General features: G+C 45.0%; 1 protein-coding gene across 2 annotated transcripts; it reads right to left on the reverse strand.

Moving 5' to 3' along the window:
- Positions 1-503: 503 nt before the first annotated feature.
- FGFR3 (fibroblast growth factor receptor 3) lies at positions 504-56,399 on the reverse strand. Of its 2 annotated transcripts, none has more exons than XM_036382136.2 (18): positions 56,310-56,399; positions 55,894-56,122; positions 34,829-35,092; positions 30,467-30,520; positions 24,440-24,609; positions 19,588-19,711; positions 18,982-19,172; positions 14,323-14,467; positions 11,546-11,733; positions 10,547-10,692; positions 10,321-10,442; positions 8,965-9,075; positions 8,640-8,830; positions 7,830-7,952; positions 6,159-6,229; positions 4,607-4,744; positions 3,864-3,969; positions 504-3,775 (listed from the first exon to the last, which is right to left on the reverse strand). In XM_036382136.2, the coding sequence occupies exons 2-18, from the start codon at positions 56,069-56,071 to the stop codon at positions 3,611-3,613; spliced, it is 2,487 nt and encodes an 828-aa protein (XP_036238029.1). In that variant the 5' UTR covers positions 56,072-56,122; positions 56,310-56,399; the 3' UTR covers positions 504-3,610. The 2 variants fall into 2 exon arrangements, with proteins under 2 accessions (XP_036238029.1, XP_036238028.1); XM_036382135.2 differs by having other exon boundaries at positions 10,547-10,695.
- Between the last annotated feature and the right edge of the window lie 87,780 nt (positions 56,400-144,179).

A 144,179-nucleotide genomic window follows, 5' to 3' on the forward strand; every position in this document is an offset into this window, starting at 1 on the left:
TACAGGCAGCAAGACTCCTCTCACAACACAGTGGTGCTAAAAGAATGGTGTCTTTTCTTACAAGGAAATTACCTGAACCCCACGTAATTTTTAATATGTTTTTAAATCTAGGATGGAACAGTGCTGGTGCCAGTCCCAGTGCCACAGATCCAACCTCCTTGGATGCATGGATGGATGGATGGATGCCATTCCATGCCCAGCTGCTTAAAGCACAAAGGTTGGAGAGTGGGCAGGCTGTACACAGGTAGGCACACTTGCATGCCCACATCCAGGTGTCTGGGATGCATTTCAACAGGATCACTTGTAGGAATCAGTATAATATGGAAGGGCTGGTAGGATTGGCCCAAAAGTTCCCAAGCTGCAACATCCCCTGCAGTCTGCTAGCAGCAAAACAAGGTTTTACTGAGCTCCCTTGCTTAGCCCCCCCAGGTCAAAGCCAGGGCTGTGCACACAGTGGCTGGTGTGGCTACAAATAACCCACTAACAAATACAGAAGACTGCCCTTCCACCAAAATGGCTGTAATTTATTATGAATACAAAACCTGAACTGGCCAAGACTTGCAAAGCAGCACTATAAAAAAAAATTAAACCTTCCTGGCACTACAAGTCCCAGTGCCTGGAACACCTGGTTTTGCAAAGGACCCTCAGAACTGGGAATAAACCCCAAAATTTATCAACTTGTTTATTTTTTTTTTTTTTGGTAGAAGTAAGTTTCCCATGTTAACAAAAGCAGAATGGTTTTATTTAGTGTTCATCTCACACCTTTGACAGCTGCAGCTGTCAGGCACAGAAGTACAGTATTAAAATAAACTGAACAGAGTTGCTCATTGCAAAAATCACACTATGCAAACCTGTGGATTGTAACATCAACAGTATAAAATGTAACAAAATTGGAACTTTTAATTTTTTTTAGGCTTTTAAAGATAATAGTCCAGGCTATAAAACTATATAAGCATTGAATAAGAAATGTTAAAGTCAACAAGTCTACAACAGATACATCTTGTAAAAACTCAATAAATTATATATATATTTATAATATCTAGTAACATTTAAAACCATGCACAGTTTTGTACATTTTTTTTTTCAGTACAGGAAAACTCTTTGCTTCGAGTACTTGGAATGTACACAATTAGCAGACATTTGTAAGAAAATACCAAAAAATTCTTTTTTTTTTATTCCAACAAAACAAAAATCTATAGAAATCTACCTTCTCAAACTTCCACTGAAGTAACCTCAAACTATAAATTATTTATTTTAGGATAAGGATTCTGTGGCTCTAAGAAGAAAAAAAAAATTAAATGAGATGCTGTCATCCTGTTATTCTGAAACATTGATATGCAATATGCACCAGAGAAAAATGAAAAGAAAGAATTCAGGATGTAATTTGCTTTGCCTCTTCTGGTAGTACATAAAGAAGTCTTCTGGACAAAAAACAGAAACCCCACCCACAAAAAATCCTCAGCCCAAACATCCCCCACTGTCAGCTTGATCCATGCTAACATTCTTTAGGTCACTCCTGTGCTTTTACACAGCTATCTGGCGTTGAGGAACAAAACAGCATAGCACTCTAAACACCAAAAATCAGGCATCACTGGCACTTTCCAATGTGTTAGATGCAAAAGAAATATGCAGCTGTAGCAGCTCTCCTGCAAACAGTGTCACTATTTTGCTCACATGGCATTTCTGAAGCCCAAAATACAACAGTACTGGCAAAGGGGAGAGAAAAAAACCTACCCTGCACCATCCAAAGTCAACATTTCACTTCGCTGCATACTTGTTATTAAATCGACCACAAAGAATACCTTCATTTGAAAATAGAAAAATAAACACCCACACCCCCTTAATGCACAGTGGTTAAACTGATGGAAGAATTCTTGGCGCTGTTTTTCTGAAATGTGTAAAAATCATCTCTCTGCTGCTATTTGTTTGGTTTTAACCACTGGTGATGTATTGAAAAATAAACTTACCTTTGCTCACTGCAATCCAGGATAAACTAATATTTTTTTAATGAATACATATATATATTTATAACATTAAATGTAATTTGTTAAAGGACTGTACAACTATACATTCTTTCAATATTTCCCATAAACACAAAGGAAAAACTTGATTAATATATTTTTTCTCCATTTTTAATAAGTTAAAAAAAACACCCTTAAGTTTGGTGAAATTTAAAGTTTACAGTAACGCTATGCTATTTAAACCAATGAACAGATATGTTAATGTCTATAAATAACTTTACAAATATACATGTTAAGGTACAATTTTTAAAACAAAACTGTGAAGATACAAAACAAACAATCAAAAACATCTTTTCTTTTGCCCAGATCAGTATATCCTAGATTGCAATGCTCGTATTTTGAGACTCTCTCTCTCTCAGTACTGCTTTATGTTGCATTAGTATTATACATTCTTTTCTTTTAATATATTTATTTATATATATACACGATATATTTATAGATATATACACAGATTCTCTGGAATAAACCTTTTTGATATAAGTTAAAGGCTCTTGCCTACAGGTACCCGTAACTTCTTTCTCCAAGTCACTGCACGCAGATGGAGCCAAACCTCTGGCCTCGAGGGGTGCATGGAGGAGCTGCTCCCCACACTCACCCCGGGCAAGCAAGAACAGGCAAACCCCAAAAATGAGATTTATCCTTTTTTTCCCCCCCAGCTGGCCGGTCTCAAAGGTCAGGGTGTGATGCTCTGCTCCCCAGGGACCCCGCGGGGTCTCTGCCGTCCCTGGGCTCTGCTCCTGCCCTGGCACCGACCCATCGCTCCCAGCCCCGTGCAAGGGCCAAGGCGCCGACACTTCAGATGACTTGACCATCTCTTTTTACCATTTTTACTTTCATTTCTCCATGACAAATTTGCATTTTACTTAGCTTTGTTCTCTCTTCTTCCAGAAAGGATTCCTTCTATGTAGCTGGGTAGTATGATCGTGAAGCTATAAAAACGACGACAACAAAAATATAGATATTTTTATAAATATATGAATCCCTGCAGGCAACGTGGCTTTTCAGCTCCACCAAAAAGGTTCATGTACAGATTGCATAAGCGAAGAATTTCCACATTCTTGACACTTTTTTTGTTGTTTTTTTTTTTTTTAAAGGAAGATTTCTTTTTCTCTTTTCTTCGTATTGCAGGCACAGAACGGTTACTGTGGCACTCGGAACGCGGAGGCTGGGAGGTCAGGGAGCTCAGCACCCCCCAGGTTCAACATTCTCCTTGGTAAAGGAAAAATCCCTAACAAAATGGAAAGTAAACAAAAAATCAAACAAACAAAAAATCATCTAGGATAGATCATCTTGGCAAGAGATTAGTTCCTTCAGGCCAAACAGTGCTTCTTGACTTTTCATACAGCAATAGGGAAAAAAAAAATTTAAAAAACAATTGATGAAAAAAAGTTTTTTTTTTTTTCTTTTTTTTCTTTTTACCCTGAACAGCTTGTCAACAACACAAATCTCCAGGCACCATCACACACAGTTCCACTGGAAGATCCTTCAGAACGGTTTCACGCTCGGCGCCCCGCACTCGTGCCTCCCCAGGCATGCTGCCTAATCGCCTGTCCGTCTGTCCGTCTGTCTGTCCACGTGCCCGGGGGTGCTCACGTCCGGATGACGCCGTTGCAGGGCGGGTGCTTGGGCAGGCAGGGCTCATCAGGCAGCAGGTCATGTGCAAAGACCGAGTCATCCCCTGAGGAGCAGGTGCTGTGGGTGTCCTGCCCGGCTGGCGAGTACTGCTCGAAGGGCACCGAGAGGTCCAGGTACTCCTGCCAGGGTGACAGAGCCATCAGTGCTGGGGGTCCCCCATGCCAGGGACCAAGTGACCCCCTCCCAAACCCATCAGACCACACTCACGTCGGTGGATGTCACAGTGAGGACCCTGTCCAGGTCTTCCACCAGCTGCTTGAAGGTGGGTCGCTGCGAGGGGACGGCGTGCCAGCACTCCCGCATGATCATGTACCTGCACGTGGGGACATGGCACAGTCACATGTGATCAAGTGACACCACACACCTGCCCACCCATCTCCAAATGGCTGAAGGCATGGCTGTGGCCAATGCAGCTTCAGCCATGGCCAGCTGAGGGGAAGAGGAGGGGTTTGTGGAGCTGTGGTCCTCATCACTGATCAGCTGATGGTTTTGTGGAGCCATGGTCCTCATCACTGATCAGCTGATGGTTTTGTGGAGCCATGGTCCTCATCACTGATCAGCTGATGGTTTTGTGGAGCCATGGTCCTCATCACTGATCAGCTGATGGTTTTGTGGAGCCATGGTCCTCATCACTGATCATCTGATGGTTTTGTGGAGCCATGGTCCTCATCACTGATCATGACTGACACATGACTGTGCCCTCAGAGCAAGAGGGGGACCTGTCCTGAAGGTGACACACCAGAGCTACACCCCCAGGTGCCACCTGCCCAGTGAGGGGAGGTGCTGCGTGTCGCTCAGTAGCCTTGGGCTGAGGAAAGTCTACCTGGAGATGGCCACACCACTTCCCAGTGGGGATGTCCCAACAGGCCAGAACCCAGAGTCCAGCGGGGTGTATTTGGCCTCAGAGGGAATGGGGAATGCAGCAAGGTCAGCCCCCAGCACACACTCACAAATCATGGGTGCAGTTTGCAGGTTTGTCCATCCGATGGCCTTCCTTCAAGAGCTTGAAGAGTTCCTCAACGGGAATTCCTGGGTATGGAGACCCTCCCAAAGTGAAGATCTCCCATAGTAGCACTCCAAAAGACCAGCTGGAAACCAAAGAAAGATCTTTAAAATTCAATGAGGTTTTTTTTCCAAGCCCCCCCATATCCCATCCCCCTTGCTTGGCTTTATTTCTGTGCAGCCATGCATAGCTAACAAAGTCATCAATAGCATGACTAATTGCCTAGGCCATTTTTACTAGTTACTTGGAGATCTCTGCTGATCCAACTCAATAGCAAAGAAATCCCAGGCACCAAGTCTGAAATTGAAATGAGCATTTAATCAGATAGGTGACAGCCCATCTATCACCGCCAGCTCTTTGTTAGGTTTTCCACCAGCTCCACTGAATGGAACAAATCAAATTATTCATGCACGGCTTCACTGAATTGCAGGCTTGGAACCACAGGCCACTAATTGTGCAAGCTGATACCAAAACTTGCTTGTTACAACACCAATTTCACTGGCCAAGCCGGGGGAAAAATACCCCAACAAAAATCAGCAGAGCACTAATGTTACACACTTTAGTCCTGCAGCTGTGCTCTGGTTAAAAGTCCTTTTTTTCAAAAGTATCTTTTCCCTTCTTCATTTTCTTTCTAAAAACAGGGATTATCTGTCTCTGTTTTGCTTTCATGCACACTCACTCTCCCATTCTCTAGCTTTGATTTATCTGTCATGCCCTCTGCAGCATTACCTAAGCAAGGAAAGTATGATTTAAGATTAATAAAAGCCAAAATACCTGAAAATTACAGAAATAGAAAGGATTTGTTTGTCCAATTGTGAGCGGTGAGTTCTGGGGAGAAGGCAAGCTAGCTACAAAATTATTGATCAAATATTAAAATAAAAAGCTAGTGTATATGTGGAGCTGCTTCAGTCCTTGCAAAATTCAGATGTGTAACTGATTTACATGTAAGGAGTGCTCTGCTATTTGGTTACTGTGCAGAGGCACTAAAACAGATGAGACAGGATTAGAAAAAATAAAGAAAATAAATGAAATGGCAAAATTAATCTTAGACTATATTTGTTGAATATTCTTTGATCAATTCTAACAAGAGACAGAATATTTCAAGCTCATTCCACATCCTTGAGTGAAGTGTAACAGTCTGGGGCAAAGTGTCGAGGACGCAGAGGGTAATTTTTTTTCTCATGAGGTTTTTTTGGCACAATGTTTTTCAACTGCTAGATGAATCACCTCATCTATAAAGTGGATGAAGTACCTGCCTGCTTTCCAGTAATTTTTCAGCAGCTCCCTAGAGACCCTCAGGTGAAAGCAACCAGATAACAGCAAAATAAAACCACGTGCGTGAAGACGCAGCTTGGAATCAATTCCTGTACTTTTGCATCCCCAGGCACTCCAGCAGGGAATGATCCCTGGTCAGGCTTAGCAGTACTTTTGTCTGTAAGATACTATAGGTGTTGATTTCCCTGTTGTATTATTTTTTTTTTAAGTGTGGGTTTGCTTACACATCGCTCTGGTGAGTGTAGACCCGGTCAAACAAGGCTTCTGGAGCCATCCATTTCACAGGCAGCCGACCCTGTAATTAGGAAGACAATGGGAACATCCCATCAGCATATTCCCCCAGCCACAACGGCACCATCTGAATCTTCTTTTCTAATCCAGTTTGAAACATTTTCATTAACAGCCACATCTGCCTTCCCGGTCACTGGGCAAAGCAGCAGTGGCCATATAAACAGATTAGAGCATTTGATCCCTGGATCTTCACTGACAATCTCTGCAGTGAATGCTCTCTGTAGAGGACTGTATTTCACTGCCAAGGCAGGTTTAACATATCAGTGCATCTAAATCTTTGCATGGGAACAGCATCCAGGGCTCATAGATGCAGTGAACTCTGTGGCTGAGCATGGGACAACACTTTCCATCTCTTTGTCTGGAAAGTACAGTTGACTCCAGGTCCAAACCCAGTTTAGGCTCAACTTGAAGGGAATCTTCCAAAGAGTGAAGGCAAGGGCCAGGTCCTCTAAGAAACAAATCCTGATCCTGCTGCAGGCTAAAGGAGGAGGTCAGATCCCATCCTACATCAGGGTCATAAACACAGACTGTCATGTGAGAAATACAAGATGAGAAAGGCTAGATTAATCATAATTCTCTGGGGCTTTGTTTGGCCCCTGAAGGGAGACAGAAAGTACTGTTTTGTGTTTGAACCATGATTTGGATATGGGGGAACTTTGTCCTCTTCTCACCCACTGTCTCACTGTGGGAGACAACTAGAGATGAGACACAGGCAGGATATACAAATGGGATTATGCTCTCAGTTGTTCCATACAGCTCAAACAGGGGAAAATCCATCTGATCTGTGATTAATATTCCCAAGAATTGTTATTAATTTATTATTAAGAAATCCTGGCAATTAAGGAAGATTTCTGATATGCTATTGAAGTGGATCAGGATGGACATGGTGGACTTCCAAGGACTGCTTGGATATTTAAACCCCTTGCAATCCCAAGACCCAGGTTCTGCACTGCCCTCAATCTTCCACTGCCATCTCCTCACTCTGTCCTAGTTAGGGTTTTCTCTCAGGGCTCAATATCTGCTGCAGGCTCTGAACCAAGACACAGGGCTTCTTCTCTCAGCCCTTCATTTGCAAATTTTTCTCTACAGAAAATGTAAACAACTCCAGGCCTCAGCCCTTGTCTGGGGCCATGTTCTCACTCTTGGCAGTGGAGCCAAGAGGCTCAGATGTAAAAAAGAGAGAAATACACGAAAGACAGGTAGATCCAGGTGTACAAGAAGTGACATTCCTCTGTCAACGGCTCTGGTGAGACAGAAGTTAGCTCCTTGGGACCTTTATGAACAGTAGTGGAGCAGACTGGAAAGGGCTCCATTCCTGTTTGGGAGAAACCTGAGTTTCTCTTAGTCTAAAGCATTGTGGCCAGAGCTGAAACCTCACAACCAGCTGCTAGCAGGACCAGGATCTGTCAGGAAAAAAACAGATGGTGGACAGACTGCTGGGACCTAGCCTATCTACAGTCCCTCACCAGGTGAAGTCCCTGTCAGATTTCTTCCTCCTAAGCCCCTCTAGGAAGGGAGATGTGGGACAAGGGCCTCTTGCTGCAGGGATGACTGAGCCCCCTGCCAGAAGAAGAACTGCGTGCGCTTGGCAGCTCTGTACTTACATTGGTGGTTTTCTTGTAATAGTCAATGTTGTGAACGTCTCTAGCGAGGCCAAAATCAGCAATTTTCATCACATTATCTTCAGTGACTAACACGTTCCTGGCTGCCAAGTCGCGATGAATGCACTGTGAAAGGTGAGCGAGGCAATAAATAAGGGCTCGTTAGCTGGAACCAACGGCACCGTGTGGTTTATGAGCTGAGCTGCTGTTTCATTGACTCCCGGGCTCATAAAGCTGTGGGCACTGCTCAGCTCCTGGCTCTGTGTGTCACCACCCCACTGTGCCTGCTCAGTGGGAACCACCTCTTAGCAACACTGAATTGGTGGCCTCGGAGCCGGCACGGCCACGCACGCGCCTTTCCTCTCCAGATGGGATTTAGCGATGAGAAAACCAACTTCCCTCCCCTGGGATGTGCAGCTGCTTTTCTGTGCTGTTTCCCCCACGAAGGGGAGTGCAGGGTGATGTTTAAGGATCTTCAAATTAAGGTATCCCGACTACATCTAAAATGCACAGACTCAAAGAATGGTCTGGGTCGCTGGTGCTTTTATAGGCATTTTGTGGGTGCTAATGGTCCTGCAGATGACAGCTGTGCAGCTGCATGGTTCAGGAATGCAGCCAGCATATGGGGACTTTGCACATGGATGAAGCCTCCAGCTTCAAAACCCCAAGATACTTCATCCAGCAAAGTTTGGCCTCTAAAGGGAGAAGCCTGTAATGTTTTGCCTGGGGTTGTCCCACACACACAGAGCATTCCCTGCCTTTGAACACGTGGCTTTGACCAAGGCTTCTACCAAATGAGGTTTCTCAACTCACTTTCTGAGATGCCAAGTACTCCATGCCCCGCGCCACCTGGTAGGCACAGGAAACCAGGTCCTTAAATGTCAGCTGCTCCTCGGGCAGCTTGCAGGTGTCAAAGGAATAGTCCATGCCAGGTGGGCGCCGTGCCCTGAGGTATTCCCGCAAGTTCCCCTTTGACGCGTATTCCACCAACACGTAGAGTGGTCCTGCGAGGAACAGCCCGTCAGCATCCAGCAGAGGAAGAGCTGACCACCCAAATCTCATCTGGGCCAGTTTGGGCAGCCAGTGATTACAAAGAGGGGATGGCCAAATCTGAGCCTCCCACGACCCTGCTACGTACCATCCTGTGTGCAGGCACCGAGGAGGTTAATAATGTTTTTGTGCTTCCCAATCATTTTCATCATTTCCATCTCAGAGACCAGGTCAGAAAGGTCTTTGTCTGTTGCATCATCTGGAGAAAGCAGAGGAGGAATGCAAAAAAATGTCAGGAAGAAAATGAGTGTTTAGGAGTATAGTTACAACTGCTGTGGAGCCATGTGGGGGGCTTTGATGGGGAAACAATACTCAGAATATGGAAGTATTTGGCTTTATTCTACTTTGGGAAGAAGGATCAAAATAAAAACAAAATCTACTACCATGGCAACAAAAAAAGACAAAGGAACAAATAAGTGAAGGTAAATGTTCATATGGACATAAATAATGCCTTTTGTCTTCTGTTTCATCCACACAAGTATTAAAAAAAAATTCCCATGTTGGTATCTGGTACCTGCTTTTCTGGTGGTTTCTGTCCCTCATCTCTAGGGGACAGCAGTTAATGATGGTGGAAGGTCAGGGCTGGGAGGGAATGTATTTTTTGGATTAAAAGTTGCCATTTCTCTACAAAATTAGAAAAAACTATCTACAAAAGTAGAAAAATTTGCAAAACCTCCCCAAAGGAATGTTTTGGTTTGAAAGATGGAAATGCTCCTACTTCTAAAACCAGCTTCAGAAAAGACTCAAGGAAATGTAAATTAACCAAATCCATTTCTGATAAGAAATGAAGGAAATGTAAATTAACCAAACCCATTTCTGATAAGAATTTTTTTTTTTCCCCAATGTCCCCCCATGTAACCTCAAGCCCAGGCTGCTCACTGCCCTCCTTGCTCCAGGTGAACTCCTCAGCTGTCTGTGGTTACTGTGTCTGGGGGCAGGATGGGAAATGGAGACTTATCCAGAGGCGCCCACTGAATCCTCCATTTCTGTCTCCCTTTAACTTCTCAGGTGTCTGGGACCAAGTTTCCTCAATGAAGAAGTTCCTCAAGAAGGAGTTTTTCAGCTGAAATTCCACAAACTCCATCTGAGGTTGCTACACAAGCTTTTGGTAGAACAGGCAGCGCTGGTTAGGGGAGGAGTAAGGAGTGGGCTGATTCATGGAGCTGGCTAGAAGTGAGGGGGATTCCCCTTCTCCTCAGGGATGCTATTACCCCCTGGCAGAGAACTGGGTTAATTCCCAGTGCCTCTTCCTGATGGGATTTGCACTTTTGCCTGTTCTCCAGGGACAGCCCTCACCCCCAGGCTATGTGGGTAAAGGGGAGGAGGAGAGGCTGTTCCTGCTTTCTTCTGTTTGTGTCTAGTTTGAATAAAAGACTTAAAAGAGGAGCAAAGAGAGGAAATCCCAGCACAATATGCTGTTCTGTCCTTTGTGGACTCCCCATACCTTTTAGCATCTTGACAGCAACTGTGATGGCCTTGTTTGGCTTGTCCTTATCAATCCCAATGGCTTCTGCCATCACCACTTGGCCAAAACAGCCCTCACCAAGCGGCTTCCCCAAGGTCAGGCTGGAGGGGGGAACAGACAGACAGGCAGACAGGTAAGTTAGGGGGTCCTGGTGTGGGGACACTCCCAGCAGGCACAGAGACCCCAGCCCGTGGCTCTGACTGACCGAGACCGTGTCAATTCCCACTTGGGATCTGGAGGTAGTTCCAGCTCAGAGACGTTGGCCAGCATGGGCCCATCGCTGGAGGAGAGGCGCGTGATCCGGACCAGGGGCGTGTTGGAATTCATGGAAGAGTTGGACTCCAGCGACACCTGCTTGGGTAGAGCAAATGAAGTGTTATTGCCAACTGTATCTCCAGGGCAGGCTGTGTCTGAGATGGATCACTGAGGAGGTTTGAACTCTCTGGGCCCATGGACAGATTTCTGGGAATTTCTAACTGGGAAATGCCCCCACCCTTGCAGAAATCCACTCCTTTAGGCACTTGTGGTCAAGTGTTTAGCAGATGGAAAGGAGGGACAGGTCAGCCAGTGCCCTCCAGCATCAGGAGGTGTAATCCATCCAGTTGTTCTGTTGACTTCTCCCATCCTGGCACTGTCAATGCCCACTGGGAGCTTGCAGCCAAAGCTTGAAATCTGTACCCCTCACTGTGGGGTTTCACATGGTGTCTTTTGGTCCTGCCCCTCTGCAATTTCATGCAGCAGAAGATCTCTAACTTCAGAGAGGACCTTTGCCACCATCACAAGATTGGCTTTGGGCTCACCAGTGACATCTGTGAAAGCAGGAATGAGCACAACCAGTGCTCTTTCTCCCCAAATCCCCACTCCTCCAGGGAGCCTGGACTGGACTTCCCCTGCCAGATGTGCTTTCTGTGGCACTCACATCTGCACTGCCAAAACCTCTTGGGCAAGGCCAACAGCAGTGGGGGCTGCTCAAGAACCAGAGTCAGCTGCCACCTCTGCCAAAGCTCCATGGGCATAGAAATAAATAAAATATTAATTATTTCACACTTCTAGGCTGCAGCCAAATTATGTCACTCTTGGGCAATGTTTTTCTGGTGGAGCTTCTCACCTAGAGAGAGAATTTCAAAGAGATGGAGGAGGGAAAAAAAAAAAAAAGAGGGATACCATAGAGGGGAATAGGAATCTTGTATCTACTTTCTGTTACCTGTCTCTTGAGTGGGAATTTGGAGACTTTCTGAACAGTGGGGGTGTTCATGGCTTTTTTGCTTGGCATTTTCATCCTCCAGACAATCACCAAGACCAGCACCAGGAGAAGGAGGAAAAAGCCAGTGCCATAACTGAGAATGCCAGTGTACACTGAGCCCGAATCATCCATCTCCATGAGCTCCTCGGCTGCAGGGTGACAAGAGATGGCAGTCAGGACAGGCTGGGCAGCTCCCCACACACAACTACACACATACAGCACAGGGAATCTGGGCAGAACTTGTTCAGCTACATCAGTGTCAGTGACTTCAGTAAGGGACTCTCCCAGGCCAGTGGTTTTCCACCTGCAGCTGTAGTTAAAACATTAGTTCAGTTTACCTTTTTTGGGGTCATTTTACTTTGGGTTTTTAAGATCCCCCAGCCCACAGATTGAAAACCACTGCTCTAGGCTGAAGGCATCTTCACACGTCTGTGCTGTCCCTCTGACCAAGATCTTGCTCTCTCCACAAACCCACACAAGGTGTCTGGGATGCCTTGGATGTGCAGAACTGGGGTTTGCTGCACTTTGCTGATTCAGATTCTCCAACAAACATTTCCATCAGACCAGTGCCTGCCCTGAGGGACCAAGGGGCTTGAACAGCACCCAGCAGTAAGGCATCACACAGGGAGAAAGTCTCAAGAGAAAAATCTGCTTAATTATTTAATGAAAACTTAGTTCTGCTGGGAAGAGGCTGGAAGGTCTGTCCCAGAGAGGTGGCAGAGCCAGGAGGGTGATGGCATGAGCCCATCAGCAGTGGCTACCTGCTTGCAAGACTTCTTAGAGACCAGCAAAGGCCAGCTGCGTTTTCCCCCTTGTTCCTTTCAGGACAGGCATGGTGACCAGAGGAAGGAGCCATGGTGGGACTGATTTTCTGCCCCCCAAAGGTGTGCTGGCATCAGAGGGACAGTCAGCAGTGGGAAGCTTTATGATGAAGTCATGCTGGTGTGGTTAGCTCAGGAATGGGTCGTGTCCATTGCTGAGCAGTCCCTTCAGCAAGCAGCAGGAGCCTTTCCCTGGCAGCAGCAGGCTCTGGTTCAAGTATTTGGTGGCAAAGCCCAGGAGGACATGGAGAAAGGGCTGATGGTGACAATGGGGCTGCTCCAGCCTGTGTGCCAGCTGTGAAGGGCCTGATCTTGCCAATGGCCATTTCCTCCCCTAAGACAGGAGTGCCAGATCTCCTGGGATCAGGCACTGTGGTAGGTAATGCAGCTGCCTTGCCCTCTGCTCTGTCCCTCCTCCTGTAGCATGGACAGGGCATTGCAAGCTGAAGTTCCCCAGGTGGGCTGTATCCTGCACCCCTCTCTGTGGGGGCCTGCTGCTGCTCAGATAGCTGTCCTTCACTGCATCTGACTTCAAAATAAAGTTCTACTTTTTGTTTTTTTGGTCAGTTTTCTCCTGCTTGTTTTTTGCTTAAATAAGAGGTGTGAATTCATAAACTGTAAAAGCAGAGTGTGAGTCACATGAGACAATATCATGATAATCTGAAAATAACAGAGATGTTAGTCTTCTAACCAAAGGAAATGTTTTCTCATCCAGTGGATGTCAGAAACAGAAACAGGATCAGATCAGCTATTACAGAGCTGGCAAATAAACAGGAAAGATGAGCAGATCCCACTGGCAGCAGGGTCGGGCATGGAGGAGACCTTCTCAAGCCCCAGTAAAAGTGATTCCATCCAAATCACCCGCACAGATAAAGTCAAGATTAGAAATGCCAAAGTTCCCTGCTCCTAAACGCATCCTGAGATGGATGTGTTGTGAGATGGACCCAAATGTGGTCTATGACTGGGTAAATCAAAGTGGGCTCTTTAAGATTTTGGGTGCCTTTTTAGTAGATGGGTATTGAACATACTCAAGGTTTGCTTCTGCACTGCCTGCAAGGCACAGCACATATGAGGCTCAATGTGAATATTGCTGGTACTTCCCTAGACCATGCTCAAGCCTGCCCTGCAGCCAGAGGCAGATTCAGCAGGTGAAGGGGCAGCACAGCCTCATTCCCCCTTTTGCAGAACAGCTCTCTCTGTTGCACATTCTGTGCTGGCTTCATTGTCAGTAAGAGCTTTGCACATGAAAGGACCACAAAATTGAGGTCACTCTGGCCTCGGGTTTCAAGCCCACTGCAGCTTTCATCGATCCCAGCTGGAGCAGGCAGCATGCAATGCCCCTGGGAGCCAGGACTCCTGTGCTCTGCCTACAGATGACTCTCCTTGACCTTCTGTTTGAGATCGCTATCTTGGCCTGCTCATCCGTGAAGTGGAAATAATGCTACAGGCAGGGAAGGGTGTGCTCACACCAGACACTTATGCATCTAATTTTAGGTTAAGATATGAGGTCAGACAGAAAGGATCCTTCATAAGATGATCCACAGTTCATGCCCAATTTAGGTGCCCTGGATCATCTGATGGGGAGGTTTTCTTCTCCCACTGTCAGTGTAAGAAGACAAAGCTCCTTATTTTGGCACTTAACAACCCTAGCAAAGAGGCTGTGAATACCTCCCTGTTATTAGACAGAAAAAGATTCTGTGCATTTTACTGTATCATTACTGCAATAATTTAAATTTTGAGATTCAATGCAAAAAGAGTCAGCTGCAAGTATGCAACAGGGGTCTGCAGCAAATCCCAGAGAAGAGACTTCCCTGGAAAACGCCTCTGCTCCAAGCAAGGGGCAGCCTCCGGGAACTTGGCATTTCCAAAGCAAAACATCCTGGAGAGGGAGGGAGAGGCCAGCACAGAAGGAAATACCTGGTAGCACCGTCAGCCAAGCAGAGTGATGTGAGAACCCAATAGAATTCCCTGCGAGACAAGTATATTCCCCAGCATCCTCAAAAGTAACATTTCGCAAGTACAGAATCTCTAGCTCCTTATCCGTTGTGTTAACACCTGCCGTCTAGGGGGAAAAAAAACACACACATATAGAAAGAGGGAAAACAGAGAATAAGCCACATTCCCAGCAAGTGTGAGGACACCACAGGCAAATTTCAAAAGCAGATTAAGGTGTTTTTTTTTTATTATTTTCCAATGGCCCATCTTCCGCATTTATTTATTCATTCCCCTCTGCAACCTGTAGTCAAAAGCAAAAAAAAAAAAAAAAAAGTTCCCTTCACCAGGTTCTTACTCTGTCCCACTAAAGAAGCATGCAAGCAAAAGCATCCAAATGAAAAATTGCCCCCACAATATGACTGACTTTGGGTTAGTGAGGTGAGTACAGGGGTGGGGAAAGAGAGATGGGAAATGAGGACGGACAGAAAGAAAGAGGAAAGGAGGGGAGATGTAGTGGGGAAAGATTCAAGTGCTGATCAGAGGAATATATGAACATTATAGTTCATGAGTTCATTGAAAATACAGCATTCTAGAGTTTTTTAGAATTTCTTCAGTGGACATCTCAAATCCATATATTGATTACACAGACCTTGACACTGCAGTAGAAATCTGGCTGATAACCAGAGGGTGCCTGTAAGGAACTTTCCTGCAGTGGCACTAAATAATACAGCAGTCAACCCTCTAGGCTGGAGTCATACCCTAGAGCCCATGAGGTTGGTTCTCCCCTCTAGTTAACATGTTTGCTTGCATGAGCCAATGTTGATATTTATTTCTCCATTACTTCTCCAAGGCACAAAACTGATTTTGTAGGTGAAAACTCAAAACAGTTTAGTTTTCCAGAGCTTGGAACGTCACAGGTCATTAACATGCAATTCTGTTATCAGCACTCAATTGTAAAGAAAGGAAAGGAATAAAAGTATGAAAAGTTGATAGGAAAATTTGACAGTCATTTTATTGTGGGAATTTTTCCATGGCAATTGCTGTATAGGCGTTACAGTCTTGTAAAAAAAAATTAGCAAGAAAATAAGATAAAGCCATTCAGCGTCAGTTGACAGGGTATAATACAAAATGAATAGTAATTTTAATCACTAGATTCTTAAAAATGTTATAGCTCATTCTTGCAGTTGCCAGGGCCTTGGGACAGAGTCTGTGGTTTACCTGGTTTTGGTTTGCGAATGTGGAGCCAAAATGGCTTTTCGGCTATGCCTACGAAATTGTTGGCTCTACACAGATATTCTCCTTCATCTTGTTCTGTCACATTGAACAGATTTAGGTTAGCATCGGCTTCAGCGTTTTTACTGATCCAAGACTGCAGGAATAGACAGAAACCTGAACTTCAGTAAACCAAACAATAGCTGCATGGCACCTACATCAGCTAGGCTCGACTGTGCACGGCTGTGGTGACATCCCCGGCTCACCCTGGGCTGACACACCTCACCCAGCACCTGGGTGGTGAAAAGAAGCTGCCTTTGGCCCCCAAACCACATGCAGGTGAGCTCCCTTCCCTTCACACATGCCATTTCTTTGTAAAAACAGACCAGTTTGCCCCTTCTCCATCTGACAGCACTCAAAGGCCCCACGGTTTCTGAATAACTCCACACACAGGAGCACCAGAGAGAGGGCTTAAAGCAGAGATTTGTGTTTGCATCCCGGCTCAGCAAATACTGTTTCAATTATCAGATTCCAAAATAGAATTTGGAAACAAAATATAAGCAGTGGCGGTCTGAAACTCGCTGCTGACTTTGCCTTTCAGAAATTAGCTGTAATTTTTTCCACTGCTTATAGGAGCCTCTTTACTAAATAAAGTGGTGTATATAAATCAAACAAACTTCAGACTTTTAAGCAATGGGTTTATTTCTCTTCTTCTATGCTGCCACAACAGCACACCAGCTTTTTCCCTAAACACTAAACAGTTGTTTTTATTTTGGCTGAAAATGCATAACTGTTTTAAGTGGCCTCAGAAGAAGCTTCAGTTCTGGAAATGAAAATAAAGCAAATGTCTTCTCTGTTTTGGTCTTACACTCTCCAGCCCAGGCTTGATGCCTTTCATTTCCAAGCCTGATCCTGCCAATATGACTTGCAGCTCATTAAAATCATCGGGGCAGCCAGCTCTGATAGGTTATTAGGAACTGAACCCAGAAGAGGCACCAGAGAGGAGCCCCAGGGTCCATGTCTGATGACAAACACCACCAGTTTTGACCTGAGCTCATCTCCAAGGCTTATGTGCAAGTCTGTCTGCCCTGACTAGTGGGGAAACGTGCCTGCCTGCTGTTGCTGCCTTGTTTATAATTAAACCAGGCATGTTTCAATGCAGAATGTACTATTTAGCTTTTGACAAAGCTTGGGCACAGTCCCCCTCTGTAACTGGAATGCATTTAGTGCTCTTCTGCAAAGAAAAAGGGGTTTTCTTTGATCACAAATTAGCTCAGGCTTTCAGGAACTGATGCAGGTGATGGCTTGGTTTTGTCAGGCTGTTTAAAAAATGGTTTGAAAGTACAGCATTCAACTTATCCATCTGGACTTGGGTGGGGCTTGACACCCCCTCACCCTCCCCTTTAGATGTAGGGGGGGGGAATTTCACATGCTGGGCACCTCTCTGTCTCCCTTGCTGTGATGGAGATTGGGATATTCCCCACACTTCAACTGCCCCATAGCAGCTCCTACGCTCCACAAAATCTCCTGAAAGCAGGAGGGAAGGGCAGGCTGATAAAAAAGCCTTATCTCCCTGCAAGCAGCAGAGCACAGGGCAGGAGAGAGCAGTTCTGTGGGCAGAGGGGCTGTTAACAGCACCCTGCTCCTGCCAGGATGCTGGGGCAAGGCAGCAGCACTGCATGGCATGAGGGAAACAACTCCGTAACGCCAATGGACAGCCCTGAGACCACAGCAAGATCATTTTATCAGATCTTTACATATAAAAAACAAGCACACCACATTTAAAAAGGCAAAGAAAAAAAAAATCCCTGCAAAGCTGGGCCTGACACAGCTCTGTGGAGGCCCAGGACTGGCGCACAAAAGATGCATCCCAAAATGGAAATGCTCCGTGCCCCAGCGCTGATGCCGGCATTAACACAATTCAAAGCATTCCTGATTAACCAGAAGTAGTAAATAGACGTGTGCTGGTCCTATTCAGCAAAAAAACATAAAACCAAACAAAACTTGTGCTTTCAAATGCCTGCCTGTGCTCCCCTTCGAGGAATGCGGAGCCTTTGCCATCCACAGAAGAGAAGGTATTTGGCAATTCTAATTACCTACCCACCCCGGTGCCGCTCCAACTTAATTTTAAAACACTATTTATAAGGACTATTTATATGTTCTTTGCCACAGCAAAGCAAAATGGGGGCTTGTGCTTGTGACACAAGGCACTGTTCACAGCCGCTTTGCAAACTTCCAAAAGGTAGCACTTTATCCCACAGGGACCACACACGGAGCTCAGAGACTATATGAGATGGCATGTGACACAACCAGCTATTCAGAGCTTGGTGCTGGGCTGTGAAACCAGGGGGAAATTCAAATATGCATAATTCAAACACATTTGGAGAGGTGGCGAGGAATAAAAAGTTTTCTAAGCTCGCGAGAAGCACATGTTGCCAGTCCTGAAGAACTGTCTCCAACCATTTCTTCCAACCAATCTGTTATTTCAATCTGTGTAATTATTTCCAGGGTCTCTGGCTTTTATTATAATGTATCTGGCTGCGTTACAGTTTTGTAGATACCGTCTGATAAGTGGTGGTTGTTTTTTTTTAAACTTCACACAAAGAGAAGAAGGGTGTGTGCAGCAGGATGTGCACAGGGAATGTCCACACACAGGACAGCCTCAGCTTGAAGCTGCAGACACAAAATCTGCTTTCAGCACTAACTGCAGAGCCAGAAAAACTCTATTTGGCCCTATATATTTTAATAAACACCACCACATGATGCCTTTAATTATTTTTTTTAAGTATTTTAGAAGTTCAATGTGCTCCTCACTCCCTATTCCCTGCTATTATATTTACATTGGTTGAGGGGAACCAAATCACCTGGCTTTGTTATGGCTGTAATCTGAAAGTTGCCTTTCAAGAAAGCATTTTAGCAAGTAAGTCTTGCTATGTACTTTTTGCTCAATTAAAAAAAAAAAAAGGCTTTTCTGAGCATTGATAATAGCAATGTTCACAAATTTAGTGTCTGGAACAAGATTATGTTGGCTCTCAGGTGCTGGTAGTCCAGCATTACTTGGTATGTGCATGCTGCAATGTGCTTACTTGGAAAAGGAAGAATGTGTTTTAGTTGGGAGACTTTTATTTTAATAAACCCTGAAAATACTTCCATTGAAGCTGTAAAAAAAAAAAGGGTATTTTTACTATTTTGGGTCAAATGCAATCTGACAGCTCTTTCATTATGTTGCATTTCTCACAATTGCCTCAGCTCTTACAACTTTGCTTATCTGTGCCACCACAGTAGTATTGTTATCTCTGGCAAAGAGAAGAGTTTGGAATATCGATTTCAGGACATTTTTGCTGTATCCCCTCCAAAAAGAAGAGTAATCCGCTGGGCAGGCTTACAGAAGGACTGCCCTGAGGGTGAGAAGGAGGAGCATGTACCAACCTTCAGCACTGTGACATAGGGGGTTCCATCGGGTCCGTATTTGCTGCCATTGACTTCCACGTGTTTCAGCCACTGGATGTGAGGCTGGGCATCGCTGTAGACCTTGCAGTGAAACTCCACATTGCTCCCCACCACCACAGTCTGGTTGGCAGGGAGCCCTGCTTGCAGGATTGGTCGGTGGGGTGACCTTTCTGAAAAACAGAAAAGAGGGGAAATCCTAATTTACTTGTCTTACTTTTCCCCCAGCAAGTATTCTCTGAAACGTTAATCTTCTGGCTTTTCAGGGGAAAGGGTACAAATTAGGGTGGCCTGATCACTGCTCTACCCAGGGCTTCTCAAGCCAGACAGGGAAAGACCACCTGGGAAGGGAGGTGGCATTACAGCCCTCCCATTCCTTCTCTGGGCCCTCTGCAGACCCACTAAGTAATTTACTGATCACAGATGTGAGGCCGAATTGTTGGCCAAAAATAAACTTGTTGTTGGTTTTAGAAGACACAAAATCCAACACCTTGGGAAAGAAACCAAGTGCCTGCTTCCCATCTCCTATCAGGCAGCTATTCCACAGGGCCACAGATGAGCTGTTGAGGGAAAGCAGTGGGATCTCACCTAGCACATCAAGCTGGTAGGTGTGCCTAATGTTGCCATATTTGTTCTCCACGACGCAGGTGTAATTCCCTCGGTCTGACGGCACAACGCTCTCCATCACCAGGCTCCACTGCTGGTGTCGCAGCTGGGAGAGGAAATCAAAACATCAAGACCTTGCAAACCAATGAAAAATCATTGAGCTTCCACACACTCGGACCCCAGAGGAAGCCTGAACATCACAAGGACCCGTTTACAAGGGTAATTAAATGAAAAGGACAAAGTTTTTGACAGAAAGAGCCATGAAGTTCTGGAATGGTCTGCCCGGGAGGTGGTGGAATCACCAGCCCTGGATGTGTTTAAAGAAAGACTGAATGTGGCACTTGATGCCATGGTTTAGTTGAGGTGTTAGGGCATGGGTTGGACTCGATGGTCTTTAAGATCTCTTCCAATCCAGTGATTCTGTGAATTCTGTCAAGTCTTAGTGAGAAAAGGCATTAAGACCAACGCAAAAAATGATGCAACACAATGTAACACATTGAGATTTCAATAGGGACTTATATGTTTCCACAATAATCACAATAACAAAGCTAGCTGACAACTGAATGTGGCATCTCCCACTAGAATAATGACTTCAGCAGGCATAATATAGGATCTATATTTTATGTATTTTATATGTTTTAATATTCTGATCTATATTTTAAAATGTGTGCACTGTAAGGCAACAGATTATGGCATTTGTCTGAACAGAAACAGGTTTCTCTAACTGAGTTAGTCCCCTAAATTCCCTCTCAAAAACAGGAGCAATCATGTCCAGCCTCAAATCCGGTCCCTAGGACGCTTGGCCAGCCCTTCTATTTTGGCACCAAGTTTTATACTAGTTGGTTTTCTGGTTTTTTATGCTAGTTGGTTTTCTGGATGTGGCTCATGTCCAGAGTTGATGGTGGTTCAGTAGCAGAAGGGAAAGCACAGCCCCTACCTCCACCCTGACCTGCTGCCCTGTGATCTCAGCTAGAACGTTTATTTCTAATGATTAGAAAGGAAATAATGGATATGGAAAGCAAATCTTGAATTAATACAGAAAGCAACCAACAGTAACAAAGATGACTTCAGGGTGCATAGAGTATGAAAGCTCTCCAAATCTCTGGATATTAATTTGATGCCTTCTGCCGCCCAAAGCAGAACATTTAACTTTATTAAACGTTTTGAAGGTGACCCCAAGGACACAGAAATAGGAGATTTACAATAATGCTGCACTATAGAATGTCAAGGGCTGATGGAAAAAAACAAGGGTGTAATTGCTCCTGGAGATTTCTTGCTGCAGCAGGTGAACTCAAATATGAAGTCATTTAACCTCTTTTGCTACACATAAATTGCATCCACATGCTTTCCCTAAGAGGGCCAAGTTGCAATCAAAGCCAGAACTTTGCAAAGAGCAGGTTTAAAACCATAGGAGACGAGACAGCTTAGTTGCAAGATAAGCAAGCAAATGTCATTTTAACAATTTGTAGACCTCTACAGCTCTGAAAACAGCATTGCTGAGCACCCCATTTTTCAGAGAACGCTGAATATGGCATTTGTTTTCATTTTAGAGTATGGGTAACAGGAGGCTGTGGCCAAACATTTTGTACAGACATCTCAGCTGTGGCAGATGTCTGGTCAGCTCTGACTGCACCTCTGCCCACCCAGGATGGCACAAATGGAGGAGCTCAATGAAGGAGCAGAACCAACGTCTCACCTTTTGAAAAGCAACATCCCCCTTGCTGCATCTCTGTAACAGTGTAGAAATTGCAGAGTAAGAGAAGCTCTTGAGAACAGAGTCTGGACCCTGAGCCCACAGCTGAACACACCAGACTGTCACAGAAGTTTCAATGCAAATTTGTGGCTGCTCAGTGGCTCATTTCCATACTGGCTTGTCTCATAGTTGTGTCTAAAGCTTCCTTACATCCTCTTTTCAGCATTGCAAAATGTTTGCATCTGGAACCCCCAGAAGCTACTCCAAGGAAATTGGGCTCCAGACACATGGATGACTCCCTAGTCTGACCTATATTCTAAAACTAGGTCCAAATTAGGTGTTTTACAAAGAATGCACTTTTAAAGACACTTTTATGACACTTTCAAAAACTTCTCTTCGCCGGGTTTGTGATGGGAACTTTGTACTCTGAATAGAGAAGAACCTGGGGGCACAGACTCATGGGGCAGAACTTGTTTGGAAACTTAGGAAGACATTTTTAGTTTTGAAAGCCTTTGGCAGAAGGTAGTAATTCTCATGTTAGGATAGTCACTGCACTCGATAAAACACTAGAAACATGAAGTGACTTAGCACAGGCATTAATCAAGTGGCTGAGATACTGGAAATCCCTCTGGTTTATTTGGTGTTGTCATTCTTGGCTCCTTGTGAAACAAACATTTACAGACACACTTGCAACCTCGTGTTTGCCAGACTGGTATGCAAGTCAGTGCAATGGTCTGGGGAAGGGATAATCCTCCATCTCCCCTCCCCCTCAATCTTCCCTTCTAGGGTCATTTAACACACACAGGCTTACAATATTAGAGATTCCAACACGGATTTAACCATTAATGCTCTTTGGGAAACTTCATATGATAAGTCATATGAATTTCTTTCCTTTACTAGTTAAGGATGAACTGTAACAAAACCAGGTTATCCTGCCCATCATGTTTTCAACACTCGCCCTTCTCTCTTGCAGGGTGGGTTTACACTGGCCAGTCACACGGGTCTAAATGCCATGTGCAAGGGGCAGATGTGGAAGAGTGGTCAGCTTTCATTTGCTGACAACTGACTTCTCACAATCAACATTAAAAGTCTTTCACACACTGAAAACAAGTGAGAACATTCCCGGCTCAAGGATTTCTGGGTTAAGACCAGATCTCAAGATGAAGCAAGCCAACCAAACTCTGCCAGATCTGGATCTTGCCCATTCTTTTCAAGCTGCCTAATCCTGTTATGAAGTTAAGTTGTAACAGGGAATTTAAATCTTAAATACATGAGATACCGAGCAAGTTTTCAATCCCCTTTTCTGGTTCAAATCTCAGCTGATATCTATCAGTATATTTATACTGGATGAGATTTACACTAGATTACTTATATCTAACTGTGGCTCATGACCAAAAGCAAGCAAATAAAGGAAGGAAAATTACAGAGAAAGATGTCTTTATATCAAGAATGGGACAAAGAACTACACCTAGACAGAGAGCTTAAACCAATCTTCCTGTAATTGTCCTGACATTGCCTTCAATAGCTCTTTTAGGCATTGACTTGTTGCTGGAAGGTGCCCCCAGAGAAACAAAGCACAGCGATGCCAAAGACTCACTACTGTGTTTCAGAGGATGAAACGTGTCAATTTAAACTCAAAGATAGATTAAAACTACTGGAAAGTGGCTAGGGGAATTGCTTTCAGCTTCAGATTTATTTTTTTTTCCTGCAGGCATAATTTAGTGCAGCTGATGTGACACAGTTTGGTAAAAAGCCTCTGGAATGGCGCAGGCAAGGCTGAAAACACTTCAGGATGATCCTTACAGCCTGCAATTAGTAAAAGATGCTCGTGCTTTGTGAATGTCATCTGCTGAAGAGCAGTTTACCCCCAGGAGCCCCAGGAGCTCCCTCCCCACTTCTTTACCCTCCATGGCTTTTCAGAAGATCCAAACCTGAGCGTGTTCTCAGCCTCATCCAGACTGGAGCAGGGACAGGACTGAGGAAGGAGCTTTAAAGGCTTCACTGAAGCCATCACAAAAGGCTCTTTCAGGAACAGGTCTGAGCTAACAGGAAAGAAACAGCCCAGAACTGTGGGGAGGGGGGACTTTTTTTGAATCCTTCTCTGGTTTCTGGAGCATGGCACACTTTGCACTCCCAGTCCCCTTTCAAAACTCTACGGATGTGGCAGGCATCAGCACACAGCTATTCCAAGCTCTGATGAAGGTGCCTTCCTACAAGGCACCTTCTCTCCTTAGCAGCAGAATCCAGGGATATGTCAGGGCTGGGAGAGTGCAGACAGAAGTTGCTGCTCAAGAGTCCTTCCTGCTATGATGATTTTGCTATAATGAGCTATAGCAGTTTTATTGTCCCCAAATAAAACCAGAAGAAAGAGCTGGACTGTGACCTCAAGGGGACAAAGTAATAACAACAGCAGCAAAATGTGAGAAAAGCTGATTTTCCTTTTAAAATCCTGCCATAATTCATCATAAAAAGTAGCACAGAGACTTCTGGCTAATTAAATAATTTGACTGCAGTGGAGTTTTGTGTCCCTGAGCTCTATCTGTAAACATGAGCCAGAGCATTTTCCAGAACACCTCATGGTAGAAAGGAAGCAGGAAGAAGAAAGCAGCCAAGGAGCAGATGCTATTACTCTGGCTACAAGGGAATCCAACACTTGACCAAGGGTCAGTGATTTACACCACAAGAATGTTAATGACTACCAGCTCGATGATCCAGCTCTTTGGTGAGGTCTTTCCTATACCTTCAAAGGACACTGAATAGGTTTTCTTTGAGGGTGGGAGCAGCTATGGCTTGGTCCAACACATCTCAGTGCACTGGGCTCATCTCCAGAAATTAGGACAGAAGTTTCTGCTCCTGCTTTTTCATCCCTGTTCACAATGCAACCATAAACCCAGCCCCATTTTTACCTATGCCCTGAATGACCACTATAGACAAACTCAGAGGGAATTAGTCTTTGATCCCAAAGGACAGCAGTCCTTTTTAACACTTTTGGTGCCAAGCAATTCCTAAGAGTGCAAGAACCACCTTCATTTCTACACATTCATGACAGTGCTCTTAAAACCACACATGTTAATCACCGCACAATACAATTTTCTAGTTGGCAGAAATAACAAAAACCTGAGATCCAAACCAAGACCTTACCTTAATGCCCCCAATCCTGTGCTCCCCTTTGAACTCCTTGCCATTTTTCAGCCAGTAGATGGAAGGGGTTGGGTTTCCACCCGCCGGACATCGGAAGCGAACGGTGTTGGCGGCGGGAACCGCCAGCAGCTTCTTCTCCATCTTATCTGGCCGGGTCCAGAAGGGGACACCTGAGAAAGGAAAAAACAAGATGAACAGGTCCCTTTCTGCAGCAGAGGATATCAGCTGGTGAGCAGATGCATTTGAGGAGTCTTTGGCATGTGCAGATTGACAGTTAAATTGCTACCTGCTGCCGTTAAGATAAATGACACAGAAATGCTTTCCAGCTAAATGACTCTCATTGACATAGAGAGGGTGTTTGCATTTCAGTTTTGTGATGAAAGGTTCATGACCAGGTTCTTGTCTTGGTAATGCCAGTATAAATCTGAAGTGGCTCCTTTTAAATCAACAAGTAGAGTTATCCCAGATCAGGATGAGAATCTGGCCTCAGTGTGTAAAAAGATACAGATGTACCTCTGGGACATTAGTAGCCAAGAAGCATAAACAGCAGAAAGATGTTAGAACTGTAAAAGAATGTTGATGGGCCAGCAAGGGAGCAGACAAAACGTATGAGCTGAGTGCACTGGAAAATGTTCCTCCTCAGTGAGTACAAATGTAGTGTAGCCTCCTTAAGGGAAGGAAAGAAAAAAACGTGCCAGTGCCAAACTGGTTTATCGTGTTTATGTTCTTCAAGTACAAGTGATTTTAGTTTTAAAGATTCATGTTACCTTTGAACAGGGATAAATTTTAAAACACCAGTGTTAGCATGAGATACTTTTTATAATCTGCCTCAAGTACAGCTACGTTCCTTGGCTGTGTTACAAACATTACATATTAACTCCAAATTAAGGCAGCAGCAGCGGCAAACTCATTATGCTGGGAAGAAAGAAAAAGTTTTTTTAAAAAAAGCCTCCCAAGCTTTCAATTTCTGCTTAAGGCAACACTGCATAGCTGCACATGCTGTGTTTCCCCTGCCACACCAGGGCCACATCCAGCCCCCCAGATCTGTGCCCCACACCAAGGGCAAAGGGAGATGGGGGCAGGCAGTGTCTGGGCTGCAAAACAGCAGGAAGGAGGGCAAGGAGTGTAAATGGCATCTCCTCCAGTTGGGCAGGAAAAACTCACAGACATGGAGCACCTGTTGCAGAGGTACGTGTGCTTCTGGCCAAGACAAACTGAAGGCACTGGTTCTCCAAGAACTGCCTTGGAGAACATGACAGCCACCAAAGCTGTTGGGACAGCCTTGCTGCAGCCTCTCCTGCCGCGGTGACAATGCCCAGAAACACCAGCCAGCATCACAGCCTCATCTCAGTGCTACTCTGAAGCCCCCGTAATTCCCTGCTTGATGACAAGCATGTACAACGTTTTCCCTCTTGTTGCATCCCTTTGAGATGCATGGGAGCTGTTCCAGCACTCCCTATCCCTGATGCATTTGGCTGCATGGCACCCATCCCATTACAACTCCACTAAGTCACATTGACCCCACCTTGGCTTAGGTCCCCAGGGTCCTACCCATGCAGGCTCCCTGCTGCATTCCAGCTCCAAGGACATTGCAGGGAAGGTCATACAGCTCAGCCAAGGCAATCCATGCGCCCATTGGTTTTTAGCACCTGCCAACACTCTCCCCATGTTTCCTCCACCTTGCAAAGTCCTAAGAGGAGCTGGATGCCAGGAGCTCCATCCAGAATGCCCCTCCATGTGCTAGAGACAGCCCCGCTGGGCACACCTCATGTCCCTTCTGCTTCCCCAGCTCTGCAGTGGGATGGCTGGACACAGGTGCCTCAGTAACACCATCTCAGGGAGGGAAATCCAGTACTGAGGGTTTGCCTGTGCCCTCAGCCTGCCTTGCACAACAGAGTGATGCTATCAGAGCCAGCCCCACGGATCAGAGGGATCTGCGCTCGCACATCCCGCGTACGCCTCATGTTTCAAATAACGAAACTGCTTAAGGCCCTTTTCTTGCCAGGATCCTGCAGGAGCATGGCTGGCACAAACAACAGCAAAAGGAGGAATCCCCGCAATTCCCATGGCCCTGGAAAATCCCAGCCACAAACTTTGCTGTGAACACACAGCACATCTAGAAGGCCTGAAGTAGTGCATGATAAAGTGAGCTAAAATGGGACATCATGCAGCCATCTACTGTTCCAGATGGCAGAACTGCACAAAAATGGGGAATATTCCAAAAAACATTAGAACAGAGGGTGCAACCATTAAGGAATGGGTCTTGATGGTGAAAGGATGATGCTGTCATAGCATGAAGGAAGGGCAGAAACCAAACAAAGACTGGGTAAATCCCCAGGCAGCAGCAGGGAAGTGAATGCAGAGGACACTTGGGGTGGTGTTGGGAAGGCTGGAGAGAAGAGGGCTCCAGAAACCCATGTTGGTCCTTGGTTTTTGACACCTGGGCCATTTTCTGGCCAAATGGCTCCTTTTGGCAACACACCTTTATTTTCTGGGGATGTTACAAAAGGTTAACAGCGCTACAGGGGAGAGGTATGGCAAAGGCCAAGCAGGGATGGAAAAGTCCCTTTTTGCCACCACCACAGAGGGCAGCCAAATAACCTGTCCTGTTGTTTGATTAACGTATCTGCCCACAAGAAATCCCATTTTATGTTGTTGGTGACAATCATCTAGGTACAGAGGTGTAATTACATCACATGGTCAGGACCAGGTTCCTCCTTTTTCTTTTTGGGGCTCTTTCCTTTTACACAACATCTGCATGTGCTGCAGGGTGACATTTTATCACATTTTTTCATTCAAAAGATGAGTTTGAATCTCACAGGAGATCCATCAATCCATTGGCTGCAAATGCAGTCACTGAAGCCAAGGGGGATTTTGCTATCAGACATCAGAGAGGAGCAAGATGGAGCCCAGGAAAGTTTCCAGCTGGGGATATTCTCCATATGGAGCAAAGGCAGGATTCACTCCTGCCTGCTGCAATTAGACACCACTTCTTCCCTGAGTGCTTTCCCTCATTTCAGTGCTCTTCTGTAAGATTCAGGGCTTGCCAGGGCTGGGCACCCCTGGATTATTGTGCCAAGACTCAAACAGGGCAATGCTCTCAAGTCAAACTGGAACTGGAAGAAAGCGTCTACACATTGAAAACAGTGCCTTTGTTCTCACTTGCAGGAGCAGTGAACAAAACATCCCTGCTTTTGCTTTGCTCTGCCCTCTGAGTCCCTTCATTACCACTTTTTAAGGGCCTGAAAATGTTGCTAACTCTTCTTTTCAAGCAAAGCTTGCAAAGCTCCAGAGAGTTTTGGGAGCGCGAAAAGAGGAAGGATGAAAGACAGGAAAATTTTCTAGACTAGCTCTCTGCAAATTAATTACTAGCAATGGTTTTGCATGTGCAGGTGTGGAAAAAAAAAGGGACCCCCAAACATTATCACCAGCCCTTTCCCATCATCAAACACTAAGCCTGACGGTCCGTTTTGTTCGTCAAAGACACCGGCCACCCATCCAACTGGAATGACCAATTAAAAAAAACCTGAGAGCAATACTTGGAATAATTAATACAGCCAAGCACTCATTTAGCAATTAGGAGCTGCCACCAAATTCTGTGGCAGACAGAATCAACCCTAATTGTGTAATTTCCCCAGCTGACGCCTCGGAGGACAGAGCCAGATTTAATTGGAGATTATGGGGGCTCTTTGAAGGTGCTGGGGCTGCGCAGCGGGGGCTCCAAACAAACAGATACAAGAGGGGTAGGGAGCACTGGGGCAGAAGCACAGTGTGTGAAAAGGGAGTTTTGTTTTTGTTTCGGGGCCAGGGAAAACAGCTGTAGAGAACAGAGGTATTAGAAAGCCTCTTTCTGCAAAGGCGGATCACGGCTTGAGACAAGGCTGCGACAAACGAGCTGACCTGAAGCTGCAGAGGTTTCTCCTTTTCTGTTGCCCATCCCTAAGGGATGCCCTGTTTCTGTGCTCCCCTTCAGAGAGGAAGCTGAGAGTGAGCAGAGCAGGGCATTCCACACAGAATTTGGTATTACCAACCCTCGAAATTACCCAGATTGGCTTCAAATTCTTGATGCTATTGGAACCAGCTTTCTGAACTCACCACTATGTGAGGATGAGAAACTCTCTTGAGTAACACAAGCCAGAAAAGTAACTTATCATCACAAGGGGCCAGGACAAAAGGATTTTAGTCAGTGATATGCAGCGTGGCAGCACTCAGTGAGCCAGTCCAGGCTGGATTGCCTCCCCCTAAATATGAAACACTATCAGTTATACTGACTTGACACCTTTAAGGTCGCTTCCAACCCTAACCATCCTATGAGTCTGTGGTATTTTTCTTTTGCATGAAAGCATTTATTGCCTTTCCTCCTCTCTAACTACTGACCACAGATGTGTCTGATGCCTGAGCAGGGGCTCATACACCCCATTAGTAGGGCACATATTTGCCACAGGAGATAGAGGACTTGGGTCTTTGGGCAGTTCACAGAACATGGCACTGGCTACACCGTGTGTGCCTGCCTGGGATGGTCCTTCAGCCCCTGCTCCTGGTGGGATGTCCTGCCAGTGGTGGTACCAGGGTTAACAACACAGCTCCCCAGACTCAGGAGACCTCTGAGGGTTAAGTGGAGGATCTGACATCAAAGAAAGCAACACAAAGCACACTCATGTCACAAAATATCACTGTGAGGTTTCGCCGCACTGACACGTTAACCTAATCAACCATTTTTAAAGCAGAAGAGAAACCAACTTTTTATAACGAGACCTTTAAGCAAAGCCAGCCATTACCTCCAGGTCTAAAACCAGAGACAGCCTCAAAGTCAAGAAGACCCAGAAAACAGGCTATAAATACATGTGGTGAAATGTGTGTTTTCCCTTCCAGTGAAGAAAAACGTCTTTCTGTACCATAAGCCAGCTGATGTTTTGTGATACCTGTTGCTAAGAGATTGAGTTCTCTATAAACCACATAAAAAACTGCACAGAACAATCAGTTGTCCTCATCAGAAGGAAAAAATTCTGACCAAACCACACCTTCTCTATGTCTGTACCATTCTTCAGCAGGTACCAGGAGCCCTGAGCATTTCTGCAAAGGTGCCTGTCACCTGGCCAGATTTGGCCCCTAATTAGAAGCTATCAGAAAACCACTAATTGCTGCTGATGGGTCTCCTGGCACTGTAACTCACCATTAATGTCCACACACTGCACACACAGCAGTATTAACTCATTGCAGTGGCAGATCTGTTTGAAAGAGTCCTGCATGTGCAATGTTATGGGCAGGAGAGATTTTCCAGTCATGTTGAACTTCTGCCAATGTACATAGCTGATTGGGAGTTCAAATGCAAAGACATTTATTTATTAAAGATACATACACATGGGCAGCTCACTCTGCAGAAGTATTAAGAGCAGAATAAAACCCAGCACTAACACCTCTGAAGCCTGCAATGATCCTGATTAATGCTATTGCACTTAAAGAAAGCAGCACTGGGATTGAAAGAGATTCACTGTGAAAGCACCAAGCACTGTCCTGGGGCTCTCTTCCTCACAGGAGTGAAAGAAAAAGCCAGTAAAGCCAAAGAGGCTGCTCTCACTTATGGCATCAGTAAATCTGGCCCTTGGCTAGTCTATGTTTTGTACTCTGACTCCTGTCAAGAAGCTGGTAAGCACCAGAATCAGAATAGTTAAAAGTAAAGCAGTCAAGGTTTGAAATGGTATAAAACTGGTGTAACATCAGTGCAGTAAAACAAATATATGTATATATATATATATCTGTATATATATATAGTAAGTGGGCTTGTCTGGATTTACATGCAAGGAGAATTTGCACATAGTACTGCTGCTGTAGGATTCCACAGCAGCAATACCACTCTGGCAGCTGTTTCTAAATTTTTAGATAAATTTTATCATGGCTCCATCCTAAGGTCACTGATTTCAACACAAAGCTGCTGTGTGGCTACATGAACACCCAGATGAGCTGTACTGCTTGGGAGCCACAGCTTCTGCGAAGAAAAGGCCTCTGTATCCCAGAAAAATGAATTACCTGTATCTTCTGACTCATCATCATCATCCTCATCATCACCTGACGAAGGGGAATCTGGAAAGAGACAAGAAAGAAGTGAAGCAGAAAGAGGATGGCACATGGGGACACTGCTGGATGAGGCTGTTGGTGTGACACAAGGGACATCCAAGTGGTGGCTCACCCTTCCCTGCAGCTCCACCAGCCCACCCCTCTCTGGTGATGCTGGGCCAGGCACAACTGCACAGGAGCTGTCCCAGCTGGGAGAGAGGTGTCAAGAGTTTGCCAGGGCTCTGAAAACGTGGTCCAATGTCAAATACTTCTCCCTGTGTGAAATGTTCTCTTCCTCATAAATACAAAAAGAATTCTAAACCAGAAAAATTCGTTTTTTTGCAGAACAAGCTCTCTGACTGCTTTTTTTTCCCTTCCCTCTAGCATTCACTCTGAAGACCTTTTATTTTACCATGTCTCAAAACGACAGGTCAGCATTTCTAATTCACTTTCCCTGCATTTTTCTTTTAACTCAATATCCTCCTGCCACACCTCCCTTCATTAACTCCTTGTTCAAACACTAAGACCAAAACTTTTGAACTTCTTGCAATCAAACCTCTCTCCATCAATGTTTTGATGACTATTCCAGTTCTCTTTAGTTATATTCCTCCCACAGAGGGACCTCAAAGCTGTAACTCAATACAGGTAAACAGGTGGGAATTTTCCATCTGTATCTCTCCAAAACATTCCAAACTGTTTTTTTTTTTATGTGGTCTAACATTTCACCTTCTCCAAGCTGTCCACAATGAAGGCTCAGTCCCTCTTCCCCCCATCAACTGACTACTGTAAATGTAAACGCCATTATCAAATAGCAGCTTAGTGTTTGATTTAATTTACACAGTTTAGTTTAGTACACTTCAGCATCTGGAAGACTTAGCATCACTGATGTTACATAATCTCCAGAAATTTTTCTTTCAAATAAAGGCAAAATGCTAATAACCCAGCAGCCTTTATGTTCTGAGACAGTGGTAGGAGAACTTGGCCTTAAACACTAGAAAACAGGAAACATTATGAATGTTCAACATGTGGCCAGAAATGTAAAGAGCTGTTTCAGATCAAGCCAGGCAGAACATCCTTCATTGCAAGATGCACTTGAGTCTTCTACTGTCTTCTGACCAGCACAGTGGAGGTAAAAATGGAATAACAAAAAGGTGGGGAAGGGATAAAAGAAGGGGGAAGAAAAGGAAAGGTAACAACAAATAGTCATCATCCACAGAAGCAACACAGGAAACATCTCCCTGCCTTGGTCTGCAGGGGCTCATGGTGCTTTGCAACTTCTCCTTGGCAAAGCCCCAAGGACGACTCCGAGCACGTCTCTAACTGCAAATCCACACTTGAGGTCCTGCTGGCAGCAGAACTAGGGAAATGCCATGGGGCTTGCTGAAAGTGAAGTGGATGTTTAGGTGCTCTGGCTGATCCAGCAGGTTTACTCAAGTCAGGCAGAAACTGAGCCAAATCCCCACCAGCATCGACGAGAAATCAGCACCTTCTCAGCTCTGCTCTCAGATTTGGTTACCCACATATTAACACATGATTATAGTTTACTTTTGCTTTCCAATGAATCCATCATAACCAGAGGAGTAGAAATCAATTTTTAAACTAATACAAAATCCTTTTCACAAGGTTGAGGGAAGTCTTTGACTTTGCTTGTTTTTAAGATGAAAAGTGCAGCTTAGACTTTAATACCAAATATCCCGTATGCATAGCTACTGTCCTATTCAAGTTACTAAAACATCATCTTTTTCAAAAGGTGACTGAAAATTATAAGCTATTTGTTTATAATGTACTAAAAGAGTAATCCTTACCAGAAGTTGTTGAAGTATTGGCAAGAACTTGTCAAAAGGGCTTTAATTATGAATGAAAAGGGACTTAATTTGTTCAGTCACCTGTTTTGAAATGCTTGGCCTTGGGTATTTTGAAAGCTCTGTTTGCTGGTGCCAGCCTGCAGTCCATGCTCATCACAGGGGTGCTGCTCAGCCACTAAATCCAAAGGCTGTTCTGTGTGTGAAATGGCTGCAGAAATGGAGCTTCTGCCAACTTAGGGCTGGATATCAGTTTGGGCACGCAGCCTCTACACAATCCTCTCCAAGTGCTCAGGTTTTTAGGGGACGGTATGTTTGTTTTTGTAAACTAGCAAAACACTCAAGCCCTTGTCTGTCAAGGGAGGAATTTTAGAGACGTCAAATCCTGCTATTAATCAGCCTGGTTCTCAGCCCTTGAATGCCAGCTCCAGCATCTACTTGCTCTGCTTCCAGCATCAAACATCCCCCTGTGCACAGTCAGAGTCACTGCAGCACAGTCAGTTTGTTGCAGACTCAAATCTCGTGGCTCTGTGGAGGAAAATCCTCATATGCCCCTAGGACATGGAAGCATTCTCAAAATGGAACTTGTAAAAATGGAACTTGTATGTGGATCAGTTATTCCAAACACGCCTAGCCTAGCTTTGCTCACTTAAGAACAGAGATCAGAGCAATTCCAGTCTGTTAGTACAGCTCTAAACCAGTTTAATGCAGAGAATAACTCCAGCCCCAAACATCAGATATCCACACGAACACCTGACCAGATACCTGAGCTAATTGCTGGCATTACCTTCAAGAATTGGGGACACAAACCACAAATCTCTGATCACAATCTCAGCTCTGCAGTGCCACACTGAGCAATCAATACTAATTATGAAGAAATATCTGAGTATATGAGAGGCGCCACTATTGCCAGATAAAGCAGAGCTTCAAAGTTTAAAACAAGTGCTGCTGACAGCTAAAAAGGGGCTCCCACATTACCAGCACTTTGGTGGTAATGACAGTGGGCTAATAGAATCAAAGACTCATAATGTTGTCAGAAAGCAGGTTCAGGTTACTCGCTAGTTCTTAAGCTGTTATTAGCTATTATTAGTGAAGAGGAAAAATACAGGGGCTTAAACTTTTTAAAAGCAGAGGATTATCAGTCCTTCCACTTTTAAAAACAATTTCTCACTTTACAAACTTTTGGGGCTGGCAGCTGTTTCATTTGAGCATGTAACCAGCTGCCCTCTCCTGCATCCCTGCTGCCCCTTGAACTCAAAAGCATTTTCATGTCACTTAGGAAAAAAAGAGAGAGTAACATTTCTAACAACCTGCAGTTTGCTGGATAGCTCCAATAATCGTACCTAGTTAAAGAAAGCCTTTCAAGGGCCAAATACTTCTTTAACCATTTAATTGATATGACCTTGAAGCATTCACAGCAATCTCCAGTAACGCTCAATAAAAAGCAGATGTTGCTGAAGGCTTGGTGAAACGAGCTTTTATTCTCATGATGGTTTTCTCTCACACAAAATTCTATTGCACAAGAAAGCTCTCTATGGAGTGGATGTGATTCACAATCGCAAACATCTCTGTGTTTGGTTTTCAGACAGAGACTCTTACTTTTTGAGGGAACTCAACTTTTGGAGAAAGGACCTACTATTCAAGGATTCTTGAAAGAGCTCCAATAGTTTAAGGGCAAATGGAAGTTTTCAAAGGGGCTAATTCTCCCGAAAATTCAGGCTTTTAACCTGTGATCAGGGGAGTTTCTATCTGCTCACAGTGATCCAGCTACCATTGCACCAGCCTGAAATCATGAAAATGACCTTTGTGTTGGTGGTTAGCTATCTGGAAACAACAGATTTTTCTGGCACTCTGTGTTTAGTGATCCAGGCTTGAACAGCTTGTAGCTGTTCTGTTCTATCGTCCTCATCACAAAAAATATGGCCAAGCAAATGCCAGCATGTGCTTTGCTAACACCACTTGTTTGCAATGTATGAATCCCAGTAAGTAACTTTGATGAAGCACATATTTTGGATAAACACAGTTTACAGATAAGCTACCTCTAACACAAGCTAGCAATTTGTGATACCGGTGATGGAGGGCAGAGATTTACCAGCTACAACAGAGAAACAGTCTTCAGGAACTTCCAGCTCTTATGTGCAACTTTGCCACTGATTTGTCACATAACATAGAAATCATTTAACCTCTGTGAGTCACAGTTCACTCACTCACAAAAAACTTCAAAGCCACACGTAGCATTGCATCTATCTGAGTGTTAAGGGGGATCTGAGATTTAATCTGACCAGCATCCTTTCTAAGTCTCTCTCAGTACTAACATCAAGGTTCAGCATTTGGTATGGGGACGCAAGCATTCTTCAATTGGTTTGTTTTGCCAGTCTAATCATTGTCAGGAGCTACCAGGGAGGTACAGACTTTCCAAGGAAAGACAAACACCACAAACCACCAGTTGTGCTGAACATGTGAAAGGGCAGAAATTAAAAAAAAAAATAAAAAGGATAGAAAATCACTGAAACAGCTGCATTTCTGTACATACCTGTAACTCTGACTGTAAAGTTTCCCAGGACCTCGTTGGAATGCCTTGGCTTGCAACTGTACAGCCCCGAGTCATCATATGACACATTGATTATCTTCAACAGTTTTTGTCCAATATGAGTCCTGTTGGTAGGTGCAATTCCAATACCATCTTTAAACCAGAAAACAGACACAGAAGAGCCTTGGGTGTTGCAGGAAAGTTCAATGGTATCTCCATTTCCAAACACCAACTCTTCCAGAAAGGCGGTCTCGCTCCTCAAGTATTCTGCAAAGGGAGAAAGAAATGGAGATGAATAAATAAGAGCAGAGATAGAAGAGTGTTTAGAAAAGAAACCTATCTTGTATTTGCTCTACTGATGCTTCCATGTGCCCAGACCTTCCCCTTGCCTGCCACAGGCAGGTAGCTGTGCAAAGACAGTCAGGTCTGATCTACAAGGATGGCTTTGATCCTGTAGCAACCAAAACACATCCACGCCACCAGGTGCATCCCAACAAACAGCACAGACCTCTAGAAGGGTCATTGCAACACCCAGTGCTGCAGGTGAGGGGGTGATCTGGCACAAATAAGTGTGCGCTGGCAAGTTCACAGCTCAGTCTCCAGACTTCCTTTTGTCTACTGCTGTGAGCCTGCCCACAAACCCTATGAGACCCAGCAAGGACAGAAAGGAGCAGAACTGGGGATAAACCAAATTTCTTATGTGACTCTGGGTGACCCAAAGGCAATGTCTGTGGGCTGAAGAAAACAGATGGAAAGCTGGACAGAAGATAAAGGCTGGAATTGCTAAAATAAATGAAACCATCACTAGCTTCCTGCTGAGGTTATTCTGTGTGCAGCAAAAGTGTAGAACCAAAGATAACTTCATATATTATGACTTCACTGTGAAACCAGTGCAAGTAGAGCAGCTTCAAATACCTGAGGATGTAGCACTGGCTCCAGGCTGCTCTTCTGCCTTGAGGTGAAAGAGCTGGAGCAGGCTATAAGAGAAAAATGTATTGCTTTTCTCTTCTTGCCATGTGTGTTTTTATTCTTGTATAAAGGTAAAGATTTAAAATATAAAAATGCTGTAGTCAATAGCCTTGCTGGGTAGAAAGAAAGGATTCTGAGAGCCTGAAAATGTGGTATTTCATGGGAGGTATTGTCTCGCAGGAGGCAAAGCCCACACTCACTGGGATTACAAAAAACCTTTCCTCATACCATGGCACCAATTCCAACCCAAATATTTTATGGTTTGGCCAGAATGTTGTGGTGTTCATGCAGTCAGAGGTTTAGGGCATTGGGGTTTTTTCCCTTTTAATAAATTTTTTTCCCTGAAAGCATACACTTTTAGTAAATCAAAAGAAGAAGACTGAGCTCCATGCAGAATCTCCTTGCCATCAGACCAGCACTGATTGCTACATTTGAGTGTTCACCCATGGTCTATTTCCAACTGGGATATATCTCTGGGAAAAATACGGTCAAGAAATATTCTGGTTTAAATGTTCAAGTTTTTTCTTCCTTCTTCTAGACTATGAGGACTTTTTTCACTGTATCAACCTTGGCTTCACATTAAAAAGCCCTGTGGACAGCTTTGCACTTGCAAGATTGAGCACTGGTCTAACTTTGATGGAACCTCTTGCTAATTTCATCTACTGGAAAACAAACCCCACACAACTGCCAAACTCCTCCACTCAAAACACAGTTCTACCAAAGCTGTTTGCCAGACGATCAAGCCTTGTATATTTTGGCTTTTGTATTATAAACCTGCTGAACAGGAACAAGCCCAGACTAAGCACAGCCCAAACTGTACTGGTTAGCTGTTTAAAAGGAAATAACTCTTTTTCAAAAACCATAATGAACCTGGGTTAATGACAAAGAAACAAAGAATTTTTATAAAATGTATACAGGGAACGCTGGAATGAAGAGGAAAGTAAGACTCAGCAGATAGACTGGGGTCTCAAGCTTCTTCTGTGGGATGAAGCAGCACCTCTTGTTTCTGACAACTTGATTTTGGCATCTCTACCTTTAATCTCCCCAGCAGATGTTGTGATGCAAAGTTTGGTTCTAGTGACTTCATTTGTTCTGACTGGGAATAATCTTGGGGTAGATGTAGCAATGAATTAAAAGGAGAACACTACAAATGGTCATAATCTCACTTCTGTTAACTGTTTTCCAAACTTTTGTTTATATACTTATGGCTTAAAAAATAAACAGGACCCAAATGAGAGATCTCCACCAAGTATTTAAATGGGCACTCAAATGCTTTTAAGCACTTTGCCAACCGTGACCTTGGAGAACCAATTTTTACTCTCGCTCCTTATATAGCTTTCAAGTACAAAGATAAATCTGAAAGCAGAGACAGTTTCATTTCCATGCTTGAAACAGCAGGACTTCAAAGCAGGGAGGCAAAGCTCACATCTCCCACAGGGTGGCCAGAGTCCAGCACCTCCTTCCTGCCCTCCAGCTGCATGTGCCTGGTGTTTCCAACACCTTTTCAACCTGAGACACCAAGACATGGAGGAGACATGAAGCTCCCCCCTCTGAAGCCAACTCTCCAGCTATAAAAAAATGGGAGAGGACACAGCCAGGACAGCTGAGCCCAGCTGACTGAAGGGATATTCCAAACCACATGACACCATGCTCAGCAATAAAGCTGGGGGAAGAAGGAGGAAGGGGAATTTTTTGGGGTGGTGGCATTTGTCTTTCTCAGTCACCCTATGAGGAAGCCTGGCTGTCCTGGGGAGGGCTGAACACCTGCCTGGGGAAGTGGTGAACTAATTCCTTGTTCTGCTTTGCTTATGTGTACAGCCCTTGCTTCTCTTATTACACTGTCTTTATCACCACCCTTATGGGTGGTTTTCTCACTTTTACTCTTCCAATTCTCTCCTCCATCCTCTGAGTTGGGGTGAGCAAGCTGCAGTGAGGGGCTGAGTTCCCAGACAGGATTAAACCATGACACACGAGTATAAATTACCAGGGAGGTAACCCATGTAGGGGCTACAGGAGCCCACTCTGACACTTGCCAGCAGAGCAGGGATTAACACATTTGCAGCTTTAACAGGTTCTTTGAGAGAAAGAGGAAATCTGGGTTGTGGGCTCCCAAGGTATGACTAAAACTCAACAAATTATTAGTTTAGCCAAAGCAGTAATGACTTGAGAACCACTAAGAGATGCATCTGATGAAGATCAGCACTTGCAGCATCATCACTGCTCATAACAAACACACAACAGAGAAAGAGACCATTTTTAAGCTGTTCAGAGGAGCAAAAAGGCAGCAACTGGCTGGAAACACCTTCCACAATGAGGAGCAGTTGGCCCAGCAATGCTGAAATGCTTTTGTATGTATTCACTTATAAGGATAAGATACTTCATCTCCATGGCTGCTTGGCTCATCCCAGCAATAATTCACTTTCTGTGTGGTTCACAGCTCCAAGTACTTAAGTGTGTCAGTATTTCCATCAGCTGTCTGCTCCTCTCAGACATCAATACTTGTTTCTGGCTGAGCCTGGAAATGTTTTATTTTGGTTTTAACGCATGCAGCTCCCAAGTTATTTTTTATTCAGGCACAAAAGGATGAGGAGGAGGTGGAGGGTGGTGGGCTACTCCTGGGCTGCTTATGGCCCCCAGAAAATCCAAGCCTGATGCCCTCCTGGGTGCCAGGGACTATTTCCACATGCTGCTGAGGACTGCTGCTGGGCAGCAAAGGCTCACAGTGAGGGGTGAGGGAGCCCCATGGTCCCATGTCACCTCACAGGGCGCTGGGTTCTGGCTCCAGAAAATCTCTTTCTCTTCACCTTTAATTTTTCCCTGGGAATGACTTCCCACAGCCCTACTTTTTCAAGCACTGAAGTGTTCAGGAGTCTGCTCTAGTGGGGTATGTGCATTCCCCATCACCATCATCCTTTTCCCTCAGTGGAGATCCTGCAGCAGGGGAGCATCCACCACAGCTCAGGCTACACTGGGACTGCCCCACCGAGCACTTGAGGCACACAACCTTCTGTACCACCAGCAGGGATTCCTCACCCCACCCTGAGCCCCAGCAACCCACCCAGAGACTCTCCAGGACTGCTCCACAGCCCAGTGCTGGAATGGACTAAGGCTCAGCACTAAGCAGATCATATTTTTCCCTTTTCAAGCTGGACAAGCTGTATCTGGCACGTTAACAAGCACAGAGACAGCAGCGCTCCACTCATTTCTCTCATCAGGTTAATCTGAAATAGTTTCTTGTTCTATGTATTTTGATGCACCAAATCCACTGTGACAGGATACATTATAGGATCACAGAGCAACAGCCATGCCAGAGCTTTCTCCTGTTGAGTTTGCTATCCCATTCCCAAGGGGATCATGGTCCCAGCCAGCTGGGATAGCTGGTGGATAATTGCTGGAGGTGTAGGAAAACCTCCAGCCCTAGGGGGATGAACACAGCCATGGTGGCAAAGAGCATGTACACTATCTCCAGACTCTGACCAGCACTGTGTCCTGTCTATTTAGCCCTGGTTGATCCTAAATAAGTGTCCTACCTGTGTTAACTGAGTATATTATTCACCCACTGAGTAATATTCAGGTGTTTTCCACAATACCTGTGTGTCTGTTCTTGGGATGGAGTCACTTCCCTACCTCACCTTGGGACTTCTGCACTGGGAAAAGCAAACTTCCCAGAAGGGAAATAAAATACTTTCCTTGCCAAATACTGTTCATTTAAGATCTGTCTAAATCTAAAAAGCAGCCAGGAAAAGTGACAAGTGGCATCAGTGTCACCTCCCCACAGGAACCATGCCATACATACATATACATATATTTTTTATATTTATAAAAATATATTTTATATATATTTTACATTTATATATGTTTTTCTACATAAATATATTTTATATGTTTTATATTTATATATATATTTGGCAGTGCTTTATGCAGGGCACAGCTTCCCCTCCTTTCTGCACAGATGTGATGTGCCAGAGGTGGAACATCCCTTTCTGGCTATGGCCCTGCCACCCCAAAAGGCACCTCACCAGCCTGGCACAGCAAATATATCAAATACATGCATGATATTATATAAAGTATTTTGTGTACCTATTTTTCTATTATTTATAAAATAAAAAGTATTATAGAAAACCTTCTGTTTTTTTCTCTTCCCCAGTTCCTCTCCCCTTGTGGGATCAAGACCCCTCTTGCACCACAGTTCCCAGTGCCAGGCTGCAGCCATCCTGGGAAGAATGGGCTTGCTTTGGCAATCACAGCAGCACAGGATGCTTTGCTGAAGCAGTATCACCTCCCAAAGTGTTTTTGCTGGGTTATCTCCCCTGCTCAGTGGGGCTCACACTCAGAAATAAAATACTGCAAAAATAAAATATCTGTATCTGTAGAAGTCTAAACTGTGATATAAAAATATGTCTTTGGATAATCATATCTGGAAAAGGTTTGCCTCCATTATTTCACAGAATCATAGAACCACAGAATGGTTTGTGTTGGAAGGGACCTTAAACATGAGCTCATTCCAACATCCCTGCCATGGGCAAGGACATCTTCCCCTAGACCAGATCACTCAAAGGTACCACTTCATCTTTCCTATATTGCATGTGTTTGGGAGGAGGCAGTTCTCCTGGAAAAGCTTAAAACAGCTGCAATAATAATAATAATAATAATGCAAAGTAGACTGTTTATACTGTATTTTCACTGCAGTGGCCTATGCATTTGTTACCAGACATTTCTTTCAAAGACATTAACAAGTAACTGCACTGTGTTAAAACCCTATGGGGGTTTTCTTAGATCTGTTTTAGGAAAAAAGCAAACCTTTTTCCTAGAGAATTAGCAAAACAATAACTAGGTTTAGTTCTGTCATATGCAGCTTTCTTTATAAACAAGAGATTATGGAAAGGAATTAAAAAAATCTCTACTGTTTAGCTTGGCTATCCCCGACTTTGGAAGAGCTTCCAAAATGGAAAAAGCAGATGTTACAAATCTGCCTTATCTAGGGAGCAACTGTTGACTCTGTTGTGCAAATCCTAATTTACATCTGCATGAAAGGTTTCAGAGATTAAATGGCATTCAAGGAGGAATATTAGCTTTTCTCCCTCCCTCCAGCTCTCCTTTGAATGGATTTACTACTGGCAATTAGCTTTCTGTTCCATCGGCCAAGTAGAAAACAGGATTCATCAGGACTCTACAGTATCCTCCTTTTAATGGACTGTTTTCATAGGTCACCCAATTCAGGCACAGAGAGTTTAAAGAAATAAATTGTCACAAAGCTAAAACAGTTACAAAAACACTTTGGCCAGGAAGATTTCCCTCCGACACTTGGAAGCCCTGAGGAGGACAGAAAAAAAACCCACCAGAGAGCAAATCAAAGGGGTCTCCTGGCTACACCTAAAAAGATGGGAATGCAAACCCCTCCAAGAGGCACAAAGCTTTGGTTGCTGCTGAGAGCCCAGAACTGATCCAAGCCTTCAGCTGGGGATTGCTGGCTTAAAAGAACAAGCAGTGATGGGGAGTTTTCCCTAAAATCTGGCCAGATGGTACAAGCAAACACTCGGTTCCCCACTGAAAACAGGGAAGCAAACACCCCTTGTAGGTATCTAGTCAGCTCAGAGTTCTGCACTGAACTTTTTGAACTTAGAATGGAACTTGTTTTAGAGAAATAAAAGAACTGATATGAAATGTCTCCACTTCATGAATGGTCCCCAAAGACAGGGAGCAGCAGATTGGGAGGCAGCATGGGCATGCTGAGTGCCCAGGCTGTGAGAGCTCCTGCTCAAGGATGCCCATGCAGATGGCTCCAGCTCTCCCAGGTGCCCAAGTCCCTGTGCTTTCCTCCAGAAGGGCAGCAATGAGCTGCAGCAATGCTCACGGTGGGGTGACACCAGCCCCAGCCTGGCATGATGAGCACACCCTTGCAGCTGCATCCCATGATGAGCACACCCTTGCAGCTGCATGCCACCATGAGCACACCCTTGCAGCTGCATCCCACCATGAGCACACACCCTTGCAGCTGCATGCCACCATGAGCACACCCTTGCAGCTGCATCCCACCATGAGCACACACCCTTGCAGCTGCATGCCACCATGAGCACACCCTTGCAGCTGCATGCCACAGGTCACACAGACCACCTCACCAAGCCTGGTGCCAAACGTGGCCAGCTCACACTGCTCCCTGCTCCAGGCAGTGATGGAACTCCCTGGGCTGATCCTTGGGGAGCACAAGAGACTGTGTTTTCATCCTTTTGGTGTCTTGCCTCTTGCTGCCTCTGAAGAGCAGTGGCCAACTTGGCCTCAGCTTTTGCTCAGCACAGCAGGGGCATCCCAGCTTGATGCTGACAGACAGATCCCACCACAAAGCAGCTGATGTTTTACATTTCTGCTCTACATGCCTGAGGAAGTCCAAAAACCCTTCATCACTGCAGCAAGCAAGCAACTACCACGAGCCCTTTCAAACCCAGTGGCAGCAGCTGTGTAAACTGAGGCACAGAACGAGCCTTCCCAGCATCCCAACAGACTGGGCAAAGCTTGCCCCAAACTCCACTGGAGCAGAACTTGGTCCTGCCAAACTGTGGAGGTCCTGGTCAAACCTGTGCTCTTCAGCATCAGTGCACCACAGCACCCCTCCTACTCCAGGGTACCTCAAAGGATTTTGTAGGTGACACGCCCCAAGGAATTAGCAGAGTTTGCTACAAGGACACAGCTTACACAAATGACTGCTGCACAAAGCACAGCAAAAGGAGAGCAGATGTATCTTTGGAAATATTTTTAAACTTTCTTATAATGCTGCTGAATGATTCTTCTGGTTATTTTTTTCCTGGGCTCTATCTCTATACTCTCATTTCCTTCCTAAAAATCCTTCAAATGTTCATTAATGCTGGAGCTTTGACCCCCAGGGTGGGTTTTCAGCTACTTGGTCAGTTCTATCCAAATTTCACCACCTCTCAAGTGCTCGTGCAGATGAATTTTTATGAAATACATAAGGTATTTCATAAAAATTCCCAGGTTCAAAAGTTTAGGTTCACCTCAGAGGAACTTTCTATGGGATGCAAATGCTCCTGCTTCCTTTCCAATTCCCAAGCCAGTTTTGCCCAGGAAGCTACTTATGATGTTTCTGAAGTGGGCTTTAAGATCACATGGCATCAGAAAAAATTTGCCATAAAGCCCCAACCTTTCCCCTTCGGTTCACAGCTATGCAGCTCCCAAATCCCAGGTCCTCTGTATTTCCCTTGCACTTTTAATGTGCACTCCTCTAATCTTCATTTAATGCAGGCAGCTGGCTGCAAATACCCCCAAACAATGACTTTAATCCTAAGTATCCTGAAGCCCCCCTTTCCTTCCCGCGCCAAAACTGAAGGAAAAAAAATAAAAAGAACAGCCTCAAGACAGCAAGATGGAGAAACCCAAGCTATCCACTGGGCCAAAGGATCAGAAAGACACAATGAGCTAAATTTTGCCGGGTTTGCTAATTAAAAACGGAAGCTACCCCACTTTGGAGCCAAGGCAGGGAGGTGGGGGGAGTTCTCATGCTATTCAAAAAATCGGCTTCCAACTGGGACCATATTCACTCCACATTAATTGTCATTCCAACTACGAGTGTCCTAGTTTCAAAATAAAAACTACTCTCCGGTGTAGCTAGTGAAAACTAACACCAGTTTTGAGGCATTAAACAAAATTTATTGATTGCATTTTCCCACCCACTAAAACTTTAATAAGCATTAAACCTGAAACTCCTGGCCCTGTTTCCTCCCTCTACCCTCTCTCTCCATAAAAAGGGTCAGGCTCCTCTATATGGAGATTAGGACTTAATGTTTGGTATTTGTTTATAAGCCTATCAATTGCCTTTATTTCAGGGGGGAGAAAAGGACATCTTAAAAAAAACCCTCTTGTACAGGGATTAAGAGAGGGCAAAGGTTTTAGGGTAGTTTGGGTGGGTTTTTTTCCAGCTGATTGTGGGTTTTAGATATATGAAGGATCATGTTCACGTGAATGAAAATAAGAAAATATTCCCCTTTTTGCAAGTTTCCCTTGAGTAACATAAAATGCTATTTTCAAAGATCCCTATTTCTCAGTAATAAGATGCAAAACTTCAAGTCTTCTCTGCTGGCCGTTTTCAGCTGTGTAAAAGGGAAAAATAATAATAATTTGGGGGCCACTCTGTCTGCATACTTAGTAAAGAAAACAAAGGTCAAACATTTGAAATGCAAAGGTCGGTGATTAAGCCCAGAAATCCATATCTATGCATCAAAATGAATAGCCAGATTCTGAGAGTGCTTAAACGATTTAAATGCAGAGCCTGACCTGGCTCAGCATCTTTCAAAACCAAGCTTGTTATTTCAGAGTCTCAAGCCAGATTTAGGTGCCAGGTACCCCAATTGGAGAAATTTAACAGTAATCTCCTTTCAGGAAGTCTGATCCACTTTAACATCATGAATGACAAACTAAGATTTTGTTATTTAGAAAACACCTCTAACTAAAGCTGCAACACTTTGTCCTTGCGCTAAACTCAAGTCTTATCCTTCAGCATTATTAGAAAGTGTTGTGAGAAATGGCAAAGTAATGTCAAAAATTCTTTTTATTTCTCCTCTTTAAAGAAGGCTGCTAAAGGGATTAGACAGCTTTGAGTTCACTGCTCTGTTAAATCAACCTTACAATATTTTTTCAGCTTGTTTGACTTGCTGTTTCTGTATACATTTGTGTTTTCACCTTTCTGCATTCAAATCCCACCCTTCGCGTTTGTTCTGCGCTTCTCACAGGAAACTTAGTCAGTTCTTTATTTGTACTAAGTCTACAGGGTTATAGAAAACAGACTTGGAAAACAATCCCTAAATTAGCAGGACTCACCAGCTCCCATGCATAGGCACATAGACTCAGGGCATGGCATACCATCCAACCTGAATGCAGAGGTTTATCATTTCCAGCAGCAGCACCAGGGCATCAGGTTCACCAGGAGGGACCTTTTAATGGTCTCCTGTAACCCTATCTATTACAGCAGGGTTGGGACTCCACTTTACAAATTAAGAGAGAGTTCAAGGAAGTCATGCGTGTCTTGGTTCCCACTGCCTTCAAGCAGTTTTAGGGCTCCCAAATAATCATCTACAACCTGCACCACATTAGGATCCAGAACTTCCAGAAGCAGGGTAGATCCCTCTGTGCAGAGATATTTTAGTGCTGCTGTAAGGAAATGCAGACTCTCTTCAGAGGGCTATTTCCACCTTCCTACAAGAGGACGTGGCTGGTCCTACCTACATGAACCAGGGACCTTCCACAGGCATTTTGGCATATATTCCCCATCCTTCTGACTCTCATTTCCCCAGCTTTTCCTTTCCCCACCAGAAACACTTATAAATTCTTCTCTGTGCAAATGAGCCTCTAAGAATTAGATAGATGCTGCTGTCATGCCAAAGATGGTCAGTGCATCAGGCAAGGCAAGGGAGGAAGAAAACAGCTCTCTGCCAGGTAGAAGATAGAGATGATAAAAACTGAGCCCAGCAGCCACTAACAGGCTGCATTTGTCTGAAAGTCAGGCACCAAAGCTCCCACCGTGCTCCCTTGGGTGGGATGAACCATCACTGTGCATTACTCATGAAAACATGAAGCTGGACAACCGCCCTTGATGCATAACCCACAAATGGAGCAAGAGCTGCACACAGCATTCTGTCCCTTCCACTCCCTTTCCAGGGGTGAGTGGCTAATCCGGGGTCATCTTTTCTTCCTGCCTGGCCTGAGACATCCTCTGTCACCCCTCCAACTGCTCTGTCTCATGCCCAAAACAGCTGGGCTCAAACACTGGGTTAAGTTATTGCTGCAAAGACTGCACCTCTTGTCTGCACTTCATTTTCTATGCACTGGGAGGAGGGGACAGAGAGGGAGAAAACCTCTACTTCAAACATTTACATGTCATTTGCTATGCATTGGGAGGAGGGGACAGAGAGGGAGAAAACCTCTACTTCAAACATTTACATGTGTTTTGAAAGCATCTGAGGAGGTTTCAGGCCCTTTTTTTGCCAGGACTAACACATTCCACCCACAAGACAATCTTGCTCAGAGCATGCAGTGACTCCTCACAGGAAGGATTTGCAGGGCGTGGGGCCACCAGACCCAGGGCTCAGGCAGTGACCCTTCACTGAGACCACAGGGTGGGCACAAACCTGTCCCTTTTTGTCCCTGCACTGAGGGAGACAGGGCAAAGGAGAACCCCTGCTGCCCCCTCTGTGCTTCCCTTCATGAAGGCTTTTGCAATGCAGAAGCCCACTGCCTCCTTGAAGTCAAGATGCCAGCATGCCTGCACTTCAAAATGAGGCAGAAATCTCATTCCTTCACTAAATAATTCACAGGCTGGAGCCCCAGCACAACTCCATTAACACTTTCCAGGAGTTATTTTCCTTTTTTGCCTGGGCAGATTGCAAACCATTTCTGTAGTGGGAAGCTTCGTGTTTGGGTTTCCTCTGGCTCCTAGTTCAAATAATGGCAATACTAACTGAACCACTGGGCAAAAGAAAATTGAGTGGGACTCTTTTGTCAAAACTCTGGTGGTTCCCATTTGCTTCTCCAGCTCTCCTGCCCTAACTGCAGCAAGGGCAGAAGGTGCTGCTATCAAGATGCCCCTCTCTGAGGTACTTTCTTTTAGCCTGGGGTATCTGTAACACAGTACTCTGTATTTTGAACTCCATGGTATTTAATATATTTATATTCTATCCCAGGAGGGCAGCTGGAGTGCAGGAGAGTGGTTTTACCCAGTATCTTCAAATCTAATGCAGTATCCCCCATCAGCCACTCACACCCTTCTTCCCAAGCTGGGTGAACCAGGAGCCTGGAAAGCCTGAAACATATTTTTTATGCTTGATTACAGATTTCAAGTGCCTGACACCAGGCCCCCACTCATTATATTTTGACAGTGATGCCTTTGGGCTGAGCTGGAACAAACGCTTTGCACTCACTCATCTCTCACTACATCCAGCAGGGTTTAACCCAAAAGAAGGTGGGTGATGGATTTGTAGCAACTTTGGGCAAGGATGCAGAGAGGACACCATCTGCTGCTCCTTACTTTCCCCCACTCCACACCCCACCCCTTCCTTTCTGTAATTCATCAATTCATAAATCAGGAGGCAAAGTTTTCTTGCAGCCTCCTCTTGTGACCACCCCTGTGAGGCAAGGCTGAGCACAAGGCAAGGCAGCTGCAAAGCCCAAATGGAGCTGGGAGCAGCATCTGGGGCAAAATCCAAAGCCTGTGGAGCTGGGAGCAGCATTTGGGGCACTCAGTGGGAGCACTGGGGCCCCAGCCCTGCAGCTCATCCCACCCAGGGACCTCCCAGGCCCAACCCACCACATGCTGGAAGGAAGAGGCTTTCGGAATTTTCTTTGGAAAAAAAAATTATGCTTTCACAGAAAGCTGTGAATTCATGCATAACACACTGACTGTAAAAATGAAAAGTATTTTTTATTTTTGTCCCCCAGCTGCATTCAGCTTTTTTCTTACACAGTGAGTACTGGAGGTTGGAACAAGGTGATATTTAAGGTCCTGTCCAACACAAACCAATCCACGATCCTATGGTTCTAAATGCCAGCTAATTTATGTACCTCCATTTACCAGATCCCCTCAGTTCTGCATGAATCCCCAGCCTATTAACATAACTATTTAAACTGGACATGTTTTCTTAAAACATTCTTCTTTCATAAACTGCCAAGTGACAGTTGTTTACTGTCAACAAGCCTGGGTACTCCAAGACAGGGAGAAATGTGCCCTTGCAAAAGGCAGACACATCGGCTACCAAAGGAAGATTAAAATCTGGTGCTTCTCTCCCTCCTCAGAAATGCTTTATTCATACAGATACTCATGACACTGACCAGGAGAGATGATACTATGCCCAATTCCAATCATTCTTTTAATTAAAGAAAGGCTCATTGAGGATTTATCTTCACTTGAACATGCTAATTGTCAGGGCACACTCAGAACTCCTTAACCTTCTCTCTGCAATTGGTTTCTCCTCTTCACTTTTAGCTGTGAGACTCCCATCTCCCAAGGCACATCTTGGCATATCTCACACAGATCCTGCTACTGCCTAGAAACAAAATGCTTGCCTGGGGGAATCTATAGAGAGAAGTTAAAAAATTTCAAACAAAAATGAAATCACCGGTTAGTTCAGGCCCTACAGTCTCCACACAAGTATTTTGCTGGGAGGGAATTGCTTTTACTTGAGTCTCACCCATGAAAGTGGGGTTAAAAAAAAAATAATAAAAGAAGAATCCTGAATCCTGTGGGAAAACTTCTTGTGCTCTGTCTGCCCAGGAAGTGCCAGGAAAGCTCCTCCACGGGCTCCTGTGTGGGGCAGGGTCCCAGGGCTCAGGCTCACCCACAGAATTATTAATAGGAAATTATTAACACTTTGCTGTGCACTGTGCTGCCTGCAGCTCATGGCACTGCGGCTGATGCTGGCAACACTGCTAAAACAGCAGCAAGGATGGGGCAGGAGGGGCCAGTGGCCAGCACAGCAGCTCAGCCCCACAGAGGCACAGGGAGCTGGGGGGTGGCTGTCACCGCTGTTTAGCTTGGGCTGTGATGCTGCCACGGGCTCCCATCGAAGCTGGAGGTACAGAAAGAAGATGGAAGTGAAGGTCTGTGTTACAGCTGGGAGAAATAGAGAGGAATGGGAGGTCACTGAAAGCCATTTCCAGGGACCTCCCCCCCCAAACTGGGAGCCCTTTTACTCGCCAGAGTTTCCTCTGCTTGTTAAAATGTTTGGGTCATTAGAAAACTTCCCAAACAATCCCTGCTTATGCTAAATAGCTGCTCCCACCATGAACTGTGAAGAGCTTCAGGCTGCTCTCTTGGAAATCAATGGGGGCTTTTTTTGCCTAGGATTCAAAAGGCACAAGATCAGGACCTCATTATTATTTTTACAGGACAAGAAGCAAAGAATGGCAAAACCCCTAAAGAAAGCAATGACCCTCCAAACTGGGAGCCAAATTTGCTGTGAAGAATCTTTACAGGCTCTGTCAAGCATCAAAATAAAATCAAAAATCTAATTCTTGGCATCTTTTCAGTTTTCTGACAGGGAAAGCGGAAGATTGAGAAAGGCTGGCCTCATCATTTGGATCCAGAGACATCTCCTGTAGCTCCTTTTTTACTCCAAAGAAAAGCCTTCACAGAGGTGTATTTCACCTTCCCCAGGGGGAGTGAGCAAGAGGGGATGAGCTGTCAGTTCAGGGTGATGCTGGTTACCCTGCGGTGCCCTGTGGAACAGAAACAGCTCCAGGGCTTCACATGACCTCCTCTGCCACACACCACAGCAAAACCCCCAGAAATCCCCTCTGCAGAGGCACCACCAGCAACACAGGGGACCAGATGGCTCCTGGGACATGATCCTGCTACAAGGACCATGCCTGAATCCCATTTTCACAGAGCTAGGTGCCACCTGCCTCTTGTGAGAGGAGCATCAGAGATGCTCTCATCCTCAGCACCCTCCTTGGAGCTCTCTGACAGTGAAGTCCTCCCCTTCTTGCCTGTTATTTTACACCCTCTTGGCATCAGTGAGAACCCACCCACGCACCACATCCCCACAAGGTCTGGCCCCTAAGCAATACTCAGCTCTTTTGCTGCCTCCCCTACACCCAGCTCGAGCCAGGTCAACTCCAAAATGTTTAAAATCCACTGCTTTTGGATAACAGTCCAATCCTTATAACCCAGCATTGGTCTCCAAAGCTTTACTGATTTAACTACATCAGCTGAAATAATTTAGGGATTTAGATTCCTTGCGAACACCACAAGGTAGCTCAGTGAAATCAAGGCACAACTATAAAACGCTTCACTTTCCAGGGCAAAAGTTTTAAATGAAGATAAACTCACAAACACTTTTATCAGTTGTGAAAAAGCAACAGTTGGGAAGTCACCTCTGGAGGGTTCTGGCATGCCGTAGTGCACTATCATTGCCTGTTACTGTCTTTCCCTAAAAGCCTCATACTCAAGGAATTTAACCGATGGCTTGGCTCCTTGGACGAAAAGGAAATGAGGGGAGAAAATGCAAGCCAGCATGCTGCCATGTGTCAGTGTGACATCTGCAGGTGGTTCAGCAGGTCAGAGCACACCCCTGGCTGTGCTGCTGCAAACAGCAGTGCACCAGCAGGTCCTGGTGCTGTGATGCTCCCAGGGAAGAGCCTTTGGCACACACAGCAGCCTGTGGAGCAGAGCCTGCTCCCAGAGAGCAGCCCTGGGCTCCATCTCTTCCTCACCCAAAAACTTGGAACCCCTCTCACTTGAGTTATTAATGCTTTTAACCCCTCACAACCTGCAGAAATGGCACAGCCCCAAAATCTCACAGATGCTAAACATGTAAGCACATGGAAATTGTTTTGCATACAGTTCTGCATGATAAAGAGATCTACTTCCAAGTTTCATTATAACCTTTTTATTTAACCAGCTCGTTATCTTGCCTTGCTCTCTGGATTTGAGAAAGCAAGAAGAGCACACTAGACCTACCCTCCATCTCTGCAATAAATACCACCCCTTTTTTAGATTAATACATCTGAAACTGAAGCAGTGACTGGAGAAATATTTTCTTACTTGACTGTGCTGCTATTCTTCAAAAATAGCTTTGCTACATTGAGTAATGTGAGTGTCACTGCACCAAAAAAAAAAAAAAATTGGTTTATCTATTCCTGGCTAGTTCCTATTCACCTGAATGCAAAAGCCCTGATAGCCTATCAGAATAATAGGGCAGGTTTACATCTGATTACCTTTCACATTTTAACTACCAAGTTTGCTAAAGGTTTTACTCAGCCCGTATCTCACAGTTCTTGTTTGCTTTTGATACTGCAGAAACTTCCTGGTCATTCAAGCCAAGGAGCAGATACTTTAGGGGTAAGCACACCAGGAATAAAAGCCCTTCTTCACACATATAGAGCTTTGAATCACACTGTGGCACTTGGCAACCTGAGCTCAGGGTGTATGAGAACGGAGACACTGGGGGAGTCAGCTTTACCTCAGAGAAAAAAGGGTTTTTTTAACAAGACCACCAGATAAACAGCCAAAAGAGGGGAAACAGCTGAACTGACAAGCTATGTAGGAGGCCAAGGAAAAAACATTGAGGGTGTAACAAGGTATTTTAAGGTGCTTTTGGCTTTGTATGCATCTTCAGACAAGATTTTAGCCCAGCCTTTGCAGAGAGGTGCTTTCAGATTTACTCCTCCTACAGTCTGGGCTGCCTGCTGCCACACACCACGAGTGGCTGTGCTGAACCAGAGTCCCATTTGCTGAAAACACCCAATGTAAGGCAAACTTTTAGCAGGCACCATCCTCTCTGGCACACAGTCTGGTACATGTACAATCAAGTTTATCACTAATCGCTGTTAAAAGAGATGAAATGGCAAACACTGAAACAGCTACATCCAACAACTCCATTCAATGGCTTGGGAGTCAGCAGGCAATTTCAAGGATGGAGTATTTTTTAAGGGTCAGAAAAAAAGGGAAGAAACAGATATGCAGAGTCAGACAAACTCCCAGGACACATGAAAAGTTACAAGCATGTAGCCTATGAGGGAAAAGACAGAAATCTATTCAAACAGGGAAACATAAGAAAAATAGCCAGATTCATTGTTTAGCTGTGTATCAGGTTCAGCTGAGCTGGGAAAAACTGCAGAGGGAATTTCAACTCAATTTTCAGTATAAATATCTGGATTTGTTACAAGCCTGATGGGTCTACCTTATATATAGTAAAAATTGCAAAAGGTAAACCATCATGACAACACAGCCACTTCTCCATGAAACCTAATGGCTCACACTCAGGCTCCTGCACACTTCAATGACCAACCAGAAAAAGCCACCAGCAGGCCATGCCCTAACCTTAGCTAAAATTAAGGTGCAGCAAATGTCTTCAGTCACAGCTCTGCATGCCAACAAGAGATCACTGTCAGAAACACCTTGATCCAAAGCGTTTATAAACTGAAAATTGTTTAAATTGCTCAGAAACCAGGCTGATTCCCTATCCTTTAGAATCTCTAAGTAAATAGCAGATGTACACAGTAAGTATTCAAAAGGACAGCTTTCTAAGCATTCAGGTGGATATCAAAGTTCACTGTTATTTTAAAAGGAAAAATTTTGTTTCTCAGCCTTATAAGGTGTGGGGGGAGAACCCTCCCCCAGCTTTATGAAGAATTTCAGCTTTGTGCAACCAGCAGACTGGGTCCCACCGTATGGAAACGGTCTGGATACAGTGGGAATGCCATAATCGAGAGTTCTTTAGTGTTCATCTAATTTCAAAACCCAGGTTCAGTCAGGCTTCAGGACAGGTTCACCTTCCCAAATAGCATTGAGGATTTTTTTGGAGGGAGTTGTAAAAGTTAACATGCCAGTTAGAGCGGCTTACTTTAATTGCACAATTTAATTAGCAGATCAACACTTTGCTACACAATTTTCAGATCTACTTTCATCACATTTCCGACTCAGCAGTTGATAATAAAGTCTTTATTAAAAGAAAAAATCCTCAGATTTAATTGGAGTGACCCTTGTCAGTAGGTGTAGAAGGGATCATGTTATACAGCTGCTATTGAATATATTGAGTCCATGTCTGCACTGGAACAGAGTTCAGTTTCTAGTTCACTATTTGCAAGGTAAGAAATAGGTTTTTTTTTAAAGAAGTGATGTTTCATCATCTTTTATTTGTGTCCCCTTATTTTATTGCATATAGCCAAATATGCTAGTCTCAATATTAAAGACTCAACTAGCTTTAACTGCTACTGTTCATGAGAACAAATGGATCAAGTTTGAATCTCAAAACTATCACTCACAGCTGCCCACTGAATCTAAAACATTTCTGGTGTAGGGCACAAAATAAGCAGCACCATCAATACACGAGAGACTCTTTGCAGAGGGTTTGAACGCATAAACCCCAAGGCCAGCTCCAGGAACAGCCAGTGCCATTTGGCACTCGCTTCAATACCCCTATAATTTCAGGATGAACTTTGAAACACTCAGATACACAAAGCAAAGTGACACAGATCGGGCGTACCCTACACCTTGGAGCCCTCGCTGAGCTCATGCTGGAAGGCTACAAGAGCCCAGTTGCCACCAGCTGCATGAAAAACACCGCAGCCAGCACATCACCACTTCCTTCCACACAAAAAAGTCACAGGAATTGGTACATGCGCTCCCATTTAATTCAAACAAATCCCTAAATGGTCCTTGTTCTGTCTTTATGAAAAACAAGCTGCCTGTGACAATTCCACTCCTTGCAGAAGGAAACTTCGGTTCCTGCTCCTGACAGACTGGGAGAGCTCTCCCCTCCCCTCCCCTTCCCGCACAAACCTGATCAAACATTAGCAGCTCTCTATACAACTCTTTCAATGCACTCAGACAGCCTCGGCAGCTAACTAGTGCAACACAAACCCTAAAGAGCCCAGAAATTGCCTTTTTCACATATACCGTGTGCAGACATGCACACAGCCAGTTACAGGAGACAGGATGGTTGGTTATCAGAATTTCTTAAAAGTTAAATGCTGCTGTTTCAGTTGGGCTGCTCTCTAAGAAAACAGCCAGCATTACTTGACATTCACAAATCGTACGAAGTAATATCTTTATCTGAATACTAATGCAAATTGGACGGGCTTTTTTATATTGATGTCTATTCTGTGGCTGCTGAATAGAGTGACCGCATGCTCAAGGCTGCAAAGGAGTTCACTGACCTCCCTAATCATCTCTGTCATAGCCCCTGAATGACATACACATTCAATCCTGCCTCGCCTCTCTTACTTTCATTCATAAAAAAAAAAAAAAAAAAAGGAGGGAGGGGGGAAATTTGACATTGTTCTTCCTACAGCAGCCCCGAGAACGGGAGAGAAGAGAAACTCAGCCCAGATGAGGCCCCTGGTGTTTTTAGTTTAGCTTCTATTCAGCAACAGCCCCGCCATCTGCCTCCTTCCTGCCAACAGCCGAACACCTCCCTGCGGAGATGTTAAAACCTGCACCCCCTCCACCTCCGCTAATAGCCAGTATTCATATTAGCAAACATACACATACCTCGAGAATGCCTCCCTTCAATGTGTGTTTTATGTAGCTGAGTATAGGCACAAAGCAGTAGCTGTTATAGCCTTCACAGCCCCGTGTGGAGAATTAGATCACTGGGGAAAAATCCTTCCAAGCCCCTTTATGGAAAATAAGGCCTTAGACTGTAAATGCAAAGCCCAGCGAACAACAACCCTCAGTAATGAGCCAATACCCCATGGCCCATTTGACTAGGAGAAAGAATTTGCTTTTTACCATTCAATTCAAAAAGGCTGAAAAAGTAAAATGTGTTTTTACTTGGCTCTGAAGGTTTATATTCTTTACAGTTTCTTTTGCACAACCTTTTCCCCCCCAGGTCGGACAGGCAGCGGGTGCCCTCTGGGTCGCAGAGCCGATGGCTTTGGCACAGAGCTGGGGAAGCAGTGCTGGCTTCACGCTTCCCCACGCATGTGGAAGATGATGGTGGGATGGCCACTGGCACTGAAAAGCTGTCTCTCCCCTCATAGTCCCTGTCCACAGGAGTTTTCAACAGCCCACAGTGATGGGGCAACTCTTGAAGACATTTCTAGGGGTTGGGGTTGACGGGAACCCTCCTGGTTCAGGGAGGAATCCCATTCCAGGGAGCAGAGCAGGAGTTGACAGTGCCACCTTGGCTTTGGAGAAAGCTGACTGAGCGGGAAGAGAGCCTGTCCCGAGGATTTCCACGGGAGGCTCTGGAAATCCCAACCCATCGCTCACTTCACAGACATCACTGGAAGGATGTTTCCCTCCGTGTGCCCTCCGAGTGTGCCACTTGCTACGATTCCAACAGCGGCCCAAAGCTTTAACTTCCAAAACTATCTTAGAGCACGGGAAAGGTTTAGCACCACTTCAACACATGATCGACCCCAGCTATGGGCTGCAGGTGAGGGTGGAAGCCCACGGACCACTGAGGCGGCCACCGAGGTTGCTCCTCACCGCCATGGGATCGACTGTCGCTGAACTGACAGCACCAACACGCGCTTCAGGCTAAGCCAGAGCGAGCTGGGGACAGACACTTGGCTTCTGTCACTCGCAGCCCTGTGGCCAGCACAGGCTGCTCGCCGCCTTCCGCACACCGACCTCATCTGCTCTGACCAAGTCCCCGCGATGTTGCCCCATAAATCAAGTCTTTTGGCTGTGAAAAATGAGCCAAACGAGTTACACTAAGAATCTGGTGTTTTATTAGGACTTTCTTGAAAACAAACCCAACCCCCTGTGTGATTTATAGCTTTAACCAAAAGGGGTATGAAAGTAATGCCCCCCACCCCCCAGCCTCCACGAAGTCCATTTATTCCCCTGTCACTTTTTTGGCAAACAGGCTTCAAACCCTTTCCTGAACAATGGAAACTTTCTGCCGGGTACATGCAAACCGGAGGACAGGGGGCTGCGAGGGGGCTCCCTTCCATTAAAGACCTTTGAAAAATAAACAGGGACTCAGGTAGCAGCTGAGGCGGATCAGAGAGACACGATGTTTCAAACCCGCCGTATATGACTTGGAAAGAAGAAGGAAAAAAGCAAAACCCAGCTTTTGCCCGACGTGTTAACTTTTTTTCACTTGCAACTGCGGCGCTGCCACTCCAGGGGAGATCGTCGCCGACTCCCCCGAAACGCGCTTCCCTTCTCAGCACAGCCGCTTATTCAGCTGCAACCCAGCTTGTGCCTACCCGGAGCTGTGGCAACACCCCTTCTCCTCCCAATATGAGGATATAAATGACCTCTCTTTACTTTTCCCACCCGAACACACGCAGTCAGAGCATTCCCGATGAGCGCCGAAGATGCGCCGCTACACACGCATGCAAGCATCTTCCCAGCTGTTACCCACGGGGTGCCCCATGCACTGCCTTGCTGGGAGAGGCTTCCTGGCAGACAGGGATCCTCTTAAAAGCACTTGGTCCCTCCTGGGCGCCTCTGAGACTACCCCGAGCCACGGCGAGGTGGAAGCGCCGCGGCCCCGCGTTCGTAACTCCCGCTCCACAGCCGCCTCCGGCGCTCTCCATCCATCCGCCCCACTCCGCTCGCTCAGCGACGGGGACTCCGAACCCGGCCGGGCCGGAGCCGTCCCCGCAGAGCACGTGTGCGAGCGCGGTCGCGCAGCCCTTACCTGCCGGCTGCCCGCCGCTCCTCGCCGCCGCCTTGCCGCCGCCTTGCCGCCGTGCCGCCGGCATCCCGCCGACGGCCGCCGCCAGGCACAGGCACCAGACGGAGCCCCAGGCCGCCCGCATGCCTCCGGAGCGGCGCCGGGGCAGCGCGGCCGCCGCCGCACCGCCCGCCTCAGACATCCCCCGGCCGCCGCATGCTGCCGCCGCTCACCGCTCCGCTCCGCCGCCGCGCTGCCGGGAGAGGGAGAGAGGCGCTCAGCGCGGGGAGGAGGACGAGAAAACCCCCCGCCCCTAGTGCCCGCACGGAGGAGGAACAGGAAAAATAAGAGCAAAAAGGCGGAAAAAAAGTGGTGGGAGCAGTAAAAAAAGTGCAGGGGGCCGGGCGAAGCCGTGCGCCGAGCGGCGGCGGGGCGCCTACCTGCGCAAGCCCCGCGGCTGGCCGCGCACCGCGCATCGAGCGAGGGAGGGAGGGAGCGAGCGCCCGCAGGAGCCGCCGCTGCCGCCCGCCCGCCGCCGCGGCGCTCCTGCGTCTGCCCGGCGCGCAGCGGGCGCGGAGCGGGGCGGCCGCGATGTCCCCGCCCGCCGGGCCGGGCCGGACCGCCCGCCCCGCCCCGCCCCGCCCCGCCCCGCCGCCGCGGGGGGCCGCGCCCGCCCCGCGCCGCTCCGCTCCGCGCCCGGCCCCGCGGCTGCGCGGGGGGCGCCCGCCAAGCCTCGGGGGGGAGCGGCACCCGCTTCTCACAGACCGGGATTAAAGTTGGCGTGGTGCTCCCATGGTGGATCCCGCGGCGCTCACCCGCGCGTCCCCTTCTGCTGGCCCGGGAACAGCGTGATTTCGGAGGAGAGGCGGCGGGAAGGGGGATCCGTGGGCTGGGGACAGCTCTGTGCGTGCAGCAGTTCGGTCAGCCCGTGAGCCCGTTCCCCCTGCATGGCTGCCCCTCTGTACCCCGAAGTGAAGCCGCCCGCTTCGAGCACCCTGACTTCACTCCCCCACACCCATAATCGCTGCGGTGCGTGTATGGGATAATGACAGACTCCACTCCACTCTGCGTGTCCTCTTCTGCCCGCTGGAGTAGCTGTTTTAATAAAGTCTGACTAAATGGATCTAGTCACATTTACAGTTACGATTACCGTGTTCTAGTCACTATCACAGTTACGGTTCGGGGTGTTGTGGCCATCTCAGAGACCCCCGACACGGCCGAGTTGCTGAAGTGACATGCATCAGTTACTGCTGACAGCGAGCTGAGCTGCCTCATACAGAGAAGTCACAGCTCCGCTTTAATCCCACTTGACACAGCAGCTCATTCGCTGAAAATAGACGCAGATATTATCAGAGCTGAAAATGCCCTGCAGAAGGGGCCCCAAAAACCCAACCTGCATAGGAGTCAAGGGGAGTTTTTCTGGGTCAGAGGAAAGGCGGGCAGTGCGGAGGTTTGGCTCGCAGCGAGGGCAAACAGCGGGGATCGCTCCTGGCCGCCGTGGAGGGCTCGGCGTTCGCAGTTGTCGCTGCAACCGGGATCTCTCTTGACACCTTTATCAGGCACAGAGGCTCTGACATCTCAATACTGTGGCATTGTGTGGGGAAGCATTGAGACGGGGCTGCGGCGAGGAAATCCTACATGTCAGCGGAGACCCTCGCCAGTGACACCGTCGGTTTTAAATGAAAACAATGGAGGAAAAACAGACATATAAATAAAATGTGCTTATTTCACCGTCACAGAGAAGGTTTGGCAGCACGTCAAGCTGTACGATGTTTGCTCTCATAACTGCTGTGCTGGAGGTGCCAGAAAATCACTAAAAATTAAAACAACAGTATCATAATTATAACACTGCACAAGGAGTTGTTGGCGTCATTACTTTGAAGACAGAATTGCGAAAGCAGAGCCAAATTCTGCTCTCAAGTAAAGCCACCGGGGTAAGATTGTTGCTGTGACATTGTTGTTCCTATTGCTAGTAAGTGTTAGTATTGTTACTACTACTACCCCAATTTTCCAAGAGGAGAGCAGCAAAGGATGACCAGGAGCTTTCCTAAATTCGCAGAAAAAATAAAAACGTCCATGAGAAATCAGTGTGTTTTTTCACACTGTGAGTGTGAAGTTTTAAAAGCGCCACTGTGATTGTTCCTTTTTGTCAGGTAAACATGCTCATGCTGCTCCTGGAGTAACAGGATGGAAACGGCAGATCTGAACCCTGAGAGTTTTAAGGTTGCTGGGAGATGCAAAGGTCTGCACCGTGGATCAAGTTAGCTCAGCCCTTTAATGGTTTTGAACTGGTTTTCATTTGGAAAAAAAACAAGAGCTTATAACATTTGGAAGCCCTTTACAACAGGAAATCAAATGGGTATTGAGATAGTCCTGTACGAAGGACTTCAAGGTTTGCAGTTTTCCCTACAGCGGGATATTTTTAGATTTCCCATTTATTAACCATGCAGAACACTCATGTGGTGTTGGGGAGCACAGACCCGATTAAGTACAGATTTCTTGATGCTGCTTTGTCACAGTGGTGGCCACTGTAAGAGAGCCCAGGATGTAGTGCTGTGCAGCAAAAACTGCAGCTCTGGACTGTGTCTCAGCCACTTTCTTACTATTAAAAAAAAAAAAATCCATGTACATAGGCTAGTAAAGCCTGCACAACACAGTTGCATTTATTTCAGCACTGTTATGCCATAAGCCATATATTAGCCCCAAAGTTTTTCTTCCCCCTCAGGCTAGGAGCATGCACCCCCCTCCATGTAGGGATACTTTCTCTGCCAACATGTTTGTTCTCCTTTTACCCTTTATAAGAATTCCCTTCCCAGAACTTTATATTTGTTTATCCCCTTAATATCCAAAGCTGTCTGTGATGAAAATCAACCCCCTTTCAGCAGCTCAGGGATGGTGAGTGGTTGCCCTTTTTTGAGTGAGTGGCTCCAAGCCTGTCACTGTCACACACCTCCATCTGCCCAGATCCCACTGGGGGCTCAGCCACTGAGACTGGCTGCCCTGGGACAGTTTTTGGAGAGCCTTGCAGGCCCTGGGGGCATTTGAATGGCTAAACCCCCTCCCTCCCTTCATGCCTCTCTCCAAAGCCCTACATTAGAGGGAGGCTGCTAATCTCTGTCTGTGAAAGTGCAACCTGTTGACAGTCTCAAATTAAGTTATGTGAAGGATGCTGTCAAACAAAATGGAGCAAAATTGGCTCCAGGTGTGAATGCTTTAAGCAGTCCCTTCTGCCCCTCTGTCCAGGAGATGGGGACAGGACAGGCTGTCAGAGGTTTGTCCCAAAGCCCTTGCGACTGAGGCTCTGGAGAGGCATGAAGGGAGAGAGGCTTTATTCATGCCAATGTCAGCCTTGATGACATTGCTGTCAGAGAGCCTGCAATCACTTCCCTTCCCCTGCAGCCCCCCTCGTGCCCTGTGCAAAGCTCCCCCTGCACATCTGAGCTGTGCAAAGCTCTCCCCTGCACATCTGAGCTGTCAGATGTACCATGGCAGCCAGAAGGCTCAGGTACCAGTGCTGGCCTCAGCAAGGATCTTGCAAAAATTACACTGGGGTCTGGTGCCCTCATACATCTGATACTCACAGGAGCTGCTTCCTCAGCCAGCAGAAAGCAATTCCCGAATCAAGACTGAGCTTGGAGCAGAGCACTGAAGTAGGTGAAACTTTAATTCAAATTTTTATATGCTGGCAAGTTTGATCAGAGTCTCGGTCACATAAGTTGCTGAATCAAATCAGTTTAAGTACACACAGTAAATATTCCCAAATATTTCTTATCAAAACTGGGTCTTGTTAGCTGACATTGAGCCAGGCTGAGTGTTGTGGCCTCACAATGCTGTAACAGGCTGTTCCTTCAGCCCAGCCGAATGCTACGAGCTCACATGAAACTGAATTGAAATATTGGTTCAGAGGTCAGTATCAGTGTGCATGAGTAGAATCCCAAGCTGTTCACCCTTAGCCTTCAAGGGTTAAATAGCATCAGTGGATGCCAGCACTGGGGTACATTTTCCAGAGCTCATGTCACTATCCATTTATATCAATAAGGTGCATTGGAACGGCTAAACCCCTTTTTATTAGCTAGCCAGCCCTTAGAACTGCAGTTCCAGGCTGGTTTATTGAATTTCCAGCTCAAAAGTCATTGTTGCTAAGATTAAGGATCCAAATGATTGTCAGGGTAAACACTGTGAGCAGTCAAGCACCTTGTGAAGGACCCCTCTGTGCCTGCACCCTCTGTGAGCTGGTTGCAACAAAATCTTATCCTGCTGGATTTGTTTCCCACTGAGCAGCATGGAACAGACAAGGAATAGAGGGCTCTGCAACGAGTGAGTTGTTTTATTTGAGGTGAAATAAGAAGGAAGAAGTGAACTGGAGAGGCACACTGGATCTCTTCTGCAAGAGCTGCGTATGGGGAGGTGCTGGCAGAGGTAAAATAATTTGTCAGCCTGGAAAGCAAAGCAGGCAATTGGAGAAAGCAGGGAGAAAAGAAAAAAAAAAAAAAGAGAGAGAAAAAATACCTGGAGCAAGCCTCTGGAGAGTGTGAGAAGCAAGGATTTAAAATCAGACCTTGAAATAATGCTGACTCAGCAGAGCAGCTGTGTGTGTGCAGCCAGGGCACTGCACCAGGGTCACAAGTGGCTCTCAGAGGTGTCACTGACCACCTGTACAGGCTGGGTGTTGCCTGTCCTTGGAGTAAACCAAGGCAGTGTGCTGGAGCCTGGAGGGGATGAGACAGAGATCACTGCTGCCTGCCAGACCTCTTCATGCCATGGCCACACAGGATATTTCAGGCAAATGTGTGTGCAGCAGGGTTGCACTTGTGGGTGTAGCAGGGCACCTCACTTTGAGGGGCATTTGAAGTGAAGCCACAGCCTGTTTAATCCCTTACCTGTGCAGGCTGCTGCCTGCAAGGAGAAATCACACACTGCCAAGAGGAGCTTCTGGGAGTCCAACAGCTGCCCTTCAAGTCTTCTCTCCTGGATGTGGCCACCAAAGGGCACCAGCTGTCTGCTGCTGCCATCCACCCTGACTGCTCACCTGCAGCAGGGCTTACAGAAACTTCCCTTTTCTGCAGCCCTTTAGAGCTCACACACACTGGACTCTTCCCCAGGTCCTGGCCCCACTGTGCTGCCTGGTGGCTCTCCTTTCTCCAGGGGTTTTCCCCTGTTCTGCCCCACTCCAAGGTAGGGAAAGGGATGAGTAGTGAGTGGCCTGGGAGCTTTCAGAGCAAGCAGCTACATCCTAAAATAAATATAAGTTCAGGTCTTCCATCTGTAAGGGACAGCAGAACTATGATCAATATTAGTCATTATTGCTATGACTGTAAGGCAAGCTCTTTCTCAGTGGAAGATTGACTTACTTGGGAGGAAGCTCGAATATGGGGACAATTCAGTCATGCTCAATTCTGCTTTAAAACAGACTGTATGCTCCCTCAAGCCAGTGCAGACACAGTCTGACATCAGCCCAGCCACATTTAGAGCCTGATTTGAATGGCTGTCTTCCTGCAATTCCCATGGTAGTTTTATTTTTCCAAAGGGCATGGTGCAAACTCTGCTCTGGGTGTATTCTGCTGCAGAGGTAGGGTGGGTGGATCAAACATGTATCAGCATATTAAATATACAGGATGAATTACAGAACTGGGTGACTCCACAGCTTTTAGTGGCCTTTGAAATAAGAAACAACAGACATGTATTCAGTGTGCATGTCCAGCAGCTCTGCAGAGGAAAAGCAATTGGGGGTTTTACAACAGAGATAATCCTGTAGGGAATAGTGAAGTGTTATTATCCCTGTGGTACACTCAGTCATTCCAAAGCCCAGGAAGGCAAAATGCCTTCCCAAATATCAGCTCCTGGTCTGCAGCTTGGCTTGTGGGACCATGTCCAACTCTGTCACAATAAAGTGATAACTACCACAGGGATCTTGTGCTTTTGCTGGAATGTGATTCCCCTCACGCAGCATGCTGCATGTCCAGATCAAACACAATGAAGAATGTAACCTGTGGTCAGGGAGGTTTGGCCTCCATCAGCCTTAAAAGGCCTCTGTGTAGTAATTGTGGCATAAATAATTTCATTTACCATTAAGGGAAAAACATTTGTGGTGTGGAAAGCAGCAGTTGCATAAGAAATTGGATAGGAGGCAGGTAGGCATTGACTTCAAGATGTTTCACGGAGCCAATGCCTTTAATCAACAAGGGAAATGTTTGAATGTTAATAGAACTAACAATGAAACCAGAGTCGTGTTTTGACAAGTATTTCCAAACATTCCAGGAACACTGTGATGCTCTAGCAGCCTCTTTCCTAGGGAGGGAATTGATTGCTGGAGTTCTAGTGCAGTTTACAATGTTCAAACAGCCTTTCCAGAGGAGTTGGAAAGGAGGAGCTGCCATGGGCAGGGGCAGGTGTTTGTCCTGGTGGTACTGGGAGAGATGGGCAAATTAATGTTTTTAATAAATGACAGCACCTTCCTCCTATACTGGACAAATTTCCTCTTCTTAGAAGAGGAGTGAACTCAATGCTGGGAGCTTTTCCTGTGATAGAAATTCTTTTCCTTATTATCCTTTTATATTAAAAAATTGCTTGTGATATATTTTTCCAGAACATGGTGATGGCTCCATCCTCTGTTGCACTTTGCCCCAATTATTTTGCATATACTTTTAACACATTGGCTCTATCTGTTCTGAAAGGAAGGCCTGACTCATTTAAAACGTGACCAGAAAATTTCTGGGGGACAAATGTACCAGGCCTGCAAGGCCTGCATGGATTTGCCATGCTTTTCACAGCTAATTCTGCTTCAGGTCAGTGGATCAGATGAATCATTAATAAGCATTTGGAAACCCTGGGTGCCAGGTACCACTGATCTTGAGCACCTTGTAAAAGATTCACCGACAGGTCAAAGGTTTTTATTTATGGAGGAGACCCAAGGCTTACCCCCAGATTTGCCATTAACTGTGTGACTCTAGAAACTCCCCACCCTCTCTGAGCATCTCCTCTCCCTGTGACACTGTGTTGCCCATGTAGGCTGAAAAACTCCCACGATTTCAAGTGAAGTTAGTAAACACCTGACCTAGGAACGTGAGAGATCTCAGCTATGGTTGATAAGAACATTATGCCTCAAAAACCTGACTTTATGAACTTACATTTCTTCTAATGGTGCTTGTCTCTCTCTGCTGATAGTGGAGGGATCTGGGATGCTCAGCTGAAGAAGGGGGGTTGTTTTTCACCCCATTTTATGAGCCTCAAGTGTTGCTTTCTGATGATGGAGGGGCTTGAAGGCTTCCCTGTGGTGCAGAGAGAGACAGGACTCCACTGACTCCATGGACACTGGCTGGAAGTGCCACCGGTGGGTCCAAGGCAGGAGTCCCATGGTCCCTTAAGGCTTCACTTCATACAGCACCATTTCTCATTTGTGCATCGTTATTAAATCCAAAGAACACAATTTCATTGCAAACCCCACTCAAATATGTTTTCAGTACCAGGGAAAGATAAATAGGTCCTTTTGAAAGCATTTTTACAGCACAACTCCAGTCCTCCTTAAAACAAAAACCCAAACAGCCAGAGTAGCCAGTGGTTTTCAGTCAGTGGTTTTCAATCTTTTTCGTTTGCAGGCATTCACATTTTTTACCAGCAGAGCTTCAGCCCCTGATAGAGTTAAATTGAAGCCTACTGGCAATATGCTAATTTTTCTAATGAATTTTTGTAGACCATTCAAAAGTCAGTGCACCCCAAAGACCTACAAACTACAGTGAAACTGAAAACTGCTATCTATTTATTCTTCTGAACTAAATAGGATGGGCAATAGATATTGCCATATATTTATGTGAACTGTCTGCTTCAGTCTCTATAGTGTCTGGAACCTGTGGGCTTTCTAGGTAGGTGGGACAGACATTTTCTCCGAGGCTGAAGACAAATATTATTTAGATATTTTCAAATATTTAGTGATGTCCCTATGTGGAGTGTGACAACAGCCGTAACTGGGAACTATTATTAATGGACAAAATCAAGTTACTCCTCTTAATCACCACTTTCTGAACTTGTTGCAATGAAGGGAGAAAAGACTTTAAAATGAATCAGAATAATAGCAATTATTGCCAAAAGACTTAATGTAGTTTACCCAGAAATTATTTCTTAATTGCTTATGGTGAGCATGTGGGAGACAGCAGCAAACAGTGCAGATCCAAGGAACCTCTGTAGCCCAGTGCTGGAGAAAAATCCTCATTTTCTGTGAGGAAAAAGCACAAAGCTGGGCACTTTGGAAGCAATCACAAGGAGGTGACTGCAGTATCCACTCTGGCTCATACAAGCCATTTGATTGTGACAGCAGATTTGTGTCCTTCCCCAAATTTTAGGCGTAGTTTTAATCATTTGCCATGGTAAGACAAAAGCGTTGTATATTGCCAGGAATATATTTGCTCCTCTTTCAATTGAGAACACAAGTAGGAACTTGGTTTAAAAGGGCATATTTTCTCTGTGGCTGTTGATGCCTCAAACCATAGAAATATAAAAATATTTGTAATAGTTTGTATCTTACTACAGAGTGGAAGGGGGATAATCACTGTCAGGCTGATTTCTCTGCAGACAGCTGTGCAGCTCATAACAAGGGATATCTGCACATGAAAAAAGGATACCAAAATCAAATTATCTGAACTTTGAAAATATATTCCTTTCTGCAGCTGACAGTGCTAAAGTTAACCCGGGAGCCAGAGAGAACTCTGTCTGCAAAGAAAATTAAAACCACTATTTGCTTCCAGCCATATGACTGGCTCATGGGGTAATAAAGAAGACAAGGACACTAGAGTAAAGTTATCATTTTTTTTCTTCAAGGCTGTGTGAAAAATTTTCAGTCACTTCTTTGCCAAAATAGTTTTGTAAATACTGGAGACGCTTGATTTTATCCACCCTGAACTCATCAAAATGTTGAAGCATGTTCTCACAGGTAGCCACAGTTAATCTGTGTAATCTTGAAATGGCTTCCAGCTTTTAGAAGTTTACATTAAGTAAAGATTATCCAATTATAGTTTTCCTTAAAGATAATAAAGATAAGGTTGATGGAGAGACATGCTAGATGACTGAAGTATGCTGCTTTTATTCCATATATTTTTTGTAGTGTGCTGTGAGATGATTCAAAATTAAAGCACTGATTTTGACTATGCAGGAGAGTATGACATAACACAGTAATGAAACATAAACACAACAAAAGATTACTATCATGGTCATCACTGCTGGTATCTCAAACACGTTATGGCACAATGGATATCATCCAGAGTTATACATTAGCTTTCAAAATGCCTCACTTCATGTTTTTGTTTCAGCCAATAAATGACTTGAGGCCTGACTCAGCCACTTGAAAAATAAATGTTGACTTTTCAGGAAATTGCAAGCATTACTAGAAGGTCTGAAGTCTGATAAACAGCTGCTTATGGATCATTTTGTAGGAGGAATATTGTGTTCAGAGAAATTAAAGGAGCATTCAGGGGTTTGGTGGCAGGAAATGGACTCATATGCTAACTTTGAGTTCTCTTGGTCTCTTACTATGTGTGAAATATACTGTATTTGCTTCTACCTCACTTCAGCTTTCAAAAACATTCATATGCAGGCTTGGACAGATTTGAGATACCAGGTGAATATTGGTCCCAAGAAGACCAAGCATAAAGTTAATATCCATTAAGTTAATATCCATTTCAATTGTATCAGTAAGGTATTTCATGGAATGATTTGAAAAATAAATATTAGTCTAATGTGTCAAACTGGTTAAAGAAAACAATTTAAAACAAGGTATTGTGGCTTATCAGAATTAACCTCCCAGCTGAAAGCCAAAGAAAAACCTACCCACAAGTGGAAACACAGATGTACCTTAGGGAAAAGGTGTTTCTCTGAGGATGCTTGCTCCCAGGTGGCCAGGAAGGCCAGTGGCATCCTGGCTTGTGTCAACAGGAGTGTGTCCAGCAGGACCAGGGCAGGGATTGTCCCCATGTGCTGGGCACTGCTGAGGCCACACCTTGAGCCCTGTGCCCAGCTCTGGGCCCCTCACAACAAGAGGGGTGAATTGAGCACAACACTGAGGTGCTGAATGTGTCCAGAGAAGGACAATGGAGCTGGGGAAGGGTCTGGAGCACCGGTTTTATGAGGAGCAGCTGGGGAAGATGGGGGTGTTTAGCCTTTAGAAAAGGATGCTGGAATGCCAACCATATGATCAGGCCTGGGAGTGAACAAGGAAAATTCTCCAAATCAAAGAGGCTCTTGCAGCACTTTTAATGTCACAAGTGTTTGGGGTTTTTTTAGGTGGGTGATGTTGGAAAACTAGAGATCTGTGAATTTAACTGGTGTCAGCTAAATTTTCAGGGTGAAATTAATTTTGCCAAGAGGCTGTGATGCTTGTTTGGGGGAAAAAAGGAGAAAGATTTGGACTTTGGCTTCTTCCTTGTCACAAATACTGGAGGGAGGAAGACTGAAAAATGTTATTTTTCCTTTGGTTATTATATGCAATAACCACTTGTCCTTATGCTGGCTTCTTTTATTCTGTTGCACTCAGTCTTTTTCTCTGCCTTCATTTGATGTGCTTCAGCCTCACCTGTGTGTTTGCAATGACCCATGTGAAAGGGAATAAAAATGCTGTGCCATTTTCACACCTGCAGACTAATCTTTATTTATACAAAGCTTCTGTGTTTGGGGACCTGGCTGTGCCCTGACACCACAGGTCACCACTGGCAAATTTAAGCTCGAAGTAATTTGTGGGGAAAAAATGTTAGAAGGCATTGCCTGTCCCATGGCAGTGAAGGCCTCAGGGGTGTCTTGAGAACTGTTCTTAGAGAGGATCTGGGGAAAGAGTTGTGGGGGATTCATGCTGAGTTCTGAAGATCCAGAAGAAGCAGGAGAGATTGCTTAAGTCAAATGTGTTTCTTTTGCTCTAGTACACCTGGTGGTACTTGCTGTGGTACTTGCTATTTTCTGTGTTTCCCTCCTTGGTCTGTACTGTAATTTTTGCTTCCCAAGGATGTTAAACCTTAAAGGAAGGCCCAAGGACTGCAGTCCTGTGCAAAGGCAATGAAAGGTAACCCTTCTGTTCCTCAAAGCTCTGAGTATGGCCTTTTCACTGGGGCAGAAAATGCAAGAGGTGAGCTGCAGGGAATTTGGGCCAGAATGGGTGCAAAGTCAGTTTTCACATCTCACCTCTCCATACTCACAGCGAGTCCAGAAATTGCCTACAACAACTCTGTTTTTAATGCCAGATGAAAGACTTTGCAGATGGAGGAACTGAGCTGAGGGTGAGTTTCTCAGAATTGAGAGAAGGTGCAAGAAAACCAGGGGAGAAGCTGAGTGGGTGGGTGGGTGGGTGGGTGGAGTGAGGGTCTGTTCTTTCATATTCTTCACAGGGGTCATTTCCACTGACCAGTGCAATGCTACACCTTGGCAGTGCATTGTGCCAAGGCACTACCAGAGTTTAGCAGAAATGTGGGGATTGTGTCCACAGTAAATGCAAATGTGAGGACAAAACAGGGCAGGCCAAAACCTCTGTGGTGCACAGCTCCATCATGGCTGTGTGAATCTTCAGGGTTTTGCAAAGCATCCAGCAGGTCCCTCTGCAATATCAGGTGTCCTTTGCCCACAGACCTACCTCAGAAAGTGGAGTTGTTTTCTGACTCCCTGCTCTGACCTCCTTGGGATGCTGTGAATCTTCTAAACTGGAGAGGGCTTGGTCATGTTTGTTTGCAGTTATTTTTCTCTGAGGCCCTTCCTCGGGATTTTGTTAGCATTGCAAATTCCCATTTCACAATCTGCATTCTTCCACCAGGCAGACAAAGGAGTTTGGAAGTAGCTGCATTTATCACTGATGCTCGATCTGGATGAAAGAGGGCTGGATGGCTCCTCAGGCACAGGAGTTTCACCATCCTCCATCCACCCTGGGGGAGCCACTGATTTACCACAGCTGAGGATTTGCTTGGGGGAATTTAATCTGGGGAGGGTTTGGTGATGATCTGATCAAAGGCAGCCTCTGCTGAGGCTGAATTCAAAAGGCTGAAGGATGGGAACACTGGGACATGCTCTACTCTTGCCCAGGAGATGGCTGAGAGTCTGGCTCAGCCTGTTGCACAGCAATGCTGCTGTAGATAACAACCATCTGCATACTTGGCAGGCTCTCTCCCATTGCATGTCCACCCCTGAGGCAATCACTGTCCCTTGGATGGCCTGTTAGACCAGGTTTAGGCAGACTAATAAGATTAAAGAGGTGAAAGAAAAGATAGGGGCAGCAGCATTTACCCTTGAAAGCGCCTTTGCTCAAGGGCCATCCTGCAGAGCGGTGCTGGGGAGGACCTTTGCTCCCAGCTCTGTGCCTGGGCAGCTGGGTGCTCCCCAGGGGATGTGGTGAGCAGGACCAGGCTGCTCTAGCAGCTGGGAGCAGGATTATGTCCCTGCAGACCCGTCTTTGGCGTCCAGCAGGTCCTAAACTCTCAAACTAGTTGCAAATAAGCAGCCACTAGTGATGTTTTCAAGAAGCAGACTGGGTTTTGGGTTGGTTTGTGTTTACCCAGCTGCACTTCAGTCACTTAGTTTTAGCTCTGAGGGCTCTGAAGGACAGTAGTGGAAACAAGCTTTAAAATTAATTATTTCCTTTGTCTTCAGCTTCTGCTACCCACTTACAAGACTGAAGAAACTGAATTTGGATGCTTCCCTCACCATCGGGTACTTGAGACAATTTCTTAGTCAGCCCTGTCTTGAGCTGCTCTGTGAATGTCTCTTCCTTTGAGGAGCATGCTGCAGCCATCCCCATCTGTGCTTCCTTCCAGGTGCCTGGTGGCAAGACAACCTCTGCAGATGTTCTGCTGTCATTTTTGGCATCTATCTGCTGTGTGCCTCTCCAGCACTGGGTAATGCTGGAGTCTCAGAACTCTGAGAGTCCTTTCTGCCATAACTGTTGTGGCTGAAGCATTGAGCAGATTAATCCAAACCATATAATTTTAGCAGCAGCCAGGTCCAAAGCAGTGACAAAACCCATCCAAAGAAGGGGTGAGTGTGTGAGTAGTTACTCCACTATGCTTTTGGCTTAGGCTGCTGCTAATTATATGGTTAAAGCTGCTTCAAGGTATGTCTACAGGTTATCTCTTCTACAGCAGAGCCTTTGATCAACTTCTGCACTGTCTGAAATAAACTCCTTTAGTCATATATCATTCTTCCCAAGGAGTTTGCATCCAAAGTCCTTTGGCTGGCTCTCTGGACCTTCAGAGGATTTTTTCTGGTTTTCTACCCGTTTGCTAACACGGGAATAACATATGAACTGGAGCCTGAGTGATGGCAATTTAAGTTGTAGGTTTTTGAGGCTCAAATCTTGGTTAACACTGCTGTGCTGACTGTGGATGTGATTTCCTTCCAGACATTCCTACTGAGCTGCACATTGCTGCCAAGATATGTAAATTGCCTCACTTAGATTCCTTTGCTTTCTAATATCACATTCAGTTAGGCATTACCTGGCTTCTCATTAAGTTTGCTTTTTTTAAATAGCTAATTATTTAACTTCCTTTTTTTTGCTGATCTGGACAACATTTTGAGCTCTGTTTATATGTGAGTACAGCTCTCATCTAAAAACTGTGCTGCTAGTAAAATCTGAGTGATGTAGGGCACTGCTGCTGAGCCACATGAGGCCTGTGTTGCATCTACGTGTGCTTTTTCTCCTGATGAAGTCCTGGGCAATGCCAAGAGGAGAAGTGAAGGAAAAAAACCCTTGTGTGACGTTAGTTGTCTGTGTGAAGGCATTTAATGATGCACTCTGCACCTTGATATAAAACATTAGTAATGCTCCTTCATTTTGCTGGCATACAAAACCAGGGTGAATCACCACAATGGCATTACCTGAGACAAATAAAACATATTTAACAAGTCCTTCAAAGCCAGTGACCTCTGTAGGCACAGTCAGGACTGCTGGTCATATTTTACTAACATCATTCCTAGAGAGAAGTGTCTCTTTCCTTAAATAGAGCAGCTGACTTTAGGGAAAGAGGCTGGAAGAGTAAAGCCCCAGTTAATGGTTTATGGGTGGAGCTCACAGGGAAACAACCCAGCCAAGCACCTCAGAGCCTCAAATGGGAATCAGTTCAATCCAAAACTGACCTTGAGAGATTGTTCTCCAAACCCTGTGTTGGCGAAGTGTTAGCTGTTCTTGACAAAAGGAAGGTGGATATTTGATTACAAAGCTTTTTCTCGGTTGTTTAATTAAGAGAATTAATGATTAATTTCATCAGCAGTTTCTGGGTTGTTTTGTCGGTGCCCTGTGGCTGAAGGACAGCAAAGCTGTTTGAGCCTTTGGCTGGGAACAACCATAGTTTATTGTGCATTTTGCTTTTGTCAGCATTTCCAATAATTGAACCAATTTCTGATAGGAATTACTCACCCTCCCTCTTCACCCAGCAGTCAATATTTGCAGCAGTCAGTTTTCTTTGGGTACACTGATACTTTCCTATTCATTTGGATCCCTCTGCGCTGCATCTGGGCCACCATGGTTCGGTTCTTCAGAAGGAAATAAAAATGCAAGTTCGAGGATGCAGAGATGCCTTAAAGGCTTGGCTTTTGGGACTCTCCAGTCTTCAGAGGCTGTGGATCTGCTTGGAAGATACATCCATCTGCCATTTGTTGCTTATGGAAATTGTATACTAAACTTCTAGGCTTCCAGTATAAACAGGCTGAAATCTCTGTTTTACTTTGAATTCACCATAATGTCCATCTTTGAGCACTTTGGAAACTCCTCACCTGATAAAAACTGAAGGTATCAGCCCATGGCTCTGTAGAAGTGTCCAAAGCTGTTCCCCATCACTGGCTACAGGTTTGTTTTCATTGTGGAGCATGAGTCAGTATGGCTCTAAGTATACAAACTACAGCCTTGTGTCCAAAAATGCATTTGAAGAGTGGGATGTATGTCATGTAGTTTTGAATGGCTATGGGAAGACACTTTATAGGGATGGGCATCCCCTCCAAAGGAATGGTATTGGTATCTCCACAGAGTGAGTCACAGAGCCCCTTGGACCTGATGGAAGGGGATTTTCAGGCTCCTTGGACTCCTTTGGGGGATGTCCTTGACTGAAGCATTTCTGGCTTTAGGTCAAAAAGCTGATTCAGTAGAAGTCTAAACTTCTGTCCTCGTGGTGTTTAGGAAACATCCTGGTTTACTTAATTTAAACAAAGGCAGATATCCGGTTAAAATCCCTGGAGCTGCAGCCAATAAGTGCCTTATTTCAGCACTGTGCTTCCAGACACGGCTGCCCAGCACAAAAACACAGTGCAGGGGAATAGGAGCATTAGGAAAATAAGTGGATGTAATACTTGAATTAGATGCAGATTTGAAATATGTGAGGAAAGATGGAGGAAGCAGAAAGAGCTGACAAAGAGTAAACAGACAGGACCTGGTGACAGCATGCTTAAGCCAGGCTGCTGCTCAGGGTGTGTTTTTATCTCATGTTTGATTTCATCCCTCACACTGTGTAGGTGAGAAAGGGGCTTGCACTGCCAGACATCTTGGAAAGAATCTGCAAAGGGGTGATCCATGGTGTGGAGAGGGCACAAGGAGCTGCAAAAGGAGCTGCAGGGGAAGACCTCACTGTTGTCAGTGGATGTACTGAAGAAGACTGGACATGGGCAGGTTAGAGACAGTGATAGGGGGGATTTCAGACAAATTAGTACTTTCTCAGGTTACTCTTGCAGTTGTCCATACCTGCTGGCCAGATGGATACTTCATGTCTCCAGCACCACTATAAGTATCTCACTATCATGAATGGATCCTGGTTTAACTCCAGCCATCAACTCAGCCCCACAGAGCTGCTCACTCACCTTTCAGAGGGGTGGGGGAGAGAATCAGAAGAGTAAAAGGGAGAAAATTCATGGGTTGAGATAAAGACAGTTTAATGGGTAAAGCAAAAGCTGTGCATGCAACAGAGCAGAGCAAGGAATAAACTCAGCACTTCCCCAGGCTGAATTCAGCCATGCCCAGGACAGCCAGGCTCCATCACACGTAATGGTGACCTGGGAAGAGAAATGCCACCACTCCAAACACCCCCCCTTCCTCCTCCCTGCCCCAGCTTTATATCCTGAGCCTGATGCCATCTATATGGTGTGGAATATCCTTGGGTCATGTGGGGTCAGCTGCCCCAGCTGTGTCCCCTCCCAGCTCCTTGTGCACCCCCGGCCTCCTCCTGCTGGGGTGGGGTGAGGAGCAGGAAAGGCCTTGGCTGTGTGTGAGTCCTGGGCAGCAGCAACAAAAACACCCCTGGGTTATCAGCACTGCTTCCAGCACAAATCCAAAACACAGCCCCATAGTAGCCACTGTGAAGATTAACTCTATTCCAGCCAAGCCAGCACTGTGGGTCTGTCAATATATATTATCATGGGTTTGGAAAGGCAGGAAGAGGTCAGATGTCCTCCCTGGGCTCATAGAGGAGATTTGGCATAAAGACTGAATCTCCCCAAACCCACATCTAAATTAAACAAGTATGTGGAACTGTAAAGAAAATTATGAAGACTGAAAAATTGTAGAAGACCTTGTGAGGTCAGTGAGTCCTTCCCTCAGGCCCTGCACTGGTAAATGACAACAGTTGATCTTGTCCCTCTCTTTGACACAGCTCTGGGTCACTGCTTTCAGAAGAGAAACAGATTTGGTAGTGGGGTAGGGAGGAGAGTGATTTCTCGGTTTATTTTCTGCCTCTTTCTAGTGGCTAGGACTCATTCCTGATTAGGATATCTGTGTGTGAGACAGTCTGACTGCAGCCTGGACCCTTTGTCCCTGCTGAGGAGAGTCAGTGGGTCTGCTGAGATGGCAGATCAGACTCAGTGTCCCTGCTTGAGCACTTTGTAGAGACTCTAGCACTGAGACTTGAGACATGGTCTTTTCTTTGCCTTAGGCTAATGATACGAGCTGGAGTCATCCAGGCTCTGAGGTTAGACTCATCTGGTATAAAAAAAGGCAAGTTCAGAACAGGCCACCCTCAGACTCTAAACAAGAATGCTGTCGCTCTGTTTATGAATTCAAGATGTCAGGTTTTACATCCCCAGATCTATTTTCTGCTATGGTTTCTATTCAAGAAGGGCTGTGCCTGTGTAATGAGTAGCAGCTGATGAGGTCTTACAGCTCAGCATTACGCAACCAAAATCAATCACATGTTATGCAGCAGCCCCTGGCATGGCACAGTGAGGAGCTCAACCTGGGGCCAGCCCTGTTTTAGGATCCTCCACATTGTTCCCATGTCTGTCTGTCTGTCTGACAGCTCTCAAAGATATGGACAGGGACAGGATTTGCTCCTTTTTTCTCAGAGGGCAAGTTGTGAAACCTGTCCATCCTGATTTTCTTTCCAAAGCCTGTAAAATCTACTCTGTCAGGATGTTATGGTGTCCTCTGGGACAGAGCTGTGCTTTAGCAGTGACCATGCCTCATCTTCCAGGCAAGGTAAGTCTTGTGAGTGTAGATAACATCTTTCATTAATCTTTTATTTTAGTCTAATAAAAAAATCTCACTTTTCCCCACATCTGCTTCTTCTCCTGAGGGCACTGTGGGAAATACAGCACCTAAGCACTTCTCCTGGGATCAAAAAGCCCAGAGCCCACATCAACCTTCCTGGCAGCAGCTCAATGTGGTCTCTCTTAATCCCCTTGATCTCCTTAATTCCCCCAAGAAAAGGGTGCCAGGGACCTGATGAGTTGATCTAGGTAAACAATGGCGTTTCATGTTCCAAGAATGATAAATAAATTGCTTCAGGTCAAACCAAAACAAATTATTTGCATTTTCTTGGCAAACTGAGGGAAAAAAAGGGAAGAGATTCCTGTAGGGTCAAGACCAAGTATTTTCTTCAGTCCAAGCACCAAATGTTTTATTGCATTTATTAACCTTTTCATTCAACTTTGTTTTCTTTTGATTTATATTAGTTTGTAAAACAAAAAGACTGTTTTGAGACCCGAATGGGAAAATGTCGAAATGCAACATTTTTGTATTTCAGAAAAAAACCCAACCCATTTTGTTTAGAAGATTTTGAAACAATGTGTTTTGAAATTTTTTCAGAATTCTCCTCCCACTCTATTCTCTTAGTTTCTTTTTTTTATTTCCCCCCTCTGGCTGAAACTATCAGCCCAGATCACCCTGAATTTTCAAGCAAATTAGTCTTCCAAAATCTTTAATTTCTGATTTACTTGCTGTTACTGAAAAGAAAAAGCCCAACCCAGAATAAAACAAATATGAAATGCCCTGCATATCTCTGAGAATCAGCTCTGGATGCTGCTGTTGTATGGATGGGGAGGAAGAGCAGCTGGGCACCTCTGAAATGGACTTTGCATTGGCCCAGGACAAGGACAGTGGATAGCTCTGCCTTTAAAACCTCTGCTGCAGCCACTACAGAGAGTTTTTTTCTCACTCTGGGGGATGTGAGTGCCAAATTGGTGTTGCTTCCTCATCCCCCTCTTCAACAGTCCACCCTCCAGCAAACTTGGTGGGGATGGTGACTCCCTTACTGGCTCAAAGTAAGGCATTCCCCAGGGATGGAGGTGATGCAGTTGGTGAGATTGGTTGCTCCAGAGGTTGCTGGTATCCCTGAGAAATTGCTGAGGAGCAGCAACTTGAGCTGGTTTGCAATCACAGACTCATAGAATGGCTTGGGTTGTAAGGGCCTTAAATATCAGCTTGTTTCAACCCTCTGCCACCTTCCACTAGACCAGGTTGCCATCCAAACTACCCATGGTCATTGTGTTTGGGTCATTGTGTTTGGATCATTTCCACAACCCTTGTGGCACCCAAGGCCTGCAGTGCTATCTGCCTGAGTTGATCCTGGCTGCTTGGCCTCTCTGGCAGCCAAACCCATCTTTGGGGGAAGGCCCTGGGCTGTCACCACCTTGGAAAGCGCAGTCAGGGATGCTCGGAGCTTCACCACGTGCTGTGCCCTGAGACAGGCAGCCCTGGGTTTTTTGTCTCTGACAGGGCAGCCTCTACCAACAACACCCAAAACTGAGAGAGGAGAGGCAAGAGGAAGAGAAGGAGCAGGAGCATGACCCTGGCTGAGATCACTGTCTCCTACCATAGGGGCTAGGAGAGACAAAAGCCAGCTTTGAAGATTACTGCTTTCACTCGATACCCAGCTGCTGCTCAGACCTTCCTCTCTTCTCTGTGCTGGTATTGTCCCTGTTTTGCTCTTGCCCACAGGAAGAATGGCATGAAATATGAGAGCTAGAATAATTAAAAAAAAAAAAAAAAAAAAAGAAATAGCTTTTCTTTTTGAATAAAGCAAAAACAAAGTAGCCAACAAATTGGTTCTTTGTAACTGATGGGGTGGAAGGAGTCAACTGGAAATAATTTTTGCTATATAGCCTTAAGACTATTTCCCTTAAGACCCTGGCAAACAGGTCATATATTTTCTTTTGCATTTATAAACAACAAGTTGCCTTTTTGTTTTAGAATGTTTGGGCAAGTAAGCACAGATCAGTTTGTGGGACAAAGGGTGGTGGCTCTGGTGGGGGCTATAAGCATAGTTAGGGTTTTTAACTCTGGTATGAGAGAGCCCAGGGAATGCAAGGAGGGGTGTGTTGGGAAGGGATGAGGCTGTGTTGTGTGTGATGGTGTCCCTCACACACATCCATGGTCTTTGCTGGCATGGAGGGAGAGCCCAGCTGTCTGCAGCTCCCCCAGGGAATTTTTGGGACAGCATCCTTGCTGCTGCCAGCCTTCTGCTTATTGTCTCTATATTCATTGACCACAGCAGTTTTTGCCACAGTAACAGCAAAATTCACCTCCAAACTCTGGTGCACCTCTGTTGTAGGGGTATTTGAGTGCCTTGATGGCTATAGCCACATGAGGAATGGTACTTTGTCCCTGAGAGCAGAGTTAGAGTTCCACGGGAGCACTTAAGGAGCATCAAGTGGGAAGATGCATGGCTCAGCCATGGCACTGGTGCTTCACATCTGCCAGTCCCCTGTCATCCCACCCTCACCAGTGACTGGGACCTCTGGACCTCTGCCAGAGCTCTGCCATCACACCTCCTGCCAAAATTAGGTGACTCAGCCAGGATCCTACAGGAAGTTTGTGGCAAGGGGATGAATCCAGAACCTGCCTGCTTCCCTTCCCCTCCTTTCCCAACTGCAGTACTTGTCCTTTCCCTTTAATCTGCTGATCCACATGCAGCACAGTGGTGCACACATACATTCAGGGGGTGTAGGAGAGGACTGAAGGAGGACAAAAGGAGGACTTTTGGGTTTGGTAATGTTTTGCATCCACTTCACACCACTTGGAATAACTGCATGCAGTGCAGAACAGTGGAGAAATAGACTTCCTTACCATGGTACTATTATATTACATATCCCATAAAACAAGCCCTTCATTTTGCTCATTAAAATCAGGCATGCTTGTTTGTTTGAGTTCAGCAGTACAGTATTTCTTCTATTTGTGGGTTAAGCTATAAAACCAAAAGAAAACTTTTCTTATGGTTAATTTTCTTTTTAATTGCTCGTAGTAGAGTCCTTCTGACTCCAGACCATTTCTATAATTACTGGACTGCATTCTTGCCCCCCCTCCTACCTCTTTTATAGGGTAGGAGCACTATTTGCCTCTCCTGGGTCCAGAATCCTTGTTGAGATGAAACCGTAGAAATGCAAACACAAATCAAGGCTCTCAGCTCTTGTGTGTTTGTTATTATTGCAGCCAAACTGAAAATGGCCTTTTCCTTTTTTCTCCAGAAATAAAATAAAATTTTAAAAACTCCAGTTGAGATACCTTTCTTGCATTCTGAGTCTACAGTTGAGTGAGAGGCTGCGCTTGGCTGCAGTGAGGGGATGGGGACTCCAAAGTGGCTGAGAGTGCTGCTTTGGCCAAGAAGCTGCTGTGTGGCCCATGGCTCTCCCCAGCAGGCAGGGCTTCATGGCAGAGCAAAGTGGAGCTCAGTCTTTGGAGGTCAGGAACACCAAGCTGGTCTTCAGGGGTAGTTGGAGGTGTCTGTTCTTTGGAGCAGGTGAAAGACCCCATAGGAAGGCACTACTTGGGATGCTTTTTGTCTGCACCTCCATGGCAGAAGGAAAGCAGTGCCCCAGCTCCAATCCCTGTTAGCTGTGCCTCTGCCTCTCACCAACCTCCTCTTCCCTTTTTTGGAGATTGTTCATGTATCAAGTAATTTTTCCCACTCTGCATGTGCCAGAGACTGATCTCTGCTCACTACAGCTATCAACAGTATGAGAAAAATTCAATTTAATTCTCTACCTGGTGCTGTGATGATTCCAAATGTGAGCTCAAGGCATAGCCTCAAGACTGGAGTAAGCCAACCAACAGGACTTGCACCCTAATTTTCATCAGCCCAAACTGCACAGAGTCAAATTCCCCTAAATCTGTCTGAAGTTCAGTTGCTGCTGCCAGCAAGGTGGCCAAGGATGCCGCAGGGCTGAGGAATTCCTGCCACGGATTAGTCAGACACAAGCAGGTATGACCAGCAGTAGTTCAGGTGAAAGGAGTTGATGAGCTCATAATCAGCTCCTACCTCTAGGCTGATGTGTCCCTATGATTACTGGAAAAGGGCAGGTTCACCCAAAGGCACAGCAGGTGGGACAATGAGGGCAGACTCTCCCACAGCTCTGGAGGAACTGTGGATAACATCTTTCCTACAAAGCACAGTGAGCCCCCATGGGCATCTCACCATAGACAGACAAAAGATGAGGCACAAACTGAATGCTTCTCATGGTCTGGTCCAACCAGAAGAGCCTCAGTGTGGCTGCTTGTGCTGCAAAGGCTGTGCTGGCCATGCTGGTTGGGTTGAAGGTGGGTGTCTCTGGCTACTCTGCCATGCAGGCACACATCCCAGGCTGCTGGCCATGCTGGTTGGGTTGAAGGTGGGTGTCTCTGGCTGCCCTGCCATGCAGGCACACATCCCAGGCTGCTGGCCATGCTGGTTGGGTTGAAGGTGGGTGTCTCTGGCTACTCTGCCATGCAGGCACACATCCCAGGCTGCTGGCCATGCTGGTTGGGTTGAAGGTGGGTGTCTCTGGCTGCCCTGCCATGCAGGCACACATCCCAGGCTGCACAGAGTCCTTGAGCAGCAGTTACTGCTAAACCCATCTCCCACCCAGCCAGGGAGGGGATGAGACTCCTCTAGGGATGTGACACTGGGAGAGGACTCTGATGGTTCCCATTTTTCACCTCGGTCAGCTGCACATCTGGTCTCAGCTGTGGATCTTGAGTCTCTCTGCTTGTGCTTTTGCCATATGTCTCTAAGCTTGTGACAGCTTGGCTCGTGCTCCGGGGTAATGCTTATTTACTGGCAGTAGGTTCAGCAGTTGCCAGGGTAGGCAAGTTATTTGCAGAGTTTCTATTTCCTAATAGTCTTATAATGCAGCCCACTGTTGATAGTTTGTTTGAAAAGTCAGTTTTCATATATAAACATATTCCAGTCAGTTATTATTTGCTTTTCTAACTCCTGTTATCAATAGAATTTATTATTAACACCCCTCTCCACTTCATTAGAAAATGTTGTTCTGGAATATTTGTGTGTCTGAAAATGATAAATATTGAGATTTCTGCTTTTTATATTTCTGAAAGGGCAATTCATTTATTCAAGTACTCAACTTTTGACCCGATCTTTGGAGTAGTCACTTCTGCTGGTTGAATTATTCATTGTGAATAAATTATCCCATGGATTTATCCCCTCCTGTTTGTGAAGCGTATGCTGAGTAATCCTGATTTCTGAGAACAGAACCATCATTTGTGAGAATTCACTGAATAGTTGCATATCCGACGCTTTCCGTGGCAGCCACAGTCTGGTCACCTCCTTCCCCGTCTGCTCTCCTGGAGACAGCCAGGAGAGCTGAAATGGAGGGGGAAGATTAAAGACAAGACTCTCTTTCTGGGGGAAATAAGACCACCCTTCATACACATCAGTTTGGAGGGGCTGGGGTTGAAACCCACAGTCAGTGGAGCAGATCCTACATCCCAGCTCCATCTCCTTCACTTGAAATTTCTCCACTTCTGCGTTTCACCCAACATGGGTAATTTAAGTCCTAGGAATCGGGATTAAAAAAAAAAGGAAATCAGCATAAAACCTAAATACGAATCCATTCTGCAGGCAGCCATGCTTTCAAGCAAGGTCCTAAGGAATGTTTTTCGTCACTCCCAGTGAAACTCCAGGACTTTCATCTCTGAATGCTGGCAGAGCTGCAGATGAAAGGCTCCTGACGTGGAGCTCAGCTTTTGATCTCCCCATTGCCTGCATGCTCGGCCGAGGAGCTCTGCTGCAGCTCCACGTCCCTCTTCCAAAGGAAAACAAGTGTTTTCTTTGCCTCTCCCCATTTCATATTATCCCAGTTTACCCAAGGGATGGATAGCCCGATTTTCTGAGGGTCAAATATTATGACAGCTTTGGATATCAGTGTTCTCACAGTACCTCTGGCAGCTGTCTTCCAAAATAACTTCACTTGTCCTTTTTAAGGAATAAACTTTCCTGGATACTTCAGCTTTGATTCTTGCTGGGTTTTGGGGAGGGTTTTTCTCTGAGGAATGGGGTTTAGAGCTTTATTTATTTTTTCAGAGGAAAACTCTGGCTGTTTTGAGATAGCTCTTAAATGAAACATGGAGAGTTGCCAATCTGTGGAAGACAAACAGCCTCAGTGATGCTGAGCTATCACTTGCTGTTGGAATTTTGAGGGCAAAAGGATTGAAAAAGTGAAATAGGAAGGATTTCCAAGGGAAGTTGTGTGTGTGTATGAGATTCACCACTGGGAATGGTCCAAGTGAGGTCTGCTCACCATTTAGAGATCTTGCAGGTAAAATTAGGGAGGGAGGAACTGATTTTCCACTGTTGCATGTGGTATCCTTTGCTGCTACAGAAATGGAATTTAAAACTCTGACATGCCAGAAATCTCTGTTCAGGAGTTGTTATTGATTTACACCCACTTAGCACTCAATTTGTGCTGGCTTAAACATCTGCTTAAGACGGTGGCAAATCAGGATAATTTTGTTGTAGTCCTGAGCCAAGTAATAGTGTAATCAAAAGTAATGACCTTGGAGCACTGGTGGTTATTTTTGTACATGCACTTGCTGTTTCTCCTCAGTGGAAAGGGAGTTGTTGTGAGGAAGGACCAGCAGGTGCTCAGTGCATCTCCTGGCACAGCGGTGCTCCCACGCCTTCAGTGGCTGGGCAGATTCACCATCCCATGCTCTGAGATATGTTAAAACCCACCATAAAGCAATTCTCTGCCTCTAAAAGCTGTGACTCCAAAGTAACAGGACGCAGAAAGCTGGTTTTAATTAGAGGGAAAAGTGTATTTTAAGAGCATTTCAGCTAATGCATCCTAAAGCCTCCCGTAGAGGGGACCAGTTATATTTTCACACCTGCTGTGTTACTGAGGGGAACTCCCAGGGATTGCTCTGATCAGCTGATGTTAATGCACAGTTTTAACCATCTCAATCAGGACTTCTGGCAATTTTCACTAATACATTACACGCATTTTTAAACCCAGTTGAGTAAGGCTCTATGTCTCCAGTAGTGAGAGGGAGTAAACTGGTTACAAGTTAACTGGGAGGTGAGAGGAAGCACTGCAGTGCCATGGCATGACTCTCTGGACACATTTAGCCAAGTGGTTAAAGAAAAAAGGGGTAACTTGTCTTACATTAGTTGTGCCATTTCTGGGATCATGCTGGGAGAACATCTACTCACCCCTGCAGGACTTCTGCCTTTCCCTCTCTGATGGACAAGAAGACAAAGGTTGTCTCTCCCTCCCTGAGCTTCTCCAGCTTTTCTCTTTATTCTTGTGTTGGGGTTCCTCCCAGGCTTCCCCAAAATTCCTGCAGAGATATGGGATGTTCACTGATGTCCAGAACAGTCAGTGAGTGAAATGCCTTAGAGTCAGCACAGATGTACCTCGAGCACCTGGTGAATGGGAAGGGCTGTGCTCATCCCATGTCTCTGGTTGCGCCCTGAACCCAAATTCAGTTCCCCTTTTTGCTGTGGGATGCTCAGCACACGAGCAGCCCAGTTTTTCTTCCCTCTATTTTGTCAGTACAGCAGCACTCTTCCTCCTTGGAGCTCTAAGGACACACCAGGAGCTCTTGGATGCTGCTGTTAGGGCACCCACATAATTCCATGCACCCTCCATGCACTGAAGGGATGCCTGGGATAGTTTTTCAGAGACAAAATCCCATTCCAAAAATTAATTTCATCAAGTGCTGTGAGGTTTTGCTGAAACTCCCCTTTCAGATTTATAAGCCTGACAAATACAATTTTTTTTCCCCAGCTTGCTGGCCATCTGCTGATCCTCTATAAATATAGATGATATAGTGCTTTGTCTTAAAAAAGGAATAAGACACACATTTATACACAACCTGTAAGGGGGTGCCTATGAAAAGTATTAGAAATAGAGCTGGCCAGAACCCCTGAATCACACAGATTCAGCCATTAAGCCAGATTTAGCCAGATTTAGCCATTAAATGGCTAAATGTACTTGGGATCAATTCACTCTGAGGGCTGAACAATCTTCCAAAACAGCCTGACATCCAGTAAAGGCCATGTTGGTGACATTGCTTGTCTCTCCTAGTTGTCTCTCCTCTCACAGGATTTAGCATCCCAGTGAGTGCTTGCCCTCAAACCAGCTTTCACCTTTCCAGCAAGGTGCCATGGCTTGAGGATTGTGCCCCATGTCAGGAAAAAGGGGAAGGAAGGAAGGAAGGAAGGAAGGAAGGAAGGAAGGAAGGAAGGAAGGAAGGAAGGAAGGAAGGAAGGAAGGAAGGAAGGAAGGAAGGAAGGAAGGAAGGAAGGAAGGAAGGAAGGAAGGAAGGAAGGAAGGAAGGAAGGAAGGAAGGAAGGAAGGAAGGAAGGAAGGAAGGAAGGAAGGAAGGAAGGAAGGAAGGAAGGAAGGAAGGAAGGAAGGAAGGAAGGAAGGAAGGAAGGAAGGAAGGAAGGAAGGAAGGAAGGAAGGAAGGAAGGAAGGAAGGAAGGAAGGAAGGAAGGAAGGAAGGAAGGAAGGAAGGAAGGAAGGAAGGAAGGAAGGAAGGAAGGAAGGAAGGAAGGAAGGAAGGAAGGAAGGAAGGAAGGAAGGAAGGAAGGAAGGAAGGAAGGAAGGAAGGAAGGAAGGAAGGAAGGAAGGAAGGAAGGAAGGAAGGAAGGAAGGAAGGAAGGAAGGAAGGAAGGAAGGAAGGAAGGAAGGAAGGAAGGAAGGAAGGAAGGAAGGAAGGAAGGAAGGAAGGAAGGAAGGAAGGAAGGAAGGAAGGAAGGAAGGAAGGAAGGAAGGAAACACTGAGCAGGCAAAGGGTGTGAGCACTACCTAACAGAAGAAGGTGTTACTTATGTTCTCCTGGATTTTGCTACATGTTTTATCAAATTGTGTGCATACAGAAGATAAAGATGTCTTACCCCTGCAGAGGTGAGCATTCAAACATGCTGGTTTATAAACTGGTCCATCAGCTGGCAAACAGCCCCATCACCATGATGATACCCTCATATCCCTGCTCCTCCTCACTCCTAAAGAGTATGTGAGTCCTTGGCATACAGATGTGTATTCCTCTTACATAACTCACAACTAGGAGCTGCCTTTTTTGCATATAAACATTTCCCCCTCTCTTTCTGGCCATTGAAGCTCTGAATGCATTTGCTCTTGGGTTTTGCAATAAAGGGAGCTCTTGGCAATTTATTTTCCCACTCTGCTTTGTGAATCCACAGTCGGCTTGTAGGGAATCCCTGCAGGAGGACACAGGCAAACAAGGGGCACAGCATCTCCCCAGGACATAAATAAATGGCTCTTGCCTGGTTTTGTAGCCTGAGAAACCATGGCCAGACCCTGCCAGAGGATGGGGAGGACACAACTGGGTCTGTGAACACAGTCTCATGGCGCTGGGCTGGAGCCTTTTGAGGCTGCTCCTCTCCCCAGGACTTGCCTAAGCCAAGTGGGATGAGTGGCACATTTCTCCTCTGAGACCAGTGAGGAAAAAACTCTTCCATTGCTGCAAAGCAGCCTCAGGAGAGCATCTCCGTGACTGCTCCTCCATCCTGGAACCAAGAGCCTCTGCAGCTTTTTCCTGCCTCTGTGTGAAGGTCAATGTCAGTGTCCCCAGCCAGGGAGGGTCCCTTGTCCATGCCCTGCTTGTCCCCTTGCCTGCCCTCTCTGCACAAGCCCCTGAAGTGCATGAGTGGCACTTGGGCAGATGTCCCATGGCTCCTCCAGTGTCCCAAAACCCTGCAGGCAGGGCCCTGTGTGCCTGTGGAGGGGGAGACGTGGCCCATTGTGACAAGGACTGGAACACAGTAAACAAATAAATCAAAAATAATTGAAATGACACCATGGGAAATAACTGCCTGGGTCTTGCCAGCAGACAACTTCTTCCCAAGGAAAGTTACTGGGGATGCTGTGTTGGAGATGTCAATGTAATGACAACAAAACCAAAACCCACCCCAAACTGGGAGCGTTTCACTTTAACTAACGGGTCCCTTTTAAGTGTAGGATATTGACATTGTGTTTGAATGGGGGCACCCTAGGAGCCCAAACTTGCCATACATATATTTCCAAACCTACCACCTTCTGTAGAAACATCAAGGGAATACGTTTGAATGGAAATAAATTCAGCTAACGCCTATTGATGCAAATGGGTAATTTCAAGTGCATTAAAGAATGCAGCCAGAAACGCTTCAGCAAACAATCCAGATCATGTTTTAATTAAGGTATTTTCTTTCTTCTTCTTCTTTCTTTTTTCTTTCTTCCTTTTTTTGTCTCCTCCATTTGTGGGCACAATAGCAAAGAATCCTCTCGGTGCCTGAGAAGACAAAATTACACCTAAAAACCAAAAGCTGTCTAAAAACGTGTGCTTTGATAAACATACATGGACATGAATTTAATTGTGCCCGTGCGCTTTCACTCTGCAAAGGTGACAGCTGAGCCAATCATCTAACTAATTAACATACACTGCAAACGAGAGTCCTCTTTTCTCAGGCCCGGGACAGATGGCCTATGCCACTCAGCCAGCTTCCTGCACCTAATCCCCCGCTCCTATTTGCTCCAGTGGCTGCAGATATTTGCATTCACTCAACAATAACCCATTGAAACAAATCACTCCCTTTTTTTCTTGCCACCTCCAAGAAAGCCCTACACACCCCTGCCAATGTGGAAATGCTGCCACAAAAGAACCAATTATTATTTACAGGAAAATATCTGAAAAAGAAGAAAAAAACAGGATTGCTGCTAAAAATAAAACCAAGCCCTTAAAAAAAGTGGGGGTAGGGTACAAGAAATAAAATAACATTTCTGAAAGGACTTAGTTCATAAGGGCTGTGTTCAGAGTGCCTGAAGAAGGTTTTCATATTTTTTTGCCTACTCCTGTTGCCATTGAATCCAATAGTGTGCTTTGCTCATTAACAAGTTTTATGCTTTATTTTGGACAATTGTTTTCTGCCCTGGCCAACAATACAGATTCAGTTTTGTTTTCTAACAGTCCTTTTTTCCAGTGGCCCACCCATTGCCAAGAGTAAAAACGGTTGAAAAGCAAGATTTTCTCAACAATATCTTTTATCTAAGCACATCCCTAGATGCTCCATGGAGAAATCCAGGACTGGGTAACCGGAGGCTGTATTTTGTGTGTCGGAAAGTTCTGGTGCTGCAACATCCCCAGCTGCTTCCCACCAACTGCTGCTGTCCCCTGGGGGTCCAGGGTGGACTCTTAGGAGGGGCTTCTGAAGGATGGGCAGACCTTAGAGGGGGGCAATGTAGCTGCCTTTGGTATTGTTGGGGTTTTGGGCACCCTACTCCAAACTATCCCACAGCCCAGGGCTGCAGATGTCTTCCCAGTTTTCTCAGAAGTCAGGGTGTGCTGGTTTTTTGGGATCCCATGAGAAGAGTGGTTTTAAAAATGTGGTAGAGTGTGTAGTGTGATGCCCTGCAATGTATTTTTAAGGATGCAGAGGCTTTGCCATGGCTGTGAGGAGAGTCCTCATCCAAGCTTGGGGAAGAGGCAGCTCCCTGAGCCCTTTGGCAGTGCAGAGCAAGGAGCAGGCAGTGATGGGGAAGAAAAAAAAATGTAAAACCAATGGGCCACTAGGGAGATCAAAGAGAAATTTTTTTGGGAAAATCCTTCAAAATGCACTAATACAATCTAAGGATAAGATTCCTCTAGGAGGGCTTCTTCAGGCAATGGTTAGTGCTTGGGTACAAACCAAGAGTGCTAGGTCCCAACAACACACCTGTAACATGTCTCAAGTCTCAGTAAAAAACATTGCCAGCTGCTTGGATAGGGTTTGAAATGATTGCTTTGGGGTTTGGTTGGTTGGTTGGTTTTGTTTTTCTAATACAGAGGAAGTTCAAAGTACCTGACATCCAAAATCCTTCCCTGTGTTATTTTTGGTAAAACTTTAATCAGTTTTATCACATTTATGCTGTACTTTATTTCAGCTGACTGAGAGGAACCCAGCAGTTGATTCATGTGCTGAGTGATGTGACCAATCAAGTGAGTCTTCTTTCCTGGATTATGAGATACAAAAATATCTACTCTTGGGGATGACACTGTTAGTTGCATGGCTTCATATTGGTGCCTTGGGTGAGCCCTTCTGGGGGAAAAAATGGGTTTCTGACATCCATCTGCCCTGGTATGTTGGTTCACATAGTGGGATCTCAATCCATGATGGGTTAATGCCACCATTAAGATAGAATTAATCACACTAAAGAAGGAGCATGCAGTGACAAACTGAATAGCCTCCTCTCCCTCTTGCAGTCCCAGTTCAGTAGAAACACTTGCAATGGTTCTGGAGGATTAAAAACATCAGATTTGCAATGAAATTCCACAGGAGTATCCACTGAAAAAATTAAGATACAATTCCAGACCAAGGACTGTCAGGGAAACTCCTCAGCAAATATTTCCAGATCCACCAGAAGTGTTCAATGCATGAACATTTGCTTCTAGTTTGAGAAGATCTTTGCCCAGGCTTTGTGTCCAGGCACTCATGGGCTTTGCTGGTGAAATGAGGATTTGCAGAGATGTGCACAGCCTGTCCCTGTGGACAGTTTGGCCAGGACACCAGGGCAACTTTGCCCCCTTGAAGGTGCAACTAAAGTACTTTATAACACAAAACAGAGCTTCCTAGTGATCTCAAACCCCAGTTACTTTTACTTGTTTGCACAAAATTTATACTTCTTTTCTCTCTGTTGTCAGAGTCACATGGACAGACCAAAGCAGAGTAGGAGAGGCTCTTCTCCGTAAATCTCCAGTTTGACCAGAGTGATGACAAGCAACATCTGAGCAGGCTGTGATGAAACTTTCTGCTGGGCTGCGAAGTCTTTCTCCTTGCAGGGTCCTCATGTGACCTGCAATTCCTCAACCTCAATTTTCAAAGGTTGGGTGGCCTAATTAAAACCAACAGAAAATGAGAAAGCAATGTTGCACACTGCACCTCAGCCTGCAGGCTGGTTTGGTCATTCCTATCACCTTTTTCACACTTCTAATATCTTTTCCACATCCATCCAGCATGCAAATAGTTACAGAAACACAGCTAAGAAACCCATTACAGGGGTGGTGGGCCCACTTGCAATTGTGTCTTATCTTTCCAGCAGATCCAGCCCCTTCACAGAGGCAGGAATCCATCCCTGCTATTTTTCCCCTGGAGCAGTCTCCTACTCTAGTAATCGAAATGAATATGCAAGGTGGAAAGATTGCAGCCTGGTGAAAAGCTGTGCTCTCCTTTGCATCCTAAACAACCACTGATCTCCCTGTAGAAATAACTTCTCAGAGGACTGCACGAATTCACTGGCCGGTTTGCATGCAATTAAAAGAAACCCAACAACAACAACGAGAAAATCCCCCAGTATTTTTAAGACAGAGCTATTTTTCATAGCAGAGCTTTAAAACTCCTTATAAATGTGAGATGCCAGTGGTTTCTCATGAAAACAAAAGATCCCGGGGCTTAGCTCTCTGCTGAGAGGGGAGGAAGCGCCAGGGTAGGAGTGAGGGAACATTCAATCGGGCTGCTCTGACAGCTTTATAGCCCAGATACAATGGGCAGAGCCCCGGCACCGATGAGCCCCATCCCCGCTCCGCCCGAGCCGACACGGCGCGGCCGGGCCGGCCCCGCACCGGGGCCCCGCACACCTTTGTGAGACCCCCGCCAGAAAAAGCGCCTGTTTAGCAAAACAAAAGGACTCCCATAATCTACTTATTGTGCCTCATTAGGATTGCGGGCGCCCTCTTCTAATGGGAAAGTTATAGGATCAAGCCGGCGGCGCGCTGCGGGGTTGCCGCGCCGGTAATAAAGACATTTTTTTCCCCGTTCATGTCCAAGCATGACAAGACACAGCGGCTGGCTCCCGAGAAGCCACTTGACATCTTCATTGTTCTACCTTCGCCGCTCAACACGTTTTTTTGCCACCGTTTCTTGGGGTGAGCGTCACGAATCCGAGCGCGGCTTTTCCAGGGAGAGGGAGGGGGTTTGGTTCGGGATTCTGTCCGCTCCCGGTGCAGAAGGGAGCGCGCTCGGGCAGGATCTCTGCTCATTTTCAAAGGGGAGTCCTGGGCAGATGTTATCAGGGATAGTTTATATAAACCCGAGCCTAGGTTAATTCAGAAAATATGTAGTTTCTGCAGCAGCTGTGAGCCACACAATGTTATCGTGCTCCTGATATGCGGGCACTTAGATAACATGACAGTCCCTAGGTGATAGGGTCATATCAAGCTTTGATGCTGAAACACATGCAAATTCCCCTTAGAGTTGGAAATGCAGTGCTTCTGGGGGCTGTTTAAAGAAGACATTGTTCAGATAGTGTTTCTGAAGCTGCAGTTTCTTATTTCCAAAGGAGGGGAGCCAGCTCTGTTGGATATTACAGAGCCCCTTAGAAATATTTGAGAGAGAGCTTAAAATTAACCATTATAGACCAATTTAAAGGGATTTATGGAGCATAAAATAAAACAAAAACTTGGCTTGTTTAAGAAACTGTAGAGTCAAAAATCTGACGTGTTCAGTAAATACAGCAGCCAGAGTCCTGCTGCAGAAAGCATTTGTGAAACACTGAGCATTTGACTTTTTCTTCATATGTATTTAATTCTAATGGACCATTTTGTGTCATCAGTTTTGAAGTGAGACTACTTGATGAAGTTTTCGGGGAAAGGGCTTAAAAAAACAGTGACATGGTAAGGAAGCAAGGATTTCAAAACCCTTCAGCAACCTAAAAAGGCCTCAGTCCAGAGCACTTTATTAAGGTGAAACACAGAGGTTTCCAGCATCTGAACTCAGGCTAACCACACAGCCTGTTTCAAAAAACATTTAAAGGTAGATCACCCTTGTAGGAAACACATGTATAATTTAATGGTTCATGACAACCCTGCCTTTCAATTTGTTGAAACACATTGGAATCAGGACTATCACACCCAGGGGACACTGGGGAAGGAATTTTGGATGGTGCAAGGTCATTCCCTACTTTGCCTGAGATAAACCTCCTTCTTCCAAATGCCCTAATCTTTTCCTGATATCCTAATGCTTGCAGAAAATCACTATTGCTTCTTAAAGACAATGAATGGTCAACATTTGTTCTCCTCAAAGATAAATTCAGTTTATAATCTCATCTGAAGAGGATCTATCTGTATGGTGGTAAAATAAAATGAAGTATTAGACCATGATATTCATATTAGATAATTTTTATATTGCCAGTGTGGTAATATTAAGGTGGATTTCTCTTTTGGTTTTTTGTTTTTTTTTTTTTCCCCATACCTTGCTGAAACACCCCTTGCGCACACAGTCACTGGAAATAGGTGTGTTAGGGTTTCTGAGAGGGATTATAGTATTGGAACCTTTGCTGTGGGTGATGAAGAGCCCAGGTCTCTGGTCACAGGCAGTGCTGCTTCCAGGTGACACATAAACCCAGCTCTTCTGACCACGTCCAAATAAATGTTTGCTCTCCAGTAAGTGCAATTGCAAACTGCAGTCTGTGCTTGCATGTGTGAAGTGCACAGAGCCTTCAAGCAAAACGCTGTATCCAGCAGGAATGGCCTTGCCAGGAGTGCAAGGAGCAATGAGGAGCAGGCACTGCTCTCTGGAAGCGTTTAGTGACACAGCCAAAGTGGGAGAGCAATAAGTGGGGAAGGACTGCCAGGGTGTGTAATCTGGGAAGATGCTGCCCTTTCGGGATAAGCAGATGAATTTAGCAGAGCTCGAGGCAATGACAAGTCTTGGAATGTCACGGCTTATGTTCCACCCAGTAGCCTGCAAGGAGACCAAATTTTTTGGAAATACAGCATTTCTCATGGGTATCTCATAAACAAATTATTCTTGCTGCTTCCACTGAGCTGTCCCTTCCTAGAAGAGCAAATACACAACAAAACCCAACCAAAAATGAAGTCGAGCTGTGCTGGCACAAAGAGCAATGCATGGGCTGAACCTGGAGTGGTGCCATTTTCCTTAATCTGTTCGAAGGGAGGTAACAAATAGCCAGTTTCTCTTGTGTATCAGCAGCTTTGAGGCCTCTTTGTCAGCAGAGCTAAAGTCAAGTGCATCAGTAATGCCTGTTATTGTGGCAGACACCACAGAGAGAGCATTAGGAGCTCCCTCCTCACCCAGGGAACACAAACCAGGGTGTGTTTATGGCCCAATAATTGCTTGTTTGTGTAAAGTAATGATGTCCCTGTTTGGCTTTTAGACCAATTAGTAGAATAAAGGTGGTAAAAACACCAACATAATTAGTCTAATGACTATAAACCACTGACACTAAGTGTAAAATCTCTAGCCTTTTTGACACCCCGGTTTTATAGTGCAATATAAGGAGGGCAGTAATGTTAGCATGTAGGGGAGTTGCTCTGCTTTTGTAGCTGACTTTGAATGCCCCTGCACAATCCGATGTGCTTGGATCGCCTGGGGGGGCTGGCTGTGGCCTCATATTAAAGGAAGGTTGCCTCTGCTAATTATTCTTTGTACTGCTTTTCCCCCTTGCTAATTAAGAGTGGCAGAGAGATTTGATCATGTTTTCCTAATAGTTAAAAAAAAAGACAAAATCGAACCTCTACCCACCCCAGATCCCCAGGCTGAAGCAGATGCTGCTCCTTGCATCCAGGGTTTCATTGCTTTATCAATATGTTACCAGCTGAGATTGCCAGGGACTTGCTGCCAGTAGTTGAAGGCATTAAAAATCAGACTTCTGGTGCCAGCCACGATGCCAGGGCTGTGTTTGGTGGGTAAACAGCAGAGTTACCTGGATGTGCAGCTCCCTCTGGAAACATGAACAGCTTCACTGTGGCACCACAGCTCCCTTCCCAGTGCGGTTCAAAAGTGACTGTGGAGATTGGGAAGGCCAAGATTCACCCGGGGATAATTATTCACCTGGAGACTCTTGTACAAAGCAATGGAAGGAGCAGAGAGCCAGCCTTAATTCCCAGATGTTGGTTGTTGCACCCACTGCTGGTCCTGCTGTCCAACAAGCCCACCAGCAGGGTTTGGTTTCCTCCTGATCCATTAGGGAACATGGTCTGGGGCTGCCTTTGCAGAGGAGCAGAATAACGAGACAAAACAGCAGAGATCTTTCACGTGGCAAATTATGTAATAATGCTTTAAAAGTAATTTTTTCCTAAGGACTCAGCTAATAAGAAGGAATTGGGAGTGGTAGCATTTTGACCATAAGTTTGAAATTCTCAGTGCCTAGGACTCCCTGGATTCAGGGTAGTTTTGCTGAGGGCTTTTAGAATTTTTTAAATGGTTTCAATAGATGTGCAAACCAGAATTTGCTGAATTAAAGATGATAGTAAAAAGGAAATCTCTTGCTCAGAAAGCTCAGCTTTGGGGTTTTGAAGCATTTATCTTTTAGCAAGAAGTCCATCTTTCTTCCAGCCTCTGCTGAAGCTCAGCCCTCATGCTCTGGGCTGCTCTTTCCATGGCTTATCTAAAAAAGGTTCTGCCTTCCTTCACTCTTTTCAGATCAAAGGGAACATTATCAGTTTACAAAGCACCCCTGTTTCTTCCTGTCTCCCAGCACCTCTGTCTCACTAACCTTCCCTCCAGGGTCAAGGGACTGGGACCCAGGAGCTCTGGCTCCCCTGGAACAAGGGTGGCCGTGGAGCTCTTCTGCACTGTGAATTACAAAATCATGCCCTAATTTCCTATTCCCAGGAAAAATTGCTTAGTCTGATGGTACACATCTCTGGTAGAAGATCTCTGAACCCGGGGAATCCTGAGGGATTCAGTTTGACCCCCTGTCCTTGATTTGCACTGCGGGGAAGAAAGGAATTAGAGGCATAAAAATGTAAGTTAAAGACAGAGTGTCACCCTTTGCTTTGAGTTTCCTGCCTTTTGTCAGGCTAAGTGCTCAATGCCATTTAGATGCAAGTTTTCCTAGGAGAATCCTCCCCCAGCCAGGCTTCCACGGAAAGTTTTGCAGTGCCCATTGCCTTCATGGCTGCAGGCTGGGGAGCAGTTCACCCAAAATCTCCTGTCACCAGAGAGTTCACTCCATTTCGGGCTTCCATTATGGCTGGGTGATGTTTCCTTGAGGGCTGGAGCAAAGAGAGGAGGAAGCACTTCATCCTCTGACAGGTTTTGTCACACAGTTGTATTATTTAACCATTCTCTGCCTCAGTTTACCTGCCAATTCAATGGTTAACAACAGGTTCTGTGAGGACATTACAAATCCATAACATTTCCAAGTGCCTGAACATCTTTTGTGGGTTGCATTGAGGTTGGAACATCTTCTTCAAAAATCTATTTTGCTAATGCTGCATTTTTTTCCCTTGCCAAGATGTCCAGATGGATCTTAGTTAAAAAAATAAAATAAATTTTTTTTGCTAGATTCTCATTACAATATGTTACTGATAGAACACTTGCTTCTTAAATATTTCTCCCTTCTATCTATCCCACCCCTGTCTTGCCCCTAAACAGATTCTTAATTAACCACGAGAACAGATTCTCAATTAGGAATGGGCAAAACTCACAAGCTCATTTTCACATATTTATGTGGTTGGTCAATGTTTTTCTGTCTCAGATGATATTTCTCATTGGTTTTCAATTAAATAAAAGCATCTGCTCACTGGAAAAAATGCTTCAGCACAACTGAAGCTACAAACCAGTCTGGATCTTTGGTAAAATATGTGCTGCATCTTTTTTCTATTGCTGGTGACCTTAATTTTTGACCTTAATTTTCCCCAGAGGTTACTGAATCCTGAAATTTCCCACTGGTTTAGTAAGGTATGAGGTAAGGACCCTCTCTGAAAGCCAAATACATGAAAATAAGTGAGAATGCAGTTATTCAGGTGTAGACATGCCTGATTCCCAATCCTGCATGGACTGGATATACCTGATTACACCTGGTTTCACCTGGAGAGCACAGGGGTTGTTCTTCCCCTTTTAGGTGAAATCCAGGATAACTCCATCAGCACAGTGGATCTGTACCCAGAAAGGCCATGCAATTTTCTGGCTGAAACTCCTGCCTGAGCAAATCACTGTGATTTATGCTGTGCCTTGGAAATGCAGTGGATGTGCTGATGGCCAGATCATCCCAGAAAAAGCCCCAAATGGCCTCTGTATGGGTCACTCATTCTTGCTAGTGGTGGCTCTGAGCACAGTCCAGGAAGGACAGAGAGGGATTGATTCCCCTTCACCACGCTGAGCTCCTGCAAACCCCAGGGAAAGCTGATTTCTCAGGAAGCAGAGGTGAAGAAAAGTTAATCTATCTGCTCAGGTGAGACCATCCTTCCTATTGTAATTTCATCTTTAAAAACACAGCCCTGGCCTAGAGCCCATTTTCAGGATTTCAGGCTGTCCCAGGTCAGCCCTGGAGCAGCAGGAAGGTGGCACAGCCTGTCCCTCCATGCAGGGATCTGCGGCTGGGTTTAAGCACCGGATTAGCTGCAGAATAGCTAAGCTCCTCTAAGGCTTGGGAAAACATGCTGCCCTTCCATGCTTAGGGGGTTTGCCAGGCTCTCCTGTCACTTAGAATGAATGGGGAGAGAAATCATTATTTAATTATCTGGGAAGCCCTTTAAAAGACTAATCAGCAAGGAATTTCTCTGCAGTAGTAACAGCTGGCTCTCACACTATGAGTCACAAAGAGAGATATTAAAAGGCTGTTTTTCTCAGTTAGTGAACTTATTAACTGTGCTCTCCTCTTTTATAGAAATGCTGCTTTGTTCTCTAACAATGGTCCCCAGCCCTTGAGAAACATGACAGCACTCTGAAGGGGATGGGGAGCTGTCTTACTGTAAGTTGGGGTTTACCTAGTCCAGGATCTCACACTTCAGATGCTTTTTTGGGGGGGTCATATGAGGCTCTTCCCTGCAGCCAGGTGGCAAAGAGGTCTGTCACAAGAGGAGTCAAAGAGAGGATGCACCAGGAAGGGGCACAGCAATTCCTGCAGTGGCAGCCAGCAGGTCACTTCCCTGCTGCCCTTGCAGCTGGGGAAAATTGCATCCAAGCTGGCTTCCCCTTGGAGAAGCAGAGGTTTGCCCCAGTGCTGTGGGAATGGCAGAGAGGAATGAGCTCAAAGTAGTGGGCTGGGCAGGATGAGGAGGAAGATATCTCTCTGAATGAGACTGGGACATGGAGATGGAAAGGGAAGAGGGGTTCTTTCCAGGACAAGAGCTCTCAGAGGATGCTCCTGCTCAGGGCTGTGAATTGTCACCAAGTTGAGAAGACCTGACCCAGCTGTGCCCAGAAACCTCTCTGCACGAGCTCCTCTCGTGCCCGTGCTCAACAGTGGATTCAGGAATGAGCAGCCACAGGAGAACTATTAAACCTCAGTGCAGGGAAGGGGCTTTAAGTTCATGTGGCATCTTTTATGTCATGAAGTTTATCATTAAGTTCAAGTGACATTAAATGAGGGAAGCCATGTCTCAGGCAGTGTAATTCCATGCTCCCTGTCCCTATCTCTAGATTTACACTTGGATACCAGGTTTGCTCTCCTCTGCAATCTGCAGTTGTGTAATGAGCATTTCCAACCTCAGCAGACCCCATCAGCCCCTCCAGGTCTGTCAGCCAGGACCTCAGCCTTATCAGAGCTTTGCAGAGGGAAGAGCTGCCTTCCTTCCCTGGGCATGCCAGCCCTCAGAGGGTTTCAGCATGTATCTCTCCAAACACAACGGGTCCAACAGTGCAGTGTGATTGCTGTGGGGATGGGGACCAGATCCCTCCAGGAAACTGGGGCACAAATGGCTGGAGAGGTGCTGGTTGTGTGGGAGAGCAGTTGGGCAGGGCCAGGGGTGTGCTTGGCTCTGGTGGTGTTGGGGTGCACCTGTGTGGTTGTACCACTGTGGGTGGGAAGGAAGGGAGGAAGGACTGAAGGGGAATGGGATTGCAGTTTACTCAGTACCTATCCCCATGTGCACAGTGATTTCCTGCTTGGACTTTTTCTTCAGGAACATTTTTCTCTGTGCATATATATAAATTTCAGACCTCTAAAAGAGACTTCCCTCCCCCCACAAGATCAAGCATTTAGATGTGAAAGATATTTACAGGGTCAAACTGAATTCCTGCTATTTGAGCCAGTGTCCTGGCGCAGCAGAGAGGAGGAATCTTGGTCTAGGTGACACTGGGCTCTCTGCTGCAGGGGAAAATGAGCAATAATATTTACCTTGCACAGACAAAACCAGTATGAACACAACCATCCTCTCCTCTTCTGGGGCCCTTGCTGAGGACAGACGGCTCAGCAGTCTGGCAGTAATGGATAAATCTCAAAGGGCAATATTTCAGCTTATATAAGGGGATGGGGCTTCCTGCCAAGAGAGCTTCAACAATTTACATCAGGGAGGATTTGGCTGGAGATAAATCAGGTAATCATTCCCCTGGAGGAGCTGCGGTACCATCAGCGCTCACCTGTCTGCTTGGCACCAGAGCCAAGCCCGTCCTCCCTGGGGCAGCTCCAGCTGGGAATTATTGCACATTTGGGGTGCTCTGGGAGAGGGAGGCCCTGGCAGTGATGAGAGGCATTGGCAAACTCAGGTGTGCATAAACATTGGAGAAATGGGTGTTTAACTGGAGTGCTTTTCCTTAGAGAGGAGACCCCGCCAGGTGGGTGAATCACCCCAAGGGATCCTGTGGGAACCCAGGACATCCCTCTGGCTGTCCAGGATGGCCAAGACCCCTGCCAGGGGCTCAGAAGCCCTGGCACTGAGCTCAAAACACCTGTGGGTTTGATTATGACCCGTGGAGCAAATTACCAACCCTATATGAAGATCAGCAAGCCACAACAGTTTAAGTAGAATAATAGTGAAGTTATCACAGAGTGGAAAAAGTAGATTTTGGGGTTTCTAGAATGGGGATTCAGGGGGCAAGATGGAGGGATCTGGGCATGTCCAGCCTTTCTCCTTCTTCTTCTTGGCCTCCATCTTCTGCTGTGATGTTGGTACTTTTAGATTGGTTTAGAGTAGAAGCTCACTGTCTAACATAGGTGATAGGTATTGGAAAGTAATTGTAAACATTGTACAGGTAGTTTTTAGTATAAAGACATAACCCTGCCCTGGGGCAGGCAGAGTGCCTGGAACTGTCCTGATGAGCGGAACTCAGGAGAAAAATTTTTATAGATAAGAGTGAACAAGGCAGTAAACAACCTTGAGACCGAGAACTGAAGAGCTCCGACTCACTCTTCAAGTGCTCAGGCTGGGAAAAGAGACTTTTAACATTTCTTGGGGTCACAGTGACCAGCAAAAGATCCTGAGAGGATCCATGTTCAGCTCCCTGCTTCGCCTCTTTTTTCTGTCATCAGTGTCTTGGTCTTAGTCTGCTGCCTGCCAGCACCTCCTTCAGTGTCCTGGCCTGTCAAGAACTAAGCAGGACTCCTCCTGTTTGTCCTGTCTGTGCAAGAGATGGGATGGACAGCAGGGCAAGCAGTGAGCAGTATTTCCATCTCCCCTGGCTCACATCCCTGCACAGCTGCTGCTGTGAGGGAACACACATCATCCTTGTGGGGCTGTGCAGGCTCACCCTTCCCTCCTGCTCCAGGACAGATCTGGGAGAGCTGGTGAGTCAGAGCTGGCTGCACCAGAGCTTGTCCTGGGGCTGCCCTGCTGGAGCTGCTGGAGCCAGCCCTCCCTCCAGCCCTCCCTCCAGCTGCAGCTTTGGTAGCAGACACATTTCCAGCTCCTGGCTGTCTGCATCTGCTCAGGAGTGGGATTTGCTCCCAAGATTTTGCACATGCATCCATCACTTGTAAAGCTCAAGCTGGTAGGGTGCAAGCCACAGCACTGTGGTGCAAACACAGCCCTGCTTCCCCCTCTTCCCTTCCACCAGCCAGTGCTGTCCCTGGAGCTGCTGGATGCTGATAAAGCCTTGCTGAGCTGAGGCTCTACCTGATGCTCACAGGGAGGTCTCCAGCAGGCAGAGAAGGAGCTTCCTCTGCCCTGCATGCCTGCAGCTTTGTTGTATAAACAAAAAGCAAAACAAAAAGCAATTTGCTCCCTATTGTTTGCGTTTTGTTTTCATACTCAGTGGTCTCACAGCATGCAGGGGAGTTACACACATGGGGAGCTCTCCAGCATCCCAAGGGAGATCAATAAACGTCTAATCAGTGCTCTGGGAAAGAGCTCTCCACAAGATTGCTTTGGTATGTGCATGAGAGAAGGATATGATGGTGCCTGCTTAAAAAAGGGCCTTGCTGGAGATCCCATTCCCAGATCTCCCAGGTATTTTAAAAAACAAGGAGGAAAACGTATTTCAGGTTTTGCAAACTGGAGTCTTGATGCACAGAGGATTAAGAGCTCAATCTGACTACCTTGAACTGGGTATCTGCTGCTCTGGACAAGACTGGGAGTTTGTCAAACACCTGAAGGTGTCCAGCAGATCAAACAGAAGGGCTGGGGACATTTGTGTCACCTGGGGGCTAGAGGGACCCTGAAGACCATGTCTGATGGCACTGGATACCTGTGCATAAACTGGATTGAGCTGTCTTAAATCAAGTCACTGTCAGAGAAAACTGAGACAAGATCTCCTGCCACAAAGGCTTGGGCCTGTTCCTGCAAAGAGCACTCACATCACTGGACACTGTACAGCATCAAACATTTCTGGCCTAGGCTGCTATAAAAGCTCCTCAACAGATAAGAAAATATATCTTTATATTTGTCATTTGATTATGAAAGAAGACATTTTAATCAACATTTGTCAGCCTGTCTGACATTTGAATAGTGTTTTATTCTGTTACACTGTTCTTAACTTTTGTCCTACAGCCTGTTTCCTCACAAACAGCAGAAATTATCTCATCTGTAGGGAAATTGTGGCTTTCTTTTTCTTAACTGGGCAAAATTCCTGCTGAAGTTCCATCAAAATTGATGGGTCCCAGCTCAGGTGAGTGTCCTGTGGGACAAAAAGGAAAAAGGGTCAGACACAAAAGTATTTCAGAGCTAAATTCAGAAACATGAGGACAGGGGTGGCTGGTGAAAGGGGGCCAAGAGACAGCCACCAGGTAGGAGGGACTGGACCCCAAGGATGTGAGCCTGGTGCAGATGGGGGTGCAGCTGCAGCAAAGATGTTGAAGATTCTGATATTTGTGAGATACACAGGGAAAAACCAGCCCTGGAGTGCTGCTCCAGCCTTTCTTCTCCCTCCATCCGCCTTGGGCCTGTGCAGTGAACCCATGCATCTCCCTGTCCTGCCCCAGCACCTTTGCCCATCTCCTCTCTATCATGGGCACCCGCAAATCCACCAGAAGTGTGTGAAGAGTCCTGCTGGGATGTGCCATGGGCTAGCTGGTGTTTTTTCCACCCTAGGTAAACAGATGCTTTGATGCAGGGAGGCACTTTGGGGCTGTGGTGACCTTGGATGTGTTTTCACCCATAATCAGCTGGAGGCAGCTGTGCCTCCTGGAGAGGTGATGTGCTCTGGGCTGTGTCCTCCCCTGACTGTGTCCCAAAATAGTCCTGTGGATGGGGATCCAGCCAGGATCATGGAAGTGCTGCCTGCCCTGTGTCCTGCAGCATGGGGGGAATGTTTGTTCCGTGTGCTGCTGCACATCCTTCACCTCAGACACACAGTCTGCAGCCCCTCAGCTGAAACTCAGGTTATCTCCAGTGGCATTGTGGCTTCCACCTTTCAGATGTGACAGATAGGGATTTATAATGTTCAGCTACATTGGTGCTGCCTACAAATTCCTCTTTGCTTTTCTTTCTGGTATCTGCCGTGTCCAGGTCTCTCTGTGTGCTGCTGATGCTGAGGATGGATCTGATTTGTGCTATGAGATGTTGTAAGCAGTGGGGACTCTCAGTGCTTCAACATAGAGACAGAAATCTTCCCAAGTCTGAGAGAATTCCAAATTCCAAGTAAATGCCTGGTGGCCCCCATTTCTGCAAAAACAAAGCCAGGCACCAAAGGCACCTGTTTAGGAGCAAAGCACAGAGCAAGATCTAAGGCCATGGCTTGATGCTATTTCTATGCCTTCTGCAACAGCTCAGTTAAAAGGCATTTTTGCAGAGAAAAACGTGACACTTAAAAGGTAACATATTCTTTTCACCTTCCAGTTTCCAATTCAGTGTGTAACTTAGCCCCAAGAAGTGATCAGGGGCTGCTTTCTTTTCAGCTTAAAATCTCTTTTTTTTTTCATGCGCTGGTTGTCAGTGCTCCCGAAAAGATTAAATAAGGCAGAGGTAATGTAGATTTAAAGAATTTTCCAGATGAAGTGCCAGAGCACTTTGAACTGAAGAAGAAAGGGGTTGCTGTGAGGGGACTGGTTGGTGCTGGAGGAAGGCACTGTGGAGTGGTGGGGGCTGGCAGAGCACCACTGACTCTGCTGTGGGGCACAGGGCACTGCTCGCAGCGTGCTGACCAAAAAGCACAAACAGGACTGTGTGTCCAGTGGTGTCCCTGGGGAATGGTCCTTCCTCAGAGCTGCAGAGGTCTGAGGTCCATCACTGGGCCTGGAGGAGCCTTGCTCAGCTGCCTTGGTGCTCTCACATGGAGTGTGAGCAGCACTGATGGGGCAGAGGGAACCTCCACCCCTGAGCCCTTGCCTGGAGATCCAACTCTGCATTAAGAGCAAAACCCCTCCAAGGGGAGGCAGCATGGGAGGAAAAGCTGGAATTACAACAGGTATGCTTCCTGTGTCTGTTCTGTGGCTTTCTCAGCCAGGGAAGGGACATTGGACATCACCAGAGTCAAATGTTGCTGCTGCCAACATAAAAAGAGGTTATCAAGGGCAATTTCTCCTTCCTGTCCTCCAAAGATTCCACCCTGCTTCAGCACTGAGGATGTCTGGGCAAGAAGATGAGCTGCCACAAAATATAAATTACTCCTGTTATGTCCAGATGGATCAGGTCTCTGAGTGATGATACCAGCCCGTGTGGAGAGAAGTTCCAGGGAGATTTGTGGAAGCACTTGCTCTGCAATGCCCTCAGAAGGTGGAGTGTAGCCTTCTGGCCATGGGCAGTGGGTGGAGGGAGTAGTGGGGGGAGGAACAAGATTTAGCAAATATAATAGTATTTTTTTAAATCCCCTTTGTATTTCAGCAACAGCTCTTCCAACATTCCCAGACTGAGCTAATTAGTGGAAAATTCCTGGCAGGTGGGTATGAATTCCATAGATAGGCAAAAAGAGATTTGGAGGTAGAGTGAATAAACAATTTTGAGTCATGCAAAATGGTACTGGAGTGGGTAGAAGAAGAACCCAGGACTCCAGCTCCTCTCTGGCTGTGTTTTCCATGTGCCTTTTGGCGTGCAGGAATTCTGTGTGAGTTTTGTGTCTTTTCTGGGGGAATCTTTGTCTGAAGAGCTGCAAGGCAGCGTGGACAGCCCTCAGGAGACTGCAGCACTTCAGGCACCCAATGCCAGGGTGCAGATTCTCATCTCTGCCTGTTCAGGCTTGCTCACCCTTCGGGGTACGTGGGTGTGAACCCGTGGGGCAGTGCAGGATTATTTGGGAGCAGAAGGTAACAGCAGAACTACAAGTCTTGACAACAACTCAGGGGCTGATCTTTGGGTGCTCTGCACTGCAGTCAGCTTGCTTCTTTCAGAACTCTTCATCACCCTCCTGGGCAAGCTTTCAGGGTGGCTGCTGACCTGGTGAGCTCTGGTGAAAAACATTTGTTTTGAAATCTAGCCATGGTTTGAATTGTGAGCTCTTGGGAAGTTTGACACTTGATGCACAGCCAGATCAAATACAAAGCCACTGAGTGTATGACAACAGAAGCTCATATCCTGCTTCTGCAGACCTACAACACAGCTGGTGAGATACCTGGGATCCCTTTCATCAGTTTTGGGAGTCTATTTATTTATTTTTTATTTTACTAAGGGAGCATCCTATGCTAGTGGCATAAGATTGTGCCTGGGCTCCCAGCACAAACAGAACTGACTGCAGACCTGATGATGCTGAGCTCAGTCTTCATGACAGGCAGCTCTGCAACACAAGTCCAGTCCCAAAGCCACCACATGCCCACCTCCATGCCCACCACATGCCCACCTCCATGGGATAAAACCATTGCCCTGCAGTAATAAACTGCAGATTTAGAGTCAGAGACTCAGAGCTGTGCTGTTGGTGGAGGATTCCTCAAGGGCATCTTTGATCACAACACAGGAGAGAAATTGTGAAGTAGAATTCCCCCTTGGCTCCACAGAAAGGCTCACAGCCCTTACTTCAAACAAAAGGAAAGAGCCCCACAGCTCCTGCCAGTCAGAGCTGAGAGAGGCTGACTGCTGGTCTCAAATATGGTGCCAAATGTAGCCCCCTCTGTCCTTCCCTGCTTCACCTTTCCAGCTCTGGTCAGCCCCAGGTGCTTCTGAGGGAGGTGAGGAAACCCCAGCAAGGAAAAAAAAAAAAAAAAAAAAAAAAAAAAAAAAAAAAAAAAGAAAAGAAGAAGAAGAAGAAGAAAGAAAAACTCCTGACAGGTTCTAGGGGCACCCATGGATGGCCTCAGGTGATGATCAGTCCCATGTGGAGAGGGACATGAACCTGCCTGGCCACCACAGCCCTTCTCAGACACATGATCTAATGGGGCTGTCATGAGGTTTTCATCATTTTGAGGAAGAAAAGCCTTGGTTTTTAGGATGCTGAGCATCCACACCCACTGAATCTCAGACCCAAATCCTCTGGGAATCACTGCTGCCTCACAAGTGCAAAGCAGGCAGACAAGACTGAGGGCAAAGGCAGGGTCCTTTTCAGCTGTAGCCTTAAAATATTGCAGCACAGGTTGGATTTTACCACTGGAATGGGGCTTTGCACACTTCCCTGGGTGCCCAGGAGCAGACAGGGGCATCCTGCCTTCTCTGTGTCCCCTCCTCAGACCCTTCATAAACACAGATGTTCCTTCTCCTCTGACAAAAATCATTCTGAAAAATTCAATGGGACGTTTCTTCCCCCTCTTTCTCCCTCTCGTTTTTGTTGTATTCTTGACAAGCTTGAACTCCATAGGGGGGGGAAAATAAAAGAGCAGCCCAGCCCCTGATCCTCCCTGCATCCTGCTGCAGTGCCCATTTTACATGGTACAAAGGTCATTTAGCATAGCATGGAGCCCTCAGCAAGTTGCACAAGGCAATTTCATCTGATCCGTGATGGAATTCCACTCAGCCAAAGTCCTTATTATTATGCATTTTTTACACATTAGGATTTTCCTTTTGTTGGCAGCCAGATCTCTTCATGAGGTGTTAAAAAGTGCAGAGGGGCTCTCTGCTCCACTTCGGGTAGCTAATCCTGCCTTTAAGGCTGGGATAACTGTTTCATTACGGGATGGGCTCAGCTTTAGAACCACTGATGTTTGCTGACAAGGATCTCAGAAACCAGCACAAAACCTGAGATGGAAGAAAACCCATCTCTGCTTCGTGTGGAACAGCCACAACCCAGCAAGGGCAGTGACACTGACTGTAGTTTCTTAAGTTTCTTTCTCTCCCTTTATTTTTTTTTTCTTCTTGAAGTTCTAGCCCCTAATTTTCTAAATGTTTTCCAAGCTGGCAAACATGTGATGACTCATTTGCACCTGTGAAAAGCAATCCTCCCAGTTTGATGGATGATATTGCAAACTTTAAAAAATAAAGGTTAACTGGTAGAGTTAAATAAATAGATTCTCTCCCAGCACAGAATGGAACGATGTCACAGGCAGAGCAAGCATCTGCTTCATGCCAATCACAGCCACGTGTCTCCTGAGCAGTCAGAAAAGCAGCTTTATTAAGTAGTGTGGTCCTCAAGTAATAATTAGATAATACCTGAACCTAAGAAAATACATAGCTTTTGTTCATAGCCCTCATAAAATAATACTGAGCTTTATTACAATGCTTCTGGCTGGAAAAATAATCAAATCCAGTCTCCTTGAGTCAGTGGGATATTTCAGTGATTTTAAACTGGTTTGACTTTATCACAAAAGATGAATTCAAACAGGAACAGGTGCAGAGAAAAGCAACTAGGATGGAGGATAATCAGGGCCTGGAAAGCCTGTTTTATGAGACAGGACTAAAAGAGATTGGCTTGTTAAGCCCAGCAAAATGAAGGGAACAAGACTGCTGCCTATAAATACAGCAGGGATGTAAATACAAAGGAGGGAAAAGAGCTATTAAAGCAAAAGACAGAGTTGGCACAAGAACAAATGGCTATAAACTGGTCACTAATAAACATAGCCAGGAGATAGAAGATGTTTTTCAGCCACCTGAGCAGGGCTGCTCTGACACAGGCTCCCAGCAGCAGTGGAGGGAGTGAGGGCTGGGCTGAGCTTGGATGGTTCCTGGCCAGTTTCTGGCAGGGATGGCATGTCCTGAGGGCCAGGACTGAACCCAGAGCCTGGGAGAACCCTGCTAGCCCACCTTCTTCTGTCAATGCAAATCATAACAAGTGGGGGTGGAAGAAAAAAAAAATGGAAAATTGTAACAATGCTGGCAGTTTGCTGGGAAAATATTGCTTCTGGGATAAGTAATTTCTCATGGAATAGAAATAAACAGTGAGAAAATTCAGCCAGCAAGATAAGAACAGATAATGAAATGTGGGGTAGCAGTGAAATGGTTTTTTCTGGTTTATATAGGAAGCGAATAGAACTGGCACAGCTAAATAACCTGAAACTTCATTTCTTGATGACAATATGAGTTTTCTCACCTGAAATATAGCAAAACTCAGAAAAATTATGCAGGAGAAGTAAAAATACCACCTCAGTTGCTAGCAATGAGCTGATAGCATTTGGTTAAGTTATGAAAGGAAAAACTTCATTTATCTCTTTCTTTCTTTCTTCCATCTTCCCCATTGAAAAGATGGACAAGGACTTCCCTTTGACACACTGCCCAAGGAACACGGGGAAGGGGTAAATTAGTGCAACTATTTAATTCCCTTGCTGAAAGTGCCTTTTTTTCCCTCTTGATTTAGACAAACGGAAAAGTTTGAGTGAATTCAGCAGTCTGGCACGGCCTCTTTGGCTGAAGCTGGTCTGCTGCATATGAAACCCTTAAATGGGTTTTGGCTCAACAGAAACACACTGTTTTTGTTTTGTGAGTAAACCCCAAGTGTTATTTGGAGTCATCCTCTCACAAACACAGGCACAGAGCAGCATGTTTTGGTCAAGCTGATTCAGTTCCTGCCTCAGCAAAAGGATTTTAGTTAATGGGTTTTTAAGTGATCTAATGTTCATCTTGTGAATGATGAGAGGACAACAAAAAAAGTCTCTGTTCTGGTTTTATTTGCAGACCAGAAAAACCTCTCCTATTCCATGGAGACGTGGGGATATAGAGGGAAATAACTGGGAGGAGATCCTGATCCCACTCTCAGCAGCTCCTCTACCAAGTCACTGACTCTGTAAGAACAGTAAACTTCCCTCAAGACATTGTTCCTATCCTGTTTTTCTGGTTTATCAGGTACATGTCCAAGTCTTTTTTGCAATTAAGAACACACTGGTCCCCCTTCAGTAATAATAAAGGCAAGGAGAGGTAATGCAAATAGTTACCAAAGGGAAGTAAAGCAGGCGTGACGCTTCTAAACAGGCGAGTGACCCCTGCTCCTGTGGCTGCAGCATATCAACACAGGCACACATCAATACCAGTCAATGCTGTGCCAGGAGCCAGCACCCAGCACTGTCCCACAAGCCATTACCACCCTGCTTCAGCCACCCCAAAGCAGCCCAGGTGTCTGCCCTGGTCCCATGGTGCACAGAGCCCTTTTCCCTATGACTCAGTTGTTAACTCAGGTAATGCCACGGAGAAATTACACAGACCCAGCATTAGTAACCAGGTAATAACCTGTTCCTAATGGTCCAAATGCAAGATCAAAGGTGTTTAGAGAGGCATGGGCAAGGAAACTGCTGTGTTAAAACGCAGTTAAAACTAAATGACAGCCCATTGCTAAGAGACATTTGCTGAGAGACATTTACTCAGAGGCATTTACTGCATGTATTAGCAGGGGTAATGCAGAAGGGACAAATTCATTACCTGGGTAATGATTTTACATTACAATTTGCATTCAGTGGATTGTCTCCAGGAACCATTTTTTCCTCTGTCCATATGTACATACAATTATTTGTCCCTGTTTGCTTTCACGAAGATCAAATCTGCAGTGAAACTTGAGAGAAAGGCAGAACATAGAAATGTGGCAATGGCCTTCAACTCTTGATTTGCTAAAAAATTGGATGAAAAAGTACTCTAACATGCTTGCAGACTGGGTAGCTGTCAGGCCATAAAGAAACACTGGTATTATAGGTCTGCAAGCCAGGTAAAACCTCCCTGAGGTTTGAGGGTGAGGAGTTCACTGGAGGTTGTGCAGTAATTGTGGCGTGACAGTGGCTTAGTCCCATTGATCTCTGAAAAATGCCTTTGAGTGAAGAAATCATCCATGGTATGAACTGTACAGAGGAGAATAACTTCTGGTTTGTGAGTTTCCTGTTGGAAGGATGCACTGATAACACACCATATGCATAAATTAATGATTAGTCTGCTGCAGGAACTGCTTATTGATCTGGTTTGCAAAGTGCCTTTTCTTTCTGTCCCAGAAATGCCCTTGCTGCTTCTGCTCATCCTTTACGATGACATTCTTTAAGAGAATGGAAATCCTCAAAGTACACTTGAACTTGAAATTAAACTTTCTATGTCAAGGCCATCATCTAGAAGTGGGACAGGGTGTGCAATTTCATTTAGAAAGATAGAGAGAAGGTGGACAGGATGGGAGAGAAGAAGGAAGAAAGGAGGAAGCTGTAAGGAAGGAAAATATATAATGATGAATCAAAAGCATCAAGCTCAGATCCAGTTCTGGAGCCTGGCCTATCCCCATGCCAGCCCAGCTTCAAATAACCAATTTTTATGGAATGAATTGATATAAATTGAAATGAGGCTTTTGGGTTGGTCACAGACCCAGGACTCCGTGACAAAATACAAATTAAGGTGCAAATTTGGATTTCAAATGTCCTCAGATTTGGGTGTGTTTAGATGTGCAGTTTGGCGTTACATTTCCAATAATGAGTTTCCTGAACAATAACTTAACCTCGGCTTAGGGAGTAAACGCTTTGCTGGCCAGGCTGTGCTTTGCAACTCTCCCACGCTGATATGGCCCCCTTGCTGCCACCAACTTTTTTGTCCTGTACTGAGGAAGAACCTTCTTCCTCTCTCAGCCTTTATCCCCCAGCCATTTCTCTGCCTTGAAGCCAGGAGGAGCCCATTGCAGGGAAGGTGCCTGGCCAGACACCCATTGGTGGACAAATGAGGATCCACACGTAGCAAAGTTCACCTGAACAGCTTTTTTGAAGTGATGCTACACCACAGGACTTGAGCCTGAGGATGGCAGAAGGTTTGTTGGCTTCAGCCCATTTTTATTTTTTTGTAGATCACTCCTTGTAATTACTCATGGCCTATCTTGCAGCTTTCAGACTCCTGGGGTGGAGGATTCTCACTGTTCTGGGCATGAGGCTGACTCCACACATGGGGAATCACACCTTGCAAAGGTTCAGGGTGAGCACATCAGCTCTGTTGGTACCTGTGGCCAGCCTGCTGAAATATCTGCTGTGAAGGTGTTCAATGCTCTGTCTCATGGGCTGGGGACCTGCACAGACTGTCCAGACTGGAAGTCAGATGGGAGAACAGGGTGATGCTGCTCCCATGAGATGCCAGCCTAATGTGGCATAGGTGCCAAGCAGCTGCTGCAATTACAGGGCTTCTTGCTTTGTGTTTCAGGGCTTCTCACTGTACCCAAACTAAAATAGGTGTCTTCTGGCTTGGATGTGACCTGAAAGCAAAACTAGACAGCATGTTCTGGTCACCAGAGCTCGTAGCTACATTTCCAATTCCAATCCTTTTATTATCTATTTATTCCTCATATACATTAATAATTTCTGCCAGATGCTGAAAACACTTTGTGTCATCTGAAACTTAGAAAACTTACAGAAAGGAGGCTAATAAATACATGTATGCATAGCACTGCATCATGACTGCCTGCTCCTAGATGGTTACTGCAAGGACCCCCAAATTTCATGCTGCCGAAATGTATTTAGACATGAATATCAATTTGAGACTTCAGTTCTGATCATGCTAGATGACTCTTAACAACCATGACCAGCCTCTCCTCAAATCATTACCATTCCTATAGCCACAAAAGGCAAACTTGATGAGAGAATGAGAAGCTAGTAGGGTCTCAGGCTAAGCATACAACAGTGGGATAGCTATAAATGAACCTTTTCAACCATAAATTACATGTGGCCAGTAATTCCCTTTTCTCCCTCTCTCCCTCCCTCCCCATCCTCCCCCTCCACTCTGAAAACCCTGGGACAAAGGCTTGCCTCTCTGAAGGATGCCTTTCTGGAGGATTAAGCAGCTTTTGTTGACAAAATACAAATTACAACTCCTTTGCTTGGTGTCCCGCCTTCTCAGCTGGGCTCCAGTCCCTGAGGGACAAGGCTCTATTACCCCTGCGTAGATGAAGAGCTCAGAATAGGCAGATGTAATTATTAACACCATTCAATGGAGTGTCTTTCTGAATTATCAATTAAAAATCTCTACTGTTTTTTCCTCACACTAAATAGAAAGCTGACAGCAGTTAATCTATTGTGCAGCAGAGCTTTATATGCATATTTAAACAGCGTGCTTCTCTGCTTTTTTATTCCGGGGGCAGTGTGGGGTGAGAGGGACTCCCATGAGGTAGCACAAAGACCCCTGTCATTTGATTGAGAGAAGAGCCTTTGGAAAAATATTGTAGCCTTCCACCCTGGCAAACAGGTCCCGTGGAGATATCCAAACAGGCCGAGCTGCCCAAATTGTGGGAGATGACAAACGAGCCCCCCCTGCTCATCCTCCAAAGCGCGGCTGAGCGCTCCTTTGACGTGCTGCTGCTAACATGCAGAGTTCATGGGCAGCAGGCACATGAGCACAGAGTGAAAACAGAAATTAAGCAATGTGATTAAAACCAACAGCCACGCCAGGCCAGGCTGCCAGGAGCTGTCAGCTTTTGGCTGAGGGGGAGAGTGATGAGCTGGGTTTTGGGGAAGGGGCTGCGAGGAGATCGCGGGTGCAGTTCTGTCAACTCTCCTGCTGCCCCACAAGAATGTCTCCAGTTCTCACCAGAATAAACTGCCTTGCAAACCTCCCCAGCCAGCATGCTTCAACTCTGCTGAGAGCTTAAAAACTTCCATCAGTGGCACTGGCATGTCGAGCTATCACTTATTTATTATCATGTACCCCTAACCATAAGTTACCACTTGTAAGGTCCCAAGTCCAATTATTAAAAATAATTTTTTTTTTCACAAATCCTTTTTTTTTTTTCCTTTTGGGCAACTTCTCTCCAGCCATAAAGTTGAACCTACTGCTTGCACAGACCAAATTACTGATATATGGGTACTGATATATGGGTAAATATACTGATATACTGATATATGGGTAAATTATATCCTTTTTTTTCTTGTATGTATTCTTTGTATTCGTATTTTTTCCTTCTATGTATTGATGTATGTCATCTTTTTTCATGGCTGGGATTCCCACCAAACCCACAAGCAGAGCGAGACAAGTTTTTAAATATTGGAGAAGTGGCATTATGTGTAGCAGGAATTTCAGTTCAAGGGTTTCAATTTCCAGAATGGTGTCAACTGAAAAAGCATCCAAAGAAAGACAAAACAAGCCAAATTTGGGAGTATGTCTGGGCTCGGAGAAGTAGAGTTAAAAATGCTAGAAGAGACAGAAAAAGTAATAATTGCTAAGGAACTGGACAGCATTCGGGGCTGGACATGTGCCTTCAGCAGTTTAGAAGCTTATTTTATTAGCACTTAAGTCCTAGAAGTAGCACTGAACTCTTGACATGTTGGACCACTTCCACCTATTGCCTAATACAACCCTTATTCTCTTTTTCTAGCACTTCAGAGTTACCTAAGAGCATGCAATACCTGGGCTGGCAATTTTTTTTTTCCTTTTTCTTTTTAATGATTTTACTCCCCTTGCCCCCAAAAGCCAGACCCCAGTAATGGACCCTAAAGCACATGCAAGTGTTTCAAGCTGCACTGCTCTGCTCAAAAGCCTTTCTCCAAGATGAATAGCATTTGAACTTTGTCCAATTTTTCTTATGTGGTATGTGCCCTTTATTTACTTGGTCATGTATATCTCACTCCATTTAAAATATTCACAGTTTGTTTTCAGAGCTATCTGGCTGGCCTTCAGTCTGGGTTTAACAAATGTTAGACATTATATTCACTTGCATATATCAGGTTTTGTCATGAACCAGAAGGGGAAAAAAAGAATTTAAAAAAATTGCATTCGCCATGATTTAAATAACATGTTCAGATCCTTTATTTTTTTGTTTTAAATGCCTTCATCTCTTGGCCTTATAAGGTGCAGACTGTCTCACACTGAACTCTAGCTGGGTGGCCTCAGTCAGCCAACAGCCCTGCAAGCTCATCCCATTAAAGTCATTATGTTTACTTCTTATTTCAACAAACCAACCTGGATTTTGAGGCAGGAAAAATTGAGGGAAGAAATCCTAGGTCCATTTCAGAGAGAAAGAGCGTGAAATTCAGTCATTGCTAGGCTGCAAAATGAAAGCTCTCTGCATTTGCTGCTTAAAATGCCTTTTTTTTTTTTTTTTTTTTTTTATCCTGGCAAGGGCTGTCCTCTTTCTCATAAGATCTAAGGAACCAATCAGTTCATATCTGAGAACCACCACTTAGAGCACCTCTGCACCACACCTCTGGTCCCACTCCATGAGGAGAGTGTGTTCCTTCTTAATAGCACTGATAACCTCACTGAAATGCTTCCAGTGGCTGGGAAAACTGAGGCATGGGCACTCCAACACAAAACTGCTGGACAAGTCAGGGAGCAGACTTGTGAAGAACAGTGCACTGCAGACTGGAGAGGCTCATGTCCACCAACAAGCACCACCTTTCACACTGGGGACACAGCTTGGCCTCCTTGCACAGGGGATGCCTCTGGTGCCTTGTAGATCCTTCTCTGTGATCCTTCTCCGGGCATTTGTAGTCCAGCAGTCAGAGAGAAAGGATCAGAACCTGCTGACAACAGGCTTTGAGGCAAAAATGCCAATGCAAAAGAAGATTATTGTAAAGGGGAATGAAAACAAAGAAATCTGGGTTCCTGGTAGAGTGCCCTTGTTGATGGGCTGGGCTCAAGCTCCTCAGTCCCATCTCGGAGTGGCTGTGCCATTATGCCATTTAATTTCCCCAGAATATCTCCTACATTTTTCCTGGGGCAGGGGTGAGTTCCCAAGGCAGTGGGTGAAGAAAGGAGCCCTCAGCAGAATGGTTCTCCTGGATTGCATATAAAAAGCCAGGAGTGGGTGCTCGGGAGGCTTGAGGTAATCCCTTCAGAGCTGGACACAGCCCCAGCTACCTGTGACTTCCCTCGGGCTGTCTCCATGTGACCCATTTCCCTCCTGTCCTCCAGATAAATAGGACAATAAAAGGAAGATTGAGGAGTCGACTTGATCGAGTGTCCAAGTACATTCCAGAGATACCGGGCGCTACAAGGGCTTTTCAAATTCAGCTGGAGAGCAGCACAATAAGAACCAGTAAGAAGAAGCTCAGCCTGGAATTCCAGGACAGTCAAATTCACAGGGGAGATAAAGCATGGAAAAACAATTTAAATAATTAAAACAGCAAGGCCGATTAACCCTGAGCACAAAATATGGAGGGGAAGTAAGATAATCTTCAAATCTATTTCCAAATTCTTTATTCAGTCAAGGCATGTTTTGATCATAATAAAAGTGATTGTCTCAACAGAAGGAAACCAAGGTGAAATCCCCGTGGATGGTGATTTCCAGAGGACCTCCCCAGCTGAGCAAATGGATCTTTTTGAGTTTAACAATATCCTGAGCTCTTCATTGTCGAGATTTATTTTTATAAGCTCAGTCCTGTCAGTTGTGTGGCAAGAAGTGTCAGCACGAGGCTGGCAGTTTATAGGAGAACTTTTATTCTTTTGTGTCTCACAAATGTCTCTGTGCCCAGGGAGCAGGAGAAGAGGGGAGGAGAGAATTCTGAAGTGACTCATTCCACGGAGCTGGAGAAGAGTCCCAGCAGTGTCTGGTGGAAGGCTGCACCCTGCCAGTGCTTGCAGCCCAGAAGAATTGCTTAGCAAGCTCTTCTGAGGTGAAATAGCAAAGCAGCAAATGCAAATGGCTGAGCTGGATAAACGAAAACATCCCCCGAAGCAAGCTCCGGGAAAATGGATCCAGGCTGCTCCATCCCAGAGCTGTAGTCTGCATTCCTGCTCATTCCTTGCTGCTGGCCCTGCAGGGAGACCCAGCCTGGGCTTGGAGAGGCTCTGCAGCCCCTGGGAGCAATGTGCTCATGTCCCAGCTGAGCCTCAGTGCCAGAATGAACATTGCTGGGCTGCTTGTAGCTCTATTAAGAGCCGTGACCTTCTGCCTCTGCGCTGTGGAGGAGCTGCCCATCATTCACCTGTCTGACACCCAAGTTAAATGATGGTTTCCTTGAGGTCCCTTGCAGGCTGAGGTAGGATCAGAGCAAAGGTCTGACCCTCCATAGCCAGACTCATCCACTGTGACCCACAGCTTTCAGAATTTGCTGCAGCAGCAGCAGCCTGACTCTGGATTGTTCTTTTGGTGCTGGACTGCATACCCACATTACAAGGGAAAACAGCTTTAACCTGAAAGAGACTTGATTTAGATTAAATAGTAGGATGATGATGATGATGATGTTTAGGTTAAATATTAGGATGAAATTCTTTCCTGTGAAGGTGGTGAGATTCTGGGAGAGGCTGCCCAGAGAAGTTGTGGATGCCCCATCCCTGGCAGTATCCAAGGCCAAGTTGGGTGGGGCTTTGAGTGAACTGGTCCAGTGGAAGTGACCCTGCCCATGGCCTGGGGGTTGGAATGAGATGATCTGCAAGGTCCCTTCCAACACAAACCATTCTATAATTCTGTGGCATACATGCTGCATATGGAGAGACTGATGGATGTCTCTTTGTGACTGTCACAGAAGACATAAAATTCCAGCTTTTGTTTGTAGGTGAGGTGGTGCCTGTTTCCTTTGTGCAGAAGTGCCAAGCCAGGCATTGCTCTGGCTGTCCCCATGTCACTCTTGGATACAGGGAAGCATATCTTGAACCACAGCACTTGGAATCATTTTGCATCCTGCCAGTAGTTGTGTCTCATGTGTCTCATGCACCAGATCTGGGTTTCCTTCCAAACAAGGCTCAGAGGTGTAAAAGGTGGTGTTATAATGTGCTGCTGTTTACATGGTAGCTTTATCATTCACATTTCACTGTTGCTTGAGAAGAATCCAAGCTGTGCATTCCTTCATTGCAGCTATTGCATCCCAGGTTTGTAAACTGGGATCATCGTTGAATTACACCATGAGCATTCTCAATGCTCCCAGAGCTTGCTGTGGTTAATATACAGGTTTTTAAAACATGTACAGACTGGTCTGTATATAAACAGCACCTGTAACAGAGGCACATGTTCAATTAGTGTCCTCCCTCCCTGTGCAATCAACCTCAGATTTTCCCCACACATGTTCAGCATTTTGGAGTACCACTAAAATCCCAATCCCATGGCCTGAACTCTAAGCCAAGCCTTTAGACCTGAGAAACTCACTCAAAAATGTTGGCATTTCACTGTAAAAGTCATGCCTTTAGGATCTGAACCAACATCTGAGCCTCAGCCTCACACATATAAACATTTCTTTGCAATATAAAAGCCTAGATGTCCCTTTCTTTTCCAACTGAAAGCTGAATTTTCATACTCATCTCTTTATCCCACCTGATGGACCTTTAGCAAAACCACAGAACATTGTGAGATTTCTAGCAGGACCATGACATTTCTGTCTGCATTTATCTGGATAAGCACCTGACTGAACCAAAATCACCAGCCTCTGTGAACTTTTCATGACTGTTTTCCTAAGGTTGACTACACAAGAATTCACCTTTAAGAAAACCCAAAGAAATAAACAGCAGTTGCAAAGAAGAGGCTGAGAATATGGTCCATGATGCTTTAATGTTTAGAATTCAAAGTAGTAAAAGTTTGTTGCTCATGTATCAAACATCTCATGATTTTTTAAGAAAATCTCAGGATTTTGTAAAGAGTGCTTAGCTATGACTTTTTCTAATATGAAGTGGGCAACCTCTGAACCCTGAAAATACAGAAGTTACAACAGGACCCAGATAAATGCTCACTTCAAACATGTTTCCTTCTCATTCTGTTTTTCTTTGCGTACTCACTTTTTTTTTGCCCCAAATCAAACTATTTGTGTTGAAGAGATTGGAGACAGAAAACAACTTGGGGCCTGGGTGATGGAAAAATGACTCTTGCTAAAACTGCCAGCATTTGCCACTTCTGTTTCCAAGTGACTGAGACTTTCCAGAGACAGAGCACCCTCATGCTGCAGAGACACAGCTTCTTTATCCAGGCAGCTTATACAGTAACTTGAAAAGAATAATGACATTGCCTAGAAGGCTGCAGATCAAGTGACACAAGCCTTGATGCTGCTGCTCCTCTCTCATCTACTCTCCCATCCAGGACCTGGAATGATTTTTTTCCTTGTAAGCAGTTTCCTGTTTCAGTGGCACTTATATGTGTACAACTGAACACAGACAAGCTTCTAATCATTGACTGTCACATTTGAAAATTCCTCTTGTACTCCTCCATCAGCTTGGCTTTTAATTTAAAAGGAAAGTTGTTTTCTTTATTATTTATCCTAGGCAATTTCCAAACTCTTCAGTATCCTGAACTCCTTCTAGGAGGTATTTTACATTACATTTATTGAAGCAGATTGGCTAAGATCAAACAAACATTATTACTGTAGCTGCATAAGCATATTTATAATTAGAAACCACAAAATATTTGTTTTCTTTTCCTATCATTAATTTTCACATGATTACATGTTGGTAATCTGTTGGCTGGAGTGGTGTTTGACACGTGTCATTCCATGCTGGTCTTTAATATTTTGGGTGATATGACACAAAAAGTGCTGTAATGGCAAAGTGGGGCAAGGAAGTGTGAGGGGTTGGCTCAGCCTCTGTGACTTCTCCCAAACACCTTGGCATTGCAAAGGGCATAGGACTTTTCAAAATTCAGGGCTGATGCAATGCTGTGGAAGTGAAGCCATGTGGTTTCAGCAGAGCTTTTGCCTTTCTGGTGTCTGTGGGTTGAATTAAGGTTACAGTAAGGAAATCGAGTTGTGTGTAGGAGCGCAGAACAGCTTTGGCCACTTGGATGTCCTTGGTTTGAGCTCACACTGGGCATCAAGCTTGGAAAGGCAGCAGTCTCTAAAAACAGGCTTAAATTTCCATCAGAAATGTGGAATGTGGAATCAGAGGGTGAATGTTTGGAGCAAATGGCAGTAGCAGCAAAGACCCCACCAGCAAGAGCTTTGGTGAGAATTCTCCTGGGACCATGATCCTCACTGGCAGCGCCATTGCTAAACCCAGCACCACCATTTGCCAGTGCTGCTGTGAATGTTCTGCCTGGACTGAGCTGCCATGGCTGCAGCCACACCTTCTGTTGAGTTGCCAGTCCTAAATTCACTTCCTTTGTGGATGAGACAGAAAGGATTGTTAATAAGCACACACAGATCAGTGCTCCACCTAAAAGAAGAAACATCCTTTTTCCTGAAAGTAATACAGACTCATCACTCACACAGATTTATGTTTATTATAAAATAACAGAAACAATGTGGTATAAAAGCTCAAGAACATAGTAATTAGTTTATAAAGACCCTGGCATCCCATATCTTAATTCTAAGCCTTGGCCAGTAGCAGATGCCGAAGAAAGGGTGTAGGAAAGGGTAAGTGTAAACAAGATTCAACAATTTGTGCTACTTCCACAGCTTAGTCACATCTTTGCAAACATGTAATGCTGGAATAGTCAAAGGATAGTTGGAGGAAAATGAACTTCCAGTTGCTGGAAACATCCAAAGTGATTTGACCCCAGTGGGTCAGAAGGTGAAGAAGTTGGGTATAAAGTCCAGGAACACAAAGGTGGATGTGGCTGAGGATCAGCTGTGGGGGCAGGACTTTAACTTCACTGCTGGGAAGGGGAGCTGCAGCCCAGCAGGACATCCCTGCAGCCTCTGGAGACAGGTCTGCCAGGGAGAAAGGGCTAAGGGAACCACTGGAAAAATTATGTTGCATTTAATGTGAATTTGACAGTCCTCCTCCTTCTCAAATCACCCCACAGTACCATATATGAAGAGACTCATTCATTTAGGCAAATGTAATTTAGCTGCCTCTTGGACTTGGTGATCTTTCATGTTAAGATTTTCAGCTTTTAACTCCAGTGTGTTGGCCCATTTTTTAAATTCCATCTGTTGGGCCAGGTCTCCAGTCCTTGTCCCTAAACAACATTCCTAAAAGCTGGTGAAAAGCATTGATCCTGCCTGGTTGTCTGTAGCTCCAGCCATGTACAATCAGATGAGCCAAAATAAACACAAACTGGGCAACTATTCCAAGAATGAAAACACCTCATTTGTTGAATCTCAAGGTCTCAAAGAAGCTTTGTCCACTTCTACTTCAAACTTTCCAGAGAGAAGAACTCGTTCTTCCAAAAGATCATGGATGTAAAATTCCAGATGGATTGTTGCAGACTTTGAAAATTAGGAAAAAAATTGTCTGAGACTGGGAAACTACTGTAACATGAATACTGTTTTGGACTTATGTCTCTCCTTAAAATGGTCCTAAATATAGCAGCATTGGACAATATGATATATTTGGTAGCTTGAACAAACCTGCAGAGTGCTTGTATTTTCAGGTTTTAAATGATACATATTGCATTTCAGTACGCTAGAAACACTGGAAGCATTATGGGATATTTAAATAAAACATTTTACTGAGCATTAAATGAGGAAGCATTCAGCTGGTTTTGGCTGGAGAGTCATGCATTTAGAAAACCTGAGCTTTTTTACACACTGTAATATTAGTTATTTGGCAAGAGACTCTCTAAACCCTCATTAGTAAGATTGCTGATTTGGCAGCAGTGAAATGTGTCTGTTTACGAGTAAATCCTCACATTATCTTTCTCTGCTCTTCTATTTTGCCTTTTTTCCATTAAATCTTTCTCTCTGGAGCCATTCCACCACTGCTTTTCTCTGATAACCCATTGGCCCTTCTAAATGCAGGACTTCCTGCAGGTGATGAATGTCTCCTTCCATGAGCTGCAGCTTTGAGGCCATGCTGAAGTGCCCATCTCCTTCCCTTTTTCAGTGTTTTAGCATTAGTCAAGCCAAGACTAGCATCTGACACTTGTGCGTGGGAGGAGATTTTCCCCAGGGATGATGTATAAAATTTGCTTGTTTATTATTCTTTTTTAGGTCCTTAACAGTCCCTGTTCCTCGTTGTGATGAATATTTCTGTCATGTTTAGGGCTACAAAATGAGTTATTTTTTGCTCTGCCTACCTCTAAGGTTCCTGGATTAGGAAACTCACCCACATGTGGGGTCTGGGTCTCTTTAACATTGGTTTGCTGTGGGTTCAGTAAGTCCTCTGCTTCCCTCTACTTTTGTCCCACAAGAGGAAACCTGGTAGAGGTGAAATGTATCCATAAAAAAGACTTTGAGTGGGATATTCTCCTTTCTAGATCCACGCTCCAAGATTCAAATGTGTGATTTAGGAGCACTGTTTACTCTTCCACTCTGTAGAAAACAACAAGGCTGTAAGAATTATCAACCTAGAGGTGAAGTCTAGACCATGCCAGGTAATGTGAATTAACAGTCACTAATTATAAATGTGAGAGGGGGAAAAAGCAAAGGTCATTTTGACCCTTTCTACAGCAAAAGCTTGGAGTCTGTTCAGAAAACTCCTGCCTACCAAGACCCACTGAAAACAGTGCTTTGATCTCTGTACAATGCACTCAATTAGAGGGAGGGAATTTTCAAACAAAAGCTTTTTGAAATTTCCTTTAGAATGAATAATTTTGAGGGTGGTGGAGGATGGCGGCAACAATTGGAGGAAACAATCGCTCACTATTTGCCCCGACATTTCACTAGAAGATGAAAAGCCATGAGGAAGCACCTTCTGGGGGTGGGTACAGGTACAAATCTGCAGACAGCTTGTTGAGGTCTGTGTGGGTGCAGAGCATGATAAATAGCCATACACACATGGTTTTGTATGGCCCTTGTCTCAAAGTATTTCACCCTGTGGGCCTTGCTTTCTCCAGCAAGGTTAAGGCCTGCAAGACCTCAGCTGGAAACCAGAGTGGTTCTTTCTCAAAATTCATTCATCTACCAAAAGTCTCCCATCAGCTGCAAAAACGGGCAAAGCCAGATATAGAGGTCACCCACTGTCCATGGCATCATTTCCATGGGGAGAGCAGAACAGCTCATCTGATGCCCTTCTAAGGAACTTTGCCTCTCAGCCTGGACTGCAGGACACTTAACAGACCTGGGTTATCCTCACAGCTCATCATTTTTCTTAATTCCTACTTATATGCTGCCTCACTCTGTGTCTTTCTAATGTCAGCTATGCCAGTTTCAACACTCAGTTGACCACAGCCCTGAGGAAGTAAGATTTTCCATTCTTTCCTTCCTGTCTTTTGATAGTAACCAGTAATTCCAACAGCTGTAGATTAAGTTAAACATGAACCATGGGACTGTGCAGTGCTGTCAGTTGCTGTAGGATGAGGGAGAGTAAAACACAGGCTCTCCTGATCTGGCAGCATTTCACAGAGGGATAACTGGAACAGTGCTGGTGATGGCAAAACCAGTCCATATGGGTTTAACAGCGTTTTCCACAAAGGACATTTAAATCAACGTGCTGAAATGGAGTGGGAAGCTCTTCAGAACCAGCACACAGAGTTCAGATTATGGTTTTGGCTGAAGAGTCATGCATACAAGTGAAATGATGTTATTTGCAGCAGAATAACAGGATCAAGCTCGGGGCAGCAGCAAGCCTGTGGAGATACGTGGCATCCATGTCAAGCCTTTTCAGAGACTGAGTTACAGATAGGCCTGTAGGAATTGTTGTTTTTAAGTAAGGAAAAGGCTTCCAGGGAAATTTAGGTCTTAGAAACCCACGTAAATCTCATGCAAGGAATTGGGTTTCTGTGAGAAAGTCTGGGTGTGAGGAGCAGAACAGTGGTGGTGTTAATGGAGAGCAGCGTGACAGCTCTGCTTCCACCCAGCAGCTTGGAATAGGAAAGACATGATCTGGCATGTGCTGAAATTCAGGACATGAGAAGGCTGTGAAGACAATCCTCAGCTGGTGTTACTTGTTGAGCATTTTAAAGCCAAATCTGAATGCAATCTGTAACTGGTTTACTGCATATTTGTAAATCTGTCACCTTTCGAAAGAGTCCTGTTCTTAGAGCATGGTTAGACATGGTGTTTCACTAAATCAAGGTAAGGCTCAGAAGAGGACATGCAGGTGGATTGCAGGTGGGAGTGGTTGTAAGCAAACTCATGATGGAGATGCCTTGATTGCCCTTGATGCAAGACATTGGCACTGGGAAGCTCAGCTTTCCCTTCTGAGAAAGAATGGGTCATGATCCTTAAGGGTCATGATCATCAAATCCCAGCTGTCCTCTGGAGATGTCTCCTCAGGTCAGCTTCCTGAGATGCCTAAATTTGGCTGAGATGTGTGTGAGCCTTTGCTGCTGGGAGGAATGGACCCAAGGACACAGCTCCTCAAACTGGAGGGGCCCAGATAGGCAGTGGTTGTACCAACCAAGAAAGGAGGTAAATACCAGAGAATGTGATAGAAATAAGTTTCTGGGAGGCATTCTAAGGAGTTTCTCCAAACTCATAGTGCAAAAGCACCATGGCTTCCAGGGGAACTGGCATCTAAATAAAAACAAACACCATCTCCTGGTAGGTGAAGGCATAAGGCACTCCCTGCTGCAGGGAGAGGCTTAGCCATATCCAGAAAGTATATTCCTAGCAATAATGAAGATGCCTGGGTGTAAGAAGTATATTCCTAGCAATAATGAAGATACCTGGGTGTAAGTTACACGTCCTAACAGCAAGTACATTTGGAGGGCTAGTACTCCCTGTTAAGAGATGAAGTCATTCCTTAATTATTCCAGTGCAAAAGGAGTATTCTGAGAGGGAAGATTACTTAAAATTTGCCTGCAGTCATGATTTAATGCAGTTATCTCAAGTATTTGCCACTGGCTACTGTCAGAGTCAAGATGCTGGATTAGATCAGCTTTGGGTCTTCTTTAAAATGTCAGCTTCTGTATTCTGAGGATGGGAGAAGACAATCTGTAGATCTGTAGTTGAGATAGGCAGAAGATAAATACAATTTTCATGTCTTTCCTTTATGCCTCACTGACTTTGCTAATGTGGCATGAAGAACAAAGGCTATCCTAGCCTAGATTCAGTGTTTCAAAGTCCAGCTGCCTTTGCTGTCTGAGCGAGGCTAAAGTGAGCAGTAGCCAGTGTTTGGATCTTTCGGAGCTTTTGTTGAGAAGCTATTTTACCAAAACAATGCATTTCAGACACTGTCTTGATTTGGGTGGAATTTCATCCATCCCACAAAGGTGTGCTCTGACCTCCACAGGCTCTCCCATCCCCTGTATCACACCCGTATCACACCCATATCACCTGTGTTACCCAGGGAAGTGGGAATCTGATGCCTCCTGCAAAGTCCCCATAGACACACAATGTTTTCCCTAAGGGCTTGATCCCTGAAGGTTTGTCAGTCCATGAAAGGGCCCCGAATCACTAACCTTTATTTTTATCCTTGAACCCTGCCACTCCAAGAGTGAAACATGAAGTGTCCTAACTCCATAGAGCTTACAGTCCCTGATTTTATGGTTATTTTTAGGCTTTGGCTGATGGGCACAGTCAGCATCAAAATAAGAAGTTAAAGAAATGGGTTAAAACAACAGCAACCCACAGGAACACAAACAGAACCTGACTCTGGGTTTTTTTTGAAGCACAAGAGACTCCAATAATTTATAATGGATAGAGTTCTTTTGATCTCTGTACTATCCACTTAAACTTTTCCTTACAGTTACTCAACCATGCAGGCCATAAGGTTAAAGGAAGATTTCCATGGTCAGATGGAGCAACAAGTATTTTTGTTTGAGACTTAATTATTTTTGAATGTGATGACAGCAAGTTATACAAAAATGCACCAGCTCATGCATTTCCCTCACCAATCTTTGATAGATGACATATGTTCATACATCCCAGCTGTTACTTAAATAAAGCTGCATGTATACAATATGTCAAAGACAACACAGGCCAAACTGTGATACAACTACTTAAGATATATGGGCTAGAATCTGTATTTTGTCTCCCAAAGCCCTAAACCAAATGAAACTGAGCCAACACAAGCCACACAGCAGTGTCCTTCGAAGTCACAAGAAGATCAAGATTCAAACTGACATTTCTGATGCTGATGGGTCATTTTTTGCCCCAGTACAGTGCCAGTATGTTTTGTACCCTAACTGGGAAGTGGGCTTTATGACTCTCTTTGATCCCCAGGGGAATCCTAACCTTTGCAGCAGTAATATTTGTGCCTAGCTGTGTTGGATCTGGGACCTGTTATGATTGGGCACATGATGAACAGAGAATCACCTGCAGCCCAGCCAGGCTCGTACATGCCAGAATTGCTCTTGGAGATTGAGATAGGGAGCAGCTAAAAGCTTACCTGCTTACAGGGGCTGGGTTTAGGAGCCAGCAGGGAGCTTTAAGGCTCACTGTGTCCCTGCCTTCTGTCCAGTTAGGGATGGGGCTGTTCTTCATTTCTCTCCAGGAGATAATGAGTAAGCCACATAGCTCACATACTCAACAAGACATACCCACCTAAAACTGAAAATTGATTAATTTGTGGCTAGGACACAAGGCTGGGTCCTGGCTTTTAGGTGTCCCACTGCTAACTTGTTGATCTCAGACAAGGTACTATGTGTTTCCTGCCCTAATTTCCATCAGCTCCCACCTCCTCCCTTATTTTAAAAGGGTAAAATGCTATTCTGCCTTCCCATTTAACACATAGGGCTCTCAGAGGTCTGTCTTTCTTTTTGCATACCAGCCCCCTGTGTTTACATCAGGCCTCCAGTGACCATCTTTGTGGTATCTACATTAAATCAAGATGCCCTCTCTTCCTCAGATACCAGCAGCTCCACTTCATTAATCAATTAACCTGGGAGCCCCAGGAATGCAGCTGCAAAGACAGCATGAAGATCCTGGCTTTTTACAGATGAAAGAGTTAATGAAGAACAACAACATTTTTGAACATACCAAGCCATGATAAATGGATGTAGGCAAACACAGGTCTTGACACTCTCTGTCAGCACACAAAAAAGGCCTTGCAGTATTTTCTGATTCACAGACCTGACCAATCTGCCACTCCATGCTGCCTTTGAGGACATGAAAATCCCCACTCACCCATCTGCTGTGAGAACTTGTGTGTTGAGGGTTAGATAGGTGAAACATCTCATATCTGTCAGCAATGCCTGCCAACTGAGCAGGGAGGACTTAGTGAGTGATTTGCACAGTTTATGGCTTGAATAATGCTAAGCTTGAAATGTCTGCAAGCAAGTCTCTGCTGCTGAAAAAAAAGAGCAGAGGCAGGTGAGGAGACAGAGTGCAAACTGCTCATTGAAGGCATCCTGAGTTTCATAATGTCAAAACAAAAGCTGATATAATCCAGCAATAAGTACTGCCAGCCTGATAATGAGTCACCTGTAAGTGGAGCATCTCTGCTTCACATTGTGCAGCCTCCTGCAGAATGGGACTGTGCTGATGCTGGGCACAGAACAACAAAAAACAACAGAAGAGTGCTTTGCCAGCAACTTCAAGTGCAGCTCCAATCAAACCCTCTCAGGGAGGAGTTTTCCACATTCATCATCTGGCTTATCAATGCTGTCCTGAGCAAAGCCTAGATGCAGGCTTTGTGAGTGCCAGAGCACATGAACAATGGCTGAAGCAGGGAGGGTGATGATAAGAAGAGAGTGCAAAGCACATGTTTCAAGTTCTACCTTTTCAAGCAAGTGTTGGGGCCGGGGAAGCTGAGCTTGGGCTGAGTGCCAGCATTCCCTGCAATTTAATCCTAGCCCTTGGAGGAACAAGCTGTTATCCTTGCTCCATGCCAGTGTCTCCCCCTTATCTCACATTCGAAATTCTTTAACCACTTCAAAACAAAGTATCTCCAAGGAACACTTCAGAAAATGTGTTTTCTTTTGTCTCTTGAAAACACTGATGAGAAGAAAAGCTCTTTTGTGTTTTGTGTAAGAAGCCTTTCAATGTCTGGGCTCTAAGTGCTCTCTTCTGTTCATTCACTTTCCCTGAAGTCTCACCGTGTAAGAGAAATAGTCCTTTCCACACTGGAGGGCTGGAAAACTGACACAGGGAAGAGGGGGAAGCCTAGGCAAGGGATAGAGCATCAGGTGTATAGGAAAACATTGAAGCAACACCAAGGGGCTAAAGAAGGCCAGCGAATGTTCCTGAGTGGAGCCAAGACACACCTGCAGAACCGGCAGCTTTGGTGCTTGGAGGGCTGCTGGTTTTGCAGGGTGATGTTTCCTCCTTTCCAGCTGATATAAAGGCATTCATCTCATCCAGCTCACAATGCAAAGGGACACTACTGAGCCTAAACACCGGGGAACGATGCAGAAGGTTTGTGTGCACTCAGGAAGCCCGAAGGAGAAGGGTGATGAGGGACTTGGAAAGCTGCAGAGGCTCAGGGAGTGAAGTGTGGACCAGAAAGGTGGGGTTTGGCTTTAGGAGTCCTGTGAAGTGAGATTGAATCCAGCTCCAGGAGGGGTTCAGGGCTGCTTCCCAGTTGTTTTTATAGGCTTTCTTCTTAAAAAAACAGAGGGGAATTTGCCCTGCAGCAGTCAGTGGGAGCCTTTCACTGGCCTTCAGGGTGGGAATGTATCAACATCCAAATTATTCTGCACTGGGCCTACTGCAAGCACAGCCCTTCAAAGGATAATATGAACAAAAAGAGGATCGACCCACCACTGCAAACTTATTACATGCCATAGAGATGACTAAGGCACAAAACTGATAAAGCAAATATTGCCAGTGATAGCAGATAGCCATAACACAATCTGGCCAGCTCTCTTTGGGCAAGGAGCAGTCTGCTGCAAGACCTTCCTTTGGCTGCCTGTGCTGTCACACAGCCATGCTCAAACTGCCAGGACCTGGCTCTAACCAGGTGCTGTGGGTGTGGAAGGGCATGCTTTGTGACCCTGCTGGGAGGCTTGGTGCCCTGTGCTTTGTCTGCCCGCAGTACCCTCAGGAGTGCTCTAACCCTGCCCAGCTGTGTGCAGGTCCTCTCCATGCCCTACTCTGTCACAAGCATGACCAACAGTGAGTTTTCTTATGTCTCCAATTTCTCAGCAATTTTTTTTTTAAACCATGCTCTCTTCTAAGATGTTTGAAAACAACAACTCAGATGAATACTGGTCCTTTGCAACCTTATGTTCCCTGTGGCTTCAATCAGCATCTGTGGGCCACTCAGCTTCCTGTTTCTTTCTCCTTAACTGATTTTTCCTACCTGTGGCAATAATGTGGGCTCCTACCCAGAGATGCCACTGGAAAAATCTTAAAAATAGAATCTTAAAAATATCTTTAAGATAATCATAGATGTTGTTTTGAAGAAGTTGGTATGGCTCCAATCAAAAAGGCAGATTTTTTTTCTCCCAGAAATATTTAGGTGACAGTGTTCAGCTTGTAATTTTTGTTGAAGTTTGGAACAGATTTGCCAAATCATCCCGTTTGAGACTCATACTCAGTGTTATGGAAGATGCATCTGGTTCATATGATTGCCAAGTGGTGTTTGGTGCTGCTTCAGAGAAGAACTGTGAGAACAATCTGAGGGCTGAGACTGCATTGATGCTGCAGTGACTTCACAAAAAAAAAAAAAACCAAAAACCTCCCAAAACTTCGAATCAAACATAAGTGCAATATGATGTTTTTCTGCATGCAATTTTCTGTCCTGGCACTTAGAGGTATCTACATGATGTTTATATTTCTTAACCTTAGAAAGAAAAAATGTTTCTCTCATAGATGACGAGTTGTATGCAAAGTTCTGTCCCATGGTAAAAGTTTATGCCTGACTTATAAAAGACTGTGCTTATGATTCAAGTGCTGATGAAATCACAGCTTAGCAAACACCATCTTTATCTGGGACAACAAAGTTGCTGAGGTTTAATAACGTTTTTGGGCACAGCTCTTTTCTTTGCCCTTTTTCCCCCCCTGATGATTTTAAAGCTGTGGATTCTCATCCTGTGAGCAGTCCCTATTGTGCTCTGGCAGAGAAGAGCTTATCTCCCCGAAGTAGGCGTCAGGGTGACTGTTTGGGAACAAACCACACAAAACTTGGCTAAACCTTAATGGGCCCATTTAGGCAGTATCAAGGGTGAAGCAGACTTGGACCCCACAGCATGTTCAAATTACATGGCTTTAAGTGAATTTAGAGCTTGTCAAAGGAGTTGGTTTGACAGCCCAGGAGACTGAAATCCTCTGTTTACCTCCCGAGCAGATATCACATGGAGCATTCACAAGTCCCCCTCTGTGCTAATCCGCAGAGGACCGGAGCTGCTGCTGCTCCAGCCCCGCAGCCTGGCTCTGAACCCCGGCCTGCAACAACCTGGGCTTTGAGCTCTGGAGGCACCCACCTCAATCCCAGTGTGCCAGCCAAGGCAGGGGCCATAATAAACTTCCCTAACGTGTTCCAGTCCTGCCCCAGAGAGCTCCTTCTGAGCGCTGAACAACTCTGTAGCCAGCCAGTCAGATGGCACTAGTACAGAGAGAAAGCATAAAACACTCCCAACAGCTTAGGGATAACATCACAATGGGCAGAAAGAAACAGAAATGGGAGTGAAAGAAAGAAAAATGAAATTTAAATAGCAGGAAAGGTTGGCATTCTTCACATTTTCCAAAGCAAAGCTATGCTGGGCAATTGCATTCAGGAGAGTTTTCCAATACTGGATCAAGGAGATCTCTGCAAACTTTCAAGATCCCTTCAATGATGGAACAGTCCCCCCTCCTCCTCCTATGAAAATCTACAAAGACTTTTTTATCCCAGCGTTTGGTTCTTTTGGAAGGAGACTAACCAGTTCTGTGTTGGTTCTTTTGGAAGGAGACTAACCAGTTCTGTGTTGGCCATGAAAGGTAGAAAATTACTGGCCATGTTATCTGTTCAGAGAGTATTTTTTGGCAATTCAGGCTAGAACCAGGATGGTTGTTAGGAAGAATGTTTGCTTTGGTGATAAAAGGTGGATACAAGGCAGAAGGGTATACAGGAAGCCTTTTGGGGTGATAAGTATCCAACTAGCAACAAAACAGAAAATATCCAGACAGAAGCCCTACAGCTCACCACATTATTGCTGATATTCAGGTCCAGCTGAATTGTTGTCAGATGGGTGGAAGGATGCTGCAGGTTTCTGCAGGATTTGAGTTGGATACATAGGAAAAACAACTGAATCATATGGTTTCCAAGCTGCCATTGCTTGTGCAAGTCCAGGTGTAGCTCTATTGCCTGTTGAATGGTGGGGTTAGACCTTCATAAGTTTTGTGTGCAGCTCCTTTATGCTGGATGGTTGGTGTTTCACTCCCTAATGACATGTCTCAAATGGGAGAAAGAGTTTCTTTGTTTTGGCACTTCAGTTCACAAGCAGCCAATGGAATATTCCTCTGGCTTTTCAAAAAATCAGGGCCCACCTTTGGTCAGAAATGAAACATGGAAAATTTCAGCAAACGTGGTTGAATTTTTTTTTTAGAGGTTCAGAGTGTATCAAGGAACAAAAATGTGAAAAGATGGTTGATAAATAAGAGCATGAAATGCAGATGGGGGAAATGTCCTTCACCTCCACTGACTAGAGGAGGCAGATTCACAGTGATAAATGTGCAGGGCTCTTCACTGCTAGCATGAGGGTGAGGATCACTGAGAGAGCAGATCACTCAGCAGTTCCAGATAACTGCTGTCCCCTCTGAGCATCAGCCAGCTTCTATTTGCTCACTGCAGAGGTGATTTCACAGCAGTCAGTGAAGCTTCACCAGCCTAAGGAGAAGCAAACCTTAGGCTTGCACAACATGCTGTGACAGAGCTGTGCACTGAACCAAGCCCTATTTATTCCTATGGCAAGAATAAACATGAAGACTGGAATATTTTCACTTCCTGCTCCCCAACCCAGTTGAGTTTCTTCTTTGGGACTTTTATTGTTTTCTCAGTATTTGAACTGCAAATAGGAAGAGACAAAAATACACTTACAGGAAAGTACCACAAAGCAAAGCAAAAGCACCTCTAACGTCTCTCATTGTGCAGGTGTGACTCTGATCTCACCGAATAAATCTGGAGTAACTCTCCTCAAGTGAATGGATTCATTCTGGAAAGTCAGAAGTGAGTCCAGTCCTGTGTGTTTTGTTTTGCTGGGAAGCAGGGTTTCAGAGCAAGCATTACACCCATTTGTTTAATGAAAACCCTCTTTCTTACACTGTAATCATGGGCACCTCTCACTTTTAATTGCTTTTAAAATGCTGGGCTGCAGCAGTAATTTTATATCTTGGCTCCGTTTGGCCTTGATTGCATCAGTAGCAGTTGAAAAGTGAGGGCTGAATAGCGTTTCACTGTTTGGTAAAATAATTACTGCTCTGGCTCAACATTTCAATTAATCCTTTCAGTGCTGCTGGAAAATGCTTGTGCCTGTGAGTCCTAACCACATATTCAGTGGAAGGGTCTTTCCCATTCACTCTCAGATGGTTTTGCATAGAGTCCCTCTATGTGAGATAGTGACTGAGTAAAGAAATGAAGAAGGGGTTGTAAGTGTGGAAAAGGGGGAAAAAAAGGCCCATTTGGAGGCATGTCCTGCAAGTGGGGAACAGATGCTACTTCACATTGTGTGGCAGAGAGGAAAGCAGGTAAAAGTGTCCTTTTAAAGACCTGAAGCTTCCCCACCTGGGCTCAGGCTTGGGTCTCACAGGCTTGCCATTGGTCCTGAAATTCCCACAGAACAGCTTCCACTCACCCTCCCTGAGGCTCCTCAGTGGTTACAGCCTGGTGGACAGGGTGTGAGGTGTGAATACAGGCTTAGAAAAGGGAGGCTGCTCAGCCTGGAGAAGGGAGGGCTGTGTGGAGACCTCACAGCAGCCTTCCCGTGTCTGAACAGGGCCTACAGGGAGGCTGGAGAGAGGCTCTTCACCAGTAACTGCAGGGACAGGACGAGGAGTAATGGATGCAAATTAAAAGTGGGGAAATTTAGCTTGGATATTAGGAAGAAATTCTTTACTGTGAAGGTGATGAGGTGCTGGAACAAGCTGTGGCTGCCCCATTGCTGGAAGTGTTCAAGGCCAGGCTGGATGGGGCTTTGAACAGCCTGGTCTAGTGGAAGGTGTCCCTGCCTATGCACAGAGGCTGGAGCAAGAGGATCTTTAAGATCCCTTTGAATCCAAACTGTTCTATGATTCTGTGATTCGTAGGACCCACAGCCTTGTGACAGGTATGTAAGAAATACAACAAACAACAAACCCCTAAATCCTCAATCCCAGACAGCTGATGGCAGCACACACAGGGCTTGAGCCATGCAAGGGAACCACTCAAGGGTGTTTGTTAGTCCCAAACTGCTCTCAAATGGACCTGAATCATGTGCACAATCTGTTTTCCTTGGCATTGAGGTCCCTCTCTGAGATTCTTGCTTGCCCAGGACAGCCCTCCCAGTCCCCACAAAACACTGGGGCTTTTGCCAATGCTGGTGCTTTCCCAGATGAGCCCTGCAAAACAACAAGGCACTGATCTTTGAGACAGCAAGAAGGTTCTTGTCATTGCAGAAAGCTTGATACTGAGGGGAAATGTGGAACTCAGTTTTAGCAAAGAAAAAAATCTAATTACTTCTAAAAAAAATTCAAATATGATAATTTTTAATCCAGTAATTTTTAGGCTTAGCTACTCTTCTTTTCTCAGTGTTAGTCACATTACACAAATTGACTTATCCAATAATAATTAGCTCCATTCCAGGTAATTAACACAACAGGGTCTAGGATCTAAACCATTGCAGTGAAATTACAGCAGTAGTGCAGAACCAAGCCTCATATCTGCCTGAAGTGAGGGGACAGTGCTGGGAATAATCTTGGGATTTTATAATGTCTGTGCTCATGACCTCTTTGGAGAATGCTTGGTCTGGAGAAGCTGGGACATATGAATGTTCCCAGAGAAAAGTGACATTTGAGCAATTTTTTTTTCAAACTGATCTGGAATTAATTAATTAATTAGAGGAGAAATTTAAAAGTAAGAAAAATGGCCTGTAAAATACAGGGCTTTGACCAGAAACAAAAATTTCAGCACAACAGCTCAATCTGGCTTCAGCCTCTTTCCTCCACAGAAGCCTTCAAGGCATGTGAGAGAGCCTCTTGGCCTGTTTATGCTCCATCTCCAGTTTATGGAGCAGCTCCTTGTCCAAGGGAAGACAATCCTGCCTCAGATGGGAGAGCTGAGGCCAGGAGAGAGTGTCCATGTGGACACTCCATTTTCTTGCTTGTCAGTGAAGAACCCTCTACCAGGAAGGTAACAATTTTGCCAGCAGAGCTTGTGTCTCTGACATTATGATGTGCCTGTGACAGAGCAAGACAAATTTGGCTGAGAATCCCTCTGTGACTTGGCACAGGGATCTGACCTTACTCACTTTACACAGCCTTAGGTAAGGTGGAGGAAAAGAGTCCTGCTGCTGCAGGGAGCAGTTCATTGCTCCAGAGATGCAAATAGACAACAGTCACAGTACCCAGACTGAAAATCACACCTTGAAGAGTGAATATTTGTAACAGGCAGACCATGAGCCACTCTTGGGCTGAAGAGCATTCTCCTGAAACATTTGCTGATTTTATGGAGAAAGAACAAAGTCAAAACAGCACAGCTTTCACAGTCAGGTTTTTTTTTTGTTGTTTCTTTTTTTTTTTTTTTAAATATTGGAGTACTATCCTTCTAAATTTTCTGAGTCAATTATTTGCTGCTAACTGTTCATTCAGCTAATCCCAGTACAAGGCAACTTTCATATTGCGTTCACAAGAGTGCCAGCCTTGTTCAGAGCCTGTCAGCACAAGGGATTTCTGTTTGTGAACAAAAGCCTTTACACATTCTGGCTCTGAACGTGTGTGCTGTCCTTTCAAAGCCAAGAAGACTCTCTCCCCGTGCCAGTTTGTGTTTCCAAAGTTGCTCTGTGTCCCCTCGTCATCAGCCAAGCTGTGCTGTGCTACTGAACTACGTTTTTGGAATTGCAAGGAGAGCTCGTCTAGAGGGGGATTGAGGACAAACTCCACAAGCCCCGGGCCAATTGTGTCCTAGGCAGGGCATGTCCATGTGCACAGGGAAGGTGCTGCTGTGGGCAGATGCAGGGGGATCTCATCTGTGTGGGGTTTGAGGTGCTGATGTGCTTCTCTGCTTCTGTCACACAGTTTCGGGTTTATTTTGGTGGAAAAGAGAGCAGGAATTAGCTTGGCTGCTGCCCAGAAGCCTTCCTTAGCTCTCTGTGGATGCTTCTCCCAGGGAAGTCACAGCTCTGTTTCCAAAGGAGCCCAGCACTCTGGCACATCATTTCTCAGAGGCACAGAGACATGGAGTCGCCTGTGGTTGGAGGCACGAGAGAGGCCCCACAAGTTTGATGGGGCATCAATGAGGTGACAGCATCCAGCAGCTCCTGGATGAGCCTCAGCAGGGCAGGGGAGCTGCAGACCTCACACTGGCACTGGCCACACGGTGCCCTTTTGGGGGATGCATCTGGTGACTGGCAGGAGTGCTGAACTGACTGATAATTCAGTGCTTCCCAGAAAGATGTGTTGGGATAAAGCATCTCGCCCATAGGATGAGCACTACCTATCGTTGTATTTTATTGAGGGAATGCTGTGGTTTTCTAGCAGCAGCCAACCTAATTTCTACTATTCCTGTGCGATCACCTCAGAAATCTTTCTCCTGAATATTATTTATTGTAAGGAATATAGATGCTAGTTGTGAAATCAGTGCCCTCAAGATTCTGTCATCTTTGTGGGGCTGAGCACAGAGGGATCTTGTGAACTATGATAAATATGAGATTTAAGTAGGAAAATGCCAAGAACAGTTCTAAACATGCTAAACAGTCCTAAAAATACTGAACCAAGAAGCCTTAGTAAAACTGCTCATACACTAAAGGGCATGAACATCAGGATGGTGTTTTAACACATATTTTTTTGACCAGCAGTCTTTTATCAGATAATTAATAAACAGCTGTATAGTGTTACTGCTGTTCTGTCCTCCCCCTCAATGCATGCCCACATTCCCTGCTGATATACAGGTGTTAATCTCAGACTGAAATTATCACTAGCAGTCATGTGAAGATAAATCAAATTAGTTTTGCTGTCATGTGTTTTACACATACAGACATGAGAAAGGTCCCTAGAATCCCTCAAAACCTTTTTCTTCTCTCCTGAGTCGTGTATTAGAATTTACCAGTGCAGTGAAGATACAGAATTCATTCATCACCTAATTTTTTTTCCTCTACTCTTCCTACTAAGTTTGAGAAACACTAGGCTTCACTGTAGAAATTGGTAGCATTTTAAAGCAAGCACAGTCTCTGCAACTTAGAGTATTGCTTGCACTAAAATATTACAAGACAAGAGCAATATTACATGTAAGGAGCTTCCAGATTATCCCAGTGGAGATATTTCAGAGACGGCAAAAAGTAACTCATCATTCCTATAGCCTTGAAAAGGACAGAGCAGTTCTTGCACAGTTCTGAAGAGGAAACCCTAGATTAAAAAAAAAAAAAAGGGATTTATATATATATACCAGCAACTTGTTGAAGAAGAACATTGCATATTTGCAGGAAGCCCACTTGCCTGTGACTCTGCCACCAGAAGTGCCACTCTGACAATGTTTCTGCTAAATCTGGAGAACTTGACTGACTGTACAATCACTATTCTTCCTGCCAGCATTGTCTGAGGGAAATAGTGAGCACATCCATAGGAAAGCAGGCAAGTTGGAACTCTAGGAAAGTGGAATGACCTTGCAGAAAATATTGTACCTGGCTGCTGTGCTGGGAAACAGGAGAGCAGGTCAGGCAAAGAACCCTGTGGTGTCTAGGGACTGAAATTGCCTTGGTCCCTCACTGAACCAGAGAAGGAATGTGGGAAAGCTGGTTCAAGTCCCTGCCCTCCACAAAGTGTCTCTATGGCCCTGGGCAAATCCCTTCTTTGCTCTGTGTCCCTGGTTGCTCACCTATGAGTGGAATCAGAAATACATTTACAACCTCTCTGCACACGAGGGAATGCACTGAATTCTGAGGTACTTAGATGGGGAAGGATAAAAAATTGATTTGCTTTAGACTTACACTAAGACCAGGGAGATATTTTTTTCAGGACAACACAAACCTAATTTTTGAGGCTATTTAGCAAATGAGCTTATCAATTTCTAATGAAGTCAGAGGATGAATTCCCTAAATCAGAAATGGCAGTGATTAGAATTATTGCCTACACAAAGGAAAAGGCTTTGAGCAGCATGGTCTAGTCAGTCCCGGCCCAAGAGATTTAAATGCAGAAATAGTCCCAGAGACAAAAAGGGACCTCTAACATTTCTTTAGTGACAGGTTTATTCCCTTCCAAAAACCCCCAAACAAACAAATAAAACTGCCCCTCAAAAAATAAGAGCTGGAAAAAAAATTTAGAAACCCCTACACAATATGTCTGATTATAAGCTCAGAGAGCAGAGGTGGAAAAGTCAGAAAAGTGAGGAAGAGAATGAAAGTTCAGAGAATGAAATAAAGCTGTGCTGAAGTGTGATGTTTCAACATTAATGCCACTGCCACAAATTAGTTTTGTCATCATTAAGAATTCAGCAAGAGGTTAGAGATGAATTATAATAATGCAGCTACATGAAAGGAGTTGTTTTTTATTATATATTCACCTGAATTTAATTTTCTCCATTTCCTTAGTTGTCCAGTAGACTGTTCTCTAGGGGAATATTTACATTTTGCCTTTGAATGTACAGGAATTCAGTGGAGGCTGGATTTTTTACTATTTTAAAGTGAATTAAAAAATATTCATGATAAAACACAAGATTTCCTATGTTCTCCAGTGTTTGTGAGGTCTGCAGCTATTCTGGAATGATAATGATCTCCAGGGACATAATAAACAGTGGTGATTTTCAGAATAACCTTGTTTTCCTTTACCAGATTCTTCTTTGAAGACCAAGTTGTTAATTCAGAGTTTATTCCCAGAAATCCCACTTAGAAAGATGCCTGTGTCTTTCTATCACTTACATAGTGCTGGGTCTTAAACTGAGGTGGGTGGAAATGAAAACCAAATTAGGTGTATGGATGAGTCAAAAGGACAAGAGATTCCACATTTTGGGCTGTGTAGTTAATGTATTCTAAAACAAGAATTGCTAACCCTCATCAGGTGCTTGGCATTTACTTTTGCTTGGTGAAAATAAAGCAATAAAGGAAGGTGCCACCACAGCAGCAACACCCAGATTCTGGAGAATTAAATTCAGTTACCTGAACCAGCCTAAAATGACTTTGGTAGGATGGCGTGATCAAGCCCACCACAATGTTTAAGGTGTTTAAATTCTCTTTGAAATCTCTGGTGTGGTCAGAGGTCTGTGATCTCATGTGTCATCACTATAGGCTACTTCCAGATATATGTCTTAACTCCCATTTTTCTCACGAAAATGGAAATAGCAGGCACTCCCTTCTAGGCAATAAAAAACAATCCATCTTGACAAGCTGAATAAATAGTGATACCCACAGTTAGTGATAACTAATCTCGTTCTGTAAACCCAAAAAAAGCAGACTTTGAGAAAGGAAACAAGGTAAAGGGAAGTGGAAACCCAACATTCTCGAATTATTTTCTTAGCACTTGGATAGAAATCAATCCCTGTAGCTATCAGACAATCAAGTGGGTACCATTCCTGACACTGCAATGCAAACTAACATCTCAGACAACCCCCCCACTCCTCAGAGCCAGCTGTTGGAAGTTTTATTCTGAGTCAGTCTCACAACATTCTGGTGAGGAAGGAAAATACAGTAGACACCTCCATTTCACAGCTGAAGAGTAAAACCACGAGAGACCCAACTCCACCAGAGGAAATTAGAGCTTATGTGCTGTCCAGACGTTCCTGCAGAAACATTTGTCCAAAATTCAGATTCCTACCAGTTGTCTGCTGCCTGTGTTAGAGGTGACTTGGACATCTCAATTCCTCCTTTACCATGTAGGAAATCAAGTTTTTGCACTGATTTAATCCATAGGTGACTTTTGATTTACTGTTAATTAGATGTCCCCTATTAGATCTATCTGTATTTACTAATTTTCTTGGACTTGTTCCTTACCTTTTCTGAGAAAATATCTTTCATTTAGGGCTTGCATAACCATGAGCATTTGTAGAATATTTATACAAAAGATGATGAAACCATTTAGCAGAAGAGGATTTTCTGTTTGCCTGAAGTTTGCACTCAGTGGAAATGACATGCTGCAAATCAAGTTATTTGGTTACAAGTGAAACAATCTTTCTAATAAATTACTACAATTTAGCTTAAATATAAATCAATTATTATTTTCTTTCTGATAAAATAATAATTGGAATCCTTTCTACATTTCCTAGGGCTTCTTTTACGAGCCATAAGAGGAACAATTTATTTCACTTCATGATATCTTGCAAATACTTCACATTTTTTGAAATAGCTCAGCGACTTCTTTATTGACATTGTACAGAATTTCTGGAATCTATTAATGTGTTGTTGGATTCTTTTCTCATTTTCACTGTTGTGTACTGAAGCCAAACTGAGAGCAAAGTGTTCATTTAGGTTGGAAAGGAAGCAAGGCAAGTTTGTCCAGATATATGAATGACTACTTTTCTCCTAGAGGAAAAAATAGCAGAATAACTGAGTGCTCTGCAGTACTCTTCCCTGGAACTAAACCTGTATTGGAGTGATTTGTGAGAGTCCTGCTCGTCCTGGATTCCAGAAATTAGTTCTTCTAGTACCATTCCTAATCTCTCTGGAAGGCAGATGAAAGCCTCAATAGACCAAACTCAAGACTTTGGGAAGGTTTGCAAATTTATTCAGGAACTTGGTTCCTGACCTAAGCCTAAAATATGAAGGCAGTGAGTGCTGTTCTCATTGAGAGAGGTCAGTTAAACCTGAGCAATTCCAGGGTTCAGCCATTGCGTTTCCTAATAACTTGGTTTTTGTTATTCTTTATGTCTTGCCAGAACCACAGCAGATGAAGAAAGTAAAATTTCATCATCCTAGCAGTTGAGTGAATACAATTCCTGCATTTATCAAGTACCAGATAACTGACACCAAGGCAAACAAACAGGCAAATATGAGTATGTTTCTTTATCTTTCGGCTCCCTCTTTGCAGATCTCCCCAGGGCAGAAAACCTATGAAAGCTAAAGTGTTCTCACAAAGTTTTCTTTTTAGCTCAATTAATAGCTCTTTAGAGGTCTCCTTCACCTCAGGCTCCTTTGGACACCAATGTTTTGTTGAACTTGCACACCCTTCCTCTGAAACAGAGGTTGCTCCATAACCATCCACAACACTCTGCGCATTGATGAACAAGAGTGCAGAGCACCAGTCACAGGCTTCTGGAAGTGTAACCTCAGCCAAATCATGAACAAACTCCTGAGTAAATATTCATCAGCCTTTCTCTCTTATAAGCTTCACTTAAAAATCATCTGGGATTGTGAAATGCTGCATTAAATCCCACGGTTCTGGGCAGAGCCTGATGCTGTTGTGGTGTTGAGCTGTGTCACAGGTAAGGCTCATTTTTCACTCTGCCCTCCAGCAGGAATGGCAGACATGGACTAGACAGAGTGGCTGCCTTGACCTTCTGCATCAGTAGAAATGTTGATGCTGTACAGAATGTATGACATGTCCTCTGGGCAGCAGTTTTGATTGAGAAAAAGTGGTTTTTATGTTCAAAGGTGCAGTTTACAGGCTTACTTCTTAGGGCCTTTTTCTTACAAGTGTCTCTTTCTTGTAAATCATTTCCACCTCCCCCAGATGAAATTGGTTGTCCTACAGAAGTACCTGATTAGTAATTGGGGTGGGGTGTATGTGTCTGGTGTGTGTGGCTGTTTTGCTGAAATCTCCTATGTTTAGAAACAGTGCCCATAAAAAGAGCAAGGGTGAAGTTACTTCTAAACCATACACTGCAGTAACAAGTGCAAAACAAGAGCCACAAGGATGAACAGACATGGTATGTCAGTGGGAGTGAGCATTAATGATTAGTTTTTTGTCAGTCTCCTTATTTTCATTACAAGAGACCCTTACAGAAACTTCTAGCTTTGTTTTGCTGTGCAGAAGATAGAGCAGCAGTCCTGGGGGGAAGCCAAAGCCTGGAAGCAGTACTGAAGCTGGAAATTCACTGAAATGGATTCTTCTCCAGAAACAAGAAAGCTGCTGACATAGAGAAGGAGGAGTTGATTTGCTGTTTCTGTGCATGCCTGATAGAAAAAGGATGGGCTTAGAGATCCAGGTTAAATTGTTGTTTCCTCAGCCTTGGTGAAGCCAGTTACCCAGCAAGGCAATGGTGTTCTCATTGCTTGAGCACCAAATCTTGCTGTCTGCTGTCATTACCAACCTCATTGCAGCCACCTCCTTCCAGAGCAGCAAAGTGAAGTGTTTCAGTACCAAAAAAGCAGCTAAAATGCTCCTTTAGTCAGAATATGAGGGAATATTGAGTTTAAAGAACTTTTGCCTGTTTTGCTGATGCCTGAAGGGAGGCCAATGAATTCACAGCTACAGACTTGCACCAAACTGCACAAAACTTGTTCTGCCACTTTCAAAAAAATCCTGACTTTCTCAGCACCATTCCTCCAGATTTGCCTTGCTCCACTTCAATCTCTGACCGTTCCTTTTAGTTCTTTGCTGTTCCTCCTTTTTTTTCTCTCTCACCTTTCTCTGACTGCCTGTAATTTTAACTCTTGAACTGACCACTCAACCATATCCCACAGAATTTGACTGCACAGTAGTTTTCACCTCACCCCTTAAACAAAACCACAAACATGACAATATGGCATTTTCTTCAGGGGAAAAAAATAAGGTGTTTTTTTAGTTTCCTTTTGAGAAAACTTAAAGTGAGCAGGCCCTTGCAGTTGGAGGAGATGTTCTCCAGCAAAGTCATGCTCTCCTAGACCACACCAGGTCTCTGAACCAAGAGCTAGGAATGGGAGCTCTGGATTAGGAACCCATAGGAGCTGGCAATGCCTGGCTTACCCTACTGCCACTGAGCTGGAGAGCCTTGAGGACCACGAGAGCACAGGAACAGGTCTCTATTTTGGCAATCATGGGTTGCATTGGCTCCTTGAGGCTGCTGGTAGCTAAGGTGTAAGGAGAGAACAGCTCGTCACATGGCAGTACCAGAGCTGGGGAAGAAAAAACACTCCACAGAGGATTAAAGTCTCCTTTGACTGGTTTGTTGTTTTTTGGGTTTTTTTTCCTGGAGAAAATTGCTCACAGGCACAGGAAAGCTGATGGCAGCAGACCCCAGGATGGCATCTGGGCCAATCCCTTGAACACCCCTCAGACCTTCATCAGGCCTTAATTCAGGGAAAAGAAACTTCTCCAGACTTACCTAACTGTGAGCCAATACAATGGAGGTCACCAGTAAAAGCAAATAATGAATAGAAACGTTAAAAGAGCTGCTTTAAAAGACACCAACTAGTTTCAATAATTCAGTGAATAGCTGCAGTGGCAGTATCTCTGCATAAAGGCATGTTTTAATGTTAGTAATGGCCAGGGCAAGGAATTAATGCAGGTACTAAAGCAGCTTTATTTAGAGAGGTGAAACAGCCAATTCTAAAATGAGCACTGCTACAAAGATTGTGAAAAGTCTGCTGTGAGAAGGAAGCACAAAATTGCATCCTGAAAATGAGAAGCACTCTGAAGGAGAAATTCATGGTAATGTAAACTGGAACTTTTCTTCAGTGAATCACTTAAAATGAAACTGCTCCCTTCTCCTTATTCTTCTCAAGCTGCTGACATGCATAAAAATGTGTGTTTGACCAGCAGCTTATTTGGAATATTTCTCTCCTTCCGTAATGAAAATGTGTTATTTCTCTAAACAATATGCCACTCAATACCAACAGAAGTCTCCTTAGCAGATAGGACATAGTTGCAAGGCTTCAACCTGTGCCAGGGTTAGGATCTAGGAAGAAAAACCTGGTAGACTCAAGTATTTACTTATTTAGCAATTCTTTCCAAGGTCATATTTTTAAGCTGTAGGGGAAACCATCCTGAAGAGTAAACTGAGCGACTGGGAAGCTGAAGCACAGAAGCTTGCTGTGACTGAGTTAGTAATGCTTTCTTTAAACAGTGGCCCCACTGAAGAATTGAACTAAAGTGCCTCAGCACAGCAGAGCCCATGTGTTGTCTTTGGGAAGCATTTTCAGCTTAATAGGGACGAAGTTTCCTTTATGCCCGATGCAGCAGCACATTTCGTTTCACAAATTTCCTTTTCCACCCATTTAAGCAATTAACTTGGAATGAACGAGATGCCAGATGAATATTACTGCCTTAAGAATCAATAGCTGGTTCTGAGGTGGCTCTGGAGAAAAGAAGGGTCTATTTTAGCCAGCTGTGCATCTTGACATCTTGCCAAAGGCACAGGCACCTCAGCAGTCACCCCAGGAGCACTGTACCCACACCTCTGTGTGCCCAATTCAACAGCAACTTGTGTCCTCTTATTTCCCTCCTGCTCTTGTTCATGGGCAAGGAATGGTGACCTTGTGGGTAAAAGAGCAGAGCAGAGGCTTTGCAGGTTTGCCTAGGGATGTGCAGAGTGCATCCCAGGTGTGGGCAGGCAGCATGAGCAAAGATGGTGTTAATTACTCCCAGTGCCACCACAGAGTTTACAAGTCCTAGTAAAAACTTCTTGCCTGGTAAATCTGAGCCATGTGGAGTAAACAAATCATTTTGCTGCTTCCCACAGCTGGTATGAAAAGGAAAGTGATGAAAATTCCATTCTGGGTGGATGGAAACCTGCTGTCCCCTTGGATAACACAGGTGCACTTACAGGTGCCTCGTTCAGCTCTCTGTCCTCATGTGGATCAATTCTGGTCCACTGAGGTGGCTCCTGAGGAGATGTAAGCAGTGGTCCCCTTTCAGGTGCCTTCATGGTGGGCAGTACTGAACAAGGAGTGATGTTTTGATGCTGACAGCTCACTAAGCATGTCTAAAACACGCTGATGAAAGTGTACGATTAAGCAGTTTTTAAGCATAGAGTTGGAAACTCATCTGAATCACCCTTCTCCTGGAGGATAATATCTTGAAGGATAAATATTTTCCATTTGTAGGATGTTCCCTTCTGGAGATGCCTGACCTGGAAGGACAGGATCAGGTTAAACATGAGGCACATGGAACAAGGGGGTTCTCTCCAAGGAGCTGCTCCCAACCAGGCAATAAGGGACAGACTGGAATGAGAAGCTTACTCACCACCTGAACATTTGCCAGTGAATAGTTAAGGCCATGAGAGACAGAACAATGAACCTCCCCATGCAATCTGCTGAGGCTATTTTCAGCACAGGTCAGCACTTTCAGGCTGAAGTTTGGAATGTGGGTTCTTACACTGTTCTTGCAGGACATTTGCTCCCCTGCCTCAGGAAGCAGCTACTTATCACTGTGGTTATGTGGTCTGCATGGGCAAAGCCTCGTACTCACAGGGAAAGGGATCCTGTGCACTTCTGACAGTCCACCTTGGGCAATGGGAACATCCCCTTTCCAGGCTGAAGAATGTCACCCTGTCCTTAAAAACCCTGGGCAAGGTGGTGGATGGGGTAAAGAGAGAGGGAAACGTGCAGGGAGCCCTGGCTGTGGTGGCTCAGCTGCATGGTGCTCCAAAGCAGCCTGGGATGTACAGCCCTGGGAAAAATCGTGCCGATCCCTTTTCCTTTGGGGAAGAAAGTGGGGAAAATACCACTAGAAATGCTGCATCTGCAGCCCTGTTGAATGAGGACTAAGTTATGGTGAAATGGGCTTTTTGAGCCTAGGGCTATTGGATATATAAACTTCCATGCAATAGCTCTTTAATCCAGAGCATGGCAATAAAAAGGGGAATTGTGCACATTTCATTTTAAGCATAAATCTATTTTTTCACTGGCTTCTTGTTTTGACCTTGTAGGTTTGGCCCTCTGTCAGAAGGCACCACATCCGATCCTGCTAATTCCTTTCTTTAGGTCCTTCCTGTCAGAGAGCTGATGTGGTTTTGGTGAATTCCTGCACAAATTCACTTCATACAGTTTGACCCTCTGGTATTAACAATAAGCTTCCTCCTAACAAGGAAACCAACAGAGTTACAAACATATGCCTTCACTTACACACAGGTATGCTGACACCTAAAAGTCTGGATTTTGGTTCCTACGTGAAAGCAGTTCTGGCTCTTGGAGGTGTTGGGAACACGGGCTTCTATGACAAGGCTTGATTTCAGGCACAGAAGACTGAAAAAGTTGGCATAATAAGGTTATCATAGAAAGCCCTGAAACGGTGTGAAATCACCTTAATGTCCTTGTTTCTTAAAACAGCTTCCTTCATGTGAAGTTATTCTTTTGGGACTGTCAGAAATACCCTTAGCCTGGAACGAATTATTTTCCTTTCTGAGGTTCAGACTTTTTATTTTGTTTGTTTGGTTATGTTGCTTTGTTTGTTTGCTTCTTTGTTTGGGTTTTTTGTTGTTGTCGTTGCAGCTTTTTGGGTTTTTTTTTATTTGTTTGTTTTCTGCTGGAGGGAACTATTCTAGCACTAAAACAGAATAAAACGCAAGTATGCCAGATTGGCGTCGGTTTTGTTTTAACAAACACTTCAGTTATGCTTAATTTTATGGTTTTTGCTTTGTCACTGTGTTTTCTCCAACACTACAGAGCTGCACTCATTTTAAATGAGCACTAAAGCAAAGTGAACCAGCAAGGATTTACAGACGCATTTATGACGGAAGCAATGTTGTAAAATCAGGGCTGACACAGCACGGGGCAATATCTGCCTTGTTCTGGATGTGAAGATTCTCTCCCACTCCCTCAGCCTATGAATTGCTGCTGCCACATCACTTCTGAACAAACTCACCTGATCAAATCAGTTGTTTAGAAGTTGAAACCTGGTAGTCCTTAGGTCAAAGTATCATTTGTATTAAAGTATAAAATATGTGCTAACCACTTTTTTCATATCCATACTAAAAGTTGGTGGATGCATTGTTATTAAGAGCCATGGATTTAAGAACTAATCTGAGATGCACAATACAAAAAACTATTAGAAAGGGAATGAAATGTCTGGCAGTGTGAGGGGCAGGTGCCAAACCATCAGATCTCCTTTGTGAAGGAGACCCCTTCCACCTCCAGTCTGGTCCCTAACATGCAGGAGCGCTGACTTTGCTCCCAGTGATGTTTGCAAATATGTGCACACATTTCTAGAGCATGATCATTGCCATTTTTAAATTTTATTTCCTGCAAAACACTGCTAATTGGACCCTTTTTCTGGTGGAAATGTCAGGTGACACTGCTCTTTCTGCAAAGAAGATGGTTATGAAGTAAAGATTTTCAAAATCAGCTCTGATGCTGAAGAAGTATAATGGAGGAGAAATGTTTTAATTAATGAACAGACATGGAATTCTATTTTCCTATCACAGTGGTAATCCATAGATGTTACATGATTCAAATTGTGAGGCAATGGCATTCACAAAATATTTTAAAATTATGAAATAATTTTTGGCACTCCCTTTGTAAGTCAAAAACTTTGTAAGTTTTTCTAAAATTTCAGAACTAGTATTGGAAATTTGAGATCTGTAATTGGCTTCCATCATCCCTCTTTTTTGAGAAGGGACTTCTGGATGCACCTCGTGTTTCTAAACACAAATAAAGCTCTGCTTCTGGTACAGATTATTGCTTTAGAAAGATTTTATCAAACAATAAAACATACAGTCCTTTTCTACCAGTTATGTGAGACAAAAATTGCTTTAGGAATGTGTAGGTTGATTAACATCTGTGCTAATGTGAAGTAAATATGGAATTTTAACCAAGAAAGTGAAGAGCAAGTGTTCACATATGTATTTCCAGTCCTTTCTGAAACTTATTATCGCCTCGTGGCCATTATTTTACATCTCATGGCTCCTATTGCCTCGTCCAACCCAACAGATCTGAATATCTTCACTCAACAGAGCCAACACCTTGTTGAAGAACCTAAATTTTCACATCAGAACCAGTGCTCCTAAAGCACTTAATAAAGCTCAGATGCAATATAAATCCAGATTTTGGACTGATGGCTGCTTCACATTAAAGTTTATTTTCCAGGGGTTTGCTGTATACTTTCCATGGATACTCCAAAGAGTAATTTCTTGATATTATGATGTTAGCCCATCAGTAATCTTCAGAGTTTCCATCTCACTTGCCAAACCCTATGAATCCATTTAGCCTCCTGCTGACCTATGTTTGTGAACATTGCAGGGTGAATTTCATCACATGGCTGGGATTTACTATCCCCTGAGATGCCAGTAGTAGACTTTGAGTTGTCCTATTTTAAAGCTACAAGGTTCACTGACACTGAGAATAAATTGGGATGAAAAACCATACGTCATGTCTTCACAGCTCCTGAGAAATGTGACCCTTCCCAAGTCAATTGACATCCAGACTTCTGGACAAGGTGCTTTTGATAGACACCTTTTTATTTTTTCCCTTTATTTGAAAATGCTGGTTTGCCACTTTTGAAATTTTCAATATAAGTCCAGGTACACTTTTTTCTGTGTTGAGGATAAACTTTCTGAATGAATGGCAAGACCAGTCCCTGCCTCCTGATCACATTGCAGCACTGCCAATGACACAAAAGTAAAGACCTCACTGATAATGACAGAGAAGCAGCCCTTCAATACACCTAACTCAGATCAAGCTGTGAAACCTAGAAAATCTGTGTATCAAGTGACATCAGGCAGTCAATCCTTCCTGTTGAAGATACTGCTGAACACTCACTGAGTGGAGACATACAGGTGATGGACTCAGAGAAAAACCAGAAAAAATTGAAATTATTTTTTTCAGCCCCCAATACTGCTGACTCTTGCCCCAGTGCCAGCCCTGAGCCATATTGCACTTGTCTGCACATCTCTTTACATGGCATTGGAAAAAGAAAGGATCAGAGGCTCTGTTTATTTATTTATATGGTGATGTTGTCTCGTGGTACTCTCTTTGTGGAGGCACAAGCAGCAGTGTGTGGGCCTGAGCAATCCTGGTGATTGACATCTCTGCATAGGTTTCTATTCAAACCTGCTGAGACCTTACCTGGATTTCAGAGGACTTATCAGAAGCAGAGCTAAACATCAACATAAGATTCATCAGCAATACAAGTCCTTGCAGGCAGAAGAGTAACTGAAGGAACTCAAGTAAAAGCAACAAAAATGTAAAGATAGACTGACAAGTTAAGAAAATAATTTAGAAAAGCTGCATTGGATGGGAGACAACTGGTGAGGGACGTGCTTGTTCCAGTTTCTTTGAGGCATGAAGCACCAGCTAGCAAAAAAACTCATTTGCAGATAAAAGAATGGTGAGGATACTTCCTTACTGACAGCTCTGATCAAGTGCACACTATCCACCAAAATTCCATATATAGAGACCAGAGAAACAAACAAACTATGGGAGGGCTAAGCAAGGGAATAAGAGAGGCTGCTAGAAGAAAGAAGGCATATTCCTGAAAAAGGTGAAGCTGTGTTCTACTGAGGAAAAAAGAAGAGAACTATTTTCTGCAGATTAACTAGAAAGGGTTGTGAGACACTAGAAGAAGTTGCCCAGAGATGCTGTGGATGTCCCATCCCTGGAAGTGTTCCAGGTCAGGTTGGATGGGGCTTTAGGCAACCTGCTGCAGTGGAAGGTGCCCCTGTCCAAGGCAGAAGGATGGAACTAGGTGATCTTTAAGACCCCTTCCAGACCAGATTATTCTGTGATTCCATGACTCTATGAAATATGCAGATTCAAAAAGAGAAATCTGAAAATTAGTTTGGAATCACCTTTAAAAAGGCACAAAGATTGAACAAAAACAAATTACCCAGCTATATTATGAATGTCTTGCAGGGATTTTGCAGAGCAGTAGACAGTGAAGTTGTGAAAGTAGCAATGAGAAAAAGCAACAGCATAAAAGAGAAATGAGATTTTATTTCCCCTATTTATTCATCATGAGGCCTTAATGCATATTTTGTCTGCCTCAACTCAAGGACAAAGAAGAAATATCAGGAGGAACAAATTGTCAGCATCACATATTGTTCTTTAAATGAGTTCTAAAGAAAGGCAAGTGGGAAATAATGGATCTGCTGGCTGTGGAGTGTGAGCTCTCATTTAAACCAGCCTTTAATAAAATTCTTCAAGTGGAAACATACAAGTTTGGGTACTAAACAAATGGTAGAGCTTATAATTAGGTAAAAGAACGTGATAGATGAGAAAATAACCTTTATTAATTTATGTGGGAATAATCCAAAGAGCTTCTGTGACAGGAAGAGAAATCCACTGTGTTCTTTGAGGGATTCAGTGAGCACATGGACAAAGGAGAATAGGTTGACAAAGTCTAACCGGATTTCTTAAACAAAATCAACAAAGTCCCTCAGCAAAGCCTGTTAGAGAGCCTGCTGGGAGATAGGTAAGACCTTAATGTACATACCTGGGAAAAAGAGGGGAAACAATAAGTAGGGAATAATGCTGGGGGCTTTCCAAGTAATGTCTGTTTGTGCTGGAGCTGTGCAACACACACAGGTTTATTTATTTAAATGACCTCTATGTCTGGTGAAAGCACAGACCTTGCTCACCAGCCCAGACAGGACTGCTCAGGATGAAAATGAAAGTTCACTATGAAGACATGCAGAGGCAATAAATCAGCTTCACAATACTGATGAAAAAATACCAGATGGAATTCAGCATTGATAAATCAGAGTAAGGCATCTAAGGAAAAAGCCCCCTCATTCATGTGCATAATGGCATGCTCTTCAGATATGCTCTTAGCCAATACCTTTTAGGAAAGAGACCTTGGAAGGATGACAGACAGTTCTATAAAAAGCAACTTGATGTTCTGTAGCAGTCAGAAAAATCTCCTCTGTTTGAATTTAAGAGCTGCTTGGAGAGGAAAACAAAAAATAAAAAGTCCTTATGCCACTTTGTAAGTCTATGGCATGAACACATCTCCAAGAGTGTACACCAGTCCAGACTCTCCACTGCTCTCTTCTACTGTAGTTGTGAGTTGATGCAGACAAACAAGACCTGTAAATGGACATCACTTATTGGAACAGTCAGTAGAATAAAAAAAAATAAAATAAGCATAAGATCAGGTACACAAACCCTCTCCCAGTCTAAAATAAAAAAGCAGCAAAGATGTGGTCTTATCCAAAATCCAGTTTGGCATTTCTAGCTATAGATCTAAGTCTAATAAAAATACTAATTGCAACTATCTAAAAACTTGTATTGCCCAATAGAGACAGAGAAAATGTACAAAGAAGCTTTCAGGGTATGATATGGCACCCATACAAAGTTGGAATAATCACCTCTGATATAGGAAGTTGAGAGAAATGTAGAGAAAGCAATTAGGAAATGAAAGGTTGCTTATTTTCTAATAGAAGATTCATGGAAGTTAACCATGAAACTAATAGGAGGCAGGTTTGAAACCAAGAGGAAGAGGCATTTCCTCACACAACACTGAGTTAAACTGTGGGTCTCTTTACCACAGGATGTTGGGGAGGCTAAAAGTCTACAAAGCATCAAAAAGTGACCAGACCAAATAGATCACAGAGGGAAAACCAACCAGGTATTAACTGCAAGAGCAGCAGCCAGTGACTTAGGGAATCCATAAGCCACTAAGAGGAATTAGGGAATCCATAAGCCACTTAGAGCTCGAGGAATTTGAAGGGAGACACAATGATATTTTTATTCAGTTTTGTATGCTTCCCTAGGCATCCATTTTTAGCACAGTGAGTAAGGAAGATCATTGCCCTGACCCAGTACTGCCTTCTGAATGTCCTCAGACACCTGGGCTCAGCAGAATGCATCAGGATCAGGCTCAGGGAAGAGCCCTAACTCCAAAGGTGGAGCAGAAAGATGATTTAGTTCGGGCCCTTTGGTGATAATGACAAGTAGAGGGGTGGAGAGGAGATGCCTGGTATATTGTGTCCACCTTTATCCTGGCTGGAGCTCAGAAACAGCAGCTGCTGTGAGCTGAGGTGAGAAGTT

Source organism: Molothrus ater, chromosome 4, assembly GCF_012460135.2.
Source record: "Molothrus ater isolate BHLD 08-10-18 breed brown headed cowbird chromosome 4, BPBGC_Mater_1.1, whole genome shotgun sequence".
Taxonomy (NCBI): Eukaryota; Metazoa; Chordata; class Aves; order Passeriformes; family Icteridae; genus Molothrus; species Molothrus ater.

Bases quoted from the DNA above. Each gene is read 5' to 3' on its own strand.
- FGFR3 (XM_036382135.2), bottom strand. From the start codon at position 56,071: ATGTCTGAGGCGGGCGGTGCGGCGGCGGCCGCGCTGCCCCGGCGCCGC. The intron at 19,173-19,587 runs GTGAGATCCCAC...TCTGTTTTTCAG, and splicing joins CTACCAGCTTGATGTGCTAG to AAAGGTCACCCCACCGACCA. The intron at 4,745-6,158 runs GTAAGCAAACCC...TTTGGTTTCCAG, and splicing joins TACACTCACCAGAGCGATGT to CTGGTCTTTTGGAGTGCTAC.